Raw genomic sequence first — 143,471 nt, forward strand, 5'->3', positions numbered from 1 at the left:
GCCAATAAAGCGAGATGAGCGCAGCAACCCCAGAGTCGGTCACAACTGGACCTAATGGTCAGGGGCCCCTTTACCTTTACCTAACATTATGCATGGTGTAGAGAAAGTGTAGAGAAAGGAGTATTTCTACCTCTCTCATGATACTAGAAGTTGGGGATATCCAATGAAGCTGAATGCTGGAAGATTCAGGAAAGAATGTCACACATCACAGAGTTCAACTATGGACATCACTCCCATAAAATGTAGTGTGGCCACCAAGCTGGATGGCTTTAAAAGAGGTTTAGAGAAATTAATGGAGGATCAGGCTATCAACAGCTCCTCGTCATGATTGCTGTGTGCTACTACCTCCAGTCTCAGGGGCAGCATGTCTTTGAACACAACTGCTGGAGCAACATGAGTGGCGAAAGTACTCATGTTCAGCAGCAGACTTCCAAAAGGCATCTGTTAGGCCACTGTGGGAGCAGGATGCTGGGCCTTCATTCTGATCCAGCAGGACTCTTCAGGTTACAAACACTTCGAGTTACTAAACCTTGGGTTGAGAACTTTGCCCCAGGGCGAGAACGGAAATCACATGCCCGTGGTGCGGTGGCAGCAGAAGGCACCATTAGCGAAAGCACGCCTCAGGTTAAGAACGGTTTCGGGTTGAGAACGGACCTCCGGAACGAATTAAGTTCGTAACCGGAGGTACCACTGTACTAATATTCTGTGGACACCTTTACATTTGTTCCCCCCAAATAAACACACATTGTTCAATGGCATGTTGAAAAGACGTGCTCGTCATTCTTAATAAACAACTAGCATAAGAATACATTAAGAGAAACAGGGTGGTATCTTTATATGATACACAAGTGTATGTTACAAGAATTCCATCAGGCACAGGAGCCTCAAGGTTTTAAGGCCTCAACATCAGGCCAAGAAAGAAAGAAAGAAAGAAAAAGCAAGAGAGAGAGAGAGAGAGAGAGAAGTGTGGTAGTTTGTACTTAACATCTAAAAATGTCACTTTTAAGTTCTTAATAGAAATTGTTTTGCTTTTTCCTTATAAATCATAATTGCAGGTCACTCTCCTCTCCCCTCCAGAACATGTCAGTTTCTGAGCACAAGGAAACTGCAAACTGCCTCTCTTGGCCAATATCTACCATTTTCCGCTCTTTCCAAGTGCATGAGCTCCAAAGCAATGGCCCATCTAGGCCAAGTCCCTCAATTAGATTTGTTTCATTTTCTTCACATCATAAAAAATCCCAAAGTCAATCTACAGCACCTCACAGCTCCCAGAGAAAGAACGCAGCCCCCAATGCGTCCAGAAGGCTGATGCAGTTAGGTCAGATACACAATGGGGAGGGTCTCCTTTAAACAGAAGAAGCCTAAAAGGGCTTCATAACTACACCAATTTAAAAAAAAAACCGGAAAAAAACCTTAGGCATCTCCTTTAGTGTAAAAGGCTGTACAATTGATCCTGGCCTTATGGCCTGGCCTTCCCTCCCACCCTGTCCTACCCTCACCCTTTTTCTGAGTTGGGAGGGATGCCTTAGTGCATGGTGCTGGCATTCGCCACAGCAATAGCTGCCTGAATCTCTCGTATCACCAGAATCCGGGTGAGCATCTGCTCCATCTGCTCTCGACTGATTGGCTGGATGGAATACCAGATAGGGCTGTTGGGAGCCACCACTGGTTCAGGAGTCAAATAGAATGTATCGTTCCGGCCTTTCACGCTCTGGGGGCTGAGAAGACAGAGAATATCGTTAAGCAATTACTTTGACAGCATACACTTGAAACAGCTATGAACACTATCTTACAAACATCTACGTTTTTTCTGAACCGCCAAAGGTTCCACATGTAACACAATACAAAAAGTGACGTCCTGATCATTTCAACCTCCATTTTACAACAGTTGAAGCTGGCTGTGGCATTGAAGACTAAAACTGGAGAGTTAGGACAGGCCTTCCCATGAGGTTTTCTGCTCTAGCACCTGTCTCCCCTCTTATGTCTGCCCCCCCTGCACTACATCTGCAACCCTAGCCTTTGGTAATACATTTCAAGGTATTCGAAAAAGGGTGAATTGTGAGTGCACAGGAATTCAGGTTGTATCTGAAATGCCCAATTTGTACAGTGCATTCTTTACATTCTACACCACAGACTTCTCACACTAACTTGGGGATTTCACCGGGCTTTGGAAATGAAGAGCAAGTCCAAAAATGTTTTTCAAGACTAGAAACTGCCAGTCACTAATCAACATGTTGGGCACCTTTTCCCACAGTGCCACACCAATATACCTCCATCTATTTTATAGACCTCTGCCAGGGACATCAAGTTCCAGTTTACTCAATACAAAGTGTTTGCCCACTTCAAACACACTACGTTATATGCCCAAACTCTTTCCAGTAAAACACAGTGTCAAGAGTTATGCAATGCCCAGCATTTAAAATAAAATAAAATAAGCTACACTACAAGCCTCTCAATATGCATGCCATTAAGTTTGCATTTTTGACAATTCAAGTAGGAAGCATAAGGTAGTCTTCTTTATACAAGGTCATCACTCCAATAAATTAATAGGTAAGTTTGATTAAAACAGTAGAAAGTACACACAAACCCTGAACATCCAGATAGTTATCCTTCTGTGGCTCTGGATGTCAGGAACACTTACCATTTGAAGAGGTAGAAGTCATACAGCTTTATAGGACACCTCAAGGGATTCTCTGGGTTCTCTGTCTGCTCTGCATACATGTCATCAGTAACTGCAAGTCAATCCCAACAATACAGAACATCAGAAACCTTGAAGTTGATGTGAGTAAAACCTAAGTAATCCCACAATTTGAAAAGATGGGACACAGCAACACAATGGCTTTCTTGCTGCAGATAGACAACTATTATGTTACCATTAAGCAAAGTACACATCCACTGCTACCTGTGCTTTTTTGTAGTTCTGTTTACATCCAAACATAAATATCTCAGTGTGTTGTCTAGTTTTTAGCAACGAGGTAGGAGTCCTACTTATCAAAAAGCATTCCAGGAACAGTTTGGTGGTCAAAGTTTCACCTTCTTTGCAGTAGGATCCATGGCAGTATCATTCATGTAAAGGTTTTCCAGCTGGACTAAAAGGTCCCAGTCTTCAGTTTAAACCTATCTTTAGCTGTTTTATGTACTGTTTTAAAACTATTTATAGGTGTTTTATGGTATGTTTCTAAACTGCCTTGAGACAAGTGTAAAAGGCAATAAATAAATAAGAAGGAAAAGCAACTGGGGCTTCACAGAGAATCTCTGAATAGATATAAATGCACAGTAACAGAACTGTGCCCCCAAGAGCAGTCCAACGTAAGTTCAGGGGCATATAAAGCAAGGAAGCAAGTACCACTACAGTGTCATCTCAGAAGCTTGGCATGTCTAAAGCTTTTAGATGCTGTTTTGATACATTTGGGACGCGGGTGGCACTGTGGTCTAAACCACTGAGCCTCTTGGGCTTGCCAATTGGAAGATCGGCAGTTCAAATCCCCGCAACAGGGTGAGATCCCGTTGCTCGGTCCCACCTCCTGCCAACCTAGCAGTTCGAAAGCACGTCAAAGTGCAAGTAGATAAATAGGTGGGAAGGTAAACGGCGTTTCCGTGTGCTGCTCTGGTTTGCCAGAAGCGGCTTAGTCATGCTGGCCACATGACCCAGAAAAACTGTCTGCAGACAAATGTCGGCTCCCTCGGCCAGTAAAGCGAGATGAGCACCGCAACCCCAGAATCGTTCGCGACTGGACTTAACTGTTGGGGTCCTTTACCTTTTTTTTTTTTTTGGGGGATACATTTAATTAATATTCCATTTTCCAACCACAAACAACTAGCTTTGATATAACCCAATTAATAACAGTAAGCTACACACATGCACTCATTTCAGTAAATGCCAGGGTAAGGCAGCAAAGGACCTTCAATAAAATGTATGAATGCAAAGAAATATTTTTGTTTGCAGAAAGTAAGAGAAAAGCATCATTACCAAAAGAAAAAAATCCCCACTGTGTGCTACAGTTGATCTTCAGGGATGATGGCATCTGCAACAGGACTTGCATCTGCAGATCAAATACCTGTGATATCTCATAATAAAGTTCCATGATATAGTAAGTCCCAGTCCCAGAAGGTGGCTTTGTAATCAATCACCATCAGCACCAGAAATTGTCTAGCCATACTCACCACCCAGGCTTACTGGGCTGCAAATTTAATTATGAATCCCATTTGTCTTCCTTTAAACCTGTGGTTCCCTCTCGAGAGAGAGAGCGCTGCAAAACAAATATGATCAGCTACTTAAAGCACAGATTTATTTTTCCATTTTAAGTTCTACCTTTCTGGCCTGCCTGGTGTATGCCAAGTGCCTTCAGGTACCGGATGCTCGTACTCTTATCCTTGGGATTGGAAGGGTTCTTCTTGGTCTGCCTCAAAACCTTTGAAAAGGCCAACTTCATATGCTGGTCTACTGTTTTCAACAGGAAGTATCTGAACATCAAGTGGAAAAGGTGGAGGGCACAGATCAGTTAAAGATGCACAATAAATCTTAACTTTTCCAACACTGGCAGAAAAACCTTTTTTCCTATCAGGAACAAAACAAGGCTCTTAATAGCCAACATTTGATGGAGTGTAAGGTTTTTAAAACGTGCATTTATTTCAACAGACATATACAGTTCAATAGACAGCTCATTTGGCATGTTTTATAAGCAATAGTGAAGGATACAGCTAACAATGGCTATTAGTCTCAATAGCTAAATAGGATCTCTGTATTTTGGAACAGTATAACCCAAATAACAGGAAGCAGTCACAGGACAGAGCACCAACATCATACTTCTGTGAACTCCCAAAAACACTGGGCTGGTCACTCTGGAAACAGAATGCTAGACTGATTGCTGTCATGCATTCAAAGACTGATTATACTTACACACATAAACACATGTACGTGTGTGCGAGAGAGTGATAGAGAAACTTAGAACGACCACGTAAAGAAGTCAGAACTATGACCATATTGCACACTGGGGAAGACTGAATTTTCTGATGGCCACCTAGTAAGTTCACTGAAGAAGGAAGACTGGAGACCTGCTGGTTCACTGGTTCATTTTGTAGTTAACTATGCCAAACTAGCTCTGATAGCTCATACCAAAATGCATCTAAGTAATTCTTCATTGGTAGTTTGTGCTCATATGTGCACATTAATTCACAGTTCACTAAAGAATAGGCTTCCACGAAGGAGGCATCTTTATTAGTACTTACTTTGTGTTAAAAAACATGAGCGTCGTCAGCAAGGTGGCAGGAGAGTGAGCTCCAAGCTGCTTACACTCCCACAGCATCTCTTCTGTCACATGGTTAGGAAGAACATAGCCTGTGAAGACCAGAAGATAATTTCAAAAGATGTATGGAAACCAAGCAGCATCTCCAATCAATTACCCCAAAGTTCCTATTAAGAGAGAAAACTAATTTACAAAGCTTTGACTAGCGACAGCAGCTCCTACACATAGCATACATTTCAGTTAATGACATCAAGTCTAACTAGCTGGTTTGATGTTTCTAACAAATAGTTTGTAAGTACAGCTTATTTGGATACAACTCAGAATAGTCCCAATGACACTGATGGACCTAAGTTAACCATGTTAATTACTTTTAGTGTGCCCGAGAAGATTGTTTGACCTTATGTAGCTCTGTATCATTATACACTCAAAAATACTTCATGCTATCTTGTTGCAACTACTATGCAAGCCTACCATTCCACAAAGATAAAGGCAGAGACATTGGCTTGTCTAACTTATGATGCCCTAAACATTCTAGAACCAGTTCTCACAGGGAATGCCACCTCCTCAAAAAATCAACAACTTCAAGTTCCATCTCACCAGAACAGGCTTTACAAGCAGAAGACCTTTCTCAATTAGCACCCCAAAGCTTTGGGACACTTCCAAGAGTTATTCATTTGTGCTCCCACTCTCTCGTGACATTCTGGAAACAGATGAGGACTATTCTGTTCTGCTTCTGAATGATAGCCTTACCATACATTTTCATTGTTTCAAGCTCTGTTATAAAATTCCACCATATGGGCATCAGATCAGTAGAGAGTTTGGGCAGATGTAAGAAGCGAACCAGATGGCTGGGATGAGCCCGGCAAAAACTACAGTGAAGGCTGCACCATGTGTGCCCACATGTGGTTCCATCCATATTGAATAATGCAAGCCTGCATTTTGTACTATAGACAATACATTGGAAAGTGACAATATGGGTCCAGCTATACGGCGATACCCATACTTCTCTGCAGAAAAGCAAGGACAATTTGGGGCCTAGAAGTCTAGGACAAAAAGCAATTATTTGAATTTATTGCAGATTCTTCCTAGGTCAATTAAGGGAGCATTCCTCTTCAAATGTTCTCTGAGGACCGTGGTGTCTAGACCGTGGTTACCAAGCCTATCTGTGGACTGAAGAGTCTCTTACCAAGAGGAGTGACCCGAGGCTGCACCTCCTTGAGCACTTCATGTAACCACTCAGTGAACCGTATGTAATATAGATCAGAAAAAATGTCATCGACTCGCCCGTTTTCAAATAGATACTGCAAGAAACAGTTACACAGAGGTCAGGCAAACCTGCTCCTCATAGAATTTTTTTAAATAAAAAAACAATCAGTTAGTTAGACTGTGTGTTTGAAGTGCACATGTGAAACATGAGGATTAGAAATTCTTCACACACACACCCCCGCCCCCCGCTGACAATAGAGATTAGGAATCACCTAACAAACTCAACATTAACTCTCTAGCTACAGTTTTACTTATCATGCCTTCCTATGTAAATCCCATAGTGCATAACAAACACATTTATTCAAAGAGCCTGAAAGGCTAGGCCATGAAGCACCTGAAACTCAGATTAATGCTTTGTAAATAGTAATCCCATTAGAGTGATACTGGGCTAATTTCCAGAATTTGCAGCTACTAATAGTTTGTTTCTATGCATAATGATTATTAGAGTATGTTTAGTTATGTGCCACTCTAAAGATCAGAACAGCATCCAGTCAAGAGTTCTCAAGCGAAAGAGAAAACCAAGGATCTCAGGAATGGAAGCCAATGTCTGCCTCTCTCACTCTAGTCTGGCACAAGAATCCTCCTAGTGACAACATATGCCCAGCATACCACTTTTAACATTGTTTGCAGCAAGAGCTTCCAAAATACCATACCTTTTGAATACACAGGAAGATATAGTACAGAACCTCTGGATCATAGGGTTCACCTTCACTGTTGCGAGCTTCACGAGTCATTAAGCACAGCCCATAATTCAACTCTGCTACAGCAGAGGATATGAGATCTTCCTGGAATCTCAACAGCTGGCGTCCTGCAAACCATGGCACAGAAGGTTACTAATTGGCATTTCTCAACAGAGATGTCTTTTTGTAGACTCAGTCATGCTTTCCCGCTGCAACCTTCCCAATAAGCCTATACTGTCACTTGCAAATATTTCTCCTTGTCCCCAGCATATACAAAGGTACCCCAAAATTTGCTTGAAATGGAAACTGAATGGATTTCAAACACACGACTTGCCACTCAGACAGTAAATTGACAATTCACAAATGGTTGAATATTCCTCAATAACAATGGGAAGGAGTCTGAGGTCAGAATACCAAGAGACAATTCAAAGCATGACTGACATTAGTATCCTTTTAAATCCATATTGCTGTGTCAATGAAAAAAATCCTGGGTGCCACAAACATTGCATATAAGCTTAACTGTTTTTAAAGTTAACAAGGCTTTTGTATTTTTATTTTAAACTTAAAACCTAACATACATAATGAAAGTTTGCCTTGCTTTCTAAACACACCAAAACAGATTCAAGAATGCAGCTAAGAATGAAATCAGCAAGAAGAGCAGAGACTCCATCACTTAGCAAAAAAGTTATTAGAGAATGAGCTGAGCTGCCTGAAAGGAAAAGTTAAGCCCTGATCATTAGCAAGAACTCTAGAAGCTGTTGATTATAGTGGCCTATACACACCCACTGTATATGATAACCCACCCAAAGCCCTTGTAATTCAGCAGCCTATAACACTCTAACTAATCTTTACAAAGCAAAAGATTCCTATTGTTTGAAAGATGGAGCAGTACTTCCCTGCTCACAACACTTACTGCCAATAGGTGCAAGCCTGTTCTGAGCCTCCTTCTCCAGCTCTGCATTTTTAGTCTGTGCCCAGCTCTTCCACACTTCTAGTCCTTCTTCTGGCTTGAGAGAGTGTGGAAGGAGAAGTTCAGGTGAAGGCTGAGGCTGTGGTTGCTGCTCAACTTCAGCAACCTGAACAGTTTGAGCCTGTGGAAAAAAGTCAATTCTGATCACATAGGTATGAAAAGCTTTTGCTTACCAGTACTGTAGCATCTTCCTCCAGCCTGCAGAGCTACTCACCTGACTTCAGTTCATTAGAAGAACTGTACTATATTTGATTTACACCCTGGCAGTTTTAATTGAACGGTCCTCCAGGTGGCTTATAAAATATTTCAATAAAGAGAAGTAAAGATAATAAAAAATGGTAATCTTCATAGGAGGTGGGTTCAGGCTGTTTGCTCTTCATTTAATTCTAATGCTCAGAAACCCCTGATATTTCACTACAAATACTGATCACTCTCAATTCCATGTATTTAGCTTGCTACCTCATGACCACTGTGAACACGTCTTACAAAGTCAAAATGCAGAATCAAAACCCTGTGTAACATAGTGGCTACTGCGTTTTTAGTTTGTTGCAACTACAGAGGTCTAGTTCAGAGAAGATAATCTGCACCCCCCCCCCCAAAAAGACCATGGTTTGTTGTCAAGTTCAAGCATTCCTTCCTCTTCTAATGAGGCCAGTTGCAAAGCAGACTGCTAATTTCTTAAAACCAGTTTTCCATAAAGTTACTTCAATTCTGGTTTGTGGGTTGCTGTCAAACCAGTTTCCTAGTTCAGACATTACCGTAAACTGATTTACGAAACCATCTTTGCAGCTGGGTACAAGGAGAAGATGTCAACAAATGTTGAATAATTAAGAGATAAAACAGAGTGAACAGATTGCCCTCTGCTGGGGGAAAGCTGAATGCTAATCATTTTAGAAAATACATCTGCTAGCAAACACAGAATCTGAAGGTCACAGCATCATCAGTTTGCCCACAGTTCTAAGTGCAATATTTCCATTAGAATAGATTTTTGTACAAGGCGGCCCTGTGCCTAAGAGTAGCATACTATAAAGGTGCCCTGCCAAACTGAGATTTTGTATCTTAGTGCTGGCCAGGCAATTATTCAAGTTTTCAGTTACAATCCTTTTGACAAAACAAGACAATAGTAATAAAACAAAAGATAAGGCTACCTACCTACCTGGATGTAGACTACGATCAGAACAAAACAATATGATAGCAAAACATGAGAATGCTTTGATCCTTGATTATACACACTTACCTAAAGCCTTACCTAACCAAAACAACAGCGAATAAGGCTAATAGCTTACATTTGTAAGTTTTAATACAGGGGTCAGCAAACTTTTTCATCAGGGGTCCAGTTCACTGTCCCTCAGACCTTGTGGGGGGCCAGACTATATTTTTTGGGGGGGGGATGATGCAAGAATACCATGAGCCCCGGTGGCTGCTTACCTATGTCTTGCAAGTGGGAGGGGCTGGTGGCGGCAGTGGAGGGACGATGAGCGGTGCGTGAAAGGGCTCCAGGGAGGGGCTGCTTAAAATGGCAGCCGCTTGAGCGCTGCTGATGCTGGCACCAACAAAGCCCAGCCCCCTTCCTCCTCTAGGCAGGGCGGAGAAGCCAGGAGGAGGGAGGGAGGGAGGGAGGAAGGAGGCACCGCCACTTCCGTCTGAGGGAGAGGGAAAGAGTGCGAGCACTGGTGATCCATACGGCGATTCCTGGACCGTCTGCAGGCCGGATCCAGAAGGCAACTGGGCCTGATCCAGCGCGCGGACTTTAGTTTGCTGACCCATGTTTTAATACTTGACCCCCTTCCATATTTGACATGCCTAACAGTGAGAGGGTGAGAAAGCATAAACATTTAGAAGTTTGAATAGCTTAACTGAAACCTATACATGACTGATAGCAGTGCCCTGCTCCCAATTTCCTATCATCCTTCTCTTCTACTTTTTCCTTCCCCTCTTTTCATATCCCACATTTAACATACAATTCATTCATTTTAAATGGTGCACTTTCAGTTCAAGAGGAATTGAACTAGTATTCTGACATTATGATAAAAGCCTCTAAAGCAGGTGTGGCTAACCAGTGGCCCACCAGATATTATTGAGAATACTTCCATCATTCCTGACCATCAGTCACAATGGCTGGGGGCAGTGAGAATTGTTATCTGAGCTGGGACACAGGTTAGCTCTAAATTGTGATCAATATATGAGATCTTATAGTAAGAATACCCCAGCAGATTAAAAAAACAAAATAAGAAGCCCATTCCACACTGAGCCTCTGGATCAGCAAATTCTGCCTACAAGAAGAATGCTGAGTCACAATAGCTCCACAGCCAATCTCTGGGCTTAATTTGAGCAGGCTGAAGTATTGGCAATTTTGAAAAAAGGACTGGCTATCAATAGAAGATAAGGGCAGTAGCTGCCACATGATTACGCCAAACTCTGCCTCGATTCTGTGCCTTCCTCTACCCTAACAGTCATTTTGTGACTGATGATTCTCAGTAATTTTCTGCCCTCTCAAGTAAGCACTGAGGGTAGTAAGTTTGAGAACTCCTGCTCTATTTTAAACTACTCAGGTTAAAAGCAACAGCAGCCAAGGAATCTCCTGAGTTTTTATTATCTCAAAGACCCAACTCTAAAAGTTGTGATCAGAATAATTTCCCTAGAAAGATACACTTGCACCTCTAAACAATAATAGCTTTTAATTTCTATTGCCTTTCTTCACCATGCCTCCTTATTCTTCCTGGCTTTTTTCTTCTTGCTTATCCTTTTGTTAGTCTCAAGAGCCATTCTGTTTTAGCTCCCCATTTACTGAATACAGTGGTACCTCGGGTTAAGTACTTAATTCGTTCCGGAGGTCCATTCTTAACCTGAAACTGTTCTTAACCCGAAGCACCACTTTAGCACATGGGGCCTCCTTCTGCCGCCATAGCACAATTTCTGTTCTCATCCTGAAGCAAAGTTCTTAACCCAAGGTACTATTTCTGGGTTAGCGGAGTCTGTAACCTGAAGGCTATGTAACCTGAAGCGTATGTAACCCGAGGTACCACTGTATATAGCTGGTACTTTACCAAGCAATGTTGAGGCTTAATAAAAGTTACTGTTGTGTAAGATCAATTCTCTAATGTGAAAATTGTTCCAGTGGGGTAGATGGCACACAGAAAGTAGTCTTATTGAAGACTAAAGAAATGCAAGAAACAACATGGGAGTTGAGAAAATTTGGCGATGCTACTGGACCCAACAAGGATTGGCCTCAGTAAGTCTAGAACAAAAAACTTGCAATCTTCTACATGCTCTAAGACAACATCAAAACCTTCCTAAAATCCCATGGGCTAATATCAGAGTAGCTGTGGGAATCCAACACTCGCACGTCAGGCTGCAAGGTATGTTAGAGAACCACAAACATGTTACATTTGGCTTCCTAGCAAAATTTTGGCACAATAAACAGAGAATAGAGAAATCCAGTTAAGTTTATATTTCACTGGAAGTACTCAAGAGCTTAGAACAAAAAAATTCTACATGTAATTTCTTAACTGCATTTGAAAATTTTGAACCAGTGGTAATCACTCCTAACATTAACTCATAGTGGAATATTTCTGTCAAAGTGTATTCCGTTATAATGGCAACTGTAGCCACACCCTTTTTTTTAACCACACCACATATTGCTGTATGGACTACTGAATTATGAAGCGAGTTTAGAATGAGTATAGCATGGGGTGAGGCGTATTTTCAAAGGCCACGTCACCATGTATTTACTAAAGAACCTGTTCTTACTTCAACCAAAACACCACAACCCTGCAAATTCACATATATGAACCTCACTAACACATACAAAGGAGGGATTGCAGTTCCAACAGGGATATGCTTTGTATATAGCCCCAGGTACAATCCATGATGCGGGATGCGGGTGGCGCTGTGGGTTAAACCACAGAGCCTAGGGCTTGCCTATCAGAAGGTCGGCGGTTCGAATCACTGGGACGGGGTGAGCTCCCGTTGCTTGGTCCCTGCTCCTGCCAACCCAGCAGTTTGAAAGCACATCAAAGTGCAAGTAGATAAATAGGTACCACTCCGGCGGGAAGGTAAACGGCGTTTCTGTGCGCTGCTCTGGTTCGCCAGAAGCGGCTTAGTCATGCTGGCCACATGACCCGGAAGCTGTACATCGGCTCCCTCAGCAGTAAAGCAAGATGAGCGCCGCAACCCCAGAGTTGTCCGCGACTGGACCTAATGGTCAGGGGTCCCTTTACCTTTACAATCCATGACAGATTTCAGACAAGAAGGATTCTCTCAGTAACGGCACCCAACTCTAGAGTTACGTGTTTTGCAAATCACTGATGTGATTTAGTCTCAACACAACCCATTATAATGGCAGCTAATAAAGCTTAATGATTAGCCCAACAGAAGATTTAGCATAAATATTAAGAGAGCGGAAAGGCGAGAATGCTTGCCTTATGTACACCATTAGAATTATGAAATAATTAAATGCAGGGGAGGAAGAAGTACAACACTGTCCTCCTGCATCCTAGTGTAATATTAACCCCTACCCCATTCTGCCATTCCCAGAATAAGAACAAAAAATGTTTCATTCACCCTGAACAGTAATAGATGTCCAGTCCCAGTCCAGAGTTTCAAATCTGGGAATCAGTGAAATTTATACTAATTCAGCATTTCTGATAGTTAGCACCCTGAGGAAGGACCATTTACCTTTTGCATTTTACAGAGTTTGGTCCAGCAGTCTTGAATGCTTTTTTAAAAAAACACCCTCGGGTGGTTGTTTTTGCAGAAAACCATTTGCAGAAACACAAGTATATCACATAGTCCTCAAAAGGGGGAAGAGGAGCATATAGACATTACATTTCAAAACGTGCAGATAAGTTTCTGCACAGTTCTTTACAGCTTGAAAGAGCAGAATATCTGTGCCCCATGCTGCTACCTGAACCCCTAATGCTGAAAATCCTCATCGTATGCCCACCTCTCAATACAAAATTCTGGAAGAACATCCAGCTGCATGCAAGCTGAGTAACTTTACATAAAAACAAGGTACATATTACTCTGAGTAAAGTTTTGCTGTCTTTGCACACTGCAGACAGTTCTGCCCTTTGGCTAAGCCACTGCTCTCTACATTTGGAACACTCCACAGTGCAGACAGGTTGTTCATTAAAGTAGTTTACTTACAGAGCAAGTAACTTGCAGCTGCTGGTGTTGCTGCTGCTGCTGCCCCTGCTCTTGCGGTGTGGACTGCTGCTGCTGTGGGTCCCATATATGGACCGTCTGGGCTGTATTCTGATATGTCCCTGCCACTGCTTGCACTGCCACTGGAATGTGGATATTGCCATTCATAAACTGTGCTGGGAAAAGGGAGTTGGCAAGGGTTTGCACCACTTCCTCATGAGAGTTTTTCACTACTGATGCACCTCCCACCATCTTATCCTTGTCATCTTCCAGCTTCACAGTGGCTAGGGCCGTCGGGGAGCCACTGACATGGACGGCATTGTAGGCCTCCTGGGGGATGGCAATGTGGGTTATGTTTTGCTGCTGCAGGTCGCCACGTGGTTGCGCAGAGTAAACAGGGATGGTCCAAGTCTCTCCAGTAGGGCTGGTTATGGTCCCAGTGGCACTGTACAGGTGGGCACTATCCACCGTTAACAAGTCCGGCCTTAACGATACATAACTCTGCTGCTGGCCTTGGGGGATGGCCAGGACTGTGGCAACCGGCTGCCCTGAAATAGCATATGACACAGTAATAGGCATATCCACTTTGCGCTTCTTTACTGGCTGGAGGACACTGGCGGTGCTGATCCTTCGCTCGCCTTCGCGTGGTGAGCCCTGTTGAGATGGAGGAGGGGAAAGCGCCCCAACTGTCTGGATCTGGATCTGCTGGCCCCCAGCAATAGCCTGTCCTGCCACAAGCTGTGCCTGGATTTGCTGATGCTGCATATGTTCCTCCTGTATTTCGGCACCCTGGATTTGCTGAGCAGTCTGCACATGCTGCACCTGGATCTGAGCTGCCTGCAACTGAGAAGGGCTAGGACTCTGAAGCGCTTGACCCTGTATCGTCTGAGGTGCCGGCTGTTGCGCCTGACCTTGGATCTGCACTTGGACCTGTATGGGCTGATCTGAGGCTTGATGAACAGTGAGCTGGGGAGAAAGCTGCTGAGTGGAGACTTGCTGAGGGGATTGCTGAACCTGAACTTGCACCTGTAAAACAAGGATTCAAAAGTTAGCATTCGTTAACTCCAAAACCTCTGATCTACTGACTTTTGTGATTAGGCCAAGGAGAAAGTATAATATAAATAAACTGTCAGTTGGGTATCAGAATGCGGCCATACATAAAAAGTAGTCATTTCTGTACACTTGGGGACCACCCAATATTTCAAATTAATTTGTAAATTAAGGCAAGAGAGAAAAACTGACAATATCCCAGTGAAGAATGAGCACTCTTAGCGGCCTTCAACAGCCACAGAATGTTGAAGGCAGCTGTACATCAGTTTTTGACTATGAAAGAATTTAGTGTACTCAAGCTTGTAAACAGCTCACATGCAGCTGGAAAAGGGCTGGTGGCAGCAGAAACTGGGATCAGAGAATGTGCATCCGAGGCTAAATAACTCATCTTCCCTGCACTATATGTGGAGGTTTGGGAAGAGAAGTTGGGAGAGAATAGGCACTTTTTCATTTTCCCACTCTCCAGAAAAAGCGCTCTGGTTTGAAGCAGGCAGTAAATTTCTAGTGATGTACAGAAGAGCAAGGGATGTTTTCAGAATGATGATAAAAGGAGATTTTTCCCCAACCTCTCCAACCAGCCACCATCCCAGGAGTCCTGAAAAGCACTATGAATCTTCTATTCTAGGCTGGCTTGAGAGCTGAATAGCACCTTCCCAGGATACCATAAACTTATTATTCAGACAACGTTTTCTTATAAGTGTGTGTATGTAGTTAGAACTTCTCAAAAAGGCGTAAGCTTAATAGTGCAACTATAAGAAAATGGAAGGAATGGATTTCCTACAGAGGCATCTTGCTATACTGGAAGAAAGTGTTTTTGAATGAGTATAATGCAACAAAATTGTAGTAAGAGGTGACAGCTGAAGCACTCAACAAAACTTAAGAAATTCTTACTTTTTTTAGTAACAGTATCACATATAATACTTAAAAGCCTGCACAGATGCAGTAATACTTTCCAAACTTCACATTATTGTCCTCTTGTTAGCACCAAACTAGGGGCAAATTCTTACATGTGTTTCTGGCACTGCATACTCCTATGGGAAATGTAATGGTGCACTTTTGTCTGAAGTCACAAATCTAACATGGTAACTTTATGTGGAAAACCTGTGAACAAATTGCTCCCCAAATTAAACAGAGGTGTTTCTTAGAAGATTTTAACATTTACAGGTCTTTAATTTACAAACTACTAATTTTTCTGCAAATGTGTTGAGTCCCAAAATATTCTGCAGATACCACCCACAAAAATAACTACGGGTGGAAATACTAGATATAAAAAGTTAATATAGTAATGAGAACATGCTATCTATCACTCAAAACTCTTATGCTAATCTTGAAATGCAGAAAAGAGAAACAGTTAAAAGCAGAAAATGGAAAGGATAGCTGATTATCCAAAGACCAGCTAAGTTAATGTAGAAGTAAGTCAAAGCAAAACCACATTTCTAGATATGATAAAAAATGCTCTAAGTCAGTTATGAAACTGACGAGAAGCAGCAACAAATTCTGACTTAATCACAGCAGTTTCCAAATTCCATAATAAGACACAAGTGTTGAACTACATTCTATATGCTCAGTTAACTGAACATGCTTAAAATCTAGGGTTTATCCCAAATTAGGATTTTGGGATTAAAGCTGCAGAATTCAAGAGCTCCTTTTTATAAGCAGTAAGCTCTCTCAGTGCCACATGTATCAAACAGTTTACCTTTTTCTGTCCAGCATGTGTTGTCTAATTTAAACTTCACTGACCATTTTAAAAGAAGCTACCAAGCACATACTTACATTCCTATCACACACAAGATTTGTGAAGTTCCCCTCACTCACAAAAAGGCTCCAAATAGTTTTCTATGAAGATTAAAGCAATCTGTATGTAGAATATGAACTAATCCCACCTAAACTCTACACAGGCAGTAGAAAGGAATGTGTCTGTAATAATCCTGCTGGTCAAACCAAAGCATAATCAGACAGACTTCTCTCATGTCCACTGATATAATCAATACAGAAGCATTTGCTGTTAGTTTCATGGAACATAGAACCAAAGTGGTGGTGGTGAAGGAACATGACAAAAAAGGTCTCCTATTGTTTCAAAGATACTCTCAAAGTGTAAGGCAAAGGGGGTGGAGTGACAGAAGAACAATCTAAGAATAGTTCACAAATGCATGCTTATCACTCCTGGCTGCAGCATCAAATATCAAACAGATTGACTTTTGTGCTAACTCAAACAATGTTTTTAGTAAATAACAGTTCAGCTGAAAACCAACAAATTTGAGTAATTAAGCAATGAGAAACCAAGCTACGTATATGCATGTATGAAGCAGGAATACTGTGTAGTCAAACTGTTTGGGGGAGCTTATCAAACCAAACAAGTTAAAACTTCCTGAGCTTTATTTTCATAGGTGCTAACTGCTTATCTTGTTCTTAAAATTAGACAGCTTCCTGTTAGTTTAATAAATATTTAACGAGGCACCTTCTTACTCCTCCTTAAGACAAAGCTTTGTATTGTTTAAGCTCCTTGGTGCTTGGGCATGGGCTTCCTTGCTGGCAGCTCCTTATTATCTTACATATAAGTGTATCTCAGGAAGGTAGTGAAACTGGTTTCTTCTGAAGCTTAGAAAGGACTACCAGCAAATATCACACTGCAGGCTTGTTTGTTTTTAATGCTGTGCTTCAGGGCAGACTGTGGGATGGGAAACACCTTGACTGCATATACCTTGGATCCTGAACGCCACAAACCCAGAAGTGAGTGTTCTGGTTTGCAAACGTTCTTTGGAACCCGAACGTCCGATGGGGCTTCCACAGCTTCTGATTGGCTGCAGGAGCTTCCTGCAGCCAATCAGAAGCCGTGCTTTGGTTTCCAAACTTTTTGGAAGTTGAATGGACTTCCGGAACTGATTCCATTCAACTTCCAAGGTACGACCATATAGATGTCATTCAGCAGCTTTAGTGCTCATCTGTGAAAACTTTCTTTCAGGTACCTGACTAGGAATGCCTTACATGCACATGGAGAACAAGTATAGAATCATATGAACTAAAAAGGAAGACTAGTTTGCTTTAATCCTCTATATGATACACAATTCGTACTTTTGATAAAATTTGGTATCAACTTATAAAATCATTTCGCACTAGTATTCCTCAATTCTATTATGCCTTACTGCTAATATGCAAGTGCCCCCCCCCCCAAATCTTCCGCAGCCCACAGGTGCTTTTATGAGTTGCAACAGTTTTGCCAAACCATATATGCCAAAACCATATATGCAGTTGGACACTCACAGAGCATTTTCTTAGTCACATTTAGCTTGGCCCAGAAGGTATAATGGCAAAAATGGTACACACCACAAATTCAGAGCTATTTATCTTTCAAAAAGCAGTCCCATTTTTTTAGTCATGCAAAGGCAACCCAACTCTGAACAAAACAGCTCTGACAATCTTTTTGTGTCTGGAATTGGGTGGGTGTGCTAATTTCCCCAAATGCACATTCCTATATCATCCTCTCACATCATGGTGATGGTAACTATCTGTCCATAGAACCCCCTTGCCACACAGAGTTGAATCAATTTTTATTTCATATTTGAGGGCAGAGTAAGAACACTGTAGTTCAATACTTAAATTAAGTTCAATACTTAAAGTGACTATAGTTTTATATTTCGTGTTTACAAAGAAATGTAATATGCAACTAGCTAATGCAAAATAGCTATGTAGAGTAGTCAATACATTGCTTATGCATTGCTCACAATGAATGAAATCTCCAGTGCTTTCTATTTTGTATTGCATTATACTTCAGTGCTGCTGTTTTTTAACTGGATTGTATTCTTTCGTTAAAATTTATTTTTAATGGTCTGAAGAGGTTTAGAGCAGCAATATTTGGGATACCTTCAAGCTATACAAGGTCCGATGGAAAAGGTTCGAATAATTAGAGTGTTGTTCAACACCCTCATTATTTCATCTATTAGATATTTCTATATTCTGTGCATCAATAGGGTTTTTTTTAAAAAAAAGACTGGCCTAATCCTAAATTTAAGCATTCAGTATACCACAACTGATTCTTACACTGATTCTATCTATATATCAGTCCCAGGACTATCATATGCTAAGTTCACTATTATAGTTAGATGGTTGAAAGTGCAAATAGCATCCAGGCAAGGCAACATAGTTAGAACTCAAATTTCCAATGGAGACCTACAGCTGAGCGCTTTGCCTAGGTATTGTTGCATTTAATTAAATGTCAGGGGCACCTAGGTTTGCTGAACAAGTCCTGTTTTTCTAATGTAAATAAAACTCTTTGAAGAAATCCAAATGAAAGCACTAGCCTGTAACTGTTTACACAGTAGCAAAGAGCCATGTACTTTTGATTCACATTAGGTTTCATAATACAGAGAAATATAGGATTAGTCTACTAAGCTCTGAAGCATGACTACATTTTCTGCTAGTTTGTTATTGTCTGTACTTCAAGTTAAACACAATATGGCCACAAAACATGTGTTTGCTTCAAGTAGTATAATAAAGTAAGGTCTAAATTCCTCCATGGGGAAAATTAGTAATTCCTAAATCAAGGGTGAACTAAACTGCTCACTGTGTTTCCAATTACTGGGGATTGGCAGAATCAAATATTAGGAGTCAGTATTACAAATCTAAGGTTAATCGTCCCTGTTACTCACGATTCATGTATGTATGCAATTATGATTCCATATCTAAGGTTAATCGTCCCTGTTACTCAGATTCATGTATGTATGCAATTATAATTCCATATACAGTAGGAACTGGTAACCATAAGGCCACAAGTAGAATTTGGCCTTGGGTGACAGCCAATTGACCCCAGGAGTCCTACTGCCAGTGCTGATGCAGAGCCTTGAAAGAATCTCTCCACAGTCACTATTCAAAATGTAAAGCTCAATGATGGCAGACTCAAAACTTTTGTGATCAGGTTTATGTTGATTGAATTCAGTTAAGGGTTGAAAGGGAAAGGAAGAAGACAGAGAAGTTATGGACCTGACTGCTAGACAAGCCCTAAATGGCTTGGATCCAGGCTATCAGAAGGGCTGTACCTCCTTATATGAGCTTGCCCAGGCTTTGTTATCTTCAGGGGAGGCCCTGCTCTTGGTTCCACCATCACAGGTAAATTTAGTGAAGGCACAAGAGAGGGCCTTCTGAGTGGCTGCTCCCAGATTGTAAACTCTCTTCCATGGGAGACAAGGTTGGCCCCCTCTTTGCTTTCCTTTCACCAGCAGGCAAATGCAAAGTTCCTAAGGAACGCATGACTCAGTTATTAACACTGAATCATATAAGTTACAGTAAGCCATTTGTTTTCCATTAGGTATTCACCAGAATGATGGGTATTATTGGTTTAAATGAAACACTAGACGCAGTCAGGAAGTTTTGTGCAAATGTGCTTTAAAAGTCACTTCTGCAGAAGAATATCTCTGAAAATTCAAGATACACCAGGCCTCTAGAAATATGGATACACTGTTTGAAAGAGTGGCATTTGGGAAGTAAAGTTAAAATTGATTTGCCTTATTCCTGTGCTCTTTGGACTATACAGTACTCTTAATAATTTATCTTATGGTCATGTTTGCTTTTAAAGAACATTCACAGATATCCAACACTGAGAGGACTTTCCCCTTCCTCTCCTCTGCAGCCCCACGCATGCCCAACATTTGGACAGCTGAATATCACCCAAGTACTTAACACAGGTACTTTGTGCACTATGAAAAGAAAAAGCAAAATTAGCAGGGTGGAGAAATTTAAATTAAGTTTCTGACTTGAATTAGATTGGTCCATGTAACAGATATATAGAAAACTAAATAAAATCTTTAACCTATCTGAGTGACGAGCAAAAACATTTGTACCTAACAACTACATTCTTTTTCAATTAATTTGTTTTGGAGGAGAGAAAATGCAAGGAGTATGTCTCTACAGTTGTCTATGAAAGCTGCCCAGAGCACAAATTCCTGCATGCTTTTATGTATGAAAGCAGCAAAGAGTAAGACATGCATCCTTTTAAGATTACCTGAACTTGCTGGGGTTGCTGCACTTGTATTTGCTGCTCTTGCTGTGTTTGCTGCTGGACGCTTGTTGTAACTGGGCAAGCAAGTTCAAGCAAAGATCCAGCCACTTCTGTGCTATCTGTGTAGATGCAGTTGCCACCTTGCTGGTATACCATGGTGGTGGTAGCAGCCGTCTGCTGAAACTCCTGTAAGGCTTCAGGACCCTTGGAGGCAAGGGAGTCCAGGAATTCCTTCATCCTATGCTGTGGGATCGTTCGTGCTTTCACACGGATGTATTCTTCAAAGGAAATGGTGTTATCCAAAGAATTATTCATATTGCAAGGTACTCAGGATTCCTTAAAAGAAACAAAGCAAGCCATTACAATTACACTCTAAGCCACTCTCTCTACATTTCTGATGTCTTTATCAATAAGGTAGAAATATTATTCGGGTCATTCTGACTACTCACCACAGGTTAATTTATTGAAAAGTCATGCATAACAGACACATGCAGCTTTCTATTAAGATCCACTAATCTACAAACCCACTGTCTTTCAATGAGAACCTCAACTCAAGGCAGAGTCAAGCCCAATCCAAATCAGAGGATTAAAGTCTCCACTGATATATGGTACCCTCTGTAAAAACTGGGGAGTTCCCACTAGGCATGGAATCAAAGTTTTTGTTGTTGTTGTTGTTTTTAAAAAAGGTTCCCCAACTCCAATAGGCTACTGATTCCCCAACTCCAATAGGCTACTGATTCCCCAACTCCAATAGGCTACTGATTCCCCAACTCCAATAGGCTACTGATTCCCCAACTCCAATAGGCTACTGATTCCCCAACTCCAATAGGCTACTGATTCTCCAACTCCAATAGGCTACTGATTCCACAACTCCAATAGGCTACTGATTCCACAACTCCAATAGGCTACTGATTCCACAACTCCAATAGGCTACTGATTCCCCCGTTTGTCTCCCTGTGCATGCAAAAAAGGTAACCATTCCTAGCAACGCAGCATAACATTGCTCAGCACCCAAACCAAGTCACAATGGTGCAAGGACAGGAAAATCTAAAAGGAAGTGGGGTGGGGAGAGAGGGAAGATGAGGGAATCCCTCCAGAAGGTTCCCAATTTCCAAAAGGGAAACATTCAGGCTCTGCACAGGTCATTCTGATTCAGAGAGTAAGTGGATCATTGCTCCAAGTAAAGAGACCTTCCTTTTTGTGGATGCTTTCATGGCTTCCGTATCAACCACACACTAAGTAGAAATGATTCATCAGGGCCTGGAAATTTTGCACAAGTGTACAATTTAATGCCTAAATGATCTCAGCTTCCATTAAACATTCACACCAAATTTCTATTTAAAGTGTGGAAGGGCAGCACCCAGCGAAATTTCAGGAACTGGGAGGGACTAGTAGGACCTTTTGGTTTAGCCTACTATGTATTCTAACGACTAAAATAATTATGCAAAGCAAGGTAATCAATCTGCATACTCATACAGGCTAGGGTATTTTTTTTTAGTGTATACCCACTGAGTCTTGCATAAGATACACTAAATCTGCAGGCTGCAAGGCCTCCATCAATTGGTGGGCAGGCCACAGTGATAAAGTTTTCATTAAGCAAAATTAATTGTTTTGGCAAAGGCTTTGCCAAATTCATTGACTTACAGTTGAACAACATAGGCCATTCAAAAAGTCCAAAGATATTGGAAAATAAATTCAAAGTAAATATATATACACTTTAGGTTGCCTAATATTTTTCATATTACAGTCGTACCTTTAAAGTCGAATGCCTTGAGAATCAAACATTTTGGCTCCCAAACGATTCAAATTTGGAATTGAGTGTTCCAGTTTGTGAACGTTCTTTGGAACCCAAACGTCCGACACAGGTTCTGCAGCTTCCGACTGGCTGCAGGAGTTTCCTGCAGCCAACTGGAAGCTGCATGTTGGTTTCCAAACGTTTTGGAAGTCAAACGGACTTTCGGAATGGATTCGACTTCTAAGGTACGACAGTATAAGTATGGAATTTGTGTTTCCTTATGAAAAACATGAAATGGGGTGAAAAATGTATACAGAACGCACACATCCCTGGTCAATACGCATAAATCCTGAGAAGCAGGATTTGTTTTTTAAGCAACATAAGCGTTGCTAATAATTCTGAACGCTTAACAGTATTGAGTGACAAGGCGTAGCAACATACAAACTAGTTTCTCACTCATAAAGCATTATACTGTAGTTTCCACTACCAAAGAAATTCTGCAATTAAAGAGAAATGAAAGCTCAAGAGAGACACCGCCACAGTTACTACACAGTGAGAAAGCCTGAGGTGAGAGAGAAGTCATCACTTCAATAATCACTGAAGTGAAGCCACCCAGCATCTAGGCATTTATTTGTTCACATTAATACATTTATTGTACAAAGGCAGCCCTGCATGCAATCGTATCATCTCTAGAGCTGCTCACAAGACATATATTAACAATATTCACCTACAGCAGACTACTGTAGGACTCAAACAAAAGTTTCAGATTTCAGCTACCATTGAGACCAGAGGATGATGTCTGGGCCCTCTATCAAATTTCTTTTTTTTTGAAAAGTCAAGCAGACGTGTCTGGCCCTGGCTACATATTATTTGGAGCACCATGAATGCTGCTGCCCCATGGTGGCTCCCTGCAGTACTCTTGGTATCATCTGCAACTTCCATCTACATTATTAGGATGGAACACATACCATGCCAGCAATGAATAACCAAATTGGGTCAAATTGGCATCATGGTATAACTATATGATTCACTCTAACTGTGAGGATGGAAATTGCAGTTATTACCAATCGTCATGTGGCAGCAACCATCAGGATGGCAGCAGATGCAGTACTCCATGTATAAATGAGGCCCCAACAATTATGTGGATTGTCAGGTGGGATCCTATGCAAATTAGAAAGTGATCTAATTTATATATTTTATTATATATAAAATAATACTCATTTTACTTGTATTTAGAAAACAAAGCTAAAAACTTTGAAACTGCCACACTTGCACAATATTGTATCTGTAATTGGCACCCATTCATTGTTGCTACTGAATTTATGGAAAATTTTCTGCAGAAAAGTAAAGCACTAGAAACTTTCCCACAGATCATGGGCATCAATATCACACCAAGCAAACCTAAAGGAATCAGACAATTGCACTTAACGTACATGAGGCCCAATTGCTACAAGAATAGTTGCAAACTTGCCATGCCAGATACATCATCAGATGCAGATGGATCCAAAAAGTAAGAGACCCAAGCCAAAAATGTAATTATGTTTTTAAAATAAGACACATAAATTGACTGCCACTGTCACAGAATGTTTTTCAAATCAGGCCTATTTAATAGTTAAAGTTTAGAGGGGCAGAATATACACATTGCCTAGAGAAGTCTTTATATTTAACTAGTAAATCTGATCTACTTTTTCTATAAAGTTGTAAGTTAAACATATTGCTCCCATATTTTAGCCACTTAAGTATTCAAATTAAGATGCTTACTAAAAAAAGATCCCCACTTTTCCAACCAAGGTTCCAGGTGGCAAAAATGTTCTGGCTGTGCAAGGCAGAACTAATGATGCTATTCCCTTTGCTGCTGACCCAGTAAACACAATTCCCCAACAGCAAAGGAGATTAAATCTAACATTTTGACACACCGCTTTTTCCAGCAGAAAAGCATTTGGTGGCATTGGCTAGAATCAGCTGATTCTAGCCAAAGAAGTAGCCTTTTCAAATGCACTGCTGTCACAGAATGGGGTAATAATTATTAGGTTTAATATTGGATCTCACACTGGAATAAAATTATACTCCAACTCCAAACATACCGCTAAGCCCCACTCACTCAAGGGAATTTACATTTAATCAAGCTGCTAAGGATAGTCAGATTCTGGAAAAGTTACAAGAACAGTTTGTGTGTCTCCCCTGCCCACCGCCTTAATTTTGCATTTTTTGCAAATTTTAGGAGTAGCTAACAATGGAGACATACGGCTGGATTTGAGGAATTAACCATTCTATATTCCTTCTTCCCAGAAGTCCTAGGTGCAAACTGAAACCTGTATAATATCTAAAAGAGGTTCATTTAAATGTCTACTACCTCCCACATTCCATTTAGGACTCTGAACAGATGCAGACAAAGTAGCTTCCCCAGTCAAATAGCCTGATAAACGCTATTTTGTGGGCATTTGGGTTGGCCTAATGGAAGGCAATATGGATTCTGGAACATTATTGCTATCAAGACACTGAAGGAGTCATCATTGTTTTCAGATCAGTGGATTTTGAAATGCAGACCTTTTTAGTTTACCTCAATCTTATGCAAACGGCTAAGATTCTGAGTTACTTAATAAAGTATTACTTAATAAAGTATTATTATAACATTGGGAAATATTCATGGGCCCCATTTTCTAGGGCTAATATGATTTCCACAAATATACTAGCTAGATAATGTCATACAATATTCAAGAGCCTGCCTTTCGAAGTACAGTGGTACCTCGGTTTAAGAACAGTCCCATTTAATAAAAATTTGGTTTACAAACTCCGCAAAACCGGAGTTTTGGTTTGGTTTGAGAACTTTACCTCGGTCTAAGAACAGAATCTGAACAGTGGAAGGGCACCAGCAGTGGGAGGCCTCATTAGGGAAAGCGTGCCTCGGTTTAAGAACGGTTTTGGTTTAAGAACGGACTTCCAGAACGGATTAAGTTTGTAAACCGAGGTACCACTGTACCTTTAAATATGATTAGGACCTAAGATCTTAATTTCTATTTCTATGAAGTTATTAAAGGGTGGATCACACATCTCATACTTTTGAGAACCAATGATTGAAATCAAGATAAAAATCTAGCCTAACATTATAACTGTTGCCTTTTTCTGCCACCGCTTCAAAAAGAAGCAACAGCAAGTCTAAATTGTTTGACAGAAGTTACCCAGAAATATATTTTTCCTTTCCTGTAAATCTTGACACATCCAGACACATTATACAGTAAGGGTTGATAACTCTCCACCTCAGAAGATTTGACCAACTCATGAAATACTTTACCACTGCTTCTAAGATCCTTTTTCCAATTAAATACTGGCGAACAGTTGAAATTCACAGTTACAGTATTTTCCTACCTTGTCCACACCTTTGTAACCTAATGTAATTTACTGGTAGGAAACAACTTTTCTTTTCACAGGTGCTACTCTCACTACCACTGTTTCATAAAACTGAGGCAGATTAGCAGTTAAACATTTGAACCTTTCATTTACCAAATATTTTAGAAGCAGCAAGATGAACTCTGGGGGAAGCTTAGAGTGGTATAGGACAAAAGTTGACAAGAATTTTACAATGGAAATTTGCTCACCCCAAGTTGAACCATCACAAGCTATTTTACCTCCTTGGAATCTTCCAGTCTTGAAGCAATCACCTTCTGTTATATAAGTTACAAGCACCAGTGAATTGCAGGAGATATTCTTCAGCCTAGTGTCACTGTGCCAAGATACCATCCAGAAAAAAGTAATGCACATCAAGTGCGTTAATGCTTTAGCCAACATCCATAAATATAGAAATGCATTTATGTTAATGATACCATTGCTGCAGAAATCATATATGAATCAAAGATCAGTTGTTTGTTTACTGAGCTTTCATCCTTACATGACCTTGGTATAATGTGCATTCCATCAACTTTCAGGAAAAATTGAAATAAATGATATGTAAAACAACAACTCCTGCCTAAGGAAACAAGTATTCCTTTATCTGCATTTTCATGTAAATATTAAATCTGGAAAGTTAGGCCAAGCCAACTGATTAGCAAGCAGTTAGTTCTCAGAACTTAAACATTATTGAAAGCACACACATTTGTAGTATGCAGACAATCTAAACTCACCAGGCACCATGCTGTATGTATTTCTGATATTCGTGTCCTGAACTCTTTTAGACTCGTGACATTCTGGAGAAGACAGAACAAAGAAACCCTTTCCATCCCCACTTTAATTGTATTTATTTAAGAAATATAAAGGGAGAAGACAATGTTATATGACAAAGTTGTGAAGCCCCCCCCCCCCAAAGTCCAATCTCCCACCTTTCCCCATTTTTTTTCACATTTCTAGCTACTTCATTGTTTTAAAAAGGCAATTCTAGAGCTTTTCTAATTCCAGTGCCTTTTAAGAAAATAAAATTAAAACGCAAACTTTCTGAACAAGAACTACTCAGTATTCAATGCTGAATTATGTGATGTGTGTGTATGACATGCTCCCTTTACTTCTACGAGGTGCCTTGAGTTCCAGATGGAGGAATAGCAGAATATAAACTAACTTGGTAAAAATATGTTAGCATAAAAGCTTGCAGATGGATAAGGTTTCAGAAACCTTGAATGTGGTAGCAACTGAAAGAACACAGGCATGGCTGCAGTAGATACAGGAAGCATTGAACATCTGTATTGTCTACACCAGGTATGGGAAACTTCTGGCCCTGCAGATACTGATGAAATTTCCATCATCCCCAAGCAACACAGCCAATGGTTTGGGATGAAGCAAGCTGTAGTCAAGCAACATCTGCAGGACCGCAGTGTTTCAGAATAATGTAACTTCCAGACCTATCTGGAGATTGTGGGGGCTGAACCTGTAACCTCTTGTTTATATGCACCCACCCACTAAAGTTGTTTATTACTAGTGCTATTATTCAAGTAAGCAGCAAGATTCTCAGTTCCATCTGGGCAAATCTTTTGCCCACCCTACTGATCAAGACATGTTTGTGACATTAGGCACATGCTAGCATAAAAGTTGATTAGTGCATTTCCATAGTAATGGTAGTATATTGTGCTTTACATTTACAAATGCTCCAGCCAAGGGTCCGAAAGCCTAGAAGAGCCCTAAGAAAATGCACAGGAACAAAAGGTGGGCTTATCCACAAAAACCTAGGTTTTCAAGTACTACAAAACTCTCTTTGGGATGCTAAAGGAATAGTTCCCATGACAGAACCACAGGAATTGAAAGCCAGGAAAGGGCCCACGGTAGATTCCTCCACTCATCTCTTTATCATTAGTAATGATAAATAGGGCAAATAATCCCCCAGTCACTGGTTGCAGGGAAACAGCAGTGTTAAAAGGTATCTATTGGTTTTAAGGAAAACGAAATCCGGAGACCGATAATCATACAGCTGAAATCAGCTGAATAGGGAAAGTTACTCAGCTTGTGTATGGGGTGGGGGAAGAGAGAAAGAGAATCACTCAAGTAAGCCTAACTGTCCTGTCAGAGGTATTGTACACGGCTACACTCAACGGTCCACTGTAATGCGCAGCACGAAGCGCTTTTAGGTACAGTATTTGTAAATATTGCAGGCTCCTAGACAAGGCCAGCACACCGAAAAGGCCCCGCCTTGATCCGCCTCGCCTCCATTTATTCTAGCCTTCTGGCCAAGGGTGGGGATGAGCATCCTTGGTCGCACGAAACTGGCGCGCGAATGGCTAGGTGAAAAGGAGGAGAAGAAGCAACGGCGGCGGCCGAAGAGGTTTGGGAAGAGTGAGGAAAATTGGCCACAGCCGTGGCAGCTCACCCCGCCTCCCCAGGGTCTCTGCAGCACTAGGGCCCGCCGGCCTCATCCTGGAACTTCGCCTGCGACTGCTGCTGCACCCGAGTCGGCACCTTTGAAGGAGAAGCGGCGCGGGCGCGCCCGCAGCAGCAAACCCAAGGCGCGCGCCCGTCCCCACAGGGCCCTGGGGGTGGACTTCCCAGCGCGCGAAACGCCGGGAACGCGCGCGCCTACTGCCGCCTCTGGAACCGGGGAGGGGGAGCTGGGGGCTGGTGAGGGGAAGAGTCGGGAGCGCAAGGCGGGGCCGCGGGCACCGTGGAATGAACGACGCAAGGCCTCGAAGTCTGCGCGCCGCGGCCCGATCCCGCCCTACGAATCTCCAATTCCAACACGCACGCAAAGAGGTCCTCTCTCTTTGCCCCCCCCCACCCCGCCCGCCCCCCACCCACCACCGCGGAACGCGCGCGCACGCGCTCCCCAGCGCCACACACACAACAGCCGGGCTCGCGGGAGCGCGCTTCGGCCCCGCTACCCCTCCCCCTCCCCCCCCGCCGCCGCTATTCTTTTTCTTCTCCTCCTCCACCCCGCCCGGTCTGAGGCAGCTCCTCTCCTTCTTCACCAACCCCCGCCCCACTCCAGCCCTCCCGTCCGCCCCACGTCCGCCGCTCGGCTGTCAGCGTCCCCGCCCAGCGCCGCCTCACCCCGGCCCCTCTGCCGCCTCGCGCCGTCGCCACCTCAGGCCCCGCGTCTTTTTTCCCCTCACAGGTCCCTGGGCGCCATCTTACATTCAACCCGCCGCAACCAATCGGCGCCCGGGCTCGAGTTCGCGACAGCTCCGCCTCCAAGCCGCGCGAGAGCTGCGCGCCGAGTAGACGCCCCTCGCCTTAAAGCGGACGACGGAGGGGACGGGAGGGGTAGGAGGCGGGGGAGGGACCAGAAAGGGGGGATGAGGGATGAGGGTGCCAGGGACCCCAGTGCCGGATTTAAGCATAAGATAAACAAGCTATAGCTTAGGGCCCCACTCTCTTGGAGGCCCCCCAAAATATACTTCTTCTTAATTGTATTTCACTATTAATATACTTCTTCGTTGTATTTCAGTTCAACAGTTACTTTGATAAAATACATATTTTGTTATGTGCAAATGGCTTTAGATACCTATTAGGTCCATAAATTGCCATATAGCATATATTCAACACAAAAAACAGTGGCAATTTGTTGTTGGCAAAGGACAGCTGGACATATAAAGGGCCCCATTGCCATCAGTAGCTTAGGGCTGAGGGGCAGGTTGTCCAGCTCGCCTGCTCTTGCCCATCTATAGTTCAAAGCCCCACTCCAATCCTACAGCTCTTCCCCCCCCCAACCTGGGACCCTCCAGATATTGTTAGATGCCAGTTCCCATCAGCTGCAGCCAGCAGGGCTAGTGGTTAGGGATAGGTCTTGCAGTCCAGCATCATTTGGGGAGCCACAGGTTCCCCTTCCCTGGCTTACTGTGCCCCCTCCCCCAAAAGGTTAAATTCTGCTTCACCCCTATACAGGGCATCCCTTTCTGCTCCTTTGTGCCGGCTCAGAAAAGCTTGTTGCACCAAGGAATTTAAGGACAAACCCCCCAGTGTTAATCTGGACACTTACTCCTAGGGCAGATGTGGCTGGGTCAACCTCCCAACAGCCAGACATATGGCTAATAGTCGCAGATTAATGGGAGTTGGTGTCCCACAACAAATGAGGAATCATGCACAACCTTGCAGACTAGTAAGATTTTTCTCTAGTAGATATCCTAGCAAGAATAAGCAGTCCCTTCTACAACTGTATAAGCCATTACAAAACCATGAAATCACCCTTTTGGTTAGACAGCACTCTCCCCGCACACCCCTCCGTTGTAACCTGACATATTTCCGCAGTATATTTTTGTAAGCAGGCCATAGTTTCCAGTGCAAGTCCCTTGCTTCTGGGCAAGCCTGACAGAGAGTCTAGGAAGCTTTGAAAGTATTACAGGAATCATTCCTAAAAGAAAGAAACACTACCTAGGCCAGGAAGAGTTGTTTCATAAAATATACAATGTTTTTATTTGAGAAGAATGGCACGAACAAACCTTATGGGAAATTCCCAATCTCAATTAATCGCTCATCTTTATGTATTGTATTATAAAATAACCTTCTATAAAATACCTAGATTTCCATAACACGCTGGTTCAGAGAAAATCCCAAACTGTTGCACACTGTTTTCATGAGTAGCAGGCAATATGCACTTTGAGATTTGAAATGCTGTTCTCTAGAGCAGATTGGTATTCTTTTTCAGTTGAAATGGACTCTAGTTTGTAGTGAAGGAAAAGCCAAGCAGCTATAGGCCTCTATCTGCAGCTTTGGTAAAATGCTGTAATATCCAATCAGCAGCTTGCATAGAGTTGCACCCCCTTTGAAACTTTATAGCTACTGGTAAAGGCTTGTGGCAGCAATGAAAAGATTTTTTTTACCCACAGGAGTTCAGTTCAAAGAGGGAAAATCCTGCTATCACAAATTTAAAGCGGCATAGCCACAGTTTGAAAGCTCACAGTTTGAAGCTACAGAAACATGCCTTTAAGGAGGAAAAAGTCCCTAATTTTCAGCTAATACAAAGTTATAGATAAATCTTAGAAGAGTTCTCATGATGGAGCAGCTGAAGAGCTCTCTAGGGCACGATTCAGTAGAAGAGCTTTCAGAATGGCACACATCCTTTACAGCTATTGAGAGATCAGATCATATAATAAAGGAGGTTAACACCTGCTCTGTGCAGCAGTGCTGAACAAAGGAAACACTTTTGCAGACACAGAGTCTGTTCCAGGAATAAAGAATTCAGAGAATGATCAACACAGTGTTCCGCATCTCCCCAGCAAGTCCACAGTTATGAAACATGGAGCTGCATCTCAAGCAATCCTCACCATCCAAAACCTTTCCCTAGGCTTCAGCAAAGTTTCTCTTAAGAAATTCAGAGAAATAGCCCCAGCTTGGTTCACACAGAACTCCGCCCTTCCCCATGCATGTTAGCAATAGAAATCGTTTACAAGGAATCTTAATAGCAGTAATGCAGCTTGCTCATTCGAGATTTGTGCAAATATGTGAAATTCAGATGCAAAAACATAATTTGTATGAAATAATGTAAAATCTGTTCCGAATTCTCATTGAATTCAGTGGGACAGATAATTGGATACAGGATTGCAACATTAATTTGATTTCCATTTGTTCCCAATAGCCTTATTCAAGTGAAAAGGGATTCAGCAGTGGGGAGACCGGCAAGCTAATAAATAAGAATTGATCTCCAACAAAATCCCGCAGCACAAACGGAAATTAGAAAGCACATTCTTTTATCACAAGCACATTTCCTCTCCTTTCTTGCAGAGTAGTTCCCCTAGAAAACAAAGGTAACTAACCTAGCAATATATCTCAGATGGGCTAATTGACTGTTTAAGCAGTTCCTGCTGTTATATTATGCTGCTCTTTGCTGCCAGTGGCTACTAAAACTGTCTCTATTATCTGAAATGACAACAGAAGCAGCTGTGGGCTCAGCAGATCAATCTGAGTCCACCTGAACTTGAAGCCAGTTCAACCAAAGGCTGAATATTTTAGTTTCACCGATACTATGCAGAAACATCACACCTATTATGGCTGGATAGACGACTCTAGCAGTCAATCACATGAAAGCAACCATTCTCTCCCAAACCTACAGTAAAGCTATTCTCTCTTGAAGAGTATCACATTATTGACAAACCAAACCTAGCCAGCTCACATGCCACACAGAGACCAGAAGTCAGTACAGACAAATTAATAAACATGTCCAAGTTTGTTTTGTGGCTAAAAATGGGAAATGATTTAGCATCTGGATGAAATAACTCTACACTGCTTGGCTGGCACTATTAACTACTTTTCCCCAGCTTGCTGCAGCAGAGCATTGAAGGCATCTAAGCCATATTTGTGGAACTAGTTGGTACTTTTTTAAAAATTACATGAAGGTTCGCTTCCTCCCATTTGTCACAGGCTGCATTCACACCATACAGCTGAAGCACATGGTGTCCCCCAGTGAATGCTGGGAAGTGTAGTTTACCCCTCATAAAGGTACAATTCACAGCACTCTTTTAAAAACTACCATTCCCAGGATCCTTTGGGAGAGTTCATGCGCTTTAAATGTAAGGTATGTGCATAGTTTGCTAGAAAAGTATCAAATATACCTTCTCTCCAGTATGGAGGAAAACCTGTATGGTCCATGTATGGGGACATATTTATACTACTGCTGGCATTATATCTCTCCGTTTCCCCTCTCTTCTACAATGGGAATAACCATGGCCTACCACACAGGATTGTTGTGAGATCACATTAAGTGTGTGCAGTTGGGTACTGCGGCTGCCAGGCTGAAAACAAGAAACCAGCTCCCTAAAAGACAAGCTGGCAATAGCCCATTATGTGGGTCAGAGGTGGCTCAGAGAGGTTTTTGCCATCCTAACCCACCACGCTCCGTTGGCCCCAGTGTCTGTTGCGTGTGCCCGGCGGGGGGGGGGGGGGACGATTGCCACGAGGCTTCCGGCAGGTGCTTCACCCAGGAGGGAGAGGGCCCAGCCTGCCTCCATCTCTTACGGCCCGCACCCCAGGGACCAGGCCGGGCTGTGCCAAGCCTGCAAAGGAAAAGCACAGGCTGCTTTAATATCCCCATGTGCTTGCTGACAACCTCCCACTCCACAGCACCAACAACCGGCCCTTAAGGTGGCACGGGCCAGCAGCAGCAGCAGCAGCAGGTGACACAACTTCGGCTGCCATCACTCCAGCAGAGCGAGACGCCGCCGCCGCTGCTCGGCTTCCTCCGGCCAAGCTTCCCCTGGCGCGCGGGTTTTGCACTGCGTACTCTCTCTAGTTATTCTTTCGCAGCAGCGACATTGCTCAGCCAGCACCCGTCGCGCGTGGGTTGCTTGGGGGGGGGGCGCGCGCGCACAGAGCGACCCGCGCGGCTTTCCGAGCCAACCCTTCTCCAGCCCACCTTAACAAGGGCCTAGGCTTGCTAACTTTGCAGCTAGACCTCGGTGTTTGTACACACTGCAGAAAATGTGCAGGACTTTAAAGGTGCAGCGACCCTCCCGCATCCAGCCTTTCTTTCTGGGAGGAGAGGAGGAGGCGGCGGGCGAGTCACCCGTGCAAGAGGGAGCGAGCGGTGGCCCGGGATCAGGCCTCTCCGATCAGGGCCAAAGGTGAACCGAGGGAGGGAGAGAGAGAAGGATCCCTAGCCTCGTGCGCAGCGGCGGCTCTTACGCGCGCGGACCCCGCGATGGCGCAGCCGGTGTCGTGTGCTTTGCTCCGTCCAAGCGGGCAAGGCGAGGGCGGAGAGCCGGGAAGCAGTCCGCATTTCCCAGAAGCAAGCGCCGCAATGGGTACTGCGAGCCAGACAGGCCTTGACAGCGGAGGGCGGGCTTGATTCGGGGCTTGGCGAGGAGGAGAGGGAGAAAGCCGGAATGGTGCAGCCGAAAGGGCACTGCGCGGCTGGGCTGGGTTGCAAATCAAGCGCTTGAAAGGGTTGCCTTTTGCAGAGCCGGACAGGCGCGGAAGGAACGTTCCTGCCTTTGTCATTGATAAAAGGGCTTGCGGGGGAAGGGGGGGGCGCTTACGGACACCAGGAATTGCTGGCATCCGTTGATCTAAAGAGACAATGGCGTGCACCTCCGGGGCTGAAGCCAAAGCGCTGCGTTAGCAGCACCAAAGTGACCTCTGCAAGGGTGCAAGTCTGGGTGGGCAGTGTGTATGGAGGGCCTGGGCTGCCCAGGCGACAAGCCTCGCCGATGCGGTCCAAAGGAAGGCAGAGCAATGCACCGGCTTTGCTGCAGGAATTGCCAACCCGCTTAGGGATTTGTGTAGGGTTTATTCCATAGGGTCCCCCCCCCCTCCAGATGTCCGGCAAGGCAAGAGGAGGTTTAGGATCAAAGTCTGCCTTCTCCTAGATGGGCTATCTTCCCAGGTTGACAGGCCCCATCTGCCCCTCACTTCCCACCTGGTTCAGCCAGCAAAGCTGTTTGCTGGTTGTGTCACATGCTGACAGCTTTTAGGAGCCACAGGTGAGAGCTGAGTGCAGGGTTGGGACCCACTTCCTCCTCTCTGTCCCCCAAGATTGCTTCTGCTACCCCCCCCCCATACTCAAGGTCGCTGAAATATCTGTTCAGCTGCTCGCTGCTATGGTTTACTTTTATTGCCATCGGTTGTAAATTCCAATAACTGGCAAATCAAGTGCACCTCCCAACACAGTTGGTATTCTGCCATCTTCCTTCTCTTCTATCAGTTAATTTATCCATTTCTGTCCATTTTGAATATTTTAATAGCCGCTCTCAGTCCGTGGGGATTTGTTGACATTTCCGTTTTCTAGCCCACATAATTTTTACGAAGAATTTCGGGTATCTAGATCTAAATCATGGAGGACAAGGCTGTACCTCCACAATTGGGGGGCAGTATGCCCCTGAATGCCAGATGCTGTGAATCATAAGTGGGTCGAATTCTGTTGCGTTCAGGTCCTGCTTTCAAGCTGCTCAAAGGCCTCTGGTTGGCCACTGAGAACAGGATGGTGACGAGGTGGGACCCTGGATGGATGGAGCAGGCTTGTCTTACGTCCTCAGTGTTGATTTTGTTTAATTTAACAAAATCAACACTGGGCCAAAACTCAAGGTTCTAAAGATAAAATGGGGAGTTGCAAGGGGAACCATTCGTGCCACCTGGCACTCCTTATAGGGTTGCCATATTTTGAAGAGCAAAAAAGAGGACACGTTTGCCGACTTCTGCTTTTAATTATGGATTGCTGCGACACAACTCTCATTTTACAGATCCATGAAAAAAAGAGGATGTCTCCTGGAAAAAGAGGACATATGGCCAACAAATGTCCTCCCTTGTAAAAGCAGAGCTAGGAGGTCAGACCTTGGCTGCCTTCTTTTACAAACGCTATTGAAAGCAACACTGGTTGAAAGAGTGGTCTGATTTAAAATACCGATGAGAAAGGCTCTCTTCCCCATTGCCCATTTCTGATCCATTGTTATTGAAGTGCAAGGCAACTCTCAGATGGAGATAAAATGCGGAAATAATAATAATAATAATTTATTATTTATACCCCGCCCATCTGGCTGGGCTTCCCCAGCCACTCTGGGCGGCTTCCAACAAAATATTAAAATACAGTAATGCATCAAACATTAAAAGCTTCCCTAAACAGGGCTGCCTTCAGAGGTCTTCTAAAAGTCTGGTAGTTGTTGTTCTCTTTGACATCTGGTGGGAGGGCGTTCCACAGGGCGGGCGCCACTACCGAGAAGGCCCTCTGCCTGGTTCCCTGTAGCTTTGCTTCTCGCAGTGAGGGAACCGGCAGAAAGAAAGACTGCAAGGAGGAATGGGAGCTGGAAATACTCTCTGAAGGAGATGAGGACAACTCTTAAAAAATCATTCATACCTTTAGCCCCATCTAAGTGCAGGTGGTAGCCTCATCCTTAGTCCTAGACATACAACCCACCTAGAATCTTACTTCTGTGGGAAACTGTGGCTTGAGGAGGTGTGGAGAGGCTCAGAATCGGATGCGGCTTATCTGCCCATCGGGACTCTCTCCACGACATGCCTTCCTCTCCAAACACACCCGTCGGGTGCGGGGCGAGCACCAAGAAATTGAAGGGGAGGAATCATAATTCTAGTTTGCAGCCCCACTTCAGAAAGGCAATAAATATTCTTTGAACCTGCAGATTCAAATCAGTGTACACACACTGATACACCCACACCCACACACCCTTGCATGCAATAGCCAATAACACAGGAAAACATAAAGAGGCTCCCTTTTATTGATGTGATGGATCTGAAACCAGGATGCATGTTAAGGCAACTGTGCTGGTGCTCCATGCGACCATCACCCCCTGCCATGCAGGGGAAGAACGTGACTCCTGAGCAACTTGGGGCAAGGTGAGACACCGCCTGCAGAAGCATCATCACACTTTCCCAGGATCCTCCTTCAGAGTCACCGTCCGGTTGAACACAAGCTGCAGGGGGAAAGCAAGCAACATTAGCAAGAGTCCTTTGCCAGCCAAGTTCTTCCTCCCCATCACCTCCCATTTTAGAGAGCGGCTTTTCTCTCTAATCGGACCTTGAGGCCTTACAGGAACCGTTAAGAGACAGAAGGAAGCTCAAAGGCAGGTTCCAGGGAACATTTGGCCCTCCGGACGTTGCTGCACGACTCCCATCATCTGCAGCCAGAGTGGCAACACGGCCGGCGGCAATGGGAGTTGTAGTTCAGCAACACCTGGAAAGGCAAAGGTTCCCTGTCAACACAGGGTTTCTACTGGTATATCATCCCTGGCAGGAGGCCCCATCTGACCTCTGGCTGAAAACCTCTATCAAAGGAGAGAGTCTGACATCTTCCAAAGCAGTCTGTTTGTTTCACCGCTCGTCCTGTCCAGAAGTTATCCCTCACGTGCAGCTGAATTTTCCTTTCCTTGCCATTTGAACGAGGGCAGGGGGGAACCCTTCCAGGTTTTTGCACCTTTTGGGAACTGACCTTTGCACCCGTGCTGTCAGGATCGACTGAGAAATAGCCAAGCCGTTCAAACTGGAATTTGGTAAAAGGCTTGGCCCCACACACAGACCTGTCCACCAGAGCCTCCTCAATCACAGAGAGTGAGTTCTGGAATGGGAGAGAGAACAGAGAGAGAAAGATGGAAAGGAGCGGGCAGGAAAGACTAAAACAAGGCAACAGAACTTCTCTCAGATGGGCAGGCCAAAGAGTCTTTAGCCCTGCTGATTAAAATATGCAACTTTTCTCTACTCACCAGGGACGCCCCACCCAGAAGGCAAAGTGAGGTGATCACCTCAGGAAACGGAATCCACAGAGACAGCAGATCCGGCCTCCAAGGAATGCGCTACCTGCTGCTGCCATGGTGGCAGGGACGGGTGTGGCGTGCTCCTTTGAGACCCTATCTGCCGCCACCTTGGAAGCCCCCACCATGCTGCCTCTACAGCGGTCTCTTCCTCCTGCCCTTGTTCCTGATGTAGATCTTCACTCATCCCTTCTTTCCTGGCCCGGAATTGGGCCGGCCCTGCTACTCACGGGTGCAGCGCATGAGCTCTTGTGGTTACCTGCCTTCACCAATTTTTACATGGCTTGCTTGGGAGGAGATGCCCAGGTTGGCAGGCGCACACTGATCCGCACGCTCCAATTTACTTATATAGGTAAAGGGACCCCTGACCATTAGGTCCAGTCGTGGCCGACTCTGGGGTTGCGGCGCTCATCTCGCTTTATTGGCCGAGGGAGCCGGTGTACAGCTTCCGGGTCACGTGGCCAGCATGACTAAGCCGCTTCTGGCGAACCAGAGCAGCGCATGGAAACGCTGTTTACCTTCCCGCTGGAGCGGTACCTATTTATCTACTTGCACTTTGACGTGCTTTCGAACTGCTAGGTTGGCAGGAGCAGGGACCGAGCAACAGGAGCTCACCCCGTCGCGGGGATTCGAACCACCGACCTTCCGATCGGCAAGTCCTAGGCTCTGTGGTTTAACCCACAGCGCCACCCGCGTCCCTTAATTCACTTATACCTCCTACCAAATTGCACGCCCACACACAGGTGTTGGCCTAGCAGGAACCACTTTACAAAACTCCTTAGCAAGGTGTACATTGTTAGTCCAATGAGATGCTTCCCTGGCAGTTTCTTTCTGCATTGTTAACCTCACCTCTTAATAATAAAAATGTCAATTTCTAATATTTTATGCCCGCTCGTTCCTCTCCTTTAATCTTGTCATATTATATAATGGAATGTGATACCTTCTTGTTCTTGCAATTTTCTACTTTTCCATTAAAAAAAATAAAAATGGAGTACCCCCTGCTTCTCAAGCCACACCATTTCTTTCTCTCAACATAGCTCTACCTCTTCCTCCTCCCTCCTTCTGTCTTCCCTAGTCCAAGGCATTCATAACAATAAAACACTCTTCTGGGCTCAGCACTCACAGGATTGACATCACTCAGGAAACCCTGTGGCACCTCTGCGGGGTCTTCGGGGTTCTTGTGCAGGAACCTGCAAGCCACAAAAAAGGTTTATAGTCACACTGAGGATGAGGTTCGGCTGCCGGAACAGAAGACAAGAGGGTTCTGCTGCACAGGCCGGCCAATGGCACTCTCGTATCCTAAGCACGGCTCTTCCAGATGCTCTCTGTAGGCCCTGGGGAATGAGCCAAGTCCTTCTTGGGCTCGATGTTACTTCTACCTATGGTGTCAGGTCTACTCACTGGATGGAGAAAGCTGGGCAATGCAGACGGCCAGCCTCACAGAAGGTCCAGCCCATGTTCAGTGAGCTCATCACAACCCTGACTTGGCAGGAAGCAGCAGCAAAAGCGTTATCTCAGGGAGAAACTCCTCTTTTGTAATGGGGCAGCTGACAAACTTGATGTAAGCTCCCCCATTAGCTACTAAGCCGATGGAGCGGAGACACTTTGCTGTAGGTCGGGAGGCAATTAGCCTTGCCGGTTTGGGTTTTCTCTGCCAAGTTTAGTGCCGGAAGTCTTATTTTGCCAATCTATGAAGATCTGCACTGGTTTCCAATTCATTTCCAGGTGCTTGTTTTAACTTTGAAAGCCCTACATATCTTTGGGCCCAGCGCCCTCCAAGACTGCCCTACTTCCCTATGAATTTGTCTGAATATCAAGGATGAAACATGACGATCATCTTCAGAGGCCCTACATAGGGTGTGTGTGTGTGTGTGTGTGTGTTTTCCAGTATTAGGCTTCTTTCAGCCGTAGCATCTGGAACACCTCCCCCTCCTTCCCCTGGAGACTTCTGAGGCACTGAGCTGAAGTCTTTCTGGTGCCAGATGGCTTTCTTTTTGCCCAGACTACCCAGAATTCCACAGGAATTGTGCACGGTTTAAACCTGACTTTTACTATGGCCGAGTACAGATTAGTGAATCTTGGTTTAAAAAGGCTACGTCTGCGTAGTTGCTTCGCTGCTCCCGTCACGCAACTGAGCAAACAACCAGGAATCCACAGTTAACAGTAGTCTGAACTGGGAAATGGTAGCTAATGTCTTCCAAGCAAGCTGGAATCTGAAGCCATGGTTTAAAATTGCCCTGTGGTTCCTGGCTTGTTCAGAACCATGGTTTCCCAGTTTGAACGTGACAGGAAACTATGGTTAGCTATGACTTCTTCACTTATTTTGCTACCCCTGCAAATGGAGAAGCAAAGCAGCCATATACAGGTTCCTGAAGCTTGTACATAGTGCACAGTTCATCCAAACATGGCCGGCACCTCTGCTGTCTCTGTTTTTATGAGTTTTAGAACTACCGTATTTTTCGCTCTATAGGACGCACCTTGTTTTAGAGGGGGAGAACAAGAAAAAAAAATTCTCCCCCTCTCTGCGAAGCGCCCCTTCAGCGAAACGGCAGAAGAAACGGAGCCCCTTCCATTTCTCCTGTCGCTTCGCTAAAGGGGCGCTGCGCAGAGAGAGGGAGAATTTTTTTTCTTGTTCTCCCCCTCTAAAACAAGGTGCGTTCCCCCGAAGCCTCCGGAGCGCAGCGGGAGTTCCTGCTGCGCTCTGGAGGCTTCAGGCAGCTACCATGGAAGCCTGAAGAGTGAGAGGGGTCAGTGCGCACTGACCCCTCTCGCTCTCCAGGCTTCAGTGAAGGCAACCCGAAGCCTCAGGAGCCCGGCGGGAGTTCCCGCCGGGCTCCGGAGGCTTTGGGTTCCTTTCGACCTGCTCTTTGGGGCTGGCGGGGGGGAAGCGCTGCTTTCCCCCACCGCCAGCCCCAAAGAGCAGGTCGCGGAGCAGTGGAAAGGAGCGCTCCCTCTGCACTTCGGAGCGTTGCTATCGCTGAAGCCAAGGAGCCTGCCTTCGCTCCATAGGACGCACACACATTTCCCCTTAATTTGGGGGGGGGGGAGTGCATCTTATAGAGCAAAAAATACAGTATTTTAGTTATTTGAGCTGCTTTGAAAGAATAGTTCTAAGAGCAGCGTACAAATTCCCTAAGGAAACAAATAAATTGGAACGGTATAATAAATTTTCCCAGAACCACCACCTTCCTTCCAGATATAGTTATAAGTTTGATTAAAACAGATGGCGTTTCAAGATAAACTCAAAAAATGTTGGTACCTAGTTCTGTCCACCCTCCTTTGAATACCTAATACCACTATGCAATGCTTGAATATATAGCATCCGTGAGCTAAACCCAGGGGAGGAGAGAGACAAGATAAGGAAGTGGTTTTGACCCCTGTTGCCTATTCTTCTTCCCAGGAATAATAAGATCCAAGGTCAAGAGGCACATGGGGAGCCTTCTCAAACAACAGATTTGCAAAGAGGTAGCGATCCTAATACTCACAGTCGCTCATACTGTCGAACCTCACACACGAGAGGATTTGACACCCAGTGGATAAAGGCTTTGGGTTTCTCTGCTGCCTCCGACTTTGTACAGGTCACCTCTAGCTCTTTCACACGTCCATTGGTGTCCTAGGCATGGATATGAAGGTCAGTTCCATGTGGCTACCCAACCACTTTGCCATCATGCTTCAGGCATCTAGCTCCTCTCAAAAAACACTCCCTTGCAATGTGGAGCAGATTGCCTTCCTCATCTCTTCTGCTCAGTGCAGAAGAAGGGAATGAATTTGCGACGACCAGCTCACTTGCTCTCGCATGAGCCCAGACCCCAAATCCATGTCTGTATCTCCCTAAAAGTTCATTGCAGTTCCATTTAACTGACTGGCGCTAGCTTATCTGGCCAGTTGCAGAGAAGTCAACAAATTATTTTCCACACTCTGCCTCATAATCAAGAGACGTTTTGGTTGTTTCTTCATATCAGAGAGAAAGAAAAAGGATTCTATGGCTGCTCAACAACTGCAGGATGACCCCACCCCCCACCCCCAAAAAAGTTGATTCAGAGCTGATCTGCCACACATATAAGCTATTTCAACAGGACACAGAAGAAACTAGGAACTTACAAATATGAAATGCTTCAAGACGCTATTCATCAAAATCACAGTCCAACAGGAACCAAAAGCAAAATTATCAGGCCACAAAAATATATCAAACGCCAGAAAATGTTTGGACATACAATGCTTTCTTTTAAAACATTGGGTGAGGGCGGGGGGGACGACACTCCAATAAACAGACTTGGGCTCGGCAGAATTTCATTTAGAAAAATGTATAGGGTCACCACAGAGAAGGCCCTGCTGTGCTCTTGCAGATAACTCCTCATAGTAATAGTACTGGTTTATGCAACTGCATAAAGGTAAAAGGTAAAGGTACCCCTGCCCGTACAGACCAGTCTTGTCCGACTCTAGGGTTGCGCGGCCATCTCACTTAAGAGGCCGGGGGCCAGCGCTGTCCGGAGACACTTCCGGGTCACGTGGCCAGCGTGACGAAGCTGCTCTGGCGAGCCAGCACCAGCGCAGCACACGGAAACGCCGTTTACCTTCCCGCTATAAAGCGGTACCTATTTATCTACTTGCACTTAGGAGTGCTTTCGAACTGCTAGGTGGGCAGGAGCTGGGACCGAGAGACGGGAGCTCACCCCGCCGCGGGGATTCGAACCGCCGACCATGCGATCGGCAAGCCCTAGGTGCTGAGGTTTTACCCACAGCGCCACCCGCGTCCCATGCAACTGCACAGGCAGCAGCAAAATGGATTTCCCCCTCTTTTACTCCAATCTCGGGGACGAAATATTCAACTGGAGAATGTAACCTAGGAACAGGATGTTGGGGCAGATGGGCTTAATCACACAGTGCCTGCAACAACTTTGGGTAGTTCTAGCCTTAGCGAGAGAGATACAACTTAAGCTTCAGAAATCACTGGAGGAGAGCCAGGGAACTGGTGTATATGTGTGTGTGTGTGTGTGGTATTTCCTTTTCTACTACTGCAAGCAACCTCAAGACTTATTTGATCAAAAGGCAGGTGTGAGATCTGTTTTTTTAAAAAAGAACTAGATTTCACCGCTTGCTTGTGCAGACAGACGAAAACCACTAAGCAGGTAGCGAATTGGGAGAAAGACCTAGCAGAGCCACAGCTGGCTCAAGGAGTCTTACAGAGCTGTAAGCATAGCTGCTGGAATGGTCCATGAGGCTGATCTAAGCCGAGTGCCACAGCTGATGTTTTCTTTTATGGGAAGCTCTTAGGCCCTGATCTACAGGGATAGCTGCAGAACTGCAGTAAGAGGGCTGTAAGGAGATGCCACGGCAGACTCACCTTAGTTATGCTCTGGACAGCAATGACGTAGCCCGTGTGCCTCAAACCCACTGGCTGGCCAGGCGCCAGGCGCTTGTAACCTTTCTCTGGCACCTGCCAGGGAAGAGATGCTAACGTCAGTGGAGACCAAACAAGGGGAATCAAATCACTTCAATCCGCTGGCACATGGATGTAAAAACGTTCTGTACTAAATTGCCAGTTCTTATGGGGCCAGGCACCTCCCTCACAGCAGGGATCTGCAACATAGCTCCCCGTAGTTATTCTCAAGAGATCCCCATAATAACAATAATAATTTATTATTTATACCCCGCCCATCTGGCTGGGTTTCCCCAGACACTCTGGGCAGCTCCCAACAGAATAATAATAATAATAATAATAATAATAATAAATTTTATTTATATCCCGCCCTCCCCAGGCTCAGGGCAGCTAACACCAGGTATAAAAACAATTGATTAAAATACAAGTTAAAAACAGGATTAAAATTCAACATTAAAATGCAGCCTCATTTCAGTAGAAACTCAAAAACTTTTTGGGGATGAAAACGTCAAATCTTCACCAAGGCCAACTATCCAGACTGGTCCCACGTGGGCCAGAAAAAAGCCAGGGAAGTCCCCAAATAGGAGTTCCATCACAGAAGGAAAAGGAAAGAGGGGGAGGGGATCAGGCTGATTCCAAGCCAAAGGCCAGGCGGAACAACTCTGTCTTACAGGCCCTGCGGAAAGAATATTAAAAACATGATAGAACATCAAACATTAAAAACTGCCCTAAACAGGGCTGCCTTCAGATGCCTTCTAAAAGCCAGATAATTGCTTATTTCCTTGACATCTGACGGGAGGGCGTTCCCCAGGGCGAGCGCCACTACTGAGAAGGCCGTCTGTCTGGTTCCCTGTAACCTCACGTCTCGCAGGGAGGGAACCACCAGAAGGCCCTCAGAGCTGGACCTCAGTGTCCGGGCTGAACGATGGTGGTGGAGACACTTCTTCAGAAGCATCTCTCCATAGGACATGGCAGCCTCAGCCAGAACCACATAGCTAGCAATCAGATGGGCACCTGAACTCTCCAACGCTCTGTACGAACAGGCCCTGTCATAGCTCAGGATTCACCAATCACAGGAAGGGGGCAGAGTTAGGGCTCCTGGTGAAATCTGGCCAAGATGATGACCTGGTTAATGTGCCTGCAGAATGTAGCCTGGTGTGGGCGGTCAGAGAACAGCTCTTAGTAGAAGTGGGCATGGATATTCCAGGTGAAAAAGGCAAACACTTTGCTTCCAGTTTAAGAGACTGTCAAATGAAGCTCAGACAGAAAACAAGAGGCGAGGGAAAGGTGTGCCCTTAGAAGACTGGGGGGTGGGTGGAAATAAGCCTCATTATAATGTGTTTGCATGACAAAACATACTTTTTAATAATATAACCGTGTGTGTATACAAACACTCAGGAACATATAAATGTATAACATTTATATTGGGCAGTGCAGTAATTCTTTATATTTTTTATGTCACATGTAGTGGTACCTTGGGTTACATACGCTTCAGGTTACAGACTCCGCTAACCCAGAAATAGTACCTCGGGTTAAGAACTTTGCTTCAGGATGAGAACAGAAATTGTGCTCGGGCGGCGCGGCAGCAGCAGGAGGCCCCATTAGCTAAAGTGGTGCTTCAGGTTAAGAACAGTTTCAGGTTAAGAACGAACCTCTGGAACGAATTAAGTACTTAACCTGAGGTACCACTGTATTATTGGACAAGGAGCATCTTCCCAAGTAAGACAGGTGCCGATTGCAAGCTGCCAGTCTGTCCAAGCACAGAGCAAAGGACATGGATCTGGGGTTCAGCTTATCTACCACCAGGCCTAGTTTTGGCAGGAAAGCCAACCTACATGAACAGGGCCCCTTTGGGTGCCACGAGACATGTTCTAATTTTTAAAATCTGTATTTTTAAAAGATCGTGCAGAGATGGTCCAGGCCAGTAGAAGTGGCCACAAGGTGGACTTCTAATACAAACAGCCAATAACGGATCCAAAATACACTCTCCGAGTCAGAGGAGCCGGCGCTACCAAGAGAAGTGAATTAATCTGCAGTGCATAGAATCATAGAGTTGGAAGAGACCACAAGGGCCATCGAGTCCAACCCCCTGCCAAGCAGGAAACACCATCAGAGCACTCCTGACATATGGTTGTCAAGCCTCTGCTTACAGACCTCCAAAGAAGGAGACTCCACCACACTCCTTGGCAGCAAATTCCACTGTCAAACAGCTCTTACTGTCAGGAAGTTCTTCCTAATGTTTAGGTGGAATCTTCTTTCTTGTAGTTTGGATCCATTGCTCCGTGTCCGCTTCTCTGGAGCAGCAGAAAACAACCTTTCTCCCTCCTCTATGTGACATCCTTTTATATATTTGAACGTGGCTATCATATCACCCCTTAACAACCTCTTCTCCAGGCTAAACATGCCCAGCTCCCTTAGCCGTTCCTCATAAGGCATCGTTTCCAGGCCTTTGACCATTTTGGTTGCCCTCCTCTGGACACGTTCCAGTTTGTCAGTGTCCTTCTTGAACTGTGGTGCCCAGAACTGGACACAGTACTCCAGGTGAGGTCTGACCAGAGCAGAATACAGTGGCACTATTACTTCCCTTGATCTAGATGCTATACTCCTATTGATGCAGCCCAGAATTGCATTGGCTTTTTTAGCTGCCGCGTCACACTGTTGGCTCATGTCAAGTTTGTGGTCAACCAAGACTCCTAGATCCTTTTCACATGTACTGCTCTCAAGCCAGGTGTCACCCATCTTGTATTTGTGCCTCTCATTTTTTTTGCCCAAGTGCAATACTTTACATTTCTCCCTGTTAAAATTCATCTTGTTTGTTTTGGCCCAGTTCTCTAATCTGTCAAGGTCATTTTGAAGTGTGATCCTGTCCTCTGGGGTGTTAGCCACCCCTCCCAGTTTGGTGTCATCTGCAAATTTGATCAGGATGCTCTTGAGTCCATCATCCAAGCCATTGATAAAGATGCTGAATAAGACCGGGCCCAAGACAGAACCCTGTGGCACCCCACTAGTCACTCTTCTCCAGGATGAAGAGGAACCATTGATGAGCACCCTTTGGGTTCGGTCAGTCAGCCAGTTACAAATCCACTGAGTGGTAGCATAGTCAAGACCGCATTTTACCAGCTTCTTTACAAGAATATCATGGGGCACCTTGTCAAATGCCTGGCTGAAATCAAGGTAGGCTACATCCACTGCGTTCCCTTCATCTACCAGGCTTGTAATTCTGTCAAAAAACGAGATCAGGTTAGTCTGACATGACTTATTTTTCAGAAATCCATGCTGACTATTGGTGATCACAGCATTCCTTTCTAGGTGCTCACAGACTGTTTGCTTAATGATCTGCTCCAGAATCTTCCCTGGTATTGATGTCAGACTGACTGGGCGGTAATTATTTGGGTCCTCTCTTTCCCCCTTTTTGAAAATAGGGACAACATTTGCCCTCCTCCAGTCTGCCGGGACTTCGCCTGTTCTCCAGGAATTCTCAAAGATGACTGCCAGTGGTTCTGAGATCACATCTGCCAGTTCTTTTAATACTCTTGGATGCAGTTCATCTGGCCCTGGAGACTTGAATACATCTAGACTAGCCAAGTATTCTTGTACTATCTCCTTAGTTATTCTGGGCTGTGTTTCCTCTGCTGAATCATTTGCTCCAAATTCTTCTTTTCTTTATCGGAGAAGACTGAGGCAAAGAAGGCATTGAGGAGTTCAGCCCTTTCTGTGTCCCCTGTTTGCATTTCACCATCTTCTCCTCTTGGCATGGAGCAGTGCAGGCATGGCTGCCATCCAGAGAATGCAAAAGCTACACAAAATTGCTGAAAAAATGATAAAGGTGGAACCGCAAATGACAGTGGTGACTGCCAAGACCACCAGCAACTATGGGCAACTTGAAGATACATAACCTAAAACACCCTCCCATACAGGAGGGATGAGTGGAGACAGCAAAGTCCCTTTAAAATAAGAGAGAGCCTTTGTGCTGACGCATTTTACAAACCCCGCTTTCTAGCAAGGAAGAGATGATGCCTCATCTGCTCCAGAGTCCTACAGCAGGATGAAGTACGCCCCGCTGGCATCCGGTTGAGGCGCCCACAATTTTTGCAGCACCCCATTCTGTGCCCCCAGCGGCACAAATATCAGCTTTCTTCTCTTCCTTAATACATTGCCTCTCCCTCCCATCCACAGGCTCACCTCCCGGAAGTCACTCTGCTCAATATAGATGGTTGGCTGGAAGGGGACTTTGTGGAAACCTTTGGTCTCATCAGCGGGGAAATTGGGTACGTCGATTTCTAAGGTCTGTAAGGAAGAAAGGAAGGATTGATGCACACTCGACGGGGGTGCTAAGAGAGGTCTAGATTTTACAGGGAAGTGGGCAAGGTGGCAAGACACCCAGACCCCACGCTGCAAAGGCCGCAGGCTTACTTTGTGCGGTGCGGGAAAATTGACGATGGTCACGCACAGTGGTTCCAGGACGGCCATGACCCGGGGCGCCTGTTCGTTCAGCACCTCCCGCACACAGGCTTCCAGCATATGAGGCTCCATTGTGCACTGGGCGACTGTCACGCCCACCTGTTGAGAAGAGGTTGGAGTGAGCCAAGCAACAGGGAAAGGCCAAGCTACCAGCTCCAAGCAAGAGGTGGGGGACATATTCTCTCTCTCTCTTTCTCCAAGGCAGCCTTTCTCAAGCTGTGGGTCCCCAGATGTTGCTGAACTACAACTCCCATCACCCTTAGCTAGCAAGGCCAGAGCTCAGGGATGATGGGAGTTGTAGTCCAACAACATCTGGGGACCCACAGGTTGAGAACCGCTGCTCCAAGGGTTGAACTCCCTTTGGGGAAAGTGGTCCCCAGGGGAATTGGGGGGGGGCCTACACACTTGTAGTGGGAGGTGCCAGAAGACGCACACCCCATTCGCTCACAAACTTTCCTCTGCTCGGCTCCCACACAGAGACAGGAAACTGAAAAGAAAGGGATCTGTGGACATGGGAACAAATCTCTTCTTGAATGATCAGCTCACTGAGCATAGGAACGGCAGGGGGAAGGAGGGGGTGCGGGGCAGTCTCGATTAAGAAGTCTGACAAGATGGATTAGGCCCATGAAGCAGAGGTTCTTCATCCCGGCTCTAAGGGGAAGATAGCCGCCGTGTCGCTCAGTGGCAGAGCATCTGGTATGCATTCAGAAGGCCCCAGCTTCAATCCCTGGCAGTGCTGGGAAACCCTGGAGAGGCGCCACCAATCAGGGCAGACAATACTGAGCTAGATGGACCAATGGCCTGACTCGGTTTAAGGCAGGCTCCTATGCCAACACCCAGGCCGTTTTCAGGGGCCACAATCCCAATCTCTCCAATGCCCATATGGCTCCAGGGAGATGGCACTTTTCCCTGCTGCCTCTGGAGGCATGGAGACAGAGGGGGCACCCTGTGGCTGCTTAGCAGGAATCCAAGAGGGTTCCTTAGCCAGGTCCACGTTGAAGCCATGTAACTGAGGAGCATCTCCACAACAAAGGTGCTGGGGGTGCGCCCTGCTGCTCACACCATGCCCCAAAGGAAAAAGTGGCGCGTAAGCTCCATGACACGCAAGCAAAACCCGGAACAGGGCCTGAACTCTGTACCCAGCACCCCGTGGCATTTAGGCACCCACGCTTTCCCCTTGGCCAAGATGCACTGAACCCCAAAGGACATGTCTTTACCCTGGCGCAGAAGTTGTTGATTGCCTCTGCCGGGAAGCCCCGGCGCCGCAGAGCTGTCAGCGTAAAGAGTCGTGGGTCATCCCAGTCCCTGGAATGGCAATGGCAGCAGTGAGTGGCAAGAGGCAGAAAGAAGCCTTGCTCCTAGTTCCTTCCCAGCATGCCATTCATGCATCCCTTCTTCCCTCCCCTCCAACCTGGGACTACAGCACCGAAGTGAAATAGGGCCTTGTTCAGCAACCAAGGGCCTAAGGGCCGCTTGGATGGGTGGGTTTGAAGTATGCATGTGCTAGATTCTCCTATAAGCCACTTTGAGGATCCTTACATCAAAAGGTGGGATTATAGAGCTTTTAAAATGTCTGAGGCTGCCAGAGGGAGAGGATGCAGCAGCAGAGGACCCCTCTATCCAGCTGAATTATTGCCTTCTTAGGCAGATGTGAAGGGCTTTGGCATTCAGAAAGCCCTCCAGGTGTTCTTGGACTGCTATTCCAACCAGCCTCAGCCAACACGACTAAATGGCAAGGGATAATGGGAGCTGTAGTCCAATGACGTCTGCAGGCACCATACCAGGAAGGGAGCGCTGCTCATATTACAAAAGCCCTTTCCGCTGTTCTAACGAAACTTCACAGCCTGAGGCACTGGGCCATCCAAGGAGGGACGTGAACCCAGGGCTGTGGGGAGGGGCAGCATTAAGGGCTGGGAACAACTCTGGGGATGGATCACAGATTTTGCCCAGAGATGGGTAAAATGAAGCTCATTCAGGGTATATTGCAAGTGGATTGTTCCATAAAATTACAGTGGTACCTTGGGTTAAGTACTTGATTCGTTCCGGAGGTCCGTTCTTAACCTGAAACTGTTCTTAACCTGAAGCACCACTTTAGCTAATGGGGCCTCCTGCTGCTGCCACGCCGCCGGAGCACGATTTCTGTTCTCATCCTGAAGCAAAGTTCTTAACCTGAGGTACTATTTCTGGGTTAGCGGAGTCTGTACCCTGAAGCGTCTGTAACCTGAAGCGTATGTAACCCAAGATACCACTGTACTTGGGAGCCTCATGTTCCTGTTATGAATCTGAAGCCGATTATATTTCGTGAACTACCTTGGAAGTGGTGCTTTGCCCTGAAAGGTGGCATACAAGTACTTCAAATAATAATAATAATAATTTTAAAAATCAAACTTTGTTTCTCACCTGACAGCCCCTGAATCTACCAGGCGAATGATTTTGCGTTTGGAGACCACCGTGTAGAGGAGATTGAGGCGCCCATACTCCCACTGCACAGGGCAGTAGACATCCAGAGCATTGCACAGCCAGAAATAGGAGGAGCGTCTGCCAAGAGAGAGAAGAGCAGCAGCTGTCAGAGCAGCAGCGGGGAACCTTTCTCCAGTCCGGGGGCCGGATTCCATGTTGGGCAACCTCCTGAGGGCCGCATGGTGGAGGGGGCCAGAGGCAAAACCAGTCACAGGAGCACGTGGAGCATTTTGCCTTCAGTCCGCTTTCTACACTGTCACACAGCTTTCCCTATCCTCCTTACATGCAGCCAAGAGGTTTTATTGGAGTTCAACAAGGCAAAAGAAAAAAAAAGTCAAGGAAATTACAAAGCTTGGATAGTGAGGGGTGTGGCCAGAGGTGAGTCCTGAGGGCTGGACAAAAAAAAGTTTTGAGGCGGTCACCTTGGTTCCTGGGCCTAAGACTCCACACCCCTGTGACAGGTCATCTATAACAGGGAAAAGCAGATCGGTTCCTGTCAAGAGGCTGACGTCGGCTACCTGCTTGTGACTAGCTTTGCAGAATTTGTTTGGCTTTCGGGACTCCTGTTTTTGAGCAAAAATAATTATGAGATGAGAGCAGGACAGAGAACCTACTAAAATCCTGCTGCATGCTCAAGGCAGAAAATCCAGAGGCAGAGCGCCCCTGACAGACAGCCAACTATCTGACCTCTGTTCAAAGGCCTCCACTGAAGGAGTGGTCATTAGTTCCACCACTGAACTCATCCTCAGGAAGTTTCCCCTAGCATCCAATTGAAATCTTCCCTTCTCTAAATTAAGCCCATTAGATCTAGTTTTCACCTTTGCCATGAGGGCCAGAAGCTTGTGTTCCACTAGAAGTAAAACCAGAATCCTCAGGATAGGATATCCAAGTGGCAGATTCTGCCCCTGTACAGATGAGGAGTCTACATCTATAGAAACCCAAGCCTCCTAAATCTGGGATTCTATTTCTCCACATAGGATAAGGGATTCAGGCCTGTGGTTGCTCCCCACAACAGGAGAGCGTCTCAGCCACTTCCCAATCGAGCAAGGAGCTCTGTTGTCTCTCACCTGGCCTGGAACTCTTTGGTACAGAGCGAGTGAGTGATGTTCTCTATGGAGTCGCAGAGGCAGTGTGTGTAGTCGTAGGTGGGATAGATGCACCTGGAACCCAGGGTACAGCCGTAAGGTCAAGATCTACCAGAACCAGAACCAGCCCACCTCTATGCAGCTCAGCTCTTTTTCCACCCACGGCCTACCCAGCCATCAACCCCATCCCTCAAAATGCTCTTGCAGATCCACTGTCCTACCACGGCATGTGCCCTTGCTTTTAATCTGCTTGGGGGAAAGGCCAGCCTTCCCACCTGAGGAGAGCAAGGGTGAACTGCTGCCAAGGCGATGGCATCCTGTTCAAATTCAGAAGCACTCTCCCTTCCCCCCGTCCCCAAATCCGAGAGCCCCAGCACAAGCTTCTGAGCCACAGCTGCCAAAAACGTTTACTGGATTTGTGAGCCGCCATTTTCCAAGGCCCCTGAGGTGGTTTGTAAGTTTTAAACAGCAAAACAGACACATGATATGAAACGTAAAGAGACAAGAGTCCGATGGGGGCCAACTGGGAGCCGATGGTATGGGGGCATCCTCGGCCTGGCCTCCCTCACTTCCACCTTCCCTCAGAGTACGCAGGTCTTTAGGGGAAGGCGGGGGAAGGTTCTCGCCGCAATGGTTCTCCTCAGGCCATGGATGGTTCTCTCAGGGCCTGGAGGTACGTGTGCTCCCCGGCCTAGTCTCCCTCACTTCCATTTCCCTTCAGGGCACGCAGGGCTTTCTTAAGCAGCCCCAGAGATGGGAGCGAAGGGCTGCTGCACACACATTAAGCCCTATGGCACAGTCATCCGTCCCAACCGAAAATGCGGGCCAGAAACACCTAACCCATCTCTGAAACAGCAACCCCAAGCGAGATCTTCCACAGGGTTCCCACCCAATCCTCCAGCACCCACACCAGACACACACACACCCCGCCTCGCGTACCACTTGTCCCCGGTGCGGTGATGTGGTGTGTATTTGATGCGGTAGGCGACGGGGTCCATCTTCCCGTCTTCCATCACCAGCTTCATGCGCAGGGTGGCCTCGCCCTCTGCAAACTTCCCCTTGCGCATGTCCTGCAGAGGAGGAACCCACACTGGAGCTTTGAGCCAGTCAGACATGAAAGCTCGCCACGAGGTTAAAAAACAGCAGCTTCTGCCGCCTCAGTTTTTGCCTGGCAGGAGCAGCCTTCCAGTTGTTCTGCTCTACAGGCAGACACATAAAGTGGTACCTCGGTTACATACGCTTCAGGTTACAAACGCTTCACGTTACAGTCTCCGCTAACCCAGAAATAGTACCTCGGGTTAAGAACTTTGCTTCAGGATGAGAACAGAAATCATGCTCCGGCGGCGCGGCAGCAGCAGGAGGCCCCATTAGCTAAAGTAGTGCTTCAGGTTAAGAACAGTTTCAGGTTAAGAACGGACCTCCGGAACGAATTAAGTACTTAACCCGAGGTACCACTGTACTGTGCAACAAAGGCTGCTCCCCAAAATGCCAAATTCATGCCAATGAAGCCCAAGGAATGCGATCAGAGCAACGTGTTGTTGTTTTTTTACTTATTTTACAAAATTAATCCTGCTTCCAAGATTCGGTTATTTCAATGAGTTTTTGACCAGTAATGAAAGGAAATAAACTAAGTGGAAGGGCCCAGATAGAGGTAGTCAACATGCGACCCTCCAGATATCTGTTGGAGTACAACTCCCATCATGCCTGACCATGGGCCACGCTGGCTAAGGCTGATGGGAGTTGTAGCACCATGTTGGCTACCCCCAGATTAGGACAAAGGACAATAGCCATCTAAGGAGGGCTGGGCGAGAGGTGTACAAAATAAGGACTCTGATTGCTGGAAGCACACCTGTATAATTTTATGAGCCATCATCGATTACTACAGGCATAACCATGAGGGCTAGAAACTTGTGGTGGTTGTTCTAAAAAAAAAAAACAAAAACCAAAAAGGCAAGGCTGAGAATGCTGAACTCTGTAGCAGGGGAAGCCACCCTAGATTGCCCACATGAAATGGGAGTACCTCAAAAAGCAGGAGCGATTCCTCGACCGGCCGGTCTCGCCATGGAGAAGGAGGAGGATTATGTCCCTTGATTTCTTCCACCTTCTGGTGGCAAATGTAAGCATGGCCCCTGAGAGATGGAAAGGACACAACCAGTCACAAGGGAAGAATGCACCTATGGCGGAAGTCAGGTGTTAACCCTTTCCCCCTTTTCAGCATCCAGCCTCCTCACCTCCGGATGAGATCCACCGCCCAGGTGTACAGCTGGTCAAAGTAATCGGAGGCGTGCGTCACCGCATAGGGGGTGTATCCTGGGGGAAATAATGCCAGGTCATAAAAAAGTGTGCCCCCTTCATGCCATACTTGGCCCAGTCCCCACCGCTCCCCTCAAGCCCACGTCTTAGGGCAACAACTCCCCGAAACCCACCCTCAGACATCAGGTCGGTCACTGTGAGAACAGGATGCTGGACTAGATGGGGCCATTGACTGCATGATCCAGCAGGCTCCTCTCATGTAAACAAGCTGTTGCTACTCCTAAAAGCTTCATGTAAACAAGCCATCCGTAAGGGCCTCATTGTTGCACTTGAGCTTCACACCACAGTGCAAATTGGGCTAACCAGTGGTTGTTTTTTCTGAGGTTACCAGCACTGTTTTTTTATTATTATTATTATTATTATTATTATTATTATTATTATTTTATACCCCGCCACTCTGGGCGGCTTCCAACAAAAGAGAAGAAGAAGAAGAAGAAGAAGAAGAAGAAGAAGAGTTTGGATTTGATATCCCGCCTTTCACTCCCCTTCAGGAGTCTCAAAGCGGCTAACATTCTCCTTTCCCTTCCTCCCCCACAACAAACACTCTGTGAGGTGAGTGGGGCTGAGAGACTTCAAAGAAGTGTGACTGGCCCAAGGTCACCCAGCAGCTGCATGTGGAGGAGCGGAGACGCGAACCCGGTTCCCTAGATTACGAGACTACCGCTCTTAACCACTACACCACACTGGCTGTGGTGAGAAGAGAAGCCACTGGTTAAAACTGTGGCACTGATTGTAACTGTGTACTGGCATCTGTTTTTCTAGAAGGAAAGCACTGGTGTCAACCTAGCATGGGGTCCACAAAGCCAACAGCCTTCCTCCCACCCCCATGGCCCACCCAGAGACATAGCTCTCTTTCACCCAGGCAACATTTCCACATTTTGTAGCACAAGAGGCACATACCTAACCATTCCACTATGTCCCTGATGGCTGTGAAGTACTTCTCCTCCTCCTTTTCAGGATTTGTGTCATCATAGCGCAAAAAGCAAATCCCGCCATTTGCCTGGTTGTGGGGAGAGAAATTAAGCAGTACAATTAAGCCACCCACGAGTTCAGCAAGACGTCAGCTTGGTCCCTAAAAGTAATTTCATTTTGTCATTCCCCTCCCTCCCCTCTTCCTACAAATCCCTTTAAATTCTAATCATTACTGACACAAAATACCTTTCCCTTATGGCCGCCAACTTAAGCAATGCACATTGCTATACATAATTTCATATCTGTAATAATGCTGATATATATATATATATATATATATATATATATATATACACATACATACATACACACACATACACACACACTTTGACGCAACTTGGTTGATATATTGTTCCAATTTGAAACTTCAGTTTAACATGTAGGGAGTACAGTGCACACTAACAATGTATAAAACACTGAAGCAAATTAATAAATGCGTGCTTTCAAACAAGGTACATATAATCCTACTGTTATGTCTTCTGGCCTATATATCTATCATATGTTCTTATATGCTATGAGCCACTTTGGGGCCTATCTTTTTGAAAAAATGACACACACATCGCTAGATGAAGATGAGGCTGTCCCTCCCCACTCACTATCGCCTTCCACCCCAACCCCAGTTCAGCAAAAAGCTGAGTTTGCAGCAGGGCAGAGTGTGGAAAAGTGACCGGTCTCTCACCTTGGCAAAGCCGAAGTTAAAATTGATAGCCTTGGCGTGGCCAATGTGCAGGATGCCATTGGGCTCTGGAGGGAACCGAGTGCGCACCTGTGGCAGAAGACATTTTCAATGCAGTTAACTGAGATCTCTCTAGATGCAGTCTCCTCCTCAAAACCTCAAAGACACCCCACACCCAGCCCCACCCAAAGGCCAGGGTGGGGCCTCCCCCCAGATCATATGCTATGACAAAAATGTAGGTAAAAAAGTAAAGGTAAAGGACCCCTGGACGGTTAAGTCCAGTCAAAGGCGACTATGGGGTTGCGGCACTCATCTCGCTTTCAGACTGAGGGAGCCGGTGTTTGCCCTCAGACAGCTTCCGGGTCATGTGGCCAGCAGGACTAAACCACTACTGGTGCACGGAGAACCGTGACAAGTGCCAGAGCGCACGGAAACGCCGTTTACCTTCCCACCGCAGCAGTACCTATTTATCTACTTGCACTGCCGTGCTTTTGAACTGCTAAGTCGGCAGGAGCTGGAAACGAGCAACTGGAGCTCACCCCGTCGTGGGGATTTGAACCGCTGACCTTATGATCCACAAGCCCAAGAGCCTCGGCGGTTTAGACCACAGCGGACCCTGCAGGAGTCTGCAGCAACATCCAGCAACCATGCAGCAACCATGGCTGCGTCTGCAGCAACCATGGCTGTGTCCTCTGGAGGGTGGAGGGTGGTGGGAATGCTGGAAAAGCACAGGCGCAGTGTGCTAAGGTTCCCAGTCATGTGCAAAAGCTGCACAGGTGCACAAAAGGGTACAAACTCCGGAAATGTGGGAGGTCCCTAGGGTGCAGGGCATGCAAGGGTGCACAGGTACATGGTTTTCCCGGGTTTGAGAGGGTAGCCAAAGAGCCCTTTGAGCTCTTTGAGGCAGGTGGTCCAAAGGTTCAGGACATGATCTTCTGTGGATATGATCCTGCAACCAATGGGTGGAAGTTTGCATACCCAGAGGGTGATCAAACCAAGCTGCTGGTCAGTAAGCAGGCTGAGTTCTGTGAACAGGATGGGTGTTCAAGACTCAGGGATAGTCCTGATTTTCTCTCAGAATGTCTGTCTGATTCTGAGGAGGAAAGGGAGCCAGAGGCTGATCCCGGTGATAGGGACCAGGTCCAGGATCAGGGTTCAGAACCCGGTGATGGGGACCAGGTCCAGGATCAGGGTTCAGGGCAGGTCTGGGCATCTCCAAAGGTTGTGAAAGGAGTGTCCAGGTGTGAGGCTTCATCTCCGGTTAGCGTAATGGAGAAAGCTCACAAACAGGGTGTCAAGTCAGAGGGGGAAGGATCTGACGGAGAAGACACAACTGCTGGCCCAAATGGGTCAGTAGGGTATCAGGTCACAAGTGCGTGGAAAAGTGTCGCACAGTGTGATTCTGGGAGTGTTGAAGGGGTTCAACAGGTGCCTGGGAAAGATGCCGGGAAGGGGCACAAGGCAAAGGGAAAGGTGTTGAACTCAAAAAAGGTCTTGTCAGAATGGTTCGGCAAGAGGGGGTGTTGGGTTTGGAACTTAACTGGTTAAGAAGTTCCCATGATGCCTCAACATTCTGACGTCAGCTTTAGAAGCTGGGAGGAGTCTGGGAGGAGTTTCGTTTACTCTGTTCCCCTCTGGTCTCTGTGAGAAAGAGGTCGTAGTTTATCATGGCTGCGGTGAGCCCAGGAGATTCCTGGGGAATGTCGGAATAAAGATACTGTAAATAGACAAACCGGGCTCTTTGTGTTTGTCGGAAGCTAAGTGAAGCTACGTGACAGTTTTCGCTGCTGTGTTCAACTCTGCTGAGGCGTGACTGGAGAGCTACTGGAGACGGAGCTGAGTGGCGCAGCTCGGAGGAAGCGCGCCGGGCATAAAGAGCTAATTGTGGATCGTAAATCAATTAGCGGGGGTCACGCCAAACCAATAAATCAATTCCAACATTTCTTACATCTTGACATCACATACACGCTAAAGGCAGGTGGGGAGAATTTGGCTGTCTACGAGGCCTCATTTGCAGGGCTTCTGGTCCCTCTCATTATGCACAGTACACCCTTAGGGATTTAGGACATGGAAAACAGCAGCTTCACCGCCAAGGAAGTGAGGACCAGGGAAAACAGAGGTCTCTGCTGTTTCTCAAAAACCTTCGCAAAGGCGAACCCTTGTTCACCTGCACATGATTGGCATCAGATTTATTCTTCCAGTGGAAACTGTTGCTGGGCAGGAGAGAGTAAATCTGGCACCTGGAAAATGCCGGGGTTTTGCTCCCATGCACAGACACCTTTGTCCTACGCCTGCTAGAGCTATGCATCTGTGGCATCTCACTGCTTTCCCAAATCTCGGTTTTGCCATAACAGCAGCTCGGGGGTCTCAAGGTTTCACAGGGACTGAGAGATGCAAGTTACGGGGGTCAGCTGCTCCGTGAACCCAGCCTCCCGAAGGAAGGACGGAAGATCTCCACCCCACCCCACCCAAGAGCACCTGTCCGCCTGTGATCTCCAGATGCTGCTTCAGTAAGTTCATGGTGTTGGGTGTGACAACGTAGCCTTCCGTTTTGTAGTTCTCACCTGGAAAGGTACAAGGGACATGATCAGCACGCGGTATGCAAATCAGCGAACTGCAGGCAGTGGCGGCTGAATAGTCTTCTGCATTAAAATCAGAAGGCCCAGAAGGAACAAAACAAAAAACACACAAGTCACAGAACAGGGATAATTTTGCATTCAAGTTTCCTCATTGCCATTCTTTAGTTGATCATTTGCCCAGGTTTGTGGGGCTTAGTAATGTGGGGTTGTGGCTTCATAAGCGATCTCCCCTACCTACCACCCCCAAACGCACTTGTTTTTTGGCAGAGTCAGGTGCTGTTGGCTGCCGCCTGGTGGCAAGTGGGGCCAACTCCACCTACAAGAGATAAGCCACCAAAAGCCTAAATATAAGCAGTGCCACCATCAGAGCAGGACTTGGAAGCAGGGGTCCAGGTCCACACTCAAAAGCACAAGCAAGGCCACAGCAATTTTGCCCCAAATCAGATTGTGCTATGATGCTGTTTTGCTACTGTTTTGCTTTAAATTCTGCGGCGATTTAGCTTCTATATATGCATATCCGTGCGCCTGTAGGCATGTATTAAAGTTTTTATGGGGGGGGGGAACGTTTCCATTACGGGTCTTGAAAGACCTACACTGGCTCCCAGTACATTTCCGAGCACAATTCAAAGTGTTGGTGCTGACCTTTAAAGCCCTAAATGGCCTCGGTCCAGTATACCTGAAGGAGCATCTCCACCTCCATCATTCTGTCAGGACACTGAGGTCCAGCGCCGAGGGCCTTCTGGTGGTTCCCTCGTTACGAGAAGCCAAGTTACAGGGAACCAGGCAGAGGGCCTTCTCGGTAGTGGCACCTGCCCTGTGAAACGCCCTCCCACCAGATGTCAAAGAGAAAAATAACTACCAAACTTTTAGAAGACATCTGAAGGCAGCCCTATTTAGGGAAGCTTTTAATGTTTAATAGGTTATTGTATTTTAGTGTTTTGTTGGAAGCTACCCAGAATGACTAGGGAAACCCAGCCAGATGGGCGGGGGTATAAATAATAAATGATGATGATCAAAGAAAAAACTGTAACCCGATACTGACCAACGCTGTACAGTTTTGTTTTCATCTGTCTTTACAGGCCCACCACAGCCTACAATGATAACATTCAAGGATTTGTACGGTAAGCTGCCTTGAGTTCTGTCTTGTCATGGAAATGCAGGGTGCAAATATATCCCAATATATAAATAAAGTATCTCCTAAACTCACAGGCAGGCTCCTGGTGTGCCATTTCCCACAACCATATGCATGAGCGCAGCACAAGCGGATACTGGCCCTCCTGACCCCAGTCACTCCTTTCCTTGACATAAGGCAATATCTGTGGTTTCCACAGGCCCTGGCATATCAGGGAGCTCATCGGTGAAGGTGAGAACCTGGCTGGAGAGAGACACGACCTCCAGGACAGCTTACCTGGCTTATGGAATTTAAGAGCCTCGCCCCTCAGCTGCTCCATAAGGGATTTCGTCTCTTGGCATGCATCGCCTGGAGGGAAAGCAGTTGAGGTCAGAAGCCAGAGACTCAAGAAACAGACCCCCTTTTGCAGCAGCAACTGGGATAACTTCCTTCCCTTGCAATCTTTTAGCATCTCCACATACGGCTAGCAGCCTCCTGCCTGAAATTCTGAGAGCTGCTGCCAGTCCGTGTAGGCAATGCTGAGCTGGACCAATGGTCTGTTTCAGTATAAGGCAGCTTCCTATGTCTTTCCTCCCGTTGGAAACTCCTCCAGGCAGGGCTTCTCTCTTGTTGCTCATCACTCGGCCACGTACCTTAACTAACACTAACACTGTAGAACAGAGAGCCAGCATTCATAGTGGGGGTAGAGACAGCCAGAAGTAAAAGGAAAGCATTTGTCAGGAGTCTCATAGACCTTGTTTCCAGCTGTGTTACATGCTACAGCCTGAAGGACTCACAGCCCTGGCTATGGTCACAGGTCACATGGTGCAGCAGCCTCCCTAATGCAGGCCTGGGTCTGTTTCGTGCCTACATCGATCTCCCTACACAGGAATGTAGGAAGCTGCCTTGGACAAAAGCCATTGGTCCATCTTGCTCAGTACTGACTATACTGGCTGGCAGAGCATCTCCCCTTTCCAAGCCCTACTGAACTTGGAACCTTCTGCATGTATAGCATATGCTCAACCACTGAATTACTGCCCTTCCTATATATACGATCTTCAACTTCTCACAAGAGGAGAAAGGCAGAGAAGCAAAACCAAGTTTTGTCACAGCTACAGAAAGCCTTTGTAAGGCTGTTGTCACGATGAATTACTTCTGGAGAACACTAGAGGGCACACTAGATCTCTGCCAAAGCTCCTCACATGAAGGTTCCAGCAGGTGAGTGGAATTTTCCACGGAAGCAAGCTATTATTAAGAACATAAGAACCACCCGCTGGATCAGCCCAGCATCTAGTTCCCACCAGATGCCTGTGGGGAAACCAGCAACCGGAGCATGAGCCACAAGAGCACGCTGCCCTCCTGTGATTTCCTGGGAGAGCGGGTTCTATAGTGCGCTGCGTGATTATTGTTTTAAAAGCGACACAGCAAACATAATAGGAAGATACTGCTGCCAGCATTCCACCCTCCCAGTCCTCTGCCTGCCCTTTCCTAAGAGAGAAGGGCGCTTGGGTCCGGCAGAGCTGTGTGCTTGCCAGGCAAACATCCAGAGCAGCTAGGAGGCCTCCAAAACAAACACAAGGGAGAGGAGGTTCAGACAAGGACTTACCGTTTTCCACCACTGCTGCCTTTCCCTTCTTGTCTGGCTCGGTGGCACGGGCCTTCGGGGCCTGACAAAGCAACAAGGTAGAGCTACTGAGTTTAACTGGACCTGGCCTTGAGGGCCTCTGTGGTGAAGAGGAGCCAAGGTTTTAAAGGCAGCCCCGCACACGGAAATCTAGCAGGCAAAGCTCTTCCTGGTGCAGAGACAAGCCATGGAAGAAGCTTTACCTAGGGACTTGACAGGAAGTCAAAGTTGAAGAAAAGATTTTGGAAGATAAAAGGGGGGGAAATATTTACTTTCATTATTATCATTTTCTGTGTGGGTGTGTGGGTGTCTGCACATATGTGTGTTGTTGTATGCAATGTTTGGCAGGAAATAAGACGGTAAATAACAAATAACAAACTAAATACCGATGTATGTAATTTTTATTTCTTAATTATATTTAGTGGTAGTATGGCTGTATTGTTTTTTGTAACATAAAACCATTCAATAAAAATTATTTTAAAAAAAAGAAGAAGAAGAAGAAGCTTTACCTGCTGCTCTTATCTTTTTTAAAAAGAAATGGACCAGGGAAGGTTGGGGGGAAATGGCAGTGAAAGGAAGAGTGGGGAATTAAAGGCGAGGAGGCCAATGTTTTCCTAAAAAGAACTTTACCCTAAACTCTCAACCTTTGCCCTAGAATCCCTATGTCAAGTGACAATTCTTTGCTCTCCCCGGCTTACTGCATACAATGGAAATCACAAGTTTGCAACGCTGCCTTATTCCCAGATTCAGAGACACACAGGCCAAAATAAATGGGAAGAATCCATAAAGCATGCTTTAAAAGACTGGGGTGGGACGGATGTTTCACTGGCCCCTCAGACACCACTTCCTGTCCTGAGCATGGGTGCCACTACCTACACACCCCGAGGTTTCAAAGAAAGGCTCACACATCCCCACCATTAATGGTTTCTGCCCATATTAGACAAGGATGGAGAGAACCTGCGGACCCTCCAGATGTTGCTGAGCTCCAGCTCCCATCAGCCTCAGGCAGCATGGCCAAGAGTAAGGGATGATGGGAGTTGCAGTCAGCATCTGGGAGGGCTGCGGGATTGGGGGTTTTAGATGAATCCTCTGCACTCTATTGCACACCTGGAGTGGAAACCACTAACACACCACAAGAAGGAAGGGAGGGAGGGAGGGAAAGGAACATAAACACTTACCTTTGATTTCTTTTCCAGATCAGCTTCTGTCTTTGGGCCCAGCAAGTGGAGCACCTACAGGAGAGGAAAAGGACAGAAGGAAGGAATTGATTGGGTTTGACCCGGCCCTCTAAGTTCCTTCTCTCTACCTCCCCTCCCCAGGGCAAAACTCTTCTTATGTCAGAGATGGGGAACCAGGTACTGCTGGCCTCCAGCCCCCACCAGCCCCACTCAGCCTGGCCCATGGAGTTCAGCGACAGCTGGCCCAACACTGCCTTACAAAAAACACACCAGGCCAAAGCAAGAAAGCAAAACCCACTGATCTGGCAGCGTGCCTCTGTAGGAGCACAAAATTTAGTCTGATGCTACAGCGTCCCTTCGCAATTTGAGCCCACATAGGAGGATACAGTTGTGGTTCCACTGTGAATGCAGTGTTTCTACTGGGTAAGGAAGTATTCGGCAGAAAAAGCAGCATCCTGAGAATGCCAGGATTTTTATTTTTTAAGTTTCCAGTTACAAAAATAGACCTGAAGGGATGTGGGTGATGCTGATGAAGATCTCAGAAACCAAGGCAGTTGTCTTAGCACAGTGATGGCCAAACTTGGCCCTCCAGCTGTTTTGGGACTACATTTCCCATCATCCCTGACCACTGGTCCTGGTAGCTAGGGATGATGGGAGTTGTAGTCCCAAAACAGCTGGGGGGCCAAGTTTGGCCATCACTGTAGACTTAGCAGGAGTCCCAGTGTGCAAAGGGCAGACCTTTTAGCACCTTGGCCCCTCCCAAAAATCTGAGAAACGGATATGCAAAACAGGGGCGTGCAAATGTAGTTGCATAATATATACAAATGTACCGCATTTTTCGTTCTATAGGGCGCACCAGGCCATAGGACGCACCTCGTTTTTTGGGGGGGGAAATGAATAAAAAAAATTATTCCCCCCCCGCCGCGGCTGCCGCCCCAAGCCTTGTGCACACCTGCAAGAAGCACGGGGCACCCTCCGGAGGGCTCCCCGTGCTTCGGGCTGCAGGCTGCCGCCCCAAGCCTCGCGCGCTCGGCGGGACCTCCTGCCGGGCGCGCAAGGCTTGCAGACACTCGCCGGGGCTGCAGGCTGCTGCCTGCAAGCCTTGTGAGCCCGTGGGAACTCCCACCGGGCTTGCAAGGCTTGCGGATAGCTTCCTGAAGCCTGGAGAGCGAGAGGGGTCAGTGCGCACCGATGCCTCTCGCTCTCCAGGCTTCAGCGAAATCCTGCATCCGCCCCATAGGACGCACACACATTTCCCCTTCATTTTTGGAGGGGAAAAAGTGCGTCCTATGGAGCGAAAAATACGGTAGTTGCATAATATATACAGGGTCACAGGGCAGCACTGCAGGATAAATTTGCAGCGCCAAGTCTTGGTTATGGAACCTATTTTTTGTTTAAAAGACATTTTTAACCCTACCCTTCATCCAGGGAGCTTAGTGGTGCACAAGGCTCTCTCCACACCTCATATTACCTGTACAACTATCCTGCGATGTAGGTTAGGCTAAGAGAGATCAACTGACCCATTGGGCTTCACAGCCGACGGGGGATTTGAACCTAGGTCTCCCCAGGGCACTTAGCAGCCTCTGCATCACCCTGGTGGATCTGCTGATTCTGTTGCAACAACCCAGCCAATCCCCACCTGCCTTCTCCAAAACCTCTTGTCCAGATTTGCAGGTCCCCCTTGACACACCTGAAGGTCCACCTCGTTCTTAATGATTTTCCCATCAGCCCACTTCAACTTGCTCCGCGCCTCCCCTGCAAAAGAGAAAGGAAATCAGAGCAGTCGTTGACAATCCGCTGAACTCTGGGCAGGACTCTGAAGCACAAGTCCAGGGCCCAATGGAGCTACACCACCACCCCCCAGGCCCTGTTTGCAGGATCCCCAGAGATGTCTGGCTGGCCATTGTGAGAGCAGGACGCTGGAATGATGCCCTAATCTGGCAGGGATCTTCTGGTGTTCTTAGGGCTTCTGGATAACAGCAGCTGGGAAACACGGGTGGAAGATGGCTGCTGCCCTCATGCATTGCTTGTGGGGTTCCAGGAGGCATCTAGCTGCCCACTGCAGAACCAGGATGCCCAACTAGAGGGGCCTTTGGTCTGGCCCAGCAGGGCTCTTCATACATTAGGAACACAGGAAGCTGTCTTCATCGGACCATTGGCCCATCTTGCTCAGCGCTGTCTAGAGCAGGGTTTCCCAAACGGGGGTCTCCAGCTGTTTTTGGACTACAGTTCCCATCATCCCTGACCACTGGCCCTGCTAGCTAGGGATGATGGGAGTTGTAGTCCAAAAACAGCTGGGGACCCCAGTTTGGGAAACCCTGGTCTGGACTGATTGGCAGCGGCTCTCCAGGATTTCAAGGCAGGGAAGCATCCTCAGCCCTACCTGGGGCGGATTTAACCAGAGACCTTCTGCGTGAAAGGGGGATTTTCTACTACTGAGCTACGGCCCCTTCCAATATGTTCCTGTGTTCATGGTTAGTCCTATTGCGGAGTGCGCTGGCTGAGTTTGCAAAGGGAGTGGGCAGGTTTAAGAAGAAATGAGCAGAGTATGGAAAACGCACAAGGGCAGGTTGCGGAATGAGCACAGTGACACGCCAGCAGTAAGCAGGTGTCTCACAATGGGAACGTACTTGCAGACTCCCCTGCCCGGCCTGTCACTCACCCATCAAAAGCCCCATGTTAAAGCGGTAACGCTCCGAAAGGAGCTGGGCTTTGTGTTTGCTGATGGAAGCTTCCACCTAGGAAGGAAAAGAGAAAATATGATTATAAAATGAGAGAGAGAGAGAGAGAGAGAGAGAGAGAGAGAGAGAGGGAGACTGACTAGAGCCAGTTCAAGTGGCTTCCAGACAAGGCTAAATACAAGGCAATAAGGTGGGGTGGGGAAGGTCTAAGTGTTGGTGCTGACCTTTAAACCCCTAAAGGGCCTCGGTCCTGTATATCTGAAGGAGCGTCTCCACCCCCATCGTCCTACCCGGACACTGAGGTCCAGCGCCGAGGGCCTTCTGGAGGTTCCCTCACTGCAAGAAGTCAAGTTACAGGGAACCAGGCAGAGGGCCTTCTTGGTAGTGGCACCTGCCCTGTGGAATGCCCTCCCATCAGATGTCAAAGAGAACAACTACCAGACTTTTATAAGACATCTGAAGGCAGCCCTGTTTAGGGAAGCTTTTAATGTTTGATGCATTACGGTATTTTAATATTTTGTTGGAAGCCGCCCAGAGTGGCTGGGGAAGCCAAGCCAGATGGGCGGGGTATAAATTATTATTATTATTATTATTATTATTATTATTAACACACTTTTCTTCCTTTTTTGCCGAACAACAGAGCCTCTTCCCTGCCAGACAGAGCTCCCCAAACCCTCCCCGACACTGGAGGGAAGTTACTGAGCCATTAAGACAACTTCCCACCTTTGGGCAAAGGTGCTCCCTGGATATCTGAGTCTTCCTAAAAGCCCTGATCCTCTTTTGGCCAGGCAACTACCCAAGTGGATGGGCTTGGCAGGATTCTCTGTGATTCAGGCTTAAGCAACAACACAGACCTTGCCTTGCACACGTCTCTCTTGACAAAAAAACAATGACACACAGAGGCCTGGGTAGACACCCTTTGCCCAGCTCCAAGCGTGGAAGACGGGCCCGTGATGGGGCATGGCGCCACTTGCTGCTCCTACCTAGGGCTGACACTCACCGCCTCTTCGATCTGCTCTGGCGTCACGATCACGCCAACGCCACATTCTCTGGCAAAGTCTGCTGCGTCAATGGGCTCCACGGGGTGGCTTTTGACGTATTCCAGAGCCGCTGCAGGCACAAAGAACACAGGTGTATTATGAGAAGGAACGCCTGTGTGTTAAGAGTGGATAAAGTGGAATGGAGAGAGACCTGGGTTCATTTGGCAGGCCCCCAGCTGGCTCTAGCCACTGGGCGACACTCCGGTTCCCGGTACAGCATCAATCAGCGACACGAGGCTCAGATACGTTCAGAAGCTGTGCACGCTCTTATCAGCAGAGTGAATAAATCCTCACAACAGAAGTGGCGGACAGAGACATGTGTAAGCATTCTTTACAGCATTTCATCAGTATAGTTCAGGAACAAAGGAAAAAACATGTCTGCTTCCCTTCGTCTCCAGCAAAACAGCAAAAGCAACATACAAACGGAAGTTCCCAGCAGACTGTGCTGAAAGTAAAGAGGCATGTGACACACAACAGTCAGGCCTGTTCCCTTTTAAGGTGGAACGGAACTATATCCTAACATAAAGCTCATCCGGTGTTCTCTGCCAGTTAAGTGTCTCTCAGCCTAACCAACCTCACAAGGTTGTTATGATGGTAACATCGGGGTGGAGAGAGAGGAATCGTCAATCTTCATCACCCCCGACTCCTTGGAGGGAGAGACTACAGTTAAACCATAGGATTGTAGAAGAGTTGGAAGAGACCATGAGGGTCACCTGGAAACAGAGGAATATTTTGCCCAATGTGGGGCTCGTACCAGCGTCCCTATGATTAAGAGTCTCATGCTCTGCCCACTGAGCTACCCCCAATAAATCAACACATTAACAAATCAAAGGAAAGAAAAGTCATTGGGAGGAACAAGCAGCAGCCCTGGCCCTGCAAGACAAGCCTTCTCAAGGCAAGGCAGGCGGCGGCATTTTGCATTATGCTCATGATTCAGTTCCTTGTTAAAAAAGTTTTTTATTTATACTTTTCAAATTTATTCATTTCATTAGATTTACGACCATTTTAACATTTCAAAAATTGACTTCCTTCCCCCCCTTTTTCTGTGGTTGCATAAATTTATTTTTTAATATCTTCTGCATATCCAAATGCGTTTAACCTGCTCATTTAATTATCTACTGTAAATATATGCTCTTATAAAACTGCAGGTTATTACAATAATCCTGCTAACGTTTTCATCTGTTTACAATTTATCTGCAAATATTCAACAAACCGTTTCCATTCTTTTATAAAAAGTTGGTTATCTTGATTTCTTATTCTGCCGGTAAGTTTCGCAGCTTGGGCTCAAGGGAGGATTTGTCCACAGGCAGGACTAGCCAGCAGCTGTGCCAGGTTCTTGTGCCAGGTTTCCCTGTGACAGTCTGTGTGAGCCACCTGCACTGTTTTACTAGGCCACTTTCAGAAGCCTCCAGCATGGGAGAACCAGGACAAACCCTGCCTTCTGCATGGAACACCCTAGGTTCAGGAGGCTGCTAGGATAGCCAATGCGCTGGCCTCCAGATATTTGGGCGAACACTCCCACCATCCCTGACAATTGGCCCCATTGAGTGGGGCCAATAAGAACTGTAGTCTGAAGCACAGAATCATAGAATCATAGAGTTGGAAGAGACCACAAGGGCCATCGAGTCCAACCCCCTGCCAAGCAGGAAACACCATCAGAGCACTCCTGACATATGGTTGTCAAGCCTCTGCTTAAAGACCTCCAAAGAAGGAGACTCCACCACACTCCTTGGCAGCAAATTCCACTGTCAAACAGCTCTTACTGTCAGGAAGTTCTTCCTAATGTTTAGGTGGAATCTTCTTTCTTGTAGTTTGGATCCATTGCTCCGTGTCCGCTTCTCTGGAGCAGCAGAAAACAACCTTTCTCCCTCCTCTATGTGACATCCTTTTATATATTTGAACATGGCTATCATATCACCCCTTAACCTCCTCTTCTCCAGGCTAAACATGCCCAGCTCCCTTAGCCGTTCCTCATAAGGCATCGTTTCCATTTTGGTTGCCCTCCTCTGGACACGTTCCAGTTTGTCAGTGTCCTTCTTGAACTGTGGTGCCCAGAACTGGACACAGTACTCCAGGTGAGGTCTGACCAGAGCAGAATACAGTGGCACTATTACTTCCCTTGATCTAGATGCTATACTCCTATTGATGCAGCCCAGAATTGCATTGGCTTTTTTAGCTGCCGCGTCACACTGTTGGCTCATGTTCAAGTTTGTGAAGCATCCAGAGGGCACCATTTTGACTACACTGGGATTCAGCTGCAGGAGAAGAAAAGTACTGATGGAATGTGAATTACATTGCCGGAGAACTTTGTTGTTCCAGAAACTCAAGAGAGACACAACCCTAATATACGGATAGCCAACAAGGTGCCTTCTCAATGTTTCGGACTACAACTCCCATTCAGCATTGCCAATGATCAGGAATGATGGGAGTTGTAGTCCACAACACATGGAAGGCACCACGTCGGCGACCTTTGCCCTAACACCTGGTTGTTCATTCAGCGTGATGCTTGGTGACTTAAGAAAGAGCTGTGCAATTAAAAGGGTGAAATTCGTGAAGGGAGCATCTTTGCCGCAGCCGGCATAAACCCTAAATGTGTACCGTTGAGCTGCAGGTCTGTAACTATCTTCTTGGTAGCGATATACTCCACAAGGAAGCCAAGATGCTTTGGGTCCTTAAGCCTGGAGGCCACATTGTATAACAGGGTGCCAACTGTCTTGTCAGCAGCTGAGCCAAGGATTTCTTGAGCCTAGAAGAGAGAGAGGGGTCAACAGGAGAGTTAAAAGCTGGTTTGGTGTACAGTCATACCTCGGGTTGAATGTGCTTCGGGATGAGCGAGTTCGAGTTGCGCTCCGCAGCAACCCGGAAGTAACGGAGCGTGTTACTTCCAGGTTTCACCGCTTGCGCATGCACAGACGCTCAGAATGACGTCACACGCATGCTCAGAAGCGGCGAAAAGCGACGCATGCGCGTGCAGACGTGCCGTCACTTGTTACGTTTGCTTCTAGATGTGAATGAGGCTCCAGAACGGATCCCGTTCGAATCTAGAGGTACCACTGTAATGGCTGGTGTCCGTCTAAAGATGTTAAGAAGAGGTGACAGGAGAGGTTTCTGCAGAATGAGACAGAGAAGCTCATAGGAAGCTGCCATATACTGAGTCAGACCACTGAGGTCTATCTAGCTCAGTATTGTCCACACTGACTGGCAGCAGATCTCCATGGTTTCAGGCAGAAAACGTTCCCCATCCGACCTTCAAGGGATTGAATTTGGGTAGATGCTCTACCACTAAGCTATGATCATTCTCTTCCCAGTTAACTTCTTGTGCATCAGGAGGACACCATCTCCACCCTGCCCCTTCCCAACTTAAGAGCCAGCATTACAGAACTGCCCTGGCTGCAGAGGGGAAAGTCCCAGCAACCAGCAGAGGGATTTTTATGTAACGCCCATGTCATTTCGTTGGGTTGCTGCACCATTGTGTTTGGGTGCCTATGCACAAGGGATAACTATGCAACAAGCAATTCCCAGCATGCTGTTGCATTACGACAGCCCCAAACGGATATGGCTGTGGTTCATTAAACTCTGTGAAGAAACTCTTGCATCTCTCTGCAGCAATGTAGGTGAATCATCTGCATTTGGGGAACTATAATTTGAACAGTCCTCTCTCCAATGACAGAATGAATGGGTACACCCTGCTTTGTAAGTAGACACCGGCCAATCCCACCCCACCCCAATGATTTCATCCTGGTCGAGAAAAACAGGAAACAAGCGCAAAAATCAGCCGACTTCTTGCTCTCTTGGTTATCTTCAAGGAGCTTCTCTCACCAGCAGGACTTTCACTTTCAGATTCTTAGAAACATTTCCAGAAGGAAATTCCACTGCAGAACAGAGCTGAAGTTGTCTGAAAAGTCACTGCTTGCAACGTGGTAAGCTAGAATATGTCGGAAACGTTTCCACCAACCTTATTTTTATCACATAAACACGGAAACCTACGCTGACCTTGAAAGTAAATCTGAACGCACACCTGCTTTTTAGTCCTCATCCTGAAACTGAATTAAGCCCAAGTACACATAGCTCCCGTTCTCTCTTCTTCCCATGTCACCACAAATTGCAAGCCATGCTACAAGCAAATGAAATGTATCCTTCATGTAGGTAAAGGTAAAGGGACCCCTGACCATTAGGTCCAGTCGTGGCCGACTCTGGGGTTGCAGCACTCATCTCGCTTTATTGGCCGAGGGAGCCAGCGTACAGCTTCCGGGTCATGTGGCCAGCATGACTAAGCCGCTTCTGGCGAACCAGAGCAGCGCATGGAAACGCCGTTTACCTTCCCACCGGAGCAGTACCTATTTATCTACTTGCACTTTGACGTGCTTTCGAGCTGCTAGGTTGGCAGGAGCAGGGACCAAGCAACGGGAGCTCACCCTGTTGCGGGGATTCGAACCGCCGACCTTCTGATCGGCAAGCCCTAGGCTCTGTGGTTTAACCCACAGTGCCACCTGCGTCCCTATCCTTCATGTAGCAGCAGGAAAAAACTCATAGTAACTTGATCATCTGAAACAACCACTGAAATTTGTTTATTTGAAGCATTTCTACCTCTTTCCTCATCCCAAAAAAGTCCCAAAGTGGATTATGTAAGGCCAATAAAAACAAGAGAGTTCATGAAATGGGACAGAACCACAGCTAGAACTTGAGTCCAGCCTACAACAGTAAACAAGTCAGAGGACTTACAAAAGGCTCCTGAGACGTTATCCGTGCTTTGAATCACCTCCATTGGGGACTCACAGGAGGCCCTAATAAGTTCAGTTCCAAAACTCGGTTCCTAACCCAACAGATAATACTTATTAAACATTTGATATTATTATTCTGTTTTTCTTTTTCATTCTTGGGAGTTTCAAATTGCAGAGGTATAGCTGACCACCAATTTTCAAACTGAGCATCAATCTGAGTCTCAGATGAAAACAGGCAGTTAAAACATATGCCAACAAGTGGCAGGGAACAGATTCCAGAGTGACCCCATACAGAATCTACCGGGACAGAATCCAGTCTTACAGCATATCCTAAGCATGCTTATTTAGAAATAGTTCTTACTGTATTCAACTGGCCTCACTCACAGATAGATCTCCCCAAACCACAGTCTAACCCCACTGACCTGGAAGCCCCACTGAATTCAACAGTAGTCACATCTTGAGTAGGACAGGACTACATGCTGGCTTATTCAGTTAGTGCCATACAGCTCAATGTCCAACTGCCCAGGAAGTATGTTTAAGATTGCATTGCTAAAATAGCTAGGGACAGGCCCTGAGGCATGATGGTGCAGCAAGTTCAGATTTGAAAGAAACCTTTAAAATCAAAAAGATCTTCTCGCCCTTTGCAGGAGATCACAGGACAGAACACTGAACTCAGAAACCATCCTTTCTTACAGTCTATCTATCCTCTGCCCTCTCTTTGACAAAGACTTGCAGATCTCCTAATTTTAGAGGGTTTGCCAAACTGCGTTATCTCTGTGAAGACTCACTGAAGTACGATAAAAATGAGAGATCATTCAGAACTGTGTCATATACAGTCATACCTCGGGTTGAAGTAGCTTCAAGTTAAGTATTTTCGGGTTGCGCTCCGCGGCGACATGGAAGTAATGGATCGCGTCACTTCTGGGTTTCGCCGCTCACACACGCACAGAGGCTCAAAATGACATCACGCACATGCACGGAAGCGGCGAAATGTGACCCGCGCAGTCGCTTCTTACATTTACTTCAGGATGCGAACGGGGCTCCGGAACAGATCCCGTTTGTATCCAGAGGTACCACTTGTATACAGTGGTACCTCAGGTTAAGTACTTAATTCGTTCCGGAGGTCCGTTCTTAACCTGAAACTGTTCTTAACCTGAAGCACCACTTTAGCTAATGGGGCCTCCTGCTGCCGCCACTGCACGATTTCTGTTCTCACCCTGAAGCAAAGTTCTTAACCTGAAGCACTATTTCTGGGTTTGCGGAGTCTGTAACCTGAAGCGTATGTAACCCGAGGTACCACTGTAGAGGAATGGAGGAGAGTGAAGGGTTTTTGGGTTTGGGGTTTTTTGAGGGGGTAGGGTCGCCCCATTCCTTCTTCGAGCCGCTATATGACAAGCAGAACTTCAACCCCTCTGCAGCATTTTCTGGCCTGGAAATGCAGTGATGGGGGTGAGCTACACCTGTTGGATTTCAGCCTGTCAGGTTGCTCTCAAAGATACAGGAGCACTACCGGTGTGGGGAGAGAGACTAGAGGGGGAGAGTTGGCAGCCTGGGAACTGAAACCAACGGAGTCTCTTAGGGGCAAAGCGACGGTACCTGCACGACGGCCTCGCGAAGCAGCGCGCTGAGCGCCTGGTTCCGAAGGGTCTCGCGAGCCTTGCTTTCGCTCAGACCGATGCTAACGAAAAGCTCCAGCGCGCCCGGCTCGTCGGCCGCCATGCTGCTCCTCGCAGCGGCCTCTACTTCCGCCCGACGTAGGGCGCGCCGGCTTCCCAGCCCAACTAACCATGCGCAGAGTGGGTAGGGGGCGGGGCAAGGAGCTGGGGAAAGCCAACCCGAAGCTGCCGTCGGTCTTTCGGCCAATGGGAAGCGCCGCCAGGAACGCCCGCCTCCCCATGGCCCCGCGGCAAATCCGAGAGAGGCGAATGTGGCGCTGGGCGGGGCCGGCGGGTTGCTTCTCGTTTGCATCATCACTCGAAGGTGACGTTTTTTTGAAGAGCGAGGGATCAGGTGGCCATAGAGATAGAAAGAGGGTAGAGAGAGCTTTGTGCACAGATTTTTACATTAAAAGTCACTTGTAATAAATTGAAGGAGGTTTTAAAATTGGATTGTTTATAAGGTTTTATGGACGTGCATAAACAAGTATATTATAATGGAACCAAGACGGAGAGTGGAGGGAAGTCGACCCAAATTTATGGTTAAATTTGGTTATGATTTTTTTCCTAGTTTTTTTGTATTGTTATTTCTGGAAAATTAATAAATTGTTATCAAAAAAGAAAGAAAGAAAGAGAGTAGAGAGAAAGGCAGCAGAAGGTCCTGAGTTCAATCCCTGACCCCTCCAGGTAGGTTTGCCCCAAATCCCGGCGGACTGCTGCCGGTCAGTTTAGGCAATACTGAGCTAGATGGGCTAGTGTTTTGACTTGTGTAATCATAGGGGTCCATACAGTTAAAGCTATGGTTTCCCCAGTAGTGATGTATGGAAGTGAGAGCTGTACCATAAAGAAGGCTGATCGCTGAAGAATTGATGCTTTTGAATTATGGTGCTGGAGGAGACTCTTGAGAGTCCCATGGACTGCAAGAAGATCAAACCTCTCCATTCTGAAGGAATCAGCCCTGAGTGCTCACTGGAAGGACAGATCCTGATGCTGAGGCTCCAATACTTTGGCCACCTCATGAGAAGAGAAGACTCCCTGGAAAAGACCCTGATGTTGGGAAAGATGGAGGGAGAAGGGGACGACAGAGGACGAGATGGGTGGATAGTGTTCTCGAAGCTACCAGCATGAGTCTGACCAAACTGCGGGAGACAGTGGAAGACAGGAGTGCCTGGCGTGCTCTGGTCCATGGGGTCACAAAGAGTCGGACACGACTAAATGACTAAACAACAACAACAATCATAGGGGTCCCTTTACATTTTAATCATAGTATTGTAGAGTTGGAAGGGACCCCGAGGACTATGCAACTGTCCTGTGCAGGGGATGGAACCTGCAACCTTGGGGTGCACTACATGGTCACTTAAAAACCTTTTATGCTAAAGATGTTTATTATGGGAAGTCTTGAGTGTTGTGCAAGTAAATGGGGCATGGGCACAGCTACCTGCTTTTTGAGAGCTGGCATTGGGTTTTTGCAGCAACCGGAGGAATCGTTGGAGGAATGCTTTGCAGCAGTGTTTTTGGACATTAGTGAAGCCAGCGGTTTAAACTCTGATAACATCCCTAATTTTCTGTCTCAGTAAGGATGTTCTTTGTAGTATTACAGTAGGGAATAATAATTCTGGACTACATAGCATCATCTCTCTCTTATCACGAATCCTCTCTCCACATCTGGAAATACAAATAATTCTGGACTACCCACAATACAAGAGGGACGCGGGTGGCGCTGTGGGTTAAACCACAGAGCCTGTTTCCGTGCGCTGCTCTGGTTCACCAGAAGCAGCTTAGTCATGCTGGCCACATGACCCGGAAGCTGTACGCCGGCTCCCTTGGCCAATAAAGCAAGATGAGCGCCGCAACCCCAGAGTCGGCCACGACTGGACCTAACGGTCAGGGGTCCCTTTACCTTTACCCACAATACATATAACTGCACTACCCACAATATAGAGATAATACTGTTGAACCTTTCCCACCCTATATTCAATAAGAATGATTTTAATTGACCACTCAGTCAGGAAGCATTTGCAGGGCTTAAAAAAATATTCATTTATAGTGTTTTCATCCTGCTCTTCTGTTATGTACTGAGTTGAAGAGGATCCAAAAGGCAGCAGTCTGATTGGTCCTAGAACAATAGGATTCAGAATGCGGCAATCTGATTGGTCCTAGAACAATAGGGTCCAGAATTCAGCAGTCTGATTGGTCCTAGAACAATGCAGCAATATGATTGGTCCGCAGGAGCCACCCAATCCAGCTCCAGGTGGAAATGAATCCGCAACCTGATTGGCCTACAGGAGAATCCCAGAATTTGCCAATCACATGCGGCCCATTGTGTAAATAATGTATATAAAGCAGATATTTTGGGAAAACTTTCATTCCTCACTACTATGAGCTGAATAAAGAGCATGAAATCCACACTCGACTCCGAGTATATTTCACCTTCAGTCAGAAAAGGCTTCCAGGACAGCTTATAAATATTAGCGATAAAACAACCCCTACCCTGAGGTTTAGAATCTAAAAGACATGACACAAAAGGAAAAGTGATTGAGAGGGCAGAGGGGGAAAAGGAAGCTTGGCAACTTGTTCTTGTAATGACCAGTTGGAACAGAAGCATTTGGAGAAAAGGAGCCACAAGTTGTTGATCTCTTATCAGAGCTGACAGAGATGCCCTGCAGTCTCATCTCTCCCTTTGCTAGAGGCTGATGGAAGACTGGAAATGTTTTACAAACCAACAGAAATGGCTTTCTCACAACACAATAAGACCATGTGCTATTGCACCCGACCTAAAACTTTATTACGAGGCAGCCTGTTTCACCTGGTTAAAAGACTGGTGCACGTTGCAGGATCCGGACCTCCTGGACCTGGAAGGTTTTGACAACCGTTGGGGATGGCACGCCTACCTAATATATGGAAAAGCGAAAATTCATAAAAAATTTACCAACCATATAATAAGAAGGTCACTCTTTGCTGTATGGGAAAAATAAAAAGATCTGATGGAGCCTAAAGTCCCGTGGTGGACTTCTCCAGTAGAAGCCATAGCAGTAAAACGGAAAAATACTCAGGAAAGCTGGCCAACATATAAAATACTTCTAAAAAATGAAGATAACCAAATAAAATTAAAAAACTTTGAGGAAATAAGAGAACACATTTCAGACAGGTTCCAATACCATCAGTTATTTGAAAAAATTAAATCTGACAAACAAAAGGGGTTCTCAACAGAAATTTCCCGATTCGAATCTGATCTTGTAAATTCTAAAAGAAAAACTCTTTCCAAAACTTACCGACTCCTCCTTGACTGGACAGTCAAGGAGGAGGAGGTAACAGTGGCAATGGTGAGGTGGTCCCAGGATTTTGGCCATTCAATAACCATGGCCCAATGGGAAAATTTATGGAAGATCAATTGGAAATTCACAAATTGTTACACAATTAGAGAGGACTTTCAAAAAATGCAACATCGATGGTATCTAACACCATGGAAACTTTCAAAAATGTATAAAAATGTGTCAAGTAATTGTTGGAGATGCGGAGACTCAGGAACATTCTACCATATGTGGTGGACATGTAGGAAAATACAGGTATTCTGGGAGAGTATCCATGCAGAACTGCAAAAAATGCTAAAGATCTCTTTCAATAAAAAACCAGAGGCCTACCTCCTAGGAATAACAGATATGGATATTCCACAAAAGAGGAAGGGTATCTTTTTATATGCGACGACGGCAGCAAGAGTTTTGATCGCAGCAAAATGGAAGAGTAATGAAATCCCCTCTATACAAGATTGGATCCAAAAGCTGACTGAATATGCCGAATTAGATGGTTTATCAGAAAAAATAAAGAATAAACCAAAACAGGAATTTGTTTCTAAATGGGAGGTTTTCAAAGAATATCTGAAAAATAAATATAGTAGTTTAAATTCTGTTGCAGCATTCGAGGAACTTCAGTAATAGTTGCATGGTAGATATAAGAAATTAGATTTATTGAGAATAAGTTTAATCATGAAAAAAATGTCTATTGGCAATAAGTAATATGAATTTGAAATATGGAATAGACGGGAGGTTGGGTCTTTAGTGTTAAGACCAATAGATGTTTTATTGTTTGCTAAGAAAATTATGTGTCTATGGTTACTTTTGTAATTTGTGTGTAATTTGGTATTTGGGTTTTTTGTTTTTTTTCCTTCTTGTTGTATAAATAAAAAACTTTATTTAAAAAAAAAAAGACCATGTGCTATTGCAAAATCATAGCTATCATAGAGCCCTGGGAGCAAGCTGTCAGTTGCAACCTTCAAAGAAGAAGAGAAATGGTGTCAAAAGTCATCAGGAAGTCCCATCTCCAGACAGAAGAATTGTCAGTCTAGGACTTGTTTATGTCTGGGAGAGAGGGAGAGGGAGAGAGTGCCTGCGTTAAGATGTGAAGCAATTTTTGCCTACTAGGAGAGTAACACACAGTAAAAGGCTAGACTAAGCACCTTCACTCCTTGTTTGATGAAAGATCTGACCCTGATTGCTGCTCACCAGAAAAAATCCAAGGCTTAACTCACTATTTGACTTTGGGGCAAGCAGCTCTGGAGGGGGAAACAAAAAATGGAAGCAAATTTAATTTATAGTCCATTTTAACAGTATAACATTTCTGTATCTCCCAACAGAATAGCAGGCCTAAAGCAGACTACTGCTACAAAAATGCAGGGTCTGTTTGATTTAGGACTTATTTATTTACTTTGATTCCTTGCCCTCCCTTCACCACAAGGTCCCAGGGCAGGTTAGAAGATAAAGATCAACACCACGTGAAAGAAAATAAGGCATCTGGTGAAACCAGTTTTGATGGTTGTCTGGTTAGGACAGATTCCTTTTAAAAGCACCAAGGCTTCTGTTTTCTTCCAGTTCTGTTGCCCTGGTTTAGTTATTGTCCTTGCTGTGTCATACATACACTTAAGTGGGAATGCAGGTGGCGCTGTGGTCTAAACCACTGAGCCTCTTGAGATTGCCGATCAAAAGGTTGGCGGTTCGAATCCAGCAATGGGGTGAGCTCCAATTGCTCTGTCCCAGCTCCTGCCAACCTAGCAGTTTGAAAGCAGGCCAGTGCAAGTGGATAAATAGGTACTGCAGTCGGAAGGTAAACAGCGTTTCTGTGCACTCTGGCTTCCATTATGGTGTCCCGTTGCACCAGAAGTAGTTTAGTCCTGCTGGCCAGATGACCCGGAAATCTGACTGTGGACAAACGCCGGCTCCCTCAGCCTGAAAGCGAAATGAGCGACACAACCCCATAGTCGCCTGGACTTAACCGTCCAGGGGTCCTTAACCTTTACCTTTAAAAGGTAAAGGGACCCCTGATCATTAGGTCCAGTCGTGGCCGACTCTGGGGTTGTGACGCTCATCTTGCTTTATTGGCCAAGGGAGCCGGCGAACAGCTTCCGGGTCATGTGACCAGCATGACTAAGCCGCTTCTGGCGAACCAGAGCAGTGCACGGAAACGCCGTTTACCTTCCCGCCGGAGCGGTACCTATTTATCTACTTGCACTTTGATGTGCTTTTGAACTGCTAGGTTGGCAGGAGCTGGGACCGAGCAGTGGGAGCTCACCCCGTCGCAGGAATTCGAACTGCCGACCTTCTGATCGGCAAGTCCTAGACTCTGTGGTTTAACCCACAGTGCCACCCGTGTCCCTTACCTTTACCTTTACATACACTTAAATTTTTGTTGATCATAAACCACTTTGAAAGTACTTTGAACTGATGGGAAGGGTTTTGAAATAACTGCACCAGCCTGTTTTAATAATCACACAAATTATTATGCTTGAAATAGTTTGTTGAGGCACCATGCAGATCATAGGACAAGTCAGGCTCAGCCCCCAAAGTACAAAATGGCTGAAAAATAGAAAAGGAGACGTTGCCGTGAGCCCTCTGTTCCATCAGGATCTGGCATGGTTTGATGGCTGCGGGAGGAAGAGGAGGAAGGGGAAGAAGCAGGGTGGGGCAGCTTGAAGGTCCTTCTCTGGGTATAGAGGTCCTCCCTTTGTGACTCCAAATGTTGGAAAAAGGGGAGCAGATCCACCAGCACTCTCCATTGCCCCTCCTGAGAGCACAGAGCCTCCTTTGGGATGGGAGAGAACTTAGACCAGTCAATGGGAGGAGGCCAAGCAGGAGGCAGGTTCGGAGCTGGAGACGAGGGGCAGAAGCACAGTCTTGTCACACGGAACCATGCGCCTCCTCCATAGGCGCAATCAGAGCATAAGGAGAGCCTTGGCAGATCAGGCCTATCTAGTCCAGCATCCTGTTCTCACATGGCTAGCCAGGTGCCTCTAGGAAGCCCACAAACAGGAGCCAAGAACAAAAGTTTGGATTTGATATCCCGCTTTATCACTACCCGAAGGAGTCTCAAAGCGGCTAACATTCTCCTTTCCCTTCCTCCCCCACAACAAACACTCTGTGAGGTGAGTGGGGCTGAGAGACTTCAAAGAAGTGTGACTGGCCCAAGGTCACCCAGCAGCTGTATGTGGAGGAGTGGGAAATAGAACCCAGTTCACCAGATTACGAGTCCACCTCTCTTAACCACTACACCACACTGGCTCCAAATGTTGGATACCCCCAACTGTGATATCCGGCAACTGGCAGCCCTGTATCGGGAAGTTTTTAATGTTTGACTTTTTGCTATGTTTTCATATATGCTGTAAACTGCGCAGAGTGGCTGAGGAAACGCAGCCAGATGGACTGGGTATAAACAATCAAATTATTATGATTATTATTATTACTTTAGAGTAGTGCTTTTTTTCTGGGGGGATGCAGGGGTACGCATTCCCCTAAACAGTTTGTGAATCTTTGTACTTTTGTCCCTTTACTGTATTTATTTTTCCCGATTTGAACTATAAAAATTGAGATTTTCTTGAGTCAAAATGAGAGTACCCCTAAACATTTTTTTAGGGGGGGGGAAGCACTGCTATAGAGGCATACTGCTGCCAACATTAGAGGTACGTAGATCATAGCCATCGTGGCTAGAAGCCTTATACTCCACGAATGGGTCCAGCCCTCTTCTAAATCCATCCGCGTGGGTGGCCGCCATCACATTACACGGGAGCAACTTAGTTTAACTGTGTGGTGTTTGAAGACCTCATTTTGTCAGCCATTCAGATTCATTAGATGACTGGATGGCTTTCAAAGAGGACTAGGACAAATTCATGGAGGATCTGCTTGACCAGCACTGCCAGAGGCATGATGCCTCTGCGTACCTGGGACTCCCAGGTGGGGAGAGTGGCGGTGGCCCTCAGGTCTTGCTTGTAGGCTCACTACACACATCCGGTCAGCCACAGTGCAATCAGGATCCTGGTTTAGAAGGGCTACTGGTCTGATCCAGCAGGCTCCTGTTCTTGTGACCTTAGCATTATAAGAGAGAAGGAGAAAAGGGAAAAAACCCTCTCCCAAGCCACTTTCTCTACACAATTTTAAACCCCTCTATACGTCTCGGCTTACGCGTGGCATCGGTAATATAATAATAATAAATTTTTATTTATACCCCGCCCTCCCCAGCCAGAGCCGGGCTCAGGGTGGCTAACACCAGTAAAATTACAATAAAAACATAATGGGGGGGAGCAATTTAAAATACAGGTTAAAAATACAATGTTTAAAATGCAGCCTCATTTTAGAAGTAGCCCATAGATCAAAACCATAAGGGGAGGGAAACATAAGGGTCAGACTGAGTCCAAACCAAAGGCCAGGCGGAACAGCTCTGTCTTGCAGGCCCTGGGGAAAGATGTCAAGTCCCCAGGGACCAATCTCTTGTGACAGAGCGTTACACCAAGTCGGGGCCAGTACTGAAAAGGCCATGGCCCTAGTGGACACCAAACTAACCACCTTGTGACTTGGGACCTTCAAAATGTTGTCATTTGTGGACCTTAAGGTCCTCTGCGGGGCATACCAGGAGAGGTGGTCCCTTAGGTACGTGGGTCCTAGGCCACATAGGGCTTTAAAGCTCAAAACCAGCACCTTAAACCTGACCCTGTACTCCACCGGGAGCCAGTGCAGTTGGTAAAGCACTGGATGAATGTGATCCTGGGGCAAGGACCCTGTAAGGAGCCTCGCCGCAGCATTCTGCACCCGCTGGCGTTTCTGGATCAGCTTTAAGGACAATGTCTACCCCTGAACAGCAGCAGCTCTCTGGAGTCTACAGCAGAGTTCTTTTCCAGCACATTGGTCTTGAGGCTCCAGAAACTGAGCTCGGAACCTTTCCCTTTCAAGACCTGGGAGAACTTAGGCAGCTTTTCCATCACATTCAAAAATGAATAATGCTGATTCTCGTTCTCACACATCTTATATGGACGCGACAACCGTTAACTAATGGGTAGGGGGCAACGGGGATATCCTAGAGGGAACACTCCTCATATTATTGTACATGAGGCCTTCCAGAATAATATCAGGAGGTGGACTCATTCCTCTGCATGTACAAATCCAGTCCTTTCACCGAAGTTGATTCAGCAGTCCCTGCAAAAGAGGGATTGGGCTCCCAAGGCTGTAAACATTTTTTTTTTATTTGGGCCAAATGTCTGCGTCTTTTCCACAGAGTCATCAATGTCATGCCTTGTTGAGACCAAAGGGCTGTTTAATTTCATCAGGCAGGATTCTCCCCTCTCCTTGCAGAACATTTAACTAGGCCAAAGGTTACGACACGGCCAGGTCTCTGCCGGATCAATGATTGACAGCACTGAATCACCAAGTAGTGGTGACCTGACCCTTCCGAAGAGCAGAAAGGGGCCAACTTTCAGTTCCAGCGGCAACATCAAGAGACCCCATTAACTGCCTCCCTCCCCCATCGCAAGCTCAATGGGTGGACCAAGGCCCACAGAGGGAGTGGGGCTCAAGTGCAGAGTTGCTCTCCTTAACACCTGAATGAACAGCAGGGACCTTTCCCCCTCTCTGGCAACTCTATGTGTTATTCTGCCGTGCACCTGAAACTCACATGATGCAATCGCATGACAACCCCAGAGGGGTCATAGTTTAATACTAGCATGGTGCAAGCCAAGGGTCAACAGCGTGAGCAAGAAGAAACAGCGAGGACATTCGGGAGCCAGACCAGTGAAATGACTTGTATTTTCTCCACGCTGTTCTTGACAATGTCCTGAAGATGATCTGTAGAGCTGGAAGGAACCCCAAGGCTCAACTAGTCTTGATTCCCAGCAATGCAGGAATCACAGCTAAAAGGATCCCTGACAGATGGCCACCTAGCCTCTCTTGATAAACCTTCAGTGAAGGAGACTCCACCACCTTCCAAGGTAGTCTGTCCACGGCCACACAGCCTGTGGTGTAGCGTGGGCAAGGCTGGGAGAAACCATCACCCAGGGCAAAATCTGAGGATGTCACATTCCTCACAATGCCCTGATGCGTCACGAGCTGTTGCGTCCTTCGCACATCGCCCTCCAGTTGGAGGGCACCTTGAGAATGACGCGACAGCTCACAGCGCCCTGAGAGACCTGCACAGTTTTGATGAGTCTCACAAAGCAGCGCTGGGCTCTCAGGTACGTCCCTCAAAGCAGGGCCATGTCAGCCGGCCAGACTCCCCACTGGGCAGGTGACACAGCATGGTCCTGTTTAGGTCCAGTGGGCGGGGGTCGCTCCGGCCGTGCCCCCTGCCTCCACAGCATACACGTCCATCCCAGCTACCAGTGGGGAACACTCTGCCACTGCACACAGCTCTTACTGTCAGAAAGTTCAGGGCTGATTTAGCTTTCCCATTTGTAGTCTCTCTCTTTCTCAACTGGCATTTTCCCAGGCGGGACCCCTCCATGGTGAGAACTATCCATTTAATCCTACTGTGGTTTCCTGTTCTTGGATCTAGGTGTACTCATTATTCATGGTGCATCTTAAGGTCCTCTGTGCAATCCCGTGGGCTGGAAACTCTTTCTGACAAACTCAACAAACGGGGACGCTTCTCGTTTTAGCAATCCTTCTCAGAAACCCCATACAATATCCTGTTCGTTTCCCAATTCTTGTGCCAGCCGCCCAATTACTTAAGCCTACGTGGGATCAGAATTTTGAGTCATCTGCCTTTTGTTCCGTTTGACGTTTGCACAACCAGGTGAGTGCAAAATTGGGGTGAGAATTAGCACAGTGGGGAGAGCAGGAAGCTCAGCACGGAGAGATGGGTGCAAGTGAGCACTTTTATATTGCCAGGAACAAAGAATGCTATGCTCTCCAACATTCCTGAGATGAAAATAGGGGCATTTCTCACTAACCTCCCCCCCCCCCAAAAAGGATGAGTGCCACCACCACATGGAACACAGCACACTTTCCATTATCCTGAGAAAAACCCTTAATCCCCATTTAATTTTATTGTTTTGTAGTTTTACAAAAAGAAAAAACACACACATGCCAATAAATAAATTTTAGAAAGGGTCAAGATTAGATGCGGATGCACGAAGCACTTTTATTTTATTTTAAATCAAGACTCCTTGTGCTCCTCTCCTCCTTTCTTCCTGGAAAGCAGACGGCAGAGAAAAATCTCAGTTCTTTTTGACCAGGGGTGGCGAACCTGTGGTCTTCCAGATACAGCTCCCATCAGCCCCAGACCAGCATAACCAGTGGCCTGGGATCATGGGAGTTGTAGTCCAACACTATTGGGTGGGCCAGAAGTTGCCCAATCCTGTTTCAGACCCGTTGCTACCCAGTATGACAGTGAAGTTGTTTCTCCCAAGCAGATGCATGGTCAAAGAAACAAACAAACCAGAGAATCCTAGAATTGACAGGTGACCATGAAGCGTCTTCTGTAACCTGTGCTCACTTGCTCGAACCATTAGGATTTGGTTTTATTGCCTTCAGTGCTGATGTGGTGCACCTTAAATGCTCATGCTCTTCACCTCTGGTGCAACCAGACATCCTGGATGATGTACAGTGGTACCTTGGTTCTCAAATGCCTTGGTCCTCCAACAACTTGGAACCCAAACACTGTAAACCCGGAAGGAAGTGTTCCAGCTTGCGAACTTTTTTCAGAAGCCAAATGTGCTCCGTTTTACGATACGATACGATATCTTTATTGTCATTGTCCCATACAGAACAATGAAACTGAAAAATCTACATAAGCCATTCAAAAACCCCTAAAAACTCTGAAACCCCATTTTAAAATACAATATACTATAGAGACTCCTTATGCTGCGTTTAGAACCAGAATTTGCATTTTGAGTGTTACACTGAGGTCTGTCTGTTTTTGCTATTTATTTTGCATTTTTGTTTTGCAGCTCTTTTTTGTATTGTTCTTGTGACTGTGTGGAACCCAGTTCAGCTACTGATTGATTGATTGTATGACTGCAGTACATTGTTTATTGCTTTCATTTTATGGATCAACGGTCTCATCAGATAGTAAAATTAATGTTAAGTTGGTGTTTTAGGGGTTGTTTTTCAAAGTCTGGAACGGATTAATCCATTTTGCATTACTTTCTATGGGAAGGCACGCCTTGGTTTTGGAAGGCTTTGGTTTTGGAATGGACCTCCGGAACGGATGAAGTTTGAGAACCAAGGTACCACTGTAGTCCATTTCTTTGGGTAGGTAAAGTCATTGGAAATTGCTTTATCCTGAGTCATCACTCCATCTAGCCCAGTATTACCCCTACAATGACTGGCAATAGCCCTCCAGAGCTTCAGCCGAAATCCTTGCCCAGCCCTGTTGTCTGGCAATGCCAGGAATTGAACCTGGGACCGTCTGCATCCAAAGCACGGGCTCTGTCTCCTGAGCTATGGTCCTTTTTCTTGGTCCTGCCACCTTTGACCTAGATAGCCTTGCTGCTATTCTGCTGCTGCTACTCTAGGACTGGTACTGGAAAGCCCAGGATTAAAGAGATGCCTCAACTAATCTTCCTCCAAGGTGGACCATTCCCTGACCATCTCCTGCCAGATAAGCATAAATATACTGGGAGATGTTTGTGGAGAGGCAGTTCAGTAGACTCCTTCTTGGCTTTGTTATTGTCTGCTGGAACATCCTTGAGAGAAGACTTGAGTCGTTATTCGTTTATTCGTTTATTTACATTTTGTTAGTCAACCTCATGTGTTTTTCAACGTGGAAGTTGCCCTCTGAACTACCACAGTAGCTTACTCCCATGCAATGCTATCTTCAACCCTTCTCTAAACCAACCCTACAAACCCAGAAACCATCACCGTGCCCAGCGATAACAGCCTAGCAGGGACGCAGAACCTGTGGCCACCCAGACGTTGCAGGTCTACAACTCCCATCATCCCCTGCCTGCTGGTTTTGCCAGCTGAGGAGGATGAGGGTTGGGAGTCCAGTCACACCTGGAGGCCACAGGTCCCACACCCTTGAAATAAGCCTTTCCCCTTCACCCGCAGAGTATGATATGGGAGTGGCCACCCCACTGAGGTCCTCGAGCAACACCCAAAAAGCTCATTCAGGCAGGGGTGTAGGATCTCTCCCCAGATGTTCCTGGTTCAGGCTGAGCCTGGGAATGCTCCCTTGTTTCCACACGAGAAGGTTTGGTGAAGGCGTCCCCCTGCGCTGCTGAGGCAGGCTTCATGGTGTACCTGGTGCTGATGGTGCGGCCAGACACACACCGGTACTCTGCATGCTCTTTCCTTTCCTTCCCATTCTGGCAGATGGTCAGCTCCACCGGCACCGAGGTGGTGGTCTCCTTCTTGACCACGTGGATCGTGAGCTGGGTGCAAGGAGGGATCTTGGCAGGCAACATAACCTCCACCTTCTCGCTGGTGGTGGTCGACTCGTGCTTCCCTTTCTCCACCGCCAAGACGTTGGCACCTCCCACGGTGACCTGGAAGGAGAAGCCGAGCTTCAGGGACGTGGTGTTGCTGAAGTGGAAGCTCTGGATGACGGTGGCGTTGTACTCCCGGCAAGTGTTGGCGGTGAACGCTTGTTCGTACTCAGTGCAATTGGTTCCCACAATCTCATCGATCAGAACGTCCTTCTCGTCCTCCACTTTCTTCTGGTCCCACAGGAGTTTGGCGGTGACGATGGGGCGGCCGGCCTGCAGGGGGCGCAAGTGGGACAAGCTGTCGTCAAAGTCGAGCTCTGTTTTGTAGTCGTGGACACGCTCCCCGGGCCAGGCGATGTGGTACCACCCGCCACGGTTCGGGTGCTTATACAGGAGCCAGGCGCCACTCTGCACCACGTGGGAAGAGACCCGGTCGTTGAAGTAGCCGTAGGTGAGGTTGGTTTCTTCCTTCACCACTTTCTTCTGTCCCTCATAGTTGGGGAGTTCGTAGAGGGTGATCTGGGGGTCGGAGAGATCGTAGTGGACCAGCCGGAGGGAGGAGATTTTGTTGTTCTTATCAATCTCTGCGTAATCCCCTTCCTCAAAAGCAAAGCCATCGCCCTCAAACTTGGAGGCTTTGTAGGCGACCCAAGGCTGCCCAATCACCTTCAGGGAGGAGATGCAATCACCAAAATCCAGGGCGTGAAGGTCAGGGATGTCGCAGGTGAACTCTTTGCTGAGCCCCTGAAAATTGGCCTTGTCGTACACAATTATCTTGTTCACACTGGGCTGTCTGGCAGACATCGCAACCTCTGCAGGAGCGTCTCCCATGGCAAATGGGAGTCAGAAACGGTGGTGTTGCCCAAGTATCCACTGCGAGAAGGGAAAGGGGAAAGATTTACTTTCTTGGTTCGATTGTACCAATTTCACATGGAAACAAAGACCTTTGCATGCATCTGCATGGGGCGACTTTTCTCCCTCTTCCTCCAAATCCTTCTAAAAATAATAATCTTATGTTTTTGGTGAAAATAGAGCCGCATTCATGCCATACATTGAAAGCATTATGATACTACTTTAAACACTATTGCCTTCCCTCAAGGAATTCTGGGAGCTGTGGTTTGTTAAAGTTGTTAGGAGATCCCTATTCCCCTCACAATTCCCAGAGTTCCTTGTGAAAAGAAGAGGACTGCTAAACTACTCTGTGAGGGGAATAGGGATCTCCTAACAACTCTCAGTACCTTTAACAAACTACAACTCCCAGAATGCTTTGGGGGAAGCCACAAGTGTTTAAAGTAGTATCATAATGCTTTCAATGTATGGCGTGAATGTGGCCTTAGTCCTCACCCCTAACTGAAATACAGTGGTACCTCAGGTTAAGTACTTAATTCGTTCCGGAGGTCTGTTCTTAACCTGAAATTGTTCTTAACCTGAAGCACCACTTTAGCTAATGGGGCCTCCTGCTGCCGCCCCGCCACCGGAGCACAATTTCTGTTCTTATTCTGAAGCAAAGTTCTTAACCTGAGGTAATATTTCTGGGTTAGCGGAGTCTGTAACCTGAAGCATATGTAACCTGAAGCGTATGTAACCTGAGGTACCACTGTACACCCATTTGTAACTGAAATGTACAAAAGTGCAAAAGCCCTCATCTGTTGTTACCTTTGCCACCATTCCCACCCAACTGTCGTTGTCTTTTTCCGTTGTCAGTAGACAGACAGGATTAAGATATTTTACGGTGCAGCAGCATCTAGGCTCATTGTACCATAAACTGAGATTACATTTCAAACTGTCCTCTCCATTCAGTACATGCATCAAACTTTCTTCTGTCAACATACCAGATCTAAACAGTTTCCATGGACTTAAAAAAAGAGATCAACCAGCCAAGATGACACACAAATTAACATATCATTGAAGTGAAGCCAATAGTATTGATGGGAGAGAAATTTGATTAAGTTCTCATGCAAAGGCAAATCTACCTAATACACAAATCAAAACACATTCATCCTCTGAAAATTCACGCTTCTCTGAATTTTGCAACACAGCTCTTGGCTGAGGAACGTGTGCAAGTATGTGAATGCTAAAGTGTGCATTGAAATGCATATATTAGTGAAATAACAGGCAAAAATGCATTGTTTTGGGGAACATTTTGGAGGTCCCAGGTCACAAGGTGGTTAGATTGGTCTCAACTAGGTACAGGGCCTTTTCGGTACTGGCCCCGACTTGGTGGAACGCTCTGTCACAAGAGACTAGGGCCCTGTGGGACTTGACATCTTTCCGCAGGGCCTGCAAGACAGAGCGGTTCCGCCTGGCCTTTGGTTTGGACTCAGTCTGACCCTCATGTTTCCCTCCCCTTATGGTTTTGATCTATGGGCTACTTTTAAAATGAGGCTGCATTTTAAATTGCATTTTAACCTGTATTTTAAATTGGGTTTTTTTTCCTATTATGTTTTTACTGTAATTTTAATGGTGTTAGCCATCCTGAGCCCGGCTCTGGCCGGGGAGGGCGGGGTATAAATAAAATTTGTTGTTGTTGTTGTTGTTAACATTGCAAAAATATGTATATTATGAGAAAATTATACTAATATGCTGGCGAATGTCCATGTTGACTTATAAATAAATAAATAAATAAATCACAAACTCGAGGAAACAGGAAACTGAGAGAAACTGAAATGGTCAGTTTCACCCATTCCTAGCCCACAAATACTGATCGGATGGCTCAATGCACAGAAATAATAAAATAATTATTTTTTAAAATGTGGATGCTAAATAATTGCTGGTTTCACAGCTAAGAGCAGTTGGGCGTTCCCTTTAGCAGAGCTGGCGAGGATGGGCCCTGCGTCCAATTATTGGGACCAAATCAAGGCGTGTGTAGAAAGGGGATGCGGGTGGCGCTGTGGGTTAAACCACAGAGCCTAGGGCTTGCCGATCAGAAGGTTGGCGGTTCGAATCCCTGTGAGGGGGTCAGCTCCCGTTGCTCGGTCCCAGCTCCTGCCAACCTAGCAGTTCAAAAGCACGTCAAAGTGCAAGTAGATAAATAGGTACCACTCCGGCGGGAAGGTATACGGCATTTCGGTGCGCTGCTCTGGTTCGCCAGAAGCAGCTTAGTCATGCTGGCCGCATGACCCGAGAGCTGTATGCCGGCTCCCTCGGCCAATAAAGTGAGATGAGCGCTGCAACCCCAAAGTCGGCCATGACTGGACCTAATGGTCAGGGGTCCCTTTACCTTTAGAAAGTGGAGAGACACATATTTTCTCTCCTGCTTTCCTAATGCTAGAACTTTTTTTGCTATCTAACGAAGCTTTGTGCCATCTCATGAAACATTGGAAGTTTCAGGACAGACCTCTGTACTCACTCCTGCAATGGCTCTGTCCTCCGTCCACATTTGGAGGCAACGCACCTTTGAAAACCAGCAATCTTGCCTGCAGGAAGAGTGCTGTCGCACTCAGGATCTGCTTACAGGCTTCTTGTGGACAAGGGTGAGAAGAGGAAGCTGGGCTTGACAGGCCAGTGGTACCTCTGGTTACTTACTTAATTTGTTCCGGAGGTCCGTTCTTAACCGAAAACTGTTCTTAACCTGAAGCACCACTTTAGCTAATGGGGCCTCCTGCTGCTGCCACGCCGCAGGAGCACAATTTCTGTTCTCATCCTGAAGCAAAGTTCTTAACCTGAGGTACTATTTCTGGGTTAGCGGAGTCTGTAACCTGAAGCGTATGTAACCTGAAGCGTATGTAACCCGAGGTACCACTGTATAAGCTTCTGCTTCACAGCCCCGTTTAGGGAAGCTTTTAATGTTTAATAGGTTATTGTATTTTAATACAGTGGTACCTCGGGTTACATATGCTTCAGGTTACAGACTCCACTAACCCAGAAATATTACCTCGGGTTAAGAACTTTGCTTCAGGATGAGAACAGAAATCGCGCCGTGGCAGCGGGAGGCCCCATTAGCTAAAGTGGTGCTTCAGGTTAAGAACAGTTTCAGGTTAAGAACGGACCTCTGGAACGAATTAAGTTCTTAACCCGAGGTACCACTGTCATTCTGTTCTTATGCTATGCTGCTTTTTAAAAAATCTAAATTACTGAGCTGTCAAGGAAGCAGCAGGGTTGTGGCGCAGGCAGGGAGACACTTTTGTGCTATATCTAATGATCAGGTAGGGTTGCTCTGTTTCCAAACGTAAAGACCAGAACACCCTGAAAGTTGTTTCCCCCCCCAAAAGAAACCACTTAAATTGTTGAGCAAAAAAAAAAAAAAAGAGGATTTTTTTTTTATTGACTTGCCTAAGATGCAGACGTCAATCCTGCTTTTGAAATCCCAGTAATGTCTGGGACAATCCAGACGTCTGGCAGCCCTATGATTAAGACTACTGAGCATGGGAGGAGAAGGGTAGTCAAGTAATGACTAGCAAATCGTTCAAAATTGCCTCTTGAGGGGACTGCATAGGAGTCAGGAAGGAGGTAAAGGCTTACTAGCTGTTGCGAACGGCTCACTATCACCTTCTTGAGAGTTTCCTGGAACATTTGGTTGGCCATTTTGGGGAGACCAAAAGGCTGCACTTGGTACACACTCTTGGCTGTTCTTCCCATTTTCTAAAAGGATCCTGTCCGCTATAACCCTGTAGCAATGATGCAGCCGAATACATTTCACCAGAGAGGAAGGTGATCTGAGCCTTGTGACAGATGTGAACCCGTTCCCCCTGTATTGCAATGCTTGGATTGAAACAGTCTGGATATCTTCTGTGTTGCCACTTCGGCTACAGACACAGCACACTTCTGAAGCACCTTTAAATCTCTCCCCTCCCAGAAAGGAATAATGGGAACTGCAGCTTATTCCTGGCACAGAACTACAGTTCCCAGCACCCTTAAAGGTAAAGGGACCCCTGACCATTAGGTCCAGTCATGGCCGACTCTGGGGTTGCAGCACTCATCTCGCTTCATTGGCCGAGGAAGCTGGTGTACAGCTTCTGGGTCATGTGGCCAGCATGACTAAGCCGCTTCAGGCGAACCAGAGCAGCACATGGAAACGCTGTATACCTTCCCGCCGGAGCAGTACCTATTTATCTACTTGCACTTTGACATGCTTTCGAACTGCTAGGTTGGCAGGAGCTGGGACCGAGCAACGGGAACTCACCCCGTCACGGGGATTTGAACCGCCGACCTTCTGATCGGCAAGTCCTAGGCTCTGTGGTTTAAGCCACAGCGCCACCCGCGTCCCTTAGCAAACTATAATTCCCATGATTCTTTGGGGCAGACGCTGCTTTAAATGTATGTTGTTTGCAAAGCCATGTAGATTTACAACCCAATAAGCTTAGGGCTCCAAGGAAGAAACCAACCTACACTTTCGCAGATGTTGAACGCTCAACGTATCAGAGCCAGTTTCACCTATTACATTACCAATGTTAGCCGCGCGGCACCCCTGAACTCAGGACTCCAGTTAATTTCTAGGTGGAAAGAAGTGAGGCCGAATGCCATCCCCCACCCCTTGCTTTGGGTCAACAGATGCAAACGCAGAACCCAATTTATTGCACCCCTTTTAAGTTTTGGAAAATGTAAGCGCCTTGTGTGGGAGAACATGGGCATGTCACAAGATGCAGAAATTGGGATATGATCACGGTAGTGAAGCATTCAGACAACCATGTCTCCCTTGATTCAGAGGACTATAACAGAACTACAGTCGTACCTTGGTTTTCAAACAGCTTACTTCTCGAACGTTTTGGCTCCCAAAAGCCACAAACCCGGAAGTGACTGTTCTGGTTTGCAAACTATTTTTGGAAGCCAAATGTCCAATGGGGCATCTGCAGCTTCTAATGGGCTGCAGGAGCTTCCTGCAGCCAATCAGAAGCCGTGCCTTGGTTTCCAAACGTTTTGGAAGTCGAACGGACTTCCGGAACGGATTCCGTTCGACTTCCGAGGTACGACTATACTTCCCCCCCCCAAGCCACTACACACCAAAAAATGTATCATATTTATCCATAGCCTTTTAACAAATTTGTTGTGGCATTTTTTGTGTGTGGAACAGAGCCTTTTTGAAGTACAGTGGTACCTCGGGTTACATCTGCTTCAGGTTACATACACTTCAGGTTACAGACTCCGTTAACCCAGAAATAGTGCTTCAGGTTAAGAACTTTGTTTCAGGATAAGAACAGAAATTGTGCTCCGGCAGTGCGGCAGCAGCAGGAGGCCCTATTAGCTAAAGTGGTGCTTCAGGTTAAGAACAGTTTCAGGTAAAGAACGGACCTCCAGAACAAATTAAGTACTTAACCTGAGGTACCACTGTAAACAATATAAGTGACATAAAATATTCCTAGGACACATTCACACAACCGCAGAAAATGCAGGTTACGTGGCTGCACAGGTAAACCCAACTCAACCTCATGCTGAGCACATGCCCCAAAACAATATTTACTGCACCGATGCTCTTGGCTACTTTCCACTGACTCGGGAAATGTGTGTTAGGTTTCGAGCTGGATAAGTTCATGAGCAATGACCTGACTACTTCCCTGGATGAGCAGCAGATTCCTCACCCTGCTTGAGTTTCCAACATGCCAATTTGGGTGTATGAGTAAACCAAGCCATCTTCGTGGCACTATCCACCTTGGCTGGTTCTCACCCGAGGGCGCCAAGAAAGCCTGGCGAGGCAACTTATGGTAGTTTGAAACAGGTCATCAAGTAATAAACCTAATGACTGCAGGATTAGTATGCCCCAAACTCCCACTTGGTTCCCTGTCCCAGAGGCTCAGAGTCAAGCATGAGGCAGGCAATGGGTATGCCACAACAGCAGCAAGAATACTCATTGCAAAGTATTGGAAGACACAAGAACTTCCCACACTGGAGGAATGGCAGATGAAAATGATGGACTACATGGAATTGGCGGAAATGACTGGCAGAATCCGTGACCAGGGAGAAGAGTCGGTGGAAGAAGATTGGAAGAAATTCAAAGACTATTTACAGAAATATTGCAAAATTAATGAATGTTAGAATGATGTTGGATTGAAGTTAAGTGGTTTCTAGCTGTACAGGCACAAAAGAATATGGAAAAATTGGTTTTTAATATGTAAAATGTAAAATTTAAAGTTACAATATATCAAGATTAAAGATTAGGATTAAAAAGGAGGGAAAGGAATTGTTGGATTAACATATTTAATTAGAATACAAAAGAGGGAGGTAAGAGGAGGTCCGGGAAACAAGTAAACGTAAAAGAAGTGAGGAAAAGATGAAATTGTTTTTAATTGTTTTTTCCTTTTTTCTTTTGTATTTTTTCTTTTCATTGTTAATTTTTTCTTTACTAATGTGATTTTTTTTTCTTTGAAACTTTAATAAATATTATTAAAAAAAAAAAAAAGAGGCAGGCAATGGGTTTGTAAAACAGCAGAAAGGAAGACCAAACTGAAGTTACTAAGTGCTCCCACCACCAGGCACCTACGTCTTCCTCTCCCATCTATCGTTGTGTTTTAACTGTTGTAATAATAACGATAACACCACTGGTTCTCTCGGTTTTCCATTTTTCCAATATCAAATTCAGTTTTCCACATTCCAGCAGCAAGTTTGCAATTAAGAAAAATAACCCTCTTGAAAATCCATCAGTGTTTTAGATTGATTTTCTCCCATTTCGGGGTAGCTTTGACTAATGTAACACATTCTGGCAAGCAATTTTCATGAGCATATTCATTTTCATGCAGGACTTTCCCTAATATTTTTTTTTGGGGGGGGGTAAAACATCGGTTGGATGAGTGCATTGCAAAATTCAGATACATGCAAATTTCAAAAGGATGGTTAAGTTTCAGTTCAAATCTCAAATGCAGATTTGATAGATTCACCTTTGAATGCGAACTGAGTTGAGTTTCTCCTCGATCCCTACTTCCAATATACTATTTGAAATTATAGTTGTGGGTGTGTGTGGACCAATTCTTTTCCCACTCTCTCCCTCTTCCTTTCACTTTCAAGTAACTACACAACAATGCAGAGAGCTTCTCAATGAGGTGGCAGTGAACTATAGCTGGTTCGGTTAATTTCTCTGCAGCCAAAGAGCAAAATTATTATTATTTTTTTTTTAAGTTTAAAAAAATATTTCCTGCATTTAACAAAGGCTCAAGATACTGGTTTCCTAAGCTTCTTTCGCTAAAATGATACACAAACATAATCACTCCCTCTAATACCAAACTCAGGGTGGGGTGGGTGCCGACAAAACTGTATCTAAAATAGCACCACCGAGAAGCAGAAGGGTGGTATAAGCACGCTCAGAGGAACACGAAGTTTGCATTATTATTATTATTTTAAATTGGGATGGGTGAGGACCAAGCTTGCTCAGGAGTCATGGTTAAAGTAAAATTGTCTGTTTGCACACTGTGCTTGTAAATTGTAAACAGTGCTGAAAACCCTAATAAGCTATAGATAACAAAAACAGAAAATGGGGGTGGGTGGGGTGAAAGATTCCACCCTAGAGAATGACATAGCTGGATGGCGGAACCGCAAACAGAGCATTCCTGTTAGGTGAGGCTACCCTGCAACATTTTGTTGCAGATCCCACTCGTATGTCCTGTTTTTAGGGCTTATATCCCTGTGCTGTTCTCCCTCTCTTCTGCGGTACACATTGCCCAAGTGTTCTGAATGCTGTGAAAGCTGAAAACCAGAATGATCTACATCAAGGAGAACATTTCCGCGCATGTCAAAAGTTGACACAGAACAGTGATTAAGCCCATCACCTACAAACTAGAAGCTGCTGGTCCAAATCTCAGCAGCGATCTTAATGTGGGAGGGAGCATGCAAAACTTGGCATCTCAGCTCTTTCACCCTGCGCTCAAAGCATAGCTGTCAACCTTCCCTTTTTTTGCAGGAAATTCCCTTATTCCAGCGCCGTTTCCCGCTGCTATCCCGGATTGTTGGATATCCCGTAAACTATCCCCAGGACAGGTGAGGCTGCTGATCCCTTATTTTCAAATCTGAAAGTTGACAGCTATGGCTCAAAGAATGAATCGAGATTACTCTAATATTGTACTCTATGAATCAGAGAAAAAATAAAAAAATGCAAATGGCTGGGTAAATTTGGATGGTTCCTTTGCTGCGGAGTAAGCGATCCTGCGTGAAAATCACCAGGCTGAATTAGCCAGACTGTTAGCAACCCACCACAAAGTTTGCAGGAAACCCTCTCCCCACCCTTAAACCCCATTTTAGGTAGGTGGCGTGGCTTACCCGAGACGACTGGCATCAACAGCTTTGTGCCTTAAAAAATGACAGTCCCAGCACAAGAAGTGTTTATATCCCCGTGTTACAAACACACCCCTTTTAAATGGGGCGTTGAAGGCTGGGCTTTGATCTTGTCAGGACCTGAAGAGCAAAACTACAGGTTTTATCTGCCTCACGCCAACAGCAGACACATCCCACACATCTCGGGGAGCCAGATTCTCCCTCGCCCTGGGCGTGCAACAATCGTGTCACACAAACTCTTGGCCACTTCCTTAGCAGGGCGACTACCACAGATTGCGGTAGGCTTGGCTTGTGACCTCGTCCCAACTTTTCCACCCCTCCCACCGGATGCTACCCCAGCGAAGGCTCTAGGGACAACTCCCTCAGCTTCATCAACCTGTGTGCAACCACAGATGATTAAGAACAGGTTGAATCAGTCTCAAAAGCTTGTGCAACTCCAAGTCAATCGCTGCAGCTGTTTCCAGGTGTTCTTGCAACACCGCCAGTTAATTCCCTTCACACCCTTGGGAAGGTTTACCACTGCAACTTTGAAGGAAGCAGGAAAGGCTTCACGCAGACTTCCAGGTTGCAAGAGACCAAACTTGCTAGCCCAGAGTTTGGTCAGAGCACATCAAGCTTTCCCGTGCTATGAATTACAGCGTGACATGGCGCTTAGGGTGTCAGGCAAGGGATCGGGAGACCTGGGTTCAAATCCTCACTCGGGCACAAAGTTCACCAGGTGACCTTGAGCCAACCACCACGCCTCAACCCAACCTCCATTTCTTGGTGTCATTCGAACTCAATGCAAGGGTGCTCCTCAGCTGCAAAGCAACCCTTAAACTCATATACCCACAGCTTTGATATGGTGGCGGCGGATTATAAATTAAACAAGCTATAGCTTAAGACCCCACTCTCTTAAGGCCCCCCAAAAAAAAACTAAAGGGGGGGGAAAGCTGAATGTACATTTCCAAAATATAACAAACAAATAAAATGAAACCTACACACAGCAACAGTGTTTTGTGTTGTGTAGGCCCCTATAATGTAAGTAATGGGCCCCGCCTGCTAGCCTGCTCCCTAAAATATCACTGGTTTGCTCATTTCTAGATATAGGGTGCCTACATTCTGCATGTGCAAATGGCTTCAGATACCTATTAGGTCCATAAATTACCATATAGCATATATTCAACACAAAAAACAGCGACAATTTGTTGTTGACAAAGGACAGCTGGACATATAAAGGGCCCCATTAATACCTTCAGTAGCTTAGGGCCTCATCAAACCTAAATCCAGCCCTGCCAGAAATTCAGAGCGCTGCGATTGATCAACTGCGCGTAAGAACGAAAGACAAGATTTGCTTCTTTTTTCTTATAAAAAGTTTATTTAATCCCGGAAAGGGGCTTGGTAGATGATGGAGCCCACGACGGGCGAGGCACTGTGTCATGTGGTTGCACAAATGTGCACGGGAGGCAGTAACAAAATTCACACACACACACAAATCCACAGATATGGAAATCAAATCCTGAACTGGCATATAAATAATTCTTCAGCAACATTGCTCAGAGGTAGCAGGCTCAGAAAGCGATGCTGGCATTTTCCCAGGCTGGAATCTGACGGCTCCCATCTCCCTTGGCTAACACTCTGCTTGTGTCAGTATGCCTAAGGCAGTATTAGAAACCATTGCAAGGCTGGCTCAACTCACCAGGGGTCTCACACTGGTGTGCGCGCGCAGAGATCTACACAGGCACTTGCTGGCTCGCCCCTGAGGGATGTATGCTTTATTCTGGCAAGGGAAGCATCGTCCTCAGTGTGCGTGTGAGGGGGGAATAGTCTCGTTGCCACACTGAGCCCTGGAAACACCTGCAAAAGGTTTCTTCACTGCTTCCCAAACGTCTTCAGGATAGTGGGTTGAGCTCTCGCTCTCCTTTCCAATGTAAGAACTGGAAAAAGGAAGCTACCCCTGGATCTTGAACACGGTGTGGCATCATGCAAGACCCTTGACTCTTTCGTACTGCAGAGGGGCAGGTTTGTGACCAGCACGCAATAGGTTTGCTTCTTAAGGCTGGCTGTGATTTGTGGATACCTGGCTAACGAGGACATAACTAGATGAGCATCCAGGGCCACCTCACACCGTGTGTTTAAAGCACTATGATACCACCATGGTTTCCCCCCAAAAGAATTCTGGGAGCAGCAGTTTAAGGGGTGGAGAGAGTTGTTCAGAAACCACTAGTCCCTTCACAGCGATTAAATCCCTCTTCATAGGAAACTCTGGGAACTGTAGGGGAATTGGGGGTGGAACAACTCTCAGGACCCTTAAACTGCAGCTCACAGGATTCTCTGGAAAAAGCCATGAATGTTTATAAGCATATCACGGTGCTTGAAATACACAGCGTGAATTTGGCCTAAGTCAATTCACCATTGTCAGATTTAGTGGCCCCTGGCGCTAATATCTGCCTCTCCTCCTGTGATTTGGCAAAAATAAATTCTACAGTGATCGGAGGAGACTTGGGCTAAGAGAAGGGCGTTGATCCACCACTCAGGCTTGAATCTGCCAGAGGCTGGGCCCCACTAGCTATCCTTAAAAATACATATCCCAGATCCTCTCTGGGGCCAATGCAAAGAGCTGACAAAGGCCCTGTCAGCACTCTTTCGAAGAACAACCTCCCATTAAAAAGACAAGAAAGCATTGGCCTAATTATTTCAGGTGCCCCCAAGGGAAACATACTTCCAAGATTCAGAGTCAATGCTACAGGCTCCTGTTGTTCTCTCAGATTCCAAAGCACACACACACACACACAAATGAAGGTGAGGAGACACTCAACCTGTGGCTGAATGAGGATTTGTTCAGATTCAGAAAAATATTTGTGGCGCCATCCGGCCTGCTTCTCTGCTAATAAAGACCTCACATTTACAGGCTACCACTTGGGTGGACTGGGATCAGAGCCACTGGGGGGCGAGGGGGGGGGAAAGAAAACAACACTCTGCTGCAGCCACAAGCAGAAGACCAAACTTCAAGATCTCCCGGAAGGAGGAGCTGACAGATGGGAACTGGTGAGTAAAGTAGACAGCAGGAATAGCCAACTTGGTACCCACCAGACTAGCAGTTCCCACCGTTATCCCCCGACCATCAGTCATGCAAGTTGGGGCTCATGGGAGTCGGGAGCCTTAACAGCAACTTCCAAATCTGGTGGGCACCAAGTTGGCTAACCCCTCTTCCACTGTGAGCGTCAAGTTGCCGAGACAGAAACAGAAAGTTCTTCAAGCTGTCAGTGGTTGGCTGGCTGGCAGGGCCAAAATACCTAGCGCCAGTGCTTTCCGAAGTTCCAAAATCTTGCCTTTCAAATTCGAAGCGGCAAACACAACTCCAGGTCCTCACTTGTGTGGGACAGTCCTGGCACCAGGGGTTTCGATCAACTCTGACAAAGAAACCCAGCAACTCATGGATTTATTTTTTTTCTCGTTTTCACTTATTGATGAGGTTAAGTGGGGCCCGCTTTCCTCCCGCCACCCCTTTAACTTCCCCCAAGTGAAAGGAAGAGGGGGTAAAACACACATACACACACACACACACCCATCAAGTCAAGGCACTGGAGGAAACTGGATTCAGACTTGGAATGGCTGGACAGGAATGGAAGCAGGGGGCTGTTCACAATAACCATGTCACTTCCCAGCTGGGCCAGAGAAAATGTTTCTATGCCCAAAAAACCACAGCAGGTAGATGATGGCTTAGCAAAAAAACAACAACAGGAGGAGGAGGAGGAAGGACCCGGGGCTCTCCACCAAAGGAACGTCACGCCAAATAAATAAGCATCTGACCACCAGAAGAAACAACCCCCCGTACCCGGCGTGACATCAAAACGCCAATCCAGTCCTGGCGCATGAAGGTCGGTCCAGAGGTCCACCAAACTCCCAATACTGAAAGGCGTAACAAGAGGAAGCCATTACGGACGGCTTCAAACACTGTTCACTCGCTGCCAGTCTTCTGCAGCCCTCACTGGTGAATAGGGACAGTCCTTGTGTAAACAGAGCAGAGCTCATTGGTCTCTTTTGTCTTGGGGGTCAGGGGCTGCATGCCAGACCCCCTGTCTAGTCGGGGTGGGCAGCGTCCCTGCCACAGGCCTGGGATTTCATAGGTCGTCCACCCAGGGGCAGGAACTCAGCTATCAGCAGGAATAACGAGTATGTCAGCCTGTCGTCGCAGGAGAAACCGAGATACGTCCATCCTTTCTGCGATGGCCCGCCCCAGTACTGCTGTCCAGAGGCCACCAGAGTCACAGGCTCGTGCCGGCTTTGGGGACTGTGGGCTGCTGGGCTTTGCGTCCGCCTTGCTCCAAGAAGGCAAGGAGCCAAGGATGGGCCAAGATCTGCTCCAGGGAAGGCCGGTTCTCTGGGGCCAGCGAGAGGCACCACTCAATCAGGTGACGGCAGTCTGTCAAAGCAGGAAAGAACCATTGTTATTACACCGCCTAATAGGAACACACAGGAAGTTGCACGGAGTTAAGGCATTGCTCAGGAAAGCTCAACTCTCCCTACACCGGGGGTTCCTAACCTGTTTCCACAGCCACCAGGGACCACTTGGAAACTGCTGAGGGTCTTGGCACACCATTTGATGGTTTTTCTGCCTGCTGTAGTAGTTGTGATGTGCTTTGCGTTTTTATGGCTTTTTCATTTCTTAGATATTGTAGTACTGTATCGGAACAGCATCAAACACAACATAAGAAACAAAAGAAGCAATACATACTTCGAGAAAATATAAACATTGAATGTGGTCCCACTGCAAATCACCTGAATGAAGCTCGCGGACCACAGTTTTTGAACCCGTGGGCCAGTGTTCGAAATTAGCCAGGCGTATTTTGCACCTGGCTATTGGCCACTTGCGACCAAGTGAAGGTGCCCTGGCCCCAGGACAGTGCCTGACATCTCCACCGTCTGGAGGTGCACGCCTGGGGGTCATTAGATCCTGACTGTTTCCGCACACTAGTAACACATCCTGTAGAATCCTGTCCGTTATATTTTATCGGCACAATTGGAATGAATTTGGAGGAACCAAAATGCTTTCCCTGTGCAGCCCAAGAAGGGGCAGCGAACGACGTTATAGTTAATTGCTGTAGCTCATCTTCAATTAACCCATCCCACTGCCCTGCTCACACAGATGTGAAGTATATTGTTACGTTATGAATGGTCCGTGTCACCATTAAGAAAAAGAGGTAGGAATAGGCCAGTATATATGTGGACTGTCCCTGGATCAAGTGACTTTTCTTGTTTAAAGTTCTCAAAGTTCTTAACCTGTAGCTCAAGGTTGCCATCTGAACTAGCCAGATGTTTAACTGATTAATCACAGTCACTCCCATCCTTTGAAATATAAGACTTTAGAGCCATCATGCCCAAAAATGGCAGCCAGACATTCTGCTTTGGTGACTGTTATTCTTGGTTTAAGGAGCCATTTGGTGCCTAAGCTTAGATATCTGAGTTTCTAACACTGCCTGTGGCCTAACTCTGGCTGCAGGCAGCTTTCCAGAACTTCAGGAAGGATCCTTTCCCACAACACTCTACCTGGAGATTGAATCTGGGGCCTTCTGCCAGTGAGCTACAGCCCTTCCTCATATCATCAAATAAAAGAATTGCAGGAATGGCCCACGAGGTTCATCTAAGTCCAGTGTTCCCCATACTTGGGTCTCCAGCAGTTTTGGACTACAATTCCTATCATCCCTGACCATTGGGCTGCACTAGCTAGGAATGATGGGAGTTGTAAGGTAAAGGTAAAGGGACTCCTGACCATTAGGTCCAGTCGTGGCTGACTCTGGGGTTGCGGAGCTCATCTCGCTTCATTGGCCGAGGGAGCCGGCGTACAGCTTCCGGGTCATGTGGCCAGCATGACTAAGCCGCTTCTGGCGAACCAGAGCAGTGCACGGAAATGCCGTTTACCTTCCCGTCGGAGCAGTACCTATTTATCTACTTGCACTTTGACGTGTTTTTTAACTGCTAGGTTGGCAGGAGCTGGGACCGAGCAACGGGAGCTCACCCCGTCGCGGGGATTCAAACTGCCAACCTTCTGATTGGCAAGTCCTAGGTTCTGTGGTTTAACCCACAGCACCACCCGCGTCCCGATGGGAGTTGTAGTGGGGCTCAAACCCATGACTCTGAGATTAACAGTCTCATGATCTGCCGACTTGAGTTATGTTATCCCTGTCTTGCAAAGCACTTTGTGCCTTGTACCTCATTAAGAACTTATCCCAAAATGCCTGACAATTAGTCCTATTTTAAGAGATAAGAATAGGAGTCAGAAGATTATTAGTTTCCCTAAGGGTATTCAGGATATTATTTACAGTAGAGCACAGTCTATTCAATTCAACAATGCTCATTTCAACTGAACGAAGCAGGAAGTGCTATGCAGATGGAGCAGACTTCAATCAGCTTTTACGAGGTAGGCCAATCCGCCCAAGGGTAGTATCCTGTCACATGAGCCTACCAACTCTCCATAGACCAAACCACTGTGGCACTCCAGGGCTCAGTGACAAATTAAGTACAAAGGAGTTGCCAAATTCAAGAAGCATACATTAAGAATTCTTAAGGAACCCAGGGGTGAAATTGCTGGTCTAACAAAAATAAGCATCTTGACTGGAAAAAAAGAAAGAAAAAGAAAACTTGTCCTATAGATCAGGGGCCAGCAAACTTTTTCAGGAGGGGTGCAGAGCTGCTGGCTGCTGCCGCTTCTCTCGCTCAGCTCATGGCCATACGCAGCCGCCTCAGCGGGAAGGAAGGGGCGTCGCTCAGAGGCGTCTGCGGTTTTGGATTGGCTGCAGGAACTTCCTACAGCCAATCCAGTGCTGCGGAAGTCAGCCACCGCACAGGTTTAGGGACTGACTGATCGGGCGGCAGGGTCCACGGGCTGGATTTACGAGCCCGGTGGGCTGCATCCAACCCCCGGGCCGTAGTTTGGCGACCCCTGCTAAAGAGAGTTCACAGAATGTCAAAGTTAATTAGCCTAACATCTATCTCAAGGTAAACTTGCAAATATCCACTGGCCTGGGTCTAGGACAGCGTCCGTACCTGAGGATACCCTGCAGTGGTAGTGGAGTTTCCCAAGGAGGATATCTTCATCGCGCTCGAAAGGGATGTCCCCGCACACCATGTCATAGAGCAGCACTCCCAAGGACCACACAGTCGCAGACACGCCATGGTACCGGTGGTATTTTATCCACTCAGGAGGGCTGTATACCCGGGTGCCTGTAAGAATGGAAAGGAGCCGGTGAAAACGTACCTGGAGAGGCGCCAAAGGAAAAAGAGCTACCAAATCCGTCCCAGGTTGCCCCTTCCTCACCCATGCTGAGCAGGACCACCACCACTGCCTAAATTTCAAGAACCAGATATGAAATGTTTGTGTTATTTATTAAATCTATATCCCACAATTTCTTCCCAAAGAAGCCTAGGGCAGCAGGTTCCCCCATATATGAGACTTCCATGATGAATTGGCACTGGCGTACTGCTGCTCCAGCCTCAGTCTCCCGTCCTCCCATCTGTAAAATGGGGTGTTTTCTCCACAGTCTTATTTACTTAAAAGCATTTTTATGCTTACAAAGCACCAATAATAAGAATTTTTTGCAACGTAAAAGGCAAGACACAAGCAGAATGAGAGATCGGAAGAGAGGGCTTTTTGAGGGGATAAGTGAAATTGCGGGTCGTGTCTCAGAATAAAAACCCACTGAAATTAACAGACAGGGTCTCACTTATTTCAGCAGATCCACTCTGAGTTGGAAACATCCTCAAGATTATAAATGATCCTCCATAAATAAACAAATGCCCCGAGAGAGAATTGATTTCTGTGCAACAACATTCCATCGCACAAACCTTTACCTGCATTTTGAGGTATTGCAACGTGAAATCAGGTTTACAGGCCAGTGACATCTAGGCCAATGACCTTAGGGCGCACACACAAGAGAACACCAATACAGATGAGGCAATCTGGAGCAACTGCGCATACAAACATTACCAGCTAACAATTACCACTGACCAACTGGAATTTCTTCTCCGTGTAAACACTGGGGGGGGGGGGGGGGGTGAGAGCGTAAACCAGGATGGCTACACTGAATTAAGGACTAACTCATCCAACGTGACAGGCAATAAGAGTGTACACCTTCAGGCCAAAAATTAAGCTGCCGCAAGACTTTATTTTGCAACCTGTGTTTATCCAAAAGATGCAACAATGGCAACAATTCTCAGCAAGAAAAAGGCCGGTCAACCTATGAACAGAGCAGACCGTTTAGGCCTTTAGCATACTTTACAAATGCTCAGAAGACAACTCCCAGATCTATACTTTGTGCCCCCCCTCTTTGGTCAAATACAAAAAGCACAATCCAAAGCCTCTGATTTTACATTGGCAATGGCCCATAATGTGCTTTGCTATGTGGAAACCGGACGCGGGGACACACTGAATTGCTCAAACCTCCACATAACAACTTCCTGTACCTCTCATAGGGAGACTGCAGCACATTTTCAGACAGTTCCTCCGACACTGGGGTGGGGAGGAAATATTTGTTCCCACCAACGGCCATATTCCTCAGGGCCGCACTCTTGTCTGTGAGAGAAAGACGAAGCTAGCAGTGGACGGGACTGTCCCCTTCCACTCTTCCTTCCACCCCTCTGCTGTCTCTCTTTCTGACATCTCCTCACCTCACTCTCCTTCCCAGAAGCTGCTAGGAGGAAGAGACAATCAGCTGTTGCCGGAAGTCTGAACTATGGTTCAGATTTAGGCCAAAGTCTGCAAAAAATATGGCTGAGGTTGACCAACACTGATTTCTCTTCCTAGCTTGTTTCCTTCCTGGGTGCTTCTCTGCAAAACCAAAAAAACCTGCCACCTTTTGCACCAGGACCACTCAATCCCATGCAGCCGTCAACCTGGTGCCCACCAGATGTTTTGAACCACACTTAAAAAAACACTTTATTTAAGGTAGATAAGGACAAGATGAAATTATACAACTGAATATAAATATAGATGGGAAACGGCTATGTATTGTGAGTACTTATCTACTTTTAAAAAATTTCACCTATGATCCTTCTCTTTTACTTCTTTATTTTTTCTTTGTTCTTTGTTCTTTTTTTCTTTTTTCTGATATCTTATCTTTCACTTCACTCCTTTATTGTGAATAGCATTTTATAGAGGTATAAATAACTGTAAATATTAAAAGAGACAAAATACTCTCTAATTTTTTCCCCTTGGTTTATGTATTTTCTTTTTCTTTTGTATTTTCTTTCTGTAAATATGTATATTTTCTTATTTGTACTCTATACACACACACATACATACATACATACATACATATATATATAAAAGAACCACAAGCCCAAAGGTTGGCAACAGTTTGCTGACACCGACAACAGTGTAGCTGCTGTCGAATCTTTCGGCCCTCCCTGGAGATGTCGGAACTTGAACCCAGGACCCTTTTGCAAGCAAAGCGTGTGTGCCCTGTCGCCGAGTGGTGGTCTCTGGCATTCTCTCTCTCACACACACACTCACCATCAAAATCTGTATAGGGAGCATCCCGAAGCAACGCCCCCGAGCCAAAGTCTATGAGCTTTAGGTCTCCCTGCAGGAGGTCAACCAGAATGTTCTCGTCCTTGATGTCTCGGTGCAAAACACCGCAGAGGTGGCAGTGGCGCACGGCCTCCACCACTTGCCGGAAGTAGCCGGCGGCAAGGCTTTCAGGGAGCGGACCCCTGTCGGTGATGACGTCAAACAGGTCCTGGGAGACAAGGGGGCGCTCCATCACGATGAAGTACGCGTCAGGCTGCTCAAACCAATCCAGGAGGCGGATGACACCTCGGCAGCCCGAGGAAGACACCTTCTTCAGCAGTACCACTTCCAGCGGAACCAGGGTGCCGTTCTGGAGAAGGAAGGAAGGAAGGAAGGAAGGAAGGAAGGAAAGAGAGAGAAAGGGAGACAGGCATGAGAGCAACCTCTGGCACCGCCGCTCAATGAGTCAGGCGGCCTCAATGGGAAGAGAAATGGCGCAAGAGAGCAGCAACTCACCATGTGCTGGAATTGCAAGACTCTGTCTTTGGCGACATATTTGATGGCCACCTGCAAAAGGAGGGAAGGAGAAGGCTGTTAGGAGGCAAAGCCTACTGCAGAATTCACAGCACTGTTTTGGATCCACCTTTAGCACGAACCCCATTTCACCATGCAGGGAGATAAGCATGGCTGTTGTGACCTGTCTCGGATCAGGCTGCAAGCCTGGGGGAAGTGCCAAGTTTTCCCCCCTAAACTGATTTTTGAATTCTGAATTTATTGTTATTCACGTTTTATACTGTATTTTATGCTGCTTTTGTTGCATCAATTAAGTGTTTTAAATTTGTTGTTAGCTGCCCTGAGCCCGGTTTTCTGAACCGGGAAGGGCAGGGTATAAATAATTTATTATTAATTATTATTATTATTATTATTATTATTATGACGTGGCATTCTTGGGCAACTGCCAGGGGTTCGGCACCAACACCTGCCTTGGGCTCCCTTCAGATTTGTTTACAGTGGTACCTCGGGTTAAGTACTTAATTCATTCCGGAGGTCCGTTCTTAACCTGAAACTGTTCTTAACCTGAAGCACCACTTTAGCTAATGGGGCCTCCCCCGGCGCTGCGCAATTTCTGTTCTCATCCTGAAGCAAAGTTCTTAACCTGAGGTACTATTTCTGGGTTAGCGGAGTCTGTAACCTGAAGTGTATGTAACCCGAGGTACCACTGTATTTCTTTATTTCCAACTCGGTGCTCCAAGCAGCACTGGGCAGCCAAGCCCAGCTGCCATTTCCCCACGATACCCCAGAGAGGAATGATTTATATGGCAGCCAGACCCAGCTGCCAGCCATGCTGCCACCAGGGGGCGCTTCACTCAGGACCCCATTCAAACTTGAAGCCAGCCCTGCTGCAACCCAGATCCAGCAACTTTGCACAAAGGAAAGGCATCTTCCGCAAGCTATGCAAGGATTCCAAACCATGGCAGGTTGCTGAAGCTTCAAGTTTATATATAATCAAGTTTATCAAAGAGGCCTGCTTGGTACCTGTCTAATGGAGAGTTTCTCACAAATATTTTAACGGCATGCAAACCAGAATTTCAGCAAACTGAAATGCCTAAATTGAACAATGTGGTATTTTCTCATGGAGTTGTTGCATTTCTTTACTGAGCCTTACCAAAGGCTCTACAGAGAAAGGATTGGTTATTCTTCAATTTCAGCACATGTCATCTTAAGCTTGAGATTGCTCTAACAGAAATACCCCTTATAATGTAAGATTCTGAAGGAAAGAGTGTACCACATTACTTGTTTCAATGCTCTTGTTAGAAATAAGTAAGGTCTTAATGTCTCCTTGCTGGAAAAGTATACTGCCCCTCCCTACCCCCATCCCTTAGCAATAGTGAGAACTATTTGTTGGAAATAGTGGATTTTCTATTTATGGCTGCAAATGTACAGCCAGAGGGGTTGGGGTTTTTGTAAAAAAAAAAATTCTTAACACCTGAATTTACTTGACCGAGAGCTCTTAAAAGTGTAGATCCAAGTTTCCCAGACTTGGGTGTCCAGCTGCTTTCGGACTACAACTTCCATCATCCCTAGCTAACAGGACCAATAAGGGTTGATGGGAATTGTAGTCCAAAAACAGCTGGCGACCCAAATTTGGGAAACACCGGTGTAGTAGCCATTCTGTCCCTTTGGGAATAAGAATACCTTTAAAACCCCACAATGGAGCTACACTCCCTTCCAAAGAGAAAGCCACCGCAATTTCTCTTCTCAGGGCTTGTTTTATTCAAGCTTCAAAATAGCATACTGCCCCTCGCCTCAGTATCCAGTCCTAATGCTTTTGACTCTGCACCCCCAAGAAGTTTTTGAAAAAATACAGAACCAGGGAATTTCCACACCTTCCCAACCCCCCCCTTCAGAACACCCAGGATTTTGCCCTCCGACGACAGTGACTTAACACACCTGTAAGTCACACACAACCAATGCAACATGCATACATTTTGTAACTCAAGCACAGCCAATAGCAGATAAACAGGTGTGCATCATTATTTGCTGCAGCTGTGTATTATTAAACTACTACCGCTGCATTGATTTCCAAGTTCAGAACTCAGCATAGCCCTGCATGGCTACTGCACATATATTAAACAGCAGTGATGCCTTCCTCGTCACGGGATGACTGTTGCTTGTGCTCTCTCTCTCCTTCCTTAATAATTATTACCAGGAAACCAGACTGATGAGCCACTGTGTGCTCCAAGCGCCTGAAGTGGAGCCAAAGGCTTAGCAAGCAGCACAGAGCATAGCGAGGAGTCCAGGCACATCACTCATCCAGGACACTAACACACCCTCTGAGAGGCAGAACAGGTTGGAGAAAGGGAAACCCAGAAGATAACCTGGGATTCAAAGCAGCCGGCCCACATGGTGTAGCCCCGAATTGGAGCAAGACTCCCGCCTCCCGCTCCCCTTTTGTTCGCTGCTGGCTTCTCTTTCTTCTCTCTCTCGCGGATCATTAATTCCACTCCAGCCCCCAGAATCGCACAACCCTAATACAGTGGTACCTCGGGTTACATACGCTTCAGGTTTCAGACTCTGATAACCCAGAAATAGTACCTCGGGTTAAGAACTTTGCTTCAGGATGAGAACAGAAATCGCGCGGTGGCAGCAGGAGGCCCCATTAGCTAAAGTGGTGCTTCAGGTTAAGAACAGTTTCAGGTTAAGAACGGACCTCCGGAACGAATTAAGTACTTAACCCGAGGTACCACTGTATACCATTTATTTCCATCTCTCCTAAAAGCCACCGGTCGACTCCTGGTGGTGCATTTGGTCATTTCAGTGCATGTGTAGATATACGTATTATGTATATTTACGTGTGTGTTTGTGTGTGTGTCTCTATAATGTACATAATACGTGTATCTACACATGCACGCGCGACTGATATATAGAGAGACAGAGAAAAGACGCCGATCGGTCACTCACCGGGAGAGAATCGCTGAGCCGGGTCCCCGCGTAGACGGTGCCGAAACCGCCGCTCCCAATCAACGCTCCCAAGCGGTAGCGCGTCTCCAAGGTCGCCTTCCCTGCGGGGGGTGGAGAAAAAGAAAGCAGCGCATCAGCGTAGCGAGTTGTGCCGGGACCCGCCCAGCCAGCCAGACACCCACACCGGCTGCGGTTTGCTTGCAAACAACAACAACGAAAACCACCACGCTCGCTCCATTCACAAAAAATCGCCCCACGTGCTCCTTGTTGTTACCCGCGGAGCGAGGCTCCTCTTCGGCGGCATCGGCGGCCGGCGGCCCTTCGGGACCCTGGTGGCAAATGGGGCCTTGAGCCAAGAGCATGGCCTGGTCAGTCGGTCACTCTCCGGCCAATATTGCCTCGCGTGCGCTTGTGTGTATGTGTGTGGCCGCTCCTCCCCCACCGCGTGCGCCTCGGAATTCCTTCGCTTTTACGAACGTTCCAACTCCACGCCGACCTTGGCCAATGGCGGGGCGAGCTGGAGGAAGCCGCGAAAAAGCCGAGCCAATCAGAAGAGGCGTGTGGGGGGGTAAAAGGAGGAGTTCTTTTCGGCCGCCGACAGGGCGAGGCTTTGAAACCGTCGAGGGAGAAGCGCGCACGGCAATGAAAACGGGGCGGGGTGCGCAGCAGGCAGGAGTCCTTTAAACGAATTGGAAAGGCAACGGCAGCCAATCGAGGAGAGGCGCGCGAGGACCCTTTACGCTTCTCCTCGCCCCCGCCGCTTGTTGACCCACGTGCGATATACTATTTTAAAGTTGGCGCTTGCAAAGTCCGCTAGCAAATGCTCTGCATCGACGCGCTCCCCGAACCCCACCCCGCATTTTCGCTGCCTGAGCCCAGCTCTTGGTAGCTTCGGGAGCTCTCCTGTCCTGGACATCAAACGCCATCGCTCAATCAGCCCTCTTTCGTCTTTCCGAAGTGTGGGCTGAGTTGCAACCAGCAACGGCTGTGAAGTAGGAGAAAAAGGTGGGGAAACCTTTCCTCGCCCTCCGCCTCCACTGATTCACGGGGCGAGAGGGACACTCTGCTCGCCTTCCAACTCTTTAATTAAATAGCAAGTGCCCCCATTGCTTCCAGTGTCCCACCCACCCACTTAAAAAAAATACCTGCAGTCTTAAAATACAGATTTGCTCCCCCCCACTCCACTAGATTTGCTTGACCAGAGACCCTGAGTGTCCAGCAGAAGGCATAGAGTTTCTCCTGGCCATGGTGGTACAAGTTTGTTTATTATTCATTTATTAAATGTCTATACTGCTGTTCATTTGAGGATCACAAGACAGTTTACAATATAAAAACACAAATATAAATACCGTAAAGGTAAATGGTAAAGGGACCCCTGAACGTTAGGTCCAGTCGCAAATAACTCTGGGGTTGCGGCGCTCATCTCGCTTTACTGGCTGAGGGAACCAGTGTTCAGTTTCTGGGTTATGTGGCCAGCATGACTAAGCCGCTTCTGGCGAACCAGAGCAGTGCACTGAAACTACATTTACCTTCCCACTGGAGTGGTACCTATTTATCTACTTGCACTTTGCCGTGCTTTCAAACTGCTAGGTGGGCAGGAGCTGGGACCGAGCAACGGGAGCTCACCCCGTCGCAGGGATTTGAACCGCTGACCTTCTGATCGGCAAGCCCTAGGCTCAGTGGTTTAGACCACAGCGCCACCCTCGTCCCTATAAATACCATAGTGTCAAACAAAATCAATAACCCACACACAGTTTAAAAGACAATGGATTGATAGCCCCAGGCCTGGTTATAGAGAAACGTCTTTGCCTGTAATGAAGGCATCCAGTGAGCCTCCCAGGGGAGAGCATTCCACAAGTGGGGAGCCACCGCAGAAAAGTCCCAGTCTTGTGTTGCCTCCCTCCAGGCCTCTCATGAAGGGGGCGCATGAAGAAGAGCCTCAAATGATAAGCACAGGGTCAGTTCAAACCTCAAGAACTGGGAAAGGCGGCCCTAGAGGTATTGCAGTCTTGTTGCGGTTCGTGGGACCTTTCCTGTTCTGCACAGCTCTCCCTAATAAGGAGCACAGCAGCGCTCTCTCAAGGTCTGGACCCAACTACCTTAGCTGACCCAAAGTATTTCCTGCCACAAATTCAGACCAGCCGCTCAGCCATTCAGAACATATGTCAACAAAGACAAAAACTGCTGTTTTGCAAACCCACGGCACTAGCCAATGCACCCGCTTCTATGACACCACTTTTGCATTCTGGAAATGGAAGTGAAAATGCCCTGGCGTGTAACACACTCTTGGCTGCCTAGGTCAAAAGTTAGCCAAAACATATCACCAGCGGCCAGCCTCCAATGCTATAATAAAGAAACCCAGGCTTTGTATTTAGCTACATATATCATTGCATAGCAGGGGTTCGCCACATCTTCCTTTTACTATTATAGGATCGGCCTCAATGCATAACTGCCACCAGTGCACGGACTTGGGGCTGATCAATCCGAGCACACGTTGCGTATTCTCAGCCATAAATCCTTTCCTCTTTCAAGTAGGGCGTGAGCCAGCTACGGAAATGACTAACAACAACAACCCCATTGACTCAATAAAGCAAGGAGTACGTTGCAGCCGAGCAGATACCCCCAAATCAGTGTAAATCATCCAGCGACACACCAGGTGACCACATCACCTTTTCCATCGCAGCAGAACAAGTTTCACTTTCCCGCAAAGGCGGGCTTCCAAATGATAAGCCAAGCCTTGTCATATCTATCTAAGCTCCTTTGGAATGCCAGAAATGTCCCTGGAGACAGGGAGGAATAGCCACAAACGCTTGCCCACGTCACAGAGCACAGCAGCAAGGCGATGTTTGCTCAGCCCCAAGAGAGGGCTAGTCTGTGGGTTTGGTGATGGGAGGGGGCGCCTTGACGGGACAGGAGTTTGCCGCACCAGATTCCCAGGAAACATGCCATTTCCCGCCTGCTGGACAGAAAAACAGGCACCTTTGTTGTTTTGTGTACCTTTGTGGGAGACAACACAAGCACAGCCACGTGGGATAAAGCTGCGAGGCCAAAGTCCTAAAGCATCATTCCAAAAATAAATCACTGGGAACGGCCCAGAGGGATGCAAAATACGACACACACTAGTGTGTTTCTTCCTCATGGGCAAGCAGTCATTGAGCAGAAGAGGAAAGGATCATGCCAATGTATTTCCCCCCCCCCCTCTCAGTTACGCTAAAGGTAGCTCAGATTTTCAGTCATCTCCCTGTGTCAATAAAACAAAGGAGAACCCCATTTACTATAGGTAAAGGGGCTGGGGGTGTCACACAGGCCTGGCCCTACCATTAGGCAGAGTGAGGTAACTCCCTCAGGCAGCAGAAAGTCTTGTGGGGGGAGTGTCCCCCTAAGAAAGCCTCAGGGAAGGTGGATGGTGTTGTCCGGGGACATGTGCTGAGTTGGCCAGCCTGTCTGTGTGTGGGGGGTGTGTGGGTGTGGGTGTGCCATGTCCCTTGCCTCAGGCAGCAAAGTGTCTTGGGCCGGCCCTGTTATTGCATGTGCAGCTGAGTGACGGAAAAGGCAGAGAGCTGAGAAAGGCCTCCTTTAAACCTTGCCTCTGCTACGAACTCACCGATGCAGATAACATTACTGGCCTATCTTACAGGGTCGTTGTAACAATAAAGGAGGCCATTATGTGAAATACGTTGAAAGAGCAGCAATGGAGAAGAGGTCAATTATTTTCAAGGGTGACACTCTTTCTGGTCAGCAAAGCCTGCGGACCCAGCCAGCAGACTGCTTATTCTTTTTTTTTAAACAGCTGTTGTGACACAAAGGAGTCCACTCTGGGATGGTTTCAAGGCCATGTGCAGAAAACAAGCCAAGATTCTTCTCTCCCTCCCCCCCCCCTCAACTCAGTGGACACCAATGGGTGTTTAATTTGCGTACACCTTTATCTCCCACATTTCCTGCAGAGAAACTCAAAGGCCACCTTGCATGGCTTAGTCCCTCACCTCCATCTTTCCCTCTCAGCAACACCAGTCTTCTAAAAAGTAGGTTAGGCAGAGCAACGGTGACTGGTTCACAGTCACCCAGTGAGTGTCACGCCGAACTGGTTTGCCAGGGGTGGGGAACCTGTTGCCTTTTGGATGCTGTTCAACTACTGCCAGTCCTAACCAGTATAGCTAAGGGTTTTGTGGACGGTGGGAGTTGCAAGTCCAACGGTGAGCAACAGGTGGGGGGGGGAATGAAGATTTAAACGCAGCAGCAAAGGAACGCAGAAAACCAGCCGCCGCCTGCAGAGGTCAGCACTGAGCGGCAACTCGGCTGCTCCCCTCGTCGCACTTGGCAACAGGCAACCGAATGGAAATCTCCCGGAGAAGAGTTTCTCAAGAGCCGCGCGCCCCCTCCCACAGGCCAAGGAAATAACCGCTCCAACTTCTGCAAATGTACGACACACTGACAGAATCATAGAAGCTGGAAGGGGCCACCGGGGTCATCCATCCCAACCCCCTGCAACGCGGGAATCTTTTAGCCCAAGATTTGGCTTCCATCGTTAATTCGCATTCATAGCAAGCGGATCAAAGAAAAGGAGCGGAGGAGAAGCGGAAATTCACGGCCCCGCGAGCGGCTTTAAAGCACTTGGCGCGGGGACGCGTCGTCGCTCCACGGATCCCCAGCGCTGACTAAAAGCAATCTGATCGCAGACTCGTGTCAACGATCCGGCCACGCACTGCAGCCTCCGATCAGAGAGGGGATGTCACCTTCCGCGGGACGGCTATTCATTCGATCTCCCTGTCGCTCATTCGGAGGAGCGCAAGGAGTTAGGGAACCTCTCGTAGAAAACTCTCAGCAAATTAAGTTTGCACGAGGCTGCGAGAATTAAACCGATAATGCAAAGCCAATATAAGCTTGTGCAGCTAAGAAGTATCCCCCCCTTTTTTATTTTGGTGGGCTCTCAGAAGTTTTGACACCGGGCAGCAGGAAGCCCGTTGCCCCCCCCCCCCGATGGGCAGCGTGAGGATCCCCAGAGGGCAAAGACGAGTCAGACCCCATTGCAAGCAGAGGGATCCACTCTGACCCCGACTCTTATCAAGCCGCGGTGGGTCCTTGCAGACCTCGGAGGCGGCGCCCTCTCGCAGCTTCCGCGCGTCCGCCCCAGTCTCCCCCGAATAGCGCCTCCGCCGCGGCCGCGGAGCAACTCACCCTGCGCCGGCTCGTCTTTGGGGAACGCCGCCGAGCTGAGCATGCTGCAGCGGTGCACGTTGGGAGGGTAAAGCACCTGCACCGAGGACATCGCGGCCACGACTCGGGCCAAGCCAGGGAAAAGTTGCGAAGAAGTTGCAGCAGAAGCGCAGCTCCGACGACACCGGAGCCGCAACCTGAATCCCGGGGGAAGCCTCTCGGGGTTGGAGACGGGCGGAGAGCCACGCCCACCGCGGCCAAGCCACGCCCCTCCCCTCTGATGCAGCCACGCCCCATTCTCCTCCCACTCCCGAGCTCCGCCCTGCTGGGCGGGCTTGGCCAGGCTATTGGTCGCTCTGGCTGTCAGCAACGTGAGACGGGCAGGCTGCGCGCTTCGCTTGCAAGCACTGTCAGAGGCATCTGCGCTGGTGGAAGCGGATTCTTCAAAAAGTAGCAGCAGCCTCGATCGCACGTGGAAACGGCGCAAAAGAATATCTCGCCTGCCAGAGTTCGCCAAACACGACTTAAAAATAAGACCCTTCTGGCACTTAAGAAACTCAACTTTATGATGGGTTAAGCCGACCCGGATAGACTTCATCAGTTGCGTGAAATAAAATCCCGGACTAATGACTCCTGAGAGGCAGCGTGGTGTAGTGGTTAGAGCAGAGGTCAGCAAACTTTTTTCAGCAGGGGATTGGTCCACCGTCCCGCATACTATGTGGTGGGCCAGACTATATTTTGAAAAGAAAAAAAAAGAACGAATTCCTATGCCCCACAAATAACCCTGAGATGCATTTTAAATAAAAGGACACCTTCTACTCATGTAAAAACACGCTGATTCCTGGACCGTCCGCGGGCTGGATTGAGAAGGCAATTGGGCCACATCCAGCCCCCAGGCCTTAGGTTGCCTACCCCTGGGTTAGAGTGTCAGGCTAGGAACTGGGAGACCAGGGTTTGAATCCCTTTTCAGAGGCAAAGATCGTTGGGTGGACTTGGGCCAGTCTTGCTCTCTCAGCTTAACCACCTCATTAAAAATAATTTTTAAAAATACTGTGAAAATAAGAAACCATGGCTGGTTTCTGCTGGCATCCAAGACTGGCCATGGGTGAAGCAAGAACCTTGTAATACTATAAGCCCCTCCATCAGAGACTCAGGTTGTATATATATATGTGCAAATAAACCATATATCATAATGACACCACCGTCTCCAGTGTGCCACATTTCCAAAGGAAACACAAACCCTGGACCCCTGGAATTCCACACCACTTTGGAATTGGGGTGGTGAGTGACAATATTTAACCAGTACTAGGACTCAGTTCTAATACTGCAAGTATTGCCAATTAGCTGTGTCATCCTTAGGAAAATTATAAGTATGCTTCTGTTCCGGCTGGTCATTACAAGAAACCTATAACCAAGAAGCACTGCCTTCTTTTTCCTCCTCACTCCCAATCCCTTTTCCTTTTGTGTTATCGCTGACCTTGCTGGGGTGGGGCGGCGGCTAAAGAGTGAGCTAAAAATGCTGATAGCAGTGAATCAGAGCGCAAAGCACTTTGCTCACCTTATTGGGCTGCTTGCCATCACAGCAGGTTTGTGAAGTAGGAAAGGGCTTGCCCATGGCTACCCAGCAGACAGAACTTATTGGTGGTGGCCCCACAGTTAAAGCCTGATCATCTACAGTGGGGGGGGGGAGTATTTGATCCCCTGCTAAATTTGCCCGTTTGCCCTCTGACGAAGAAATGACCAGTCCATAATTTTAATGGTAGGTTTATTGTAGCTGTGAGAGACAGAATAACAACAGGCAAACAGGCAAATTTAGCAGGGGATCAAATACTTCCCCCCCCCTCACTGTACTAACTAGAGACATTGTAAATCTTTCCTATCATAACTGGATCCTGATGAGTAAGAATAAACTGTTCATTGTGCATTAGGCATTTTTATATTGATTATTTAACAACAACAACAACATTTATTAATTGCTTCTCATGAGGCACCTCAAAGCAATTTACAATACGAAGGAAGCATATATAAAACAGCTGCCTATATAAAAACAGTGAAAACAATTGTGTATCTAACATTATTCTATGTTCTATGGTTTTATTAAATAATAATAATATTATTATTTATATTATTTATTTAAAAGCAACAATGAGTACATATAAAACAATTAAAACAACAACAATTTGGTATACAGTTTGGTATACAGTGGTACCTCGGGTTACATACACTTCAGGTTACATACGCTTCAGGTTACAGACTCCGCTAACCCAGAAATAGTGCTTCAGGTTAAGAACTTTGCTTCAGGATGAGAACAGAAATCGCGCGGCAGTGGCGTGGCAGCAGCGGGAGGCCCCGTTAGCTAAAGTGGTGTTTCAGGTTAAGAACAGTTTCAGGTTAAGAACGGACCTCCAGAACGAATTAAGTACTTAACCCAAGGTACCACTGTATTATATTATTAAAGGGAAATTATAGTTTATATAATTAGCTTTCCCAACATGAGCTTCCAAAGTGGACTGGACTACAAATCAAACACACACGCATACAGAGGACCACATTATAAATTGTATAGGTACCCCACAAGCCCTCATAATAGACGGTTAATACAATATGGTTAATCATTACGCATTATGAAGCAGCTCCCTGATGTCATGCTAGCAGAGCAAAGCAGCAGTTAAGGCCCTGTTTACTGAGCTATAACCAGAGCTACTCACTATCACATGGCAACCGCGAAGGGCTCTCAGTGCGTCTAACCTGCTGGGCCGGAGCAAACTGTCCATTCTCTTTCCTTATGGCAGCATGTGATGTTCTTTAACTAGAACTCTGCTGCCCTTGGGCCAGCAATTGACTTTGGATAAAGCAAATTGCATTATTTTCCACAAGGATTTGCTTTCTCCGGGATCTTGCCTACTGCACTAACTGTAGTTAGATGCTCGAGAGAAGGGTGTAATATCCGTATGGTTATGCCTACTCCTCTTCTCTAAGTGATGAGAAGTTCCAGGTTCGCAGCACTTACCTGGGCTTGGTTTCCTACAAAAGGAGGTCGCAGGAGGCTTATTGGCATTTTGCTATATTTGCATTAATTTACAGAGATACGGGTTGAGCATAGATGGAGGCACAGTTTATATTGCTTAGCAACTGGCTATGAGTCCTTAACAAAAGCAGGACCTCCATGTCTGTCTTATAAGCCTTATAAACATTGCCTCCGCAGTTTGCTTTCTAACTTTCTTTATAGCTGTCCAATTGGTTTGCTTTCGAAAGCTAAGAGTCCAGCCCCAGCTGGGGGGTGGGGGGGGAGAGAGAGCATGAGCGTGAAAATGAACTAGAAGTCATTCAAACTTCTACACCAGTATGAATTTAATTCATAATTTGCTCACTTGGCAATTATGATTACCACTTTCAGGTGTAATTTACAGATTTTTTGACTAGTTCCGTGAACTTCATTCAGCCAAACTAGCTCATTCCAAGCACTGTGCATGTCCCACACCTTTCTGCTGAAATCCTGTAACTTTTTTGTACCACAAACACTGAGGTCGCAGGTTTGATCCCTTTATGGAATGGCTGAATATTCCTGCACTGCAGGGGGTTGGACTAGATGATCCTCAGGGTCCCTTCCAACTCTATAATTCTATGATTCTGTGAAATGTTCTGAGTATTTTTGTGTTTGTGTGTCCTGCTATTTTGCTCAATAGTTAGACTTGCCATATTTCAAAAAGTGAAAATCTGGACACAATAGTTGCTGAGCTCTTCTTCTTTTTTTAAATCACAAAAAGTGAGTTTTTAAAGCTATTTTTTACAAAATCAACAGTTTCCCGTATATTTTTGCAATTTACCCTGCATGCTGTTTACAGGGGCTATGTCCGGGAAATTCCATATGAATGGCAACCCTACTCTAGTGCAAGAGTGTCTCTCCAGATGGTAGTAACAGGGAAACACCACAGAACAAGTAATAAATGGTATGTGGACCACCCAGTATAATTCCACCACTGTTATTGCATCAATAATATTGCATCAATCACCTGCTGCAGAATACATCATCAGAAAAACAAAACAAAACCCAATCCAGTCTGGAGAGGCCAAATTCAGCTCACTGGGTCTTTCTGAGTCTCAAAAATGGCAGTTTCTTTTCAGATACAGACACCTAGATGCCAGCATCCTTAGATGGGGTTGCGGGGGTGTGTGTGTGTGTGTGTGTGTGTGTGTGGCATTCGCCTCTCTGTTTTTTTCCTACTCAGTTGGAAGGTCAGCTACTGAAAGCAATCAGCAACAGTGCTGGAACCTTCCCTAGAAGGGATATTGTCATGGAGAAGGACTTATCCTGTCTTGGGAGAGGTGAATCTGTCAATTGTGTTTTCTCTCAGTTCCTCATTTTTCTAACCTTATGTTAAGTTCCCCACATTTCCACCTCACTTTGTGATTTATATATTTATTTAAAAGCCACCATGCGTTTTAATGCAATTTTCTTCTGATACATTTGTATGCTATTTTGATTAATATACAGTGGTACCTCTGGATGTGAACAGGATCCATTCCAGAGCCCCGTTCGCATCCTGAAGCGAATGCGTGGGTCACAATTCACTGCTTCTGCGGTTGTTTATGACGTCATTTTGAGCGTTTGCGCATGCGTGAGCGGCGAAACCCGGAAGTAACGCATTCCGTTACTTCTGGGTTGCCGCGGAGCGCAACCCGAAAACGCTCAACCCGAAGCTACTTCAACCTGGGGTATGACTGTATATACATTTTTAGAAAACAGTTTCCCCTAATATGCTGCATTTTTGTATGTTATATTCACTAACAAGTGCATTTTCATGTGTACTTTGCTATGGTATGCTGCGCTGGATACATGCCTGGAGAATTTCACTGCAAATTTCGAAAGGCAGCCGTGTTTCAGTTCTCGTACGGTTTTGGGGCTTGCAAATGAGCGAGGGTTCAGGTTTAATTGCAAACTGAATTGAATGTCTATCCCATCTCTAAATCCTGTGCCGCCACCAAACAAGCCTTTTCTAATGGTGGGAAAGAAATGTTGGCTCTCCACCTTGGGAGCCAACTCCTAGGGACCGTGGAGGCTTTGGCCCCAACAATAACATATTTGAGGGGCATTCCCATTCAAATGGGGTGTGCACACTGCGTCATGTGATCGATGATTCAGGGCCAAACTTACCCGGGCCCCCACATAATTTTATTCAAGTTGGCACTCCTGCTCCCCACCCCCAACCGATATTAAAGAAGAAGCAGACTGACTTGGAAGAGGTATTGTTCCAAATATTCGGGTCCTAAGTCATTTAGGTTTTAAAGGGAAGCACCTTAAATTGGGCTCAGAAGCAGACAGGTAGCCAATGCAATTCTTTAAGGATTGGTGCAATATGATCTGCCCTGCCTGGTCCCGTTGGCATTGTGTCAACTAATTGAAGCTTCCGATTTGTCTTCCAAGGGCAGCCCCACGAATAACTCCTTCAAGTAATCCAAATTGGAGGTTACAAGAGAACTCTCTCAAAGCCTCTCTGTTTTGTAGTTCCACGATCAACCATGTTGATCTCTGTCCCTTTCCAAAGGGCCCGGTGACAATTTGTTGTGACATTAACTTAGTCAACTGAGTTCGCTGACACGGCAGAGTCAACAATTCCTAAATATTTCTGGGGGAAACCTGGCGACCACGGTGGACTCTGCTGGGATGTGTCCTTCATGACATGCTTGCCCTTTGACCCCGGGGAAACGGAGGCTAACTAAGATAGTTTCCGTTCAGGGGGGCTGGCCCTTCAGTGCTTGGAGTCAACTGGTTAACTGTTAGGGCTGCCATACATCCGGAATTTCCTGGAATACAGCAGTCGGAAGCAGCATCCGGGCAGAAATTGGGAAAAATGCCTGGGAAAATTTGGACGTATGGCAATCCATGTCAGCAGTTTCAGTTTTTTGCTGAGTTTCCTTTAAAACAGCTCATTATTTTTTTTGCAATTCTGTCATAAAAGCTCAACAACTTTGGCAAAAAAAAAACCCAAACAAACAAATTATCACTTTTTAAAGTGACCCTTATCTATCTATCTGTCCGTTATGTACTAAGCTTGGATCCTATAACAATAGGCAAGTAGGATCCTAGAACGCAATAACTGATTGGCTTGCAGGAAAAGACCAATCAGGCTCCAGGAGGAAGTTAATCAGCCTATGAGGCTGGTAGGATCGTAGAATGCAACAACTGATTGGCCTGCAGGAAAAGACCAATTAGGCTCCAGGAGGGAAGCAGAATCAGCCAATCAGACAGGACTCATTGTGTACATAATGTATATAAAAGCCTGAGGTTTTGGGGGGCAATTCAATCACTGTTTTACAAGCTGCAACAAAGAGCATGAAATCACTACAGGACTCCGAGTATATTTCACTGTCTATATCTATCTATTTATCTATCTATCTATCCTACAGGGGCGTCATCTGGGGGAGCTGAGCCCCTCAAAAAAAATTCAGGGAGGATGCCAGGACCTCTCAATATCCCGCAGCCTGCAGCAGGCCCTGTCAGGCATTTCTGCGGCCCCACCGGACCTACATGTTGCCACGCCAAACCCCTACTCAAAGCCACACAGGGGCTCGCATGGCCTCCTGGCCTTCCCACATCTATGACAGACCTTGTCTGGCCTCCTCCCACTATGTGACGTCACACACACATGCTGCCCCCCCAAAAAAATTTTTGGGGAGGGACGTGTACTATATTACGTTTCTTCTAAGGAGCTCAAGGGGGCGTATATGGCTCTGCCCCCACCCCCTACATCATATCCTTGCAAAAACCCTGTGAGGTAGGTGAAAGCTGAGAGAATGTGACTGCCCCCAAGGTCAGTGAGCTTCCTGGCTGAGTGGGGATTTGAAGCCCTAACCACTACACGACACTGCCTCTCCAGGCGCAGAGCAAAGACGTCCTTCCTTTAGCTTGTTGTGAATCTCCCACCCTGCATTCGATAACCTCCACCCCTACCCCTGCATTCGATAACCCCCTACCCCTAACCCATTCGATAACCTCCACCCCTACCCCTAGATCTCCCTGTGTTAATAGAAGAGCAAAAATTTAAGCAAAAAACCCCAACTTTCATCCTGTAGACGAGCCCTAGAAAGGCTCCGGTAATGCAGACAGGATTTGTATCAGAGTATTCACTTTTTGCTTTCTCAAAAGGCAGGTGCTATGCACTACTACCTGAACACCTTGCCTCTAATCCCAGGTATGTGGGTATTAGTTAACCTCAGAGACATTATTTTCTCATTACTCCATATGCTCCCAGACCTAAACATTGGCAAGGCAATTAATTGGTTTCCAAGGAACAGGAACGGCTCAGATTAAGCCCCGCGCATACTCAAGATAATTTAATACCAATTAGGTGCCTTTAATGACACTGGCTTGGATCCAAACGCACCCCTCTCTCGCTCATAGAAAGGCTGCTTCCAGCTTAGCAGACAAACATTGTGTGCGGAAAGCTATCCCAAATCCACACAAAAAAGCTCCAATTTGTGCAAGTCATTGTAAGCACAAGGCTTTTGTACAATGCAAGCTGTTTTTGAGCTCTTTTCATGTCCACCAGAACGTTTATGCCAGTCTGCATCTTCCAAGAGAGCCTCTAATTTTATAGGAGGAGAAGAAGACTATACATGCAGCGTGCAAGTTTAAGCCTGGCAGGAACTGGCTACAAGTTATAGCATACACTTTCTGGGGGTGGGTGGGTGTGCCTGCCTTTTCCGCTCTCCTCTCCCAATTAAGCTCTGTCTCCAGGTGCTAAAGGTAAAGGACCCCTGGACAGTAAATTCCAGTCAAAGGCGACTATGGGGTTGCAGCGCTCATCTTGCTTTCAGGCCAAGGGAGCCGGTGTTTGTCCACAGACAGCTTTCTGTGTCATGTGGCCAGCAGAACTAAACCACTTCTGGCACAACGGGACACCGTGACGGAAACCAGAGCGCACGGAAACGCCGTTTACCTTCCCCCACAGTGGTATCTATTTATCTACTTGCACTGGCGTGCTTTCGAGCCGCTAGGATGGCAGGAGCTGTGACAGAGTAACGGGAGCTCACCCCGTCACAGGGATTCAAACTGCTGACCTTCTGATCGGCAAGCCCAAGAGGCTCAGTGGTTTAGAGCACAGCTCCACCCGTCCCTCCCTTGACATCTCCAGGGACCACCCCTATATCTCAGGTTTGGGCCCTGACATGTCAGGGTCTGAAGGGACGCGGGTGGTGCTATGGGTTAAACTACAGAGCCTAGGACTTGCCGATCAGAAGGTTGGCAGTTTGAATCCCCGTGACGGGGTGAGCTCCCGTTGCTCGGTCCCTGCTCCTGCCAACCTAGCAGTTCGAAAGCACGTCAAAGTGCAAGTAGATAAATAGGTACCGCTCCGGCGGGAAGGTAAACGGCGTTTCCGTGCGCTGCTCTGGTTCGCCAGAAGCAGCTTTGTCATGCTGGCCACATGACCCGGAAGCTGTACGCCGGCTCCCTCGGCCAATAAAGCAAGATGAGTGCTGCAACCTGAGTCGGCCACGACTGGACCTAATGGTCAGGGGCCCCTTTACATTTTACCTATGTCAGGGTCTGAGGTGATCCTGACCAAGCAACCCTCATCACAACTGTCGCTTAGTAATAGGTAAGTATCGTGCACGACTCCATTGTTGCAATCAGATTTCTGGTCCTACAGTTTTGTACTTTCCATGCTGTGCTGCTGATCTGTCACGATCTCTGGCCTTTTGGGTTGATCCTTCTATTAATCTTTCCCTTCCCCACATTAAAACAAAGCAAGTGTGGGCTTGAATCCACAACTGAAAAAGAAACCCACAAAGCTGTACGCCCTTTAAGCTAAAGACCTCATCTTTTTATACTAGAACCCTCATCCGCATTAGCACTTTTATCACTTTTTTTTTTACTCATGCCAAAAAAGTCTCTCTCACACATGATTTTTCCTCTGATCATTTTAAAGGTGACCTTTCCAAGATCCCTCAGCATATCGGTAGCAAAGCCAGAAATAGAACTGGCCTCCTGCCTTTCAGGTCAGGGAATGGCATCTAGTGATCTGGAAAACCTACGCTAAGGAGGGAAATGTGTTCAAACCCTTTAGAAAAGGGCTTCCCAAACTTGGGTCTCCTGCTGTTGCTGGACTACAACTCCCATCATCCCTAGCTAGAAGGACCAGTGGTCAGGGATGATGGGAACTGCAGTCCAAAAAAAGAGAAGAAGAAGAAGAGGAGTTTGGATTTGATATCCCGCCTTTCACTCCCTTTAAGGAGACTCAAAGCGGCTAACATTCTCCTTTCCCTTCCTCCCCCATAACAAACACTCTGTGAGGTGAGTGAGGCTGAGAGACTTCAAAGAAGTGTGACTGGCCCAAGGTCACCCAGCAGCTGCATGTGGAGGAGCGGAGACTCAAACCCGGTTCCCCAGATTACGAGACTACCGCTCTTAACCACTACACCACACTGGCTCTAGAAGAAGCTAGAGACCCATGTCTCTTTGGGAAACCCTGCATATTTGGGAATCCAGGATGGATTTCAGTCTACTGCCCCTCACAGCAGAACAGCAATATATGCAGCTTAGCCTTAAGCACAGTAAAACCTCCAGATCTGACCTAACTCACTGAGCGTGTCAATCCACTTCCACTCACTCCCGGCCCTCTTCAGTTACGCAAGTGGGGTGTCAGCTCTGTATACAACCACTGCATTCTTAAAAGGTGGAGAACCAGATGTTTCTGGATTCCAGTGCCCATCAGCCTCAGCCAGCATCGCCAATGGTCAGAGATGATGGGAGCAGTGCTCCAGCAGCATTTGGGGGGTAGGGCTATAGGTTCCCTGTTAAGTTGTGGGTGAACATATCAGACGACACAGCGATTCTTCAAACAGCTCTTGTTTATTCACAGGCCAGAACAGAACTGAACTGAAGGGTTCAGCCAGCCTGCTTATATAGACTAGAACGCAACAGTAACCATGTTCTGTAACTATCCAATCACTGAACGTCACTTTCAATCCCTTATTTGCATATGTGGACCTGAACTATCTACAGTATCCCCCTGCTGGCCCAGGGTGAGAACTTCAGTACATAACATTCCCCACTCCTGTTTTAGCCTCTACCCTTGGTTCCTTAAAAAGAGAACTGGAATGCAGAACTAGGAACCAGTTCTCAACACTTTCTACGACTTCACGCTTGATTGATATTGTAGCTGAGCCTTTCCTGAGCAGGGTTGGCCCACCTATGAGGCAATGTGAGGCAACTGCCTCGGGTGGAAAATTCACAGGGGCAACGGATCTGGCCTCCTAGGAGTACATCAGCCAGTGCTACTGCCGTGATGGCAGCAATGCCTGGGGAAACTGAGGACCTCCAGATGTTGCTCCATTGGCCATGTTGGCTGAGGTTGATGGGTGCTTGAAGACAAGGACATCTGATGGACCTCCTGGTTCCTCAGCTCAGCTATGTCTGGTAACCTGGGAATAAGCCTCATCAAGCCCACTGAAGCTTACTTCTTGAAATATACTCGGAGTCGAGTGTGGATTTCATGCTCTTTATTCAGCTCATATTAGTGAGGAGGAATGAAAGTTCCCCCAAATATCTGCTTTATATACATTATTTACACAATGGGCCACACGTGATTGGCTAATTCCGGGATTCTCCTGTAGGCCAATCAGGTTGCGGATTCACCTCCACCTGGATTGGGTGGCTCCTGCGGACCAATCAGAGTGCTGCATTGTTCTAGAAACAATCAGACTGCTGAATTCTGAATCCTATTGTTCTAGGACCAATCAGACTGCTGCATTTTGGGTCCTATTCAACTCAGTACATCATCATCATCATCATCATTTATTATTTATACCCCGCCCATCTGGCTGGGCCTCCCCAGCCACTCTGGGCGGCTTCCATAGAAACCAAAAATACACTAAAATATCACATGTTAAAAACTTCCCTGAAAAGGGCTGCCTTAAGATGTCTTCTGAATGTCAGGTAGTTGTTTATCGCTTTGACATCTGCTGGAAGGGCGTTCCACAGGGCAGGCGCCACTACCGAGAAGGCCCTCTGCCTGGTTCCCTGTAGCTTTGCTTCTCGCAATGAGGGAACCGCCAGAAGGCCCTCGGCGCTGGACCTCAGCGTCCGGGCAGAACGATGGGGGTGGAGACGCTCCTTCAGGTATACTGGACCGAGGCCATTTAGGGCTTTAAAGGTCAGCACCAGCACTTTGAATTGTGCTCGGAAACGTACTGGGAGCCAATGTAGGTCTTTCAAGACTGGTGTTATATGGTCTCAGCGGCCGCCCCCAGTCACCAGTCTAGCTGCCGCATTCTGGATTAGTTGTAGTTTCCGAGTCACCTTCAAAGGTAGCCCCACGTAGAGCGCATTGCAGTAGTCCAAGCGGGAGATAACCAGAGCATGCACCACTCTGGCGAGACAGTCCGCAGGCAGATAGGGTCTCAGCCTACGTACCAGATGGAGCTGGTAAACAGCTGCCCTGGACACAGATTTGACCTGTGTCTCCATGGACAGCTGTGAGTCCAAAATGACTCCCAGGCTGCGCACCTGGTCCTTCAGGGGCACAGTTACCCCATTCAGGACCAGGGAATCCTTGACACCTGCCCGCCCCCTGTCCCCCCGAAAACAGTACTTCTGTCTTGTCAGGATTCAACCTCAATCTGTTAGCCGCCATCCATCCTCCAACCACCTCCAGACACTCACACAGGACCTTCACCGCCTTCACTGGTTCTGATTTAAAAGAGAGGTAGAGCTGGGTATCATCCGCATACTGATGAACGCCCAGCCCAAACCTCCTGATGATCTCTCCCAGCGGCTGCATGTAAATGTTGAAAAGCATGGGGGAGAGGACAGAACCCTGAGGCACCCCACAAGTGAGAGCCCAGGGGTCTGAACACTCATCCCCCACCACCACTTTCTGAACACGGCCCAGGAGGAAGGAGCGGAACCACTGTATGACAGTGCCCCCAGCTCCTAGCCCCTCAAGACGGTCCAGAAGGATGTTATGGTCAATGGTATCAAACGCCGCTGAGAGATCCAGCAGAACTAGGAAACAGCTCTCACCTTTGTCCCTAGCCCGCCGGAGATCATCAACCAGTGCGACCAAGGCAGTTTCAGTCCCATGATGAGGCCTGAATCCCGACTGGAAGGGATCCAAATGGTCCGCTTCTTCCAGGCGTGCCTGGAGTTGTTCAGCAACCACTCGATCAATCACCTTGCCCAAGAATGGAAGATTTGAGACTGGGCGATAGTTGGCCATTGTGGCCGCATCTAAAGATGTTTTTTTAAGAAGCGGTTTAATAACCGCCTCTTTCAGCGGGTCTGGGAAGGCTCCCTCATGGAGGGAAGCATTCACCACCCCACGAAGCCCATCGCCCAGTCCTTCCCTGCTAGCTTTTATAAGCCAGGATGGGCAAGGATCCAGGAGGCAGGTGGTTGGTTTCACTTGTCCAAGCAGCCTGTCCACATCCTCGGAGGTAACAGATTGGAATTGATCCACTCAACTTGACTAGACAAAACTCTAGCACTCTCCTGCCCCGGCCCTGCTCCCACGGTGGAGTCTACTTCTTCCCGAATCTGAGCGATTTTATCTGCAAAAAACTTTGCAAAATCATTGCAGGAGAACTTGTGGCCCGTACTGGGCCCTGATGTTGCAGGTGGTTCCGCTAAATTGTGAACCACCTGAAAAAGTCTCCTGCTACTGTTTTCTGCAGATGCAATAGAGGCGGTGAAGAAATTCTTCTTCGCCATCGCTATCGCCACTTGGTAGGCTCAACGTTGAGCTCTAACCTGTGTCCGGTCAGATTCGGAATGAGTTATCCGCCACCGGCGCTCTAGCCGTCTCAACGATTGTTTCATTGCCCTCAGATCTGTGGAAAACCACAGGGCTGTCCGGGCTCCATGCAATCGGAGAGGGCGCTTCGGAGCCAAACAGTCAATAGCCCTGGTTAACTCCACATTCCAGCGGGCCACCAGGGAATCAGCTGAAAGGCCATCAACATGGGATAAAGCATCCCCTACCACTCTCTGGAAACCATTTGGATCCATTAAGTGGCGAGGGCGGACCATCCAAATTGGTCCCACCTCCCTGCAGAGGGGATGGGTCGCAGAGAAGTCCAGTTGCACCAGGAAGTGATCTGACCATGGCACTTCTTTCGTTTCGCTTTTACTTAGTGTCAGATCACCAACATCCATAGAAGTAAACACCAGGTCCAAGGCATGTCCGTGGCTATGGGTTGGGCCAGACTTATTCAGGGACAGCCCCATGGAGGCCATGCTTTCCACGAAGTCCCGAGCGGCCCCCTGTAAGGTCGTGTCGGCATGGATGTTAAAATCCCCTAGGACAACCAAGCTAGGTGTCTCCAGGAGAACATCCGCCACGACCTGAAGCAGCTCGGGCAGAGAATCCTTGGTGCAGCGGGGAGGTCGGTACACCAAAAGGAATCCTGTACTGCCCGTATTGCCCAACTTCCAGAACATGCACTCGGAAAACTGGGTCTTCCCAATAGGACGCCTGGTGCAAACTAATGACTTCCTAAAAATCACTGCAACCCCCCCTCCCCGCCCGCATGACCTGGGTTGCTGTGCGTAAGAGAAACCTGGTGGACAAGCAGCGGCAAGGACAGGCCCATCTGCTTCATCCAACCAAGTCTCTGTTACACATGCCAGGTCAAGTCCTCCATCCATGATCAAGTCATGGATGGCAGTGGTCTTGTGAATAATTGACCTGGCATTGCACAGCAGCACCTTCAGGTCATGTGGGTATCCCTTGCTGATTCTAGTATCCATCCGGTCAGGACCAGACCCGGAGGCAGGAATAGTCCTCAGACAACGACTAAACCTGCCTCCTCTGTAATGACATGGTCTAGTCTTAGCGTAACTCCTCCTCCTACCCGTGATCACTGAGATCGGTTGTCCCAGTGCATCCCCCCCTGTGGAACATGCCCCAGCCATTTTGTGGGCTGGGGCCCACTCCCCGGCAGCTTCTCAACAATGCGAAACTGTCCAATGTGCCCTAACAGGTGCATTTAAAGTTATAGTAGCTCTTCAGAGGAATGCTGACTTGTTTTAGTGTATTCTCTTTGAGAAACTGTTGTAAAAGGAGATACCTGTGAACACCAGATTCTGAGGACAAATACTTGCTGGGCAACTCTGGAAAACAGAAGGAAAGGTGGGCTAGATGATGTTTCCACAAGGCAATGTCTTCTGTTTATATTATTTTCCAAACAGATTGATGCTCCCATGAGGCAGAGTCATTACATACATTGGCAGTCCCAACAGAACTATACGTTTAAAGCTGTATCATACCACTTTAAACGCTTGTGACTGCCCCCAAATAACCGTTTTTTTGTGCTCTCCCATTAAATTTGTATCACCCTCTGAACTTTGAAGACCGGCCTTTTTTCTTAGGGCCAAGAAACCTTCATAGTTCCCTCTTGCATCTTCGCACCACAGGAGCAGCGAAGGATTAAATGTCACCCGGCCTTGAGCAGCTGTGTTCACACTTTGTTTAACACTGAGTGGTGGATCTCTTGACCCATGGGTGAGGTAAGCCATGTTTGTGATCAACAGGTATGCACTACATGTAAAAAGATCTGCAGGGAGATAAAACATATCTCTGCAGTGACCCTAGCCTGCAAATAGCCAGGACACAAGTAAACTTCCTCCAAACAGGGATTTAATGTGGCAAACAGGCCATTCACATATCACAAATGGGTCACAGGTAAGAGTTTTAATAAAACTCGCCTGATTTTTTCCCAGTAGAGAGTAAATCTGGATTTTAATTGGGGGGAAATCCAGGCTTATATTTTGATGCCAACAACATTGTGTGGACTCTTAGAAATATATTTTTGCCGTACGTTTAAACAATCTGCTTTGCCGATCACCGAAATCAATTGAAACAAAAATAACATTCTTGGTAATACATTCATTTTTATAGTTGACACCCTGCCGAACAGTGAAAGATTCATTCTGTTCCAAATCTGCAAATTTCTTTTAATATCTTCCCAAGTTTTAAAATAATTATCCTTATACAGATTTATATTATTTGCTGTTAACCATACACCTAAATACTTAACCTTCCCTTCAATCTTTAATACAGACATATCTTGTAATTTATTTTTACTCTCATCATTCATATTTTTAACCAAAAATATCCTTCCATCTCTTTTGGGGACGTTTCTGTGGGTCGTCTCTGTCGCCACAGTCCTATTTCCATTTGCTTCTCATCTAAGCACAACCTAGCCATTTTGTTTTGAGTGGCCTAAACAGTACACAAATTGCTGTACGGTGGTCCCTTGGTTCTCAAACTTAATCCGTTCCGGCTGTCCGTTCAGTTTCTTTACATTTCCAACATTTATTATCAGGCAAATGGTAGATTTTTGCAAGCTTGACTGGGGTTATGTACCACCTGTATATCATTTTCATAATATTTTCTCTTAAGGCATTACATGCCGTAAATTTCATACCTGTGGTCCACAACTGTTCCCAGTCAGCAAACATAATATTATGTCCAACGTCTTGTGCCCATTTAATCATAGCAGATTTCACCGTTTCATCCTGAGTGTTCCATTTCAACAGCAAGTTATACATCTTTGACAAAATTTTAGTTTTGTGTTCTAACAATTCAGTTTCTAATTTTGATTTTTCCACCTGGAAGCCGATTTTCTTATCCAAATTGTATGCCTCCATTATCTGATAATAATGAAGCCAGTCTTGCACTTTGTTTTTTAGTTTTTCAAAACTCTGCAATTTCAATCTGTCTCCATCTTGTTCCAAAATTTCCCAATATTTCGGCCAATTGACCTCCATATTGAGCTTTTTCAAGGCTTTCGCTTCCATCGGTGACAGCCACCTTGGAGTTTTATTTTCCAATAAATCCTTGTATCTTATCCAAACATTAAACAGTGCTTTCCTGGGTCAGGTTAAGTACTTAATTTGTTCCGGAGGTCCGTTCTTAACCTGAAACTGTTCTTAACCTGAAGCACCACTTCAGCTAATGAGGCCTCCTGCTGCCGCCGTGCCGCCGGAGCCTGATTTCTGTTCTCATCCTGAAGCAAAGTTCTTAACCCGAGGTACAGTGGTACCTCAGGTTAAGTACTTAATTCGTTCCGGAGGTCTGTACTTAACCTGAAACTGTTCTTAACCTGAAGCACCACTTTAGCTAATGGGGCCTCCTGCTGCTGCCGTGCTGCTGGAGCCCAATTTCTGTTCTCATCCTGAAGCAAAGTTCTTAACCTGAAGCACTATTTCAGGGTTAGCGGAGTCTGTAACCTGAAGCATATGTAACATGAAGTGTATGTAACCCGAGGTACCACTGTATACTGAAGGCATGTTTGAATTTCAGAAAACCTGTTAGGAGCAGCTGCATTTTTAGGATCTCCACAAAGTATGTGTGGGAGATTGCCCTGAGGACTGCAATCACAGCACATACACCTCACTTAAAATCACTGTAATCATCATCGTAATCATCCTGCAGACATCTCTTGGAAAGCTCTTTATTACTCTTGCACGAGACCTCTGTATTAATTTTTTAAAAACCCAAAAAACCAAACAAATGGATATCATGGAGGGCTGGGGGAAGAGTGACCGAACAGAAGGACCACAGCAGCAGCAACCACCCATAAACATCCCTGGATACATACCATCAAGCTCCACCCACTGGTGTGGACAGCAAGTGATGAAATAGTAATGAATATCTATGACGGAAAAGACAGGAATGCGTTGCGCTAATGTACTAAGCAGGAATGTGCGGCGCTAGCAGACTAAACGCACACATAGGGTCTGAACAACCTGTCTGAGATTGAAGGCCCCTGTCTGGAAAAAAGCACCCCAGATGTAGATAATGATAACCGGTTAAGAAAGGCAGATGGAGAGGGTAATACTTATGGGGTGAGCATTTGTATCTGAAATACTTGCCAGTTACTTTATGCAAGACGTAGTATTTTTTTTGCAGTTTAATTTATCTGCTATGGAAAATTTTATTTGTGTCTTTTCTCCCTATATTTAGTCAGCCTCCTTCCATTGACAGAAGATGAATGAGAACCTCTGGCTGCTTCTTTGCAACTAATTTATCTATCTGCATAGCTAGTGATCACCTCCATCCTGATTTGTCCATATCTGTTAAGAAATGCCCTCTTGGTTACGCAGCCTGTGAGTTCAGTTTGGCTACCAAGGGTACAGAATGAAACATTTTTGGGTGGGGGGACGGGACACATTGTTCTATCAATCAATCAATCAATCCGTCACTTCTTTTATTTAAAGAACATCCCCAACGTTATTTAAAATAGATATAAAGCAAGAATAAAAACAACCTGAAACACTCACAATAATATGCATAAAAGAGCAAACCGAAGCTCAAGCTTTGATTGCAGAGAATGAAACTGCAAAGATCTGGGTGAATAAGAATGTTTCTAAAGGTAATGGGACCCCTGACCATTAGGTCCAGTCATGGCCGACTCTGGGGTTGTGGCGCTCATCTCGCTTTATTGGCCAAGGGAGCCGGCGTACAGCTTCCGGGTCATGTGGCCAGCATGACTAAGCCGCTTCTGGCAAACCAGAGCAGTGCACGGAAACACTGTTTACCTTCCTGCTGGAGCGGTACCTATTTATCTACTTGCACTTTGACGTGCTTTCGAACTGCTAGGTTGGCAGGAGCAGGGACCGAGCAATGGGAGCTCACCCCCTCGTGGGGATTCGAACTGCCAACCTTCTGATCAACAAGTCCTAGGCCCTGTGGTTTAACCCACAGCACCACCCGCATCCCTCAATAATGTTTTTACCTGGTGCCTAAAAACAGATAGTGAAGGTGTCAGATATGTGTAATATTTTCAGCAATCAGGGAGCCACCACCGAGAAGGCCCTTTCTTATGTCACCAACTTCTATACCTCCCTCAGATGGGACACACAGAGGAAAGCCTCAGATGAGGAACCTATAGTCCAGTTACCGTTGTGAGAAGTGGTCCTTGAAAATGTTGGGATCCTGAGTCACATAAGGCTTTGATAACACACACACACACACTTTGAATTGGTGTTATATGTTCAGACTGTCTTACTTTTGCTGCTGAATTCTGCAGTGGCTGCAGTTTCCGAACCATCTTTAAAGGCAGAACCACGTATAACACTTTGCGGCAATCTAACCTAGAGGTTACTAGAGCATACTAGAGCAACGAAGTAAGGCCGTCTCTATCCAGAAAGAGGCTTGACTGATCCACCAGCTGAAGTTGATGGAAGGCACTTCCCACCACCGAAATTACCTGAGCCTCTAGAGCAGGCATAGGCAAACTCGGCCCTCCAGATGTTTTGGGACTACAACTCCCATCATCCCTAGCTAACAGGACCAGTGGTCAGGGATGATGGGAATTGTAGTTCAAAAACACCTGGAGGGCCGAGTTTGGATCCAGAAATGCACCTGCTCCTTCAGAGGGACTGTGATCCCATCCTGATCAGGCCACCCCCCCACCCAGCCAGGGGAACTACCCACTAACAGTGCCTCAGTCTTGTCTAGATTCAGCTTCAGTTTATTCACTACCAAGGTCAGGTGCATCGGCCCACCTGCGGATATAAAGGAGAAACAGAGCTCAGCAGCAACAGAACTCTCTTGAGGAGTCACGTCAAAGCTTTAGCCTTTGGGGGAAGTGTTGCAAGAACTTTGGACCAAGCTTGCTTAGGCTGACCTACATCTTTATAGCTGAATTCGGATTTATTAACATTGTTCTATAGGCCAAGTTAGGCAGCACTGGATTTAGGGTGGTTAACCCACACAGGAAGCTGAGCAAAAGGGACACAAAATAATGAAGATATTGGAAAGATCTACAGTGGTACCTTGGTTTACAAACATAATCCGTTCCGGAGGTCCATTTGTAAACCAAAACAGGTTGTAATCCAAGGCGTGCTTTCGCCAGTGCGGCCTCCAAAATTTTTTTGTTCGTAATCCTGAAAAAAAAGTTTTGTAATCCAAAAAGAGGTTGCAAAATCGGGACACACACTTCCGGGTTTGACGTGTTTGTAATCCAAAACGTATGCAAACCAAGGTACCACTGTATTTAAAAACCAACTGTACCAAAAGGAATTATTGTGAAAATAAGAAATATTTGGGGTTCTCCCCCCAAAAAAACCCCTCATCCTTGCTCAGGGTGCCATATTACCAAAGTCCGGCTCCTGGGTTAGATTATACTTAAGGGGACAGTGCACAGTTAATTCACTGTGCCAGAATACAACACAGGCATAGTTATTCTTTACATCGAATGGCAGGTTTTAATTAGGTTTGTCTGTATGCATTGCTTTGAAAAAAATTAAGTAAATAACCTCAAATCATGAGGACTAGAATAGTGCATCTTTCCCTTTGCAAAGCTAAGGTTTGGAGGATTCCAGCAAACCCACCTGCTTCTGGTCTTAGAAAGCCACACAGCGTGTGTCATAACCCTGCGGAAAGCCATCTAATTAGATTTTAATTTGATCCTGACTTGTTTTTAGGTGGTAATTCAATTATTGTTTGATTTTATACTAGTGTTATATATTTGATGTTAGCCGCCCTGAGTTTGATTTCGGCTGGGATACAAATAAAAGTTGTTTATTATTATGATTATTATTTACTGACCTCTAGATCTTGTAGACATAGAGTCATGCTTTGGAGCAAGCAGATCAGCAAAAGCAATAAAAATCCTGTTCTAGTCCCCTCTTGCCTCATGAGGCAGTGGGGCAAAAGAAAACACCCCACCCCATTCTGTGGGTCTGCGTTTTATCTCTGACTCAAATCCTGCATATGGAGAGCAGTTAGATTTCTAACAGCTCAACAGGCTGATGTCACAGTGTGCTTGGACAGGCACAAATACGGCAAATTCAATAACGGCCACATAAAATGCGCCATCAAGCAAGCTTCTGTGGAGAAATAAGTCGCGTTGGAAAGAATGTTTCTTCGGAAGAGAGGAAGATTACCAGAGTTGGCTGTTGGGAGAGAAAGGTGTCCTGGCTTTAATCTCTGGAGCTGACATGTTGCCACCCATTCGGATGATGAGGAGCCTTTGGGATGCCTCTGCTATCCTGGCTTTGCTTCTCTTTTGCCATCCTGGAGCCTGGCCATGGCTCATTAAAATGCCTTATAAGACGCTCAAGTCCAAAGGCCATTTGAGCAGCGCTGAAACATTTCCTTCTGCAAATTCAGGTCAAATGCTATTCAGTGGTACCTCGGGTTAAGAACTTAATTCATTCTGGAGATCCGTTCTTAACCTGAAACTGTTCTTAACCTGAGGTACCACTTTAGCTAATGGGGCCTCCCACTGCTGCCACGCAGCCGCAGCGCGATTTCTGTTCTCATCCTGAGGTAAAGTTCTTAACCTGAGGTACTATTTCTGGGTTAGTGGAGTCTGTAACCTGAAGCGTCTGTAACCTGAAGCGTCTGTAACCCGAGGTACCACTGTATTCAGCAAGGCTTGATGGAAATAATGTGCTTATTCCCCCAGTTGGTAGGAAATGTATTGTGTGGGAATATTCAGCCTTGGCATTTGGCACGCTCTTGGAAGACAGGTGCGTGGGTGGTGGTTATTGTCTGCAACTTTTCACGTGGCTGCAAGGAGGAAGCTTTCAATTTAGAATCATAGAACTGTAGCGTTGGAAGGGAGCCAAGGGTCATCTAGTCCAACCCCCTGCAATGCAGGCAGCTCAGCCAAGACAAATAGCCACCCAACCTCTGCTTGTAAACCTCCAAGGAAGGAGAGTCCACAACCTCCTGAGGGAGACCGTTCCACTGCCAAACAGCTCTTACTGTTAGAAAGTTCCTTGTGACTTTTAGTTAGAATCTCCTTCCTTGTAACTTGAAGCCATTGTTTGAGTACTGCCCTTCGGCGCAGGAGAAAAACAAGCTTATTCCCTCTTCCATGCGACAGGTCTTTTTTCTGGGGAAATGGCACAAAATTGTGCAAGATCACGGCAACAAAAATGGACGCGATGTCAGGAGTAAGCATGGACCAGTGGTACCAAATAGTATGGGAAACAGCCCTACTAGAAAAATTAACCAATAAACTGAAACTGACATGGGGACAAATAGAAGAAGACACCTTCACCCCATTATGGCTCCCATTTATCACATACACAGCCCAACAAGACAACAAGAATCCACCAACAGCATACAAATCAATATGGCTAACCTGATCCAAAACACCCACTCACACATGAAAACAAAGACCACCACAGCCAACCACAAACAAGCTACAACACCCTAGGCCAACCCCAACCTCTCTCACCACCAAAGGAACACAGGTGAACAGCAAAGAACCTGCACAAGCAACGCTGACACCAAACCCTAGATATAGTAAGTAAAATAGAAACATCGCCACCCGACCCCACCCCCACCCTCCACCTCTTTCCCCCTTTTCTTCCTAATGTCTCAGCAAATGAAACTGATTTGTAAAAATGTTACATGGGGGGAAAAATACGAGAGAGAGACATTGCAAACACTTTTGTAAATCAAGAAAATCTTTAATAAAAATAAATATTTTTTTTAAAAAATGGCCGCGTTAAAAAACATGAAGATGTCGGCATACAGGAAGATGGCATCATGGATTTGGGCTTCAAAGTGTTGGAGGGTAGGCCAGTGCCATTGAGTTCCAAGCCCCCTAGAGCAGCCTTTGCTAACCTGGTGTCCTGCAGAGGTTTTGACCTGCAACTTCCATCAGCCCCACCTCAACCTTTGAGGGCTTGGGTTTATGGAAGTTGTAGTCCAAAATAAGCTGGAGGGCACCAGCTTGGCGAAGGCCATCCACTTCATAGCTGTCAACTGTCCCTTATTTGGCGGGAAACTCCCTTATCCCAGCGCGGTGTCCCACTGCTGTCCCTTATTGATGATGTCCCTTAAATTTCCCCGGTTTCATGCTCGCCTGGCTTGGGTGGGAAGCAGTGGCTTGGGGTCCTCCGCCGCGAGAGAGAGCGTGCACACGAGTTGCCGCGTCTCTGTCTCTCCCTTTTCCCCCTCAGGGGCACGTTGTGAAGAGACGGGTGGCAGCGGGAGGGCAGGCAGCCCCTCTCTTGCACGACTTCTGCCGCGCTGCCAGGGGAAGCCGGAGGTGGCAGTGGTGGAGGCGGCTGAGGAGGCGGCCTGAGGGGGGAGGAAGAGGAGGGGATGGGGAGGGACGCAGAAGGGCGGCGCTTCAGTGGCTGCCGCGGTGCCGCAACCGCCTCATGCCAGGCTCGCTGGCGACGTGGGTGAGAGTCTCTCTCCCTCCCTCCCTCTCTCTCTTGGCTGATGGAACTCCTCGCGCCAAGATGACGGCAGCCCCGACGTGCTGCTTAGCATACCCTCCAACCAGTGCAGCATCTTAATGTAGTGATTCTCCCTCTGCATCCCTTTCATAACTCTATTTTTATAAATCATTTGTCCATCCATATTTCAAATTTTTACTACAAGTTTTCTGTCAATCCTACCAATGTATGTAACTCTTTACAATAGCTTTTCAACTAAATTATAAACTTTCCCCGTTCTTTATTAAAGAGGTCTTCTTCCTGGTTTCTAATTCTGCCTGTAAGCTTTGCCATCTCGACGTCGTTCATCAGTTTGTCTGGCACTCTTCTTTGGTCGGAGTTGTAGACCCTTAGGATCATCTAGTCCAACCCCCTGCAAAACACAGTCGCAGCAAAAGCAGCATGGCTCCATCAGTGCTGGATTTCTGTATAAGCTAAGCAAAATCCCTTATTTTGGCTGCTGATCCCTTATTTTCGAGGCTGCTGGTCCCTTATTTTCAAATCTGTAAGTTGACAGCTATGATCCACTTACAAGCCCCAGGATTCACTGGAGTGGAGGCCGTTGTTTAATAGGGAGGGCCGGCAGTGGTGTGGATTGTCCTGGTGATGCTTTCATCTCATTCCTCGCTGCTGGAAAGAGCAGGCTAAAATTAGCCTCTGTGCAGCTGTGCACAGGTAGTCGGCCACTTGATGGAAAAGATGAGTCTGCCAGTGTTTACACGACAGCTTGAGCAGACACTGCTGTGCTGACAGCTGCTTTTCTGCACTCCAGATTGGAAAGAATCTGCCTGGAGACATTCCAGCCTCTGCATGGCTGCGTGGCTAGCGGGCCAAACTTATGCTTAGGGGCTGCCCAACCTTCGCCAAAAACTGATGATGATTTTGCTTCAGTGTCACCAGCTCTTTCTCGGGGGGGGGGGGGGCTGGCTTGGGCTGCTGGATTCAGGTGGGGACATGGACAGGGCCGCAGAAAGGACTCCACATTCTGCTCACAAAATGCCCTCTCCAGATTGAGAATGCTGTGCCAAAACCACAAAAAATGCATAATGCTTATTATGTGCACATTTATCTAGTTTGCACCACTGAAACATATGCTGGTGGTTTTTTGCTCAGCGAACATTTGGCAAAGGCTGTGACTGGCAGAAGCAGCACAGGAGAAGAGGCAGGTGTTCAATAAAGTCAGGGAACACAGAGTACGGCTGTGTACACATGACATTTTATTCTAGACTCAATGGAGACTTGGTTTTTTTCCTACATAGTACACACACAATCTAGACCTCCTGCAATTTTTCTTTTTTTTTTTTGAAAAAGCGCTTCTCAAAAGACTGGGTTCATTCCAAAACGAAAAGCTCACTGCATATTAATTCTACATCATCCCACAGTGTGTCGAGATATAGGCAGTCCCAGCAATGTATACACACCTGCCCAATGACAGGTGAGGAAGAATGTAGGGAAGTAAAATGTGGATAATATAACCAAGGAGTGGGTTTTCAAATGTGTATAAAATAACCACAACCACTAATAATAATAATAATAATAATAATAAATAATAATAATAATAATATTTATTTACGGTATACCCTGCCCTCCTCAGCCAAGACTGGGCTAACACCAAATATAAAAACAATTGATTGAAATACAATTGAAAAACATTAAAATGCAGCCTCATTTCAGTGGAAACTCAATCAAAAACTTTTTGGGGGATAAAAACATCCAGTCTTCACCAAGGCTAACTATCCAGACTGGTCTTACATGGGCCAGAAAAAAGCCAGGGAAGTTCCCAAATAGGAGTTCCAACACAAAAGGAGCAAGGAAAAAAATAAAGAGGGGGAGGGAATCAAATTGATTCCAAGCCAAAGGCCAGGCCGAACAACTCTGTCTTACAGGCCCTGCGGAAAGAAATCAGTTCCTGCAGGGCCCTGGTCTCATGAGACAGAGCGTTCCACCAGGATGGAGCCAGTGTTGAAAAGGCCCCGGCTCTGGTTGAGGCTAATCTGACTTCCTTAGGGCCCGGGACCTCTAGGGATGGCAAGATGACCTTTGTGGATGGCAAGATCTGGAACCAGTTTACGTTGCAAGCAGCATGTTGAGGATGAGCATGAACAATTCAAGACAGAGAAAATTTGATTTTTTGTGCCACAAATGGGTTAGAACCATAAAATCATTCATAGAATTGCAAAGTCAGAAGGGACCCCAAGGGTCATCTAGTTCAACCCTCTGTAATGCCGAAATCTCAGCTGAAGGATCCATGACAGATGGCCATCCAAGCTCTGCTTATAAACCTCCAAGGAAGGAGAGTCCACAACCTCCCAAGGGAGACTGTTTCACAGCTCTTACTGTCAGCTTGTCTCTACCCTAGACCTGTAAACCATTTCCCCAAACTGTTCCTCTGCTGTTATACATCATCCTAACCTTAGAGTGATGAGAGTCTCCAGGAGTTCCGAGCGTTTGTCCAGGGTTCAGTTTCCTTGGAATAAAGGTCAGCAGAGACCATTGGATCTTTAGGATAAATGGTTTTATTTACACATGCATACAACCTGAGCAGAATGGCGGGGCTCACAGCATTAACACCTCAACAGATCTCGCTTCTCCATTCAGTTTCCAGGACAGCCCTGAACTCCACCACAGAGCAAGACACGGTTTTTTTTTAATATCAAGGATATGGTGTGTGGCACGGTTGTCAGAAATATTTGCCATCATCACCAGACCCTGTTTTCCAGGAACAGTCCCAGATTTACAGAAGCCATCCCGGTTTCTGATTTGATCCCAGAAAGTCCCGCTTTTCCTAAGGATATCCCCGTTTTCATCGGAGAAACGTTGAAGGGTATAGAGTTATGTGACCCTGCCAAGCCAAGGAGATAAGTAACTATACAGTCATACCTCGGGTTGAAGTTGCTTCAGGTTGAGCTCTTTCAGGTTGTGCTCCATGGCGACCTGGAAGTAACAGAACGCGTTACTTCCGGGTTTCACCGTTTGCACATGCGCAGACAGTCAAAATGACGTCACACGCATGTGCGGAAGCGGCGAATTGCGACCCACACATGCGCAGATGCGCAGACACGGGTTGTGTTTCCTTCAGGATGCGAACGGGGCTCCGGAACGGATCCCGTTCGTATCCAGAGGTACCACTGTGCAACCTTTAAAAGGCATAGGGAATTTTTTTTTTTAAAAAAATGTTTAATGTTTCGTTACGTTTTTCTATATGTTGAAAGCTGCCCAGAGTGGCTGGAGCAACCCAGTGAGATGTGTGGGGTATAAATAATAAAATTATTGTGATGATGCTGGAATCGGACGTCCCTATTTTTATCGGAGAAAAGTTGGGAGGGTATCCATCGCCGCTGCTTTATACTATTTGGCAAGAGCTGTGCCCTGCCTGGCACTGAAAACAAAGGTTGGGGGCCGGGCCTGGCAAACTCTGGTTCAAATTAAGCTCCTCACTAATGAGAGGACGGGCAACCGAGTGGCGTCTTTGCCGCGAAGCACGCTTCTTCCTGGATTTTGGCCCAGTGAAGGGTTTGAGAGGAGGAAAGGTCAACTATTTATAGAGAGGGGGCTCCAGCCTGGCACGGGGCTTACTTAACGCAGTGTGTGACTCACTCACCCAGAACAACAACACTGAAGGGACCTTATCTGAGTCTAAGATAAACAATGGCATTTGCTGGGGGAATTCAGGGCCTCATTCCCCTCGCAAGAGGAAGTCGCCGTTTTTAGGTTCTCCTCGGCCAGCCTCGTGTTTTCTGCCAGGCTGGGGAGAAAATGAAGCCATCCCTCAAACCTTCCTGAGGTACCCGAGGACAGAGCCGGCAAAAGTCCCGTGCCTCTCAAGCGGGAAGGACACCCAGGGGTGGACACAAGTCACGTTCATGCTGAGAAGGGGTTGCAACAGGCAGCTTCCTTCATCTCTTAAATTACGGGCAGTGTTTTCCCGGCTAGGCCACAGCGAGGTACAGCACGTAATAAGTCCCTTGGGTCAGGAGCTTATGCGTCCCCACCCGACTCCAACGTGTCCCTTTGGCTCGCTCCCAAGGGACTGTACTGTCGCTTGTCCTCCTAACCTTGCCAGGAGCATCCCATCTGCTTAGAGCAGAGGGGTGGGGTTTTTTTTGGACCTGTCAGAGATGGTGTGGCCATCTTGGGCTTAATTCCCTGGCTATTGAATGGGAAAGGAGAAAGCTTGTTCTCCTCTTCCTATCTTTTTTTAAAAAAGGGATGTGCGTTTGTGAGTACGTAAAAAAGGTAACGGTAAAGGATTCCTTGATGGTTAAGTCCAGTCAAACTTGACTATGGAGTTGCGGCGCTGATCTCACTTTCAAGCCGAGGGAGCTGGAGTTTGTCCGCAGACAGCTTTCTGGGTCATATGGCTAGCATGACTAAACCGCTTCTGGTGCAACAGGACACTGAGACGGAAACCAGAGCACATGGAAACGCGGGTGGCGCTGTGGTCTAAACCAGTGAGCTTCTTGGGCTTGCTGATTGGAAAGTCGGCGGTTCAAATGCATGTGACGGGGTGAGCTTCCATTGCTCTGCCCCAGCTCCTGCCAACCTAGCAGTTCAAAAGCACACCAGTTCGGGTAGATAAATACCGTATCTTTTTGCTCTATAAGACACACTTTTCCCCTCCTAAAATGTAAGGGGAAATGTGTGTGCGTCTTATGGAGCGAATGCAGGCTGCGCAGCGTTCCCTCTCACTGTTCTAGCTTCTGCCTTCATCCGCTGCCCTGCGGAGGCTTCGCAAGGCTATCCCTGGCTTTTGCGGGAGGTGGGGGAAGGGACAGAGCACATGGCTCCCTTTAAAGAGCGTGCGGCTCTTGCAGGAGGTGAGGGGAAAGCCAGGAGGCTTGCTTTCACTGAAGCCAGGAGGGCAAGAGGGATCGGTGCGCACCGATCCTGCTTGCTCTCCTGGCTTCAGGGATAGCCGCAAAGCCTCCTGAGCAAAGATGGAGGAGTGCTCCCTCTTTGTTCAGGAGGCTTTGCGTTTCTTTCTTATTTATTGTTTTCCTCCCCTAAAAACTAGGTGCGTCTTATGGTCCGGTGCGTCTAATGGAGCGAAAAATACGGTAGGTATCACTGCGGCGGGAAAGTAAAGGGTGTTTCCGTGCGCTCTGGCTTCTGTCACGGTGTTTCATTGCACCAGAAGCAGTTTAGTCATGCTGGCCACATGACCTGGAAATCTGCCTGTGGACAAACGCCGGAAAGTGAGATGAGCGCCACAACCCCATCGTTGCCTTTGACTGAACTTAACCATTCAGGGGTTCTTTACCTTTACCTGTGAGTAGGTAGGTATAGGGGACAAGCCTGTCTGAAAACCAACCACACACTAACCTGGAAACTTGCCCCTTATTCCTGGATGTGGGGAGGCAGGGCCATGCTTGCCAGTACTCCATAGTAAAGGAACTCTGCACATGTTCAGAGACACTTTCTACTATGCCATACATTCTAGGGCCAAAGCCTACCAGCTTGAGCCTGGCAGGGTAGGGCACTACATTATTTGCAGGGCTACTTTGTTATTTTTTAATGAGACTTCTGAGATGGCTTAGGGCAGAGAGGCGCCTAGAATTAAAGAACACACTTTCAGCCCAGGACTTAGTTTTCACAAACAGAACTCGGCTCACAATCCTGTCGTGCAAAAATCCCCATCTCCACCACCACCACTCAAAAAACGTTTCTTCATCTTAGTAGCCTAATTTAGGAAGAATTGTTGTTGTTAAACAATTGGGAGTTGGGAACCCTTGGTGATCTACTGCAAAGTGCCCAGAGATCTCAGTCTGGCTTCTGCCGACTCCTGCTCTAACGGACCAGCCTTCACTGTAAACATTTGCAGATGTGTGCAGGTAAGGCGTGGAAAACAACAGGGCAAGCAAGACTAGACTTATCCCAAGACAAAATCAGTTCAGACCCCAGAGGCCAACACCCGCATCCCTGCCCAGGTCTCTAGCACGCATCTTTCCAAGCTTGTGTATCCAGATTCGAAAAAGATAGGCTATTTTGAAGCCTTATTTACCTAGGGATCCATCAGCCACGCCATCCCCGGACCTTGGAGGGAACAAAAGTACCAGGAAAGCAAAATCTTCTTTGGAGAAAAAGTTTATTGAAATCTGTGCACAGAGACAATATCTGTACAGAGAGACAACCAGCTGGATAGCTCCTGAAAATATACTGGCTGTAAAGCAAGACACTTCAGCAAACTTTCTTATACTCTCTGAGCACTCTTCCCCCCTCCCATACCTTCTCAAATTATTCCCTTACGTGGCACATCTATATTGCTTGCTAAACACATTTTATTGCTTGCTAAACATTCCTGTCCTCCTATTTTGCTTGCTAAACACATTTTATTGCTTGCTAAACATTCCCTCCCCTCTCCTTCGTACACGTGTCTTTTCTCATCTTTGCATTAGTAAGCATAAGACAGGAAAAGGGGCCTCTTTAGCAGGCCTGGTTAAATCTGCACTTTTGACCCGCCAGCCAAATTTAGTAGGTCTGGTTAGTTATTGCTAACAGCAGCGGTTTCTTGCTAGCTGGCTAGGCAGGAAACGAACTTTTGACCTGTCAGCCAAATTTTGCAAGCAGTCACTGGCGGTGTGCTAACTGTCTGGCCAAAATTTGCAGAAGTAAGATTAGCACAGGATTAGCACAGGAATTTACTGCAGATAATATTTGAGAGCAACCTTTCTTAGGTACAGAGTTCTAAGCACAGAAAATATTGAGAGAAACCTTTTCCCATCTCCCTTTACTCCCTCCTCTTCTTTTGAACAATCTATTACTTAGATTCGTTCTGGGGTAGGGGTCTATATTCTCTCATTACAGCAATCACGCGAGGTCCCATCATGCGAGACATCATCTTTCCCATCATATTCTGCAAGCATTGCATCAAGCAGGGAATACAAAAGCAAAAAAGCAATAGAAGCATTATTGGGCCTATCACCATAGTAAATATCCTCCCCATCCATCCACCATCGGGCAACCAAGAATATAACCAATTCCATGGATCACCTTCTGTAGTTTTTAGCGGGTTTTCAGCTATCATTGTTTCCATGTGGTCAATTGTGGCCGAAATGCTGACATTATTATCTGGGATAAACATACAGCAATGAAAATGAACTAGCACACAAACTCCTCTCTATGTTGAAGATGTTACCAATGGGAATTCCATGTAGCATCAAACCTGGCCATTTAGCATAAGGTGGCATGTGCATACACAGCCAACAATTGGAAAGATTTAGCATTGTGGTGAACTTAAACATATCCTTGATATAAATATTGTCTTTCCACATCTTATGATAATTTTCTCCTCGTGATATTTTACTCAATAATCTAGTCCCCATCTGACCATGTTCACCAGGTGCAGCACCTTCCTTGTCTCCTGCAACTAGGAGAACGAGGAACACTAGGAGGATCATCAAGGGGATAGAAGGATCGGGTCGTCGTCTCCCGCAGAGCCTATGACGCTCATGCCAGCAGAAAAAGAGACACATCCATGTGGCAAGGGCAGTTGAAATAACTCCCATCCACCACCCCCAATCACTCCATGGTTCCTCCCAGCAATATTCAGGGGGTGTGCTCATTGTTGAAGAGCCCACTGATATTTGTGCCCGATTACCTGTTGAGCCTCAAGGATGAGAGCCCACCGGTGAGCTGATGCTCCCACTATGTGGGTCAACTTTTCTACTAACCCTGTTGGGTGGATTGAACTCTCGTGCTGCCTCCCTACTGACCAGAGCATATGGAAGCTGAAATCCTGGGGTGGCAATTCTTACTGGCACTTGTTTAGCAATTTCAATGCACACCTGGTTAAGGCTCCCACCCCTGCAATACTTGCATTAAGATAGGTTCCGTCCCATCTAACGCCTGGATTAAGATTAGAACCTGGTCCATCAGATGAGGTTGGTATAGTAACCTCATCAAACCCCTGTTTCCAGTAGTCAATGAGCACGCCATCTCTTACCACCAGCGAGACGAACCAGTCGTAGCAGAGGCCAGCAGGCCAGTAAGGGCGGTATGGCTCGGTAGGGTCAGGGCTGTGGGGCATAGAGCAAATCAATACAGAATATAACAGAAAAAAAAAGGAAAAGAGAAAGTCCTTATGAAAGTATTAAATGTCCTGGTGGACTTCCTGGATCAGTCCCGGCACGGGTTTTCACGTTGGGGACGCTGCCCGCGGGCGTCCCTCCCATCCATTTCTTCAGCTGTGCGTTGAGATATATCAGCAGAGCGGTCATCAGCGGAGGGTCTGGAGATGGTCAGCCGAAGGGGTTAATCAGGATTTAACTGCACAGTTCAATCTATAGTGGTCACTCTGGTGTGGTGGACCCAAGGGGTGATGCCGGCGAATTTCACGGCGGTGGGTGTGGAGAGCAGGACGGTATAAGGTTCCAGCACGGTTGTAGCTGCGTCCGTGCCCAATCGTTTACCCACACTTCATCACCTGGCTCGAACTGATGCAGCCAACACACAGGGGTTGCGAGCCTGGGTCCACCTGTCGAGACAAAAGAAAACTCGGAAGAATATCTGGACTTAATTATTCAATTGCATATCCTGACCAGCATGTGGGGACAACATTCTGACATATGGGACCGGTCTCCCAAGCACAATGTCAAAGGGTGACAGGTGGGTTCGCTTTGACGGGAGACTGCGGACCCTGAGTAATGCCAAGGGCAACATGGTCACCCAATTAGACCCGGTTTCCTGTGTCAGCTTGGACAGCTGATTCTTTAGAGTCCTGTTCATTCTCTCTACCTTTCCAGAACTCTGGGGTCTATAAGCAGTATGCAGCTTCCAGTTGATCTGGAGCGCTTTTGCCAGTCCCTGTAGGACTGCATGAACAAATGCTGGTCCATTGTCAGATCCTATGGACCTTGGCAATCCATAGCGAGGGATGATTTCCCTAAGCAGGCACCTGGTTACTTCAAATGCCTTTTCAGTCTTTGTTGGCCATGCTTCGGCCCATCCGGTGTAGGTGCACACTGCCACCAGCAGGTAGCGGTGTAGTCCACAACGGGGTAATTCAGTAAAGTCCACAACAAGATCTTCCATAGGTGCAGTTCCACTGCGCTGAACTCCTGGGGGAGCTAGTGGTCCGGTTCTGGGGTTATTCTTCTGACACAGCAGGCATTTCCTGGAAATCTGGACTGCCAGTTGGTAGAGGTGGGCTATATAGAAGCATTTCTCCAGCTGCTTGGTTGTAGCATCTGGTCCTATGTGGGTTGAATCATGGTATCTCTGAGTAACCTGCCGAGAAAGGGACTCTGGAATCCATATCCTGTCATCAGGGGTAAGGTACCATCCTTCTTTGGTCAATGTCAATTCCTGAGCGTCTGCAGTGTCCCTTTCCTGCTTCGTATAAGCTGGCTTGTCAGTGGTGCTTAAAATTTCTTCTGGGACCAGTGCTCCAATAACCGAGGCGGGGGCCAGTTCTTGGGCTGCTTCCTTGGCCACTCTGTCTGCCAATCGGTTTCCTCTGGCCACTTCTCCTGGTCCAGTCTTGTGTCCATAACAATGGATAACTGCCACTGCCTCGGGCTCCCATACAGCATCCAGAAGGTTCAACAAGGCTTGTGGGTGGGCCACCTGGCGTCCTCTGGAGGTAAGCAAACCTCTTTCTTTCCATAAGGCTCCATGGGCATGTAAAGTCAGGAATGCATACTTAGAATCTGTATAAATGTTTATCTTCTGTCCCTTTGCCAGGCTCAGGGCTCTGGTAAGCGCAGTTAGCTCTGCCAGCTGGGCCGATGTTCCAGGCGGGAGTGACTTTGCTTCGATCACCTGGTCTTCCAGGGCTACCACTGCATAACCTGCCTTCCGGTGTCCAGCCTCAATGAAGCTGCTTCCATCCATAAACCATGATGGCCACTGGGGGTCTGCTTCATCTTTAAGGTCAGGCCTGCTAGAATACACCTCATCCATTACTTCAATGCAATCATGCGTGGGCTCCTCACCTACTCCTACCGGTAATAGGGCAGCTGGGTTGAGGGTTGTGGTGACTTGGAATTTCTAACGCGGATGTAGTAGCATCTGACATTTCCTCATTTTAGCCTGGGAGAGGAAATAGGTGCCTTTCGGCAGATGGCACGCTGACTCTTTCCTAAGCGGCCTCGCCCTCCTCTTCTTCTTCTAACGGTGGACCTCCCGTCTTCAGGGCCATCAACTTCTTTGCCTGGTACTTCTCCTTTTTTCTTCTGGGCCTCTTCCTCTCTCTGATTATAAGTGGTTTGGGCTATTTTCTAACATCCATTTCAGGGTGTGGCCCATCTGGATTTTTCGGCAAATATCGGGCGCTGCTTGGGCTACAAAGGCAGTTTTTATGATAGGGGCATGGATATACTGGCGGTAGGCTTCCTTCAGCTTCTTTAAGTAGGCTCCAGGGGCCTCCTCTGTTCCTTGCACTATTTCTCTGGCCTCCACAAAGTTGGTGAGTTTTCTGGCTGCCCTCCTCATGCCATTTAAGACATTCTGGCGATAAGTGGTGAGGGTATTTTGCCCTTCAATGGTCTGATAATCCCAATTCAGTGTAGTTTCAGGATATCCTGTTGCAACAGCTTGATCTCCTGCCCCCTGCGCTCTCATGTGTGCTCGGGCTTCAGCATGAATTCGCCTATCCTCCTCTGTAGCTAGCAGGGCATCCATCAAATATTGCACATCATAAAAAGTGGGGTTGTATGTTTTAAAAAAAATTCCCTCAAACA

At 46.8% G+C, this 143,471-nt stretch overlaps 3 protein-coding genes and 1 pseudogene across 6 annotated transcripts; all 4 read right to left on the reverse strand.

The window, feature by feature from the left end:
* Positions 1-758: 758 nt before the first annotated feature.
* QRICH1 (glutamine rich 1) lies at positions 759-28,671 on the reverse strand. 3 transcript variants are annotated; one of them, XM_080995697.1, is made up of 11 exons: positions 28,547-28,652; positions 26,203-26,265; positions 20,353-20,685; positions 13,311-14,333; positions 8,106-8,283; positions 7,166-7,320; positions 6,433-6,547; positions 5,230-5,338; positions 4,313-4,464; positions 2,642-2,732; positions 759-1,718 (listed from the first exon to the last, which is right to left on the reverse strand). In XM_080995697.1, the coding sequence occupies exons 3-11, from the start codon at positions 20,662-20,664 to the stop codon at positions 1,526-1,528; spliced, it is 2,328 nt and encodes a 775-aa protein (XP_080851823.1). In that variant the 5' UTR covers positions 20,665-20,685; positions 26,203-26,265; positions 28,547-28,652; the 3' UTR covers positions 759-1,525. The 3 variants fall into 3 exon arrangements, with proteins under 3 accessions (XP_080851823.1, XP_080851822.1, XP_080851824.1); XM_080995696.1 differs by lacking the exon at positions 26,203-26,265 and having other exon boundaries at positions 28,547-28,671; XM_080995698.1 differs by lacking the exon at positions 26,203-26,265 and having other exon boundaries at positions 28,631-28,652.
* A 6,966-nt stretch (positions 28,672-35,637) lies between these two features.
* Positions 35,638-70,718, reverse strand: QARS1 (glutaminyl-tRNA synthetase 1). Its single transcript, XM_080995695.1, has 24 exons — positions 70,562-70,718; positions 66,843-66,990; positions 64,205-64,314; positions 63,186-63,261; positions 62,214-62,278; positions 60,524-60,577; positions 59,328-59,388; positions 58,019-58,090; positions 56,510-56,595; positions 54,035-54,121; positions 53,284-53,383; positions 52,302-52,380; positions 52,091-52,199; positions 51,010-51,140; positions 50,053-50,145; positions 48,926-49,063; positions 47,743-47,830; positions 46,478-46,624; positions 46,247-46,351; positions 42,029-42,121; positions 40,170-40,297; positions 37,808-37,874; positions 36,366-36,491; positions 35,638-35,850 (listed from the first exon to the last, which is right to left on the reverse strand). Exons 1-24 carry the CDS (start codon positions 70,682-70,684, stop codon positions 35,800-35,802), a joined length of 2,337 nt encoding a protein of 778 aa, XP_080851821.1. The 5' UTR covers positions 70,685-70,718; the 3' UTR covers positions 35,638-35,799.
* A 10,269-nt stretch (positions 70,719-80,987) lies between these two features.
* Positions 80,988-84,172, reverse strand: LOC308471621 (epidermal differentiation-specific protein pseudogene; annotated as a pseudogene). Its single transcript has one exon. The product of its transcript is annotated as an epidermal differentiation-specific protein pseudogene (transcript).
* Positions 84,173-95,309: 11,137 nt separating this feature from the next.
* Positions 95,310-111,210, reverse strand: LOC308471605 (serine/threonine-protein kinase pim-1-like). Its single transcript, XM_080995824.1, has 6 exons — positions 110,619-111,210; positions 105,444-105,544; positions 102,498-102,548; positions 101,985-102,351; positions 99,521-99,697; positions 95,310-96,899 (listed from the first exon to the last, which is right to left on the reverse strand). Exons 1-6 carry the CDS (start codon positions 111,193-111,195, stop codon positions 96,742-96,744), a joined length of 1,431 nt encoding a protein of 476 aa, XP_080851950.1. The 5' UTR covers positions 111,196-111,210; the 3' UTR covers positions 95,310-96,741.
* Between the last annotated feature and the right edge of the window lie 32,261 nt (positions 111,211-143,471).

Source organism: Podarcis pityusensis (genome assembly GCF_964106645.2).
Source record: "Podarcis pityusensis genome assembly, chromosome: 2".
NCBI classification, from domain to species: Eukaryota; Metazoa; Chordata; class Lepidosauria; order Squamata; family Lacertidae; genus Podarcis; species Podarcis pityusensis.

Coding starts and splice junctions, on each gene's coding strand:
- QRICH1 (XM_080995696.1), bottom strand. CDS start 20,664: ATGAATAATTCTTTGGATAACACCATTTCCTTTGAAGAATACATCCGT. Junction 8,284..13,310: donor AGCTGCAAGTTACTTGCTCT/GTAAGTAAACTA, acceptor TTTTTTCCACAG/GCTCAAACTGTTCAGGTTGC. Junction 1,719..2,641: donor GACTTCTACCTCTTCAAATG/GTAAGTGTTCCT, acceptor CTGTCTTCTCAG/CCCCCAGAGCGTGAAAGGCC.
- QARS1 (XM_080995695.1), bottom strand. CDS start 70,684: ATGGCGGCCGACGAGCCGGGCGCGCTGGAGCTTTTCGTTAGCATCGGT. Junction 66,991..70,561: donor TTCGCGAGGCCGTCGTGCAG/GTACCGTCGCTT, acceptor TCTCTCTTCTAG/GCTCAAGAAATCCTTGGCTC. Junction 60,578..62,213: donor AGAACGAGGTGGACCTTCAG/GTGTGTCAAGGG, acceptor CCTCTCCTGTAG/GTGCTCCACTTGCTGGGCCC.
- LOC308471605 (XM_080995824.1), bottom strand. CDS start 111,195: ATGAAGTCTATCCGGGTCGGCTTAACCCATCATAAAGTTGAGTTTCTT. Junction 102,352..102,497: donor TCTTGCAATTCCAGCACATG/GTGAGTTGCTGC, acceptor TTCCTTCTCCAG/AACGGCACCCTGGTTCCGCT. Junction 96,900..99,520: donor CCACTGCAGGGTATCCTCAG/GTACGGACGCTG, acceptor CTGCTTTGACAG/ACTGCCGTCACCTGATTGAG.